This window comes from Perca fluviatilis, chromosome 9 (assembly GCF_010015445.1).
Source record: "Perca fluviatilis chromosome 9, GENO_Pfluv_1.0, whole genome shotgun sequence".
Lineage (NCBI taxonomy): Eukaryota > Metazoa > Chordata > Actinopteri > Perciformes > Percidae > Perca > Perca fluviatilis.
The window spans coordinates 7,129,699-7,273,877 of NC_053120.1; the positions used below are offsets into that span (position 1 = coordinate 7,129,699).

General features: G+C 41.4%; 4 protein-coding genes across 4 annotated transcripts in view; 1 reads left to right on the top strand and 3 right to left on the bottom strand.

Annotated features, from left to right (window-relative positions):
• Positions 1-1,649: 1,649 nt before the first annotated feature.
• igfbp1a (insulin-like growth factor binding protein 1a) lies at positions 1,650-4,778 on the bottom strand. The gene is given in 5 exon segments (XM_039811277.1): positions 1,650-2,778; positions 2,780-2,887; positions 3,367-3,495; positions 3,861-4,030; positions 4,207-4,778. Coding segments are annotated over 5 exon segments (807 nt in total). The 5' UTR covers positions 4,589-4,778; the 3' UTR covers positions 1,650-2,760.
• Positions 4,779-24,293: 19,515 nt separating this feature from the next.
• On the bottom strand, positions 24,294-78,668 carry LOC120564877 (adenylate cyclase type 1-like). The gene is made up of 20 exons (XM_039810129.1): positions 78,054-78,668; positions 76,253-76,402; positions 69,985-70,103; positions 64,374-64,485; positions 59,372-59,499; positions 55,102-55,260; positions 53,591-53,732; positions 51,911-52,066; positions 50,069-50,266; positions 46,826-46,923; positions 46,570-46,654; positions 45,187-45,276; positions 40,507-40,766; positions 40,159-40,285; positions 37,256-37,372; positions 32,778-32,924; positions 32,193-32,291; positions 31,471-31,585; positions 28,776-28,900; positions 24,294-27,016 (listed from the first exon to the last, which is right to left on the bottom strand). Exons 1-20 carry the CDS (start codon positions 78,666-78,668, stop codon positions 26,687-26,689), a joined length of 3,372 nt encoding a protein of 1,123 aa, XP_039666063.1. The 3' UTR covers positions 24,294-26,686.
• A 24,733-nt stretch (positions 78,669-103,401) lies between these two features.
• Positions 103,402-113,003, bottom strand: LOC120565911 (NAD-dependent protein deacylase sirtuin-5, mitochondrial-like). The gene is made up of 9 exons (XM_039812030.1): positions 112,227-113,003; positions 111,448-111,560; positions 111,167-111,300; positions 110,103-110,325; positions 108,612-108,699; positions 107,250-107,303; positions 106,990-107,113; positions 105,906-106,021; positions 103,402-104,413 (listed from the first exon to the last, which is right to left on the bottom strand). Exons 2-9 carry the CDS (start codon positions 111,548-111,550, stop codon positions 104,341-104,343), a joined length of 915 nt encoding a protein of 304 aa, XP_039667964.1. The 5' UTR covers positions 111,551-111,560; positions 112,227-113,003; the 3' UTR covers positions 103,402-104,340.
• A 20,845-nt stretch (positions 113,004-133,848) lies between these two features.
• Positions 133,849-144,179, top strand: part of LOC120565613 (phosphatase and actin regulator 1-like) — a 22,213-nt gene continuing 11,882 nt past the window's right edge. Inside the window, exons 1-3 of the mRNA XM_039811515.1 lie at positions 133,849-133,864; positions 134,119-134,475; positions 143,542-143,706. Coding sequence (XP_039667449.1) covers position 133,864; positions 134,119-134,475; positions 143,542-143,706 — 523 coding nt within the window. The 5' untranslated portion in view covers positions 133,849-133,863. The remainder of the gene's footprint in view (positions 133,865-134,118; positions 134,476-143,541; positions 143,707-144,179) is intronic.

Below are 144,179 nucleotides of genomic sequence, written 5' to 3' on the forward strand. Positions count from 1 at the left end.
GCATTCACACAAGTGGTAGGGGGTCTGAGGGAGGAGGCAGGGTCCTCCCCGAGGAGCTTCCTGCCCGATGCTCTCCCCACATCCTGTGTAAAGACTTGAAAAGTGGAGAGAGTGCCGACAAAGAATGCTTGCCCGGTAGCTTGGTAGCATGAAATCGGCTGTACACTTCCTTTAATAGAGAGCAGCAACTTAGAACCAACCTGTTGGTGCTAAATCCCATCTATTCAAAGACTTGATGTACGGGGGAGGAACATACATAAAAATATGTTTAAGCTATTCTCTCCCTAATATTTGTAAGTGTGTCTTTTTTATATATATTATTATTATTATTATTATTATTATTATTATTTCCTGGCCAGCTATGTGTCTGACTAGACATCATGTACAGTACTTAAAAATAAAAATTATTTATCTAAGAAAGAATTATAAGCTGATCCAAACTAGGTTTTCTTATGAACAATTCAATGACTCACCGATTGCACAGCAAAGTCTATTTGATTCAGTGTATTTTGGGGAATATAATCACTAATGAATGTTTTTACTTTTTAATGAACCTTTTGCTTCTGTTCATCAGCAGGGTCATTTGTAAGCTCAGTGCCCAGCAGGCGACTTTCAGCCTCGGGGAAAATCTGTTGTCAGTCAGGCACTCAGGTCTCTGGTCAACTTAGTTCACTGCTTCTTAAGGCCATTGAACCTCTCACCTCTCAGTAAGTCACTTCTCTCCATGCACACCCAGCCATCCCGCCTCAGTCAGTTAGTGCAGAGCCAGGCTCACACTTCTGTAATGTCACTTTTTATTTGATTTTGTATCATTTATTTTTTTCCCTGCTGGTCACGTTAAGAATATTCTCTGTTCACGGGTAAATGTATTTTGTTTTTCATTTCAAGTTTATCCTTTTAAAGAGTTTTTTTTTTTTTTTGGATTCAAGCTTTTTTGGATTCAAGCTTTTCATGATACTAAAGTAGAAATCACACAGCTATTGTTTTCTCTGAGAAAGGAATTGATTCAAAATATAATTTGTATTTAATGTCTTTTTTAAATAAAAAGTGAACACATTTTAAGGCGCTGTCTGTGATGTTTGTTTTTGTCTCGTCCCTGACTTTTTTTTTTTTTCATATCACTGGGAAGGAACAGCGTTGTCATCAGCAGCTAATAAGCCGATTATTTACTGCAGGCTTCGTTTCTGCAGGCAATCAGGACACACATTTTGCTCGTGTTGAAGTCCTTGAATGCAATCAGGCTCCCCTCAGTCTTGGAATGTGTCAATAAGGATAAAGCAAAGGTTCAATTTGTAAAGAATAAAAATAAATCTGGTGGTGCCAGGCAGGCTGGCAGCGGGCACGAGAGGCTGAAGCAAATTCCTGTGCCCGACCAAGGCAAACAGAGAGCGGGTCAAAAGGCAGAGTGGCGCTGCATGTCCCCGCGAACTGCCTAAAGTTAGAAAAGGACCTCCACTTTAGATCACAGTGATAACACTGCACACACACACACACACACACGCACCGAATATAGAAAATGTGTTGCAGGAATGCATCTACACAGACTTTCATACTCATGTCCTGATACGGTTCTTATGTTTTGCCATCTATGGATGTTTGTGCACAAAGTAAACCTGCCTGAGGTGAAAGAGAGGCCAGGAGCACATAGCTGAGGTTAATGTTTTTATTAAATATATCACCTTTTATTCTTTTTACATTACATCTCAATTACAAAAGTGTACACACACACGTGTGAACAGTTAGTCACTTTGGAATAGACTCACATCAACAATAATTCTCTCTCCATCAGCAGCATGTATAGCTAGAGCAGAGGCGTCACACGTTCACTGTGGGACTCGCTCTTTGTGGTCATGTCTTCTTGGTAAGAGAACAGCGACATGTAAAGTAAAATAGCAAGTCGTTTTTTGTTTTTTTTGACGACAGATACAGCAACATAACTGACAGCAGACACATAAATATTGGAGGTAGGTAAATGTAGAAAATACCCGTCTGAGAGGCGGTGCATGGAGGCGCCGCCTGTCATGCTAACTGCAACCCCATGGAACCATGGGAAATGTTTTCTGAGTACTGTTTAAAGATTCCCGACTGAGAGTTTTGCATTCGCTGACAAAAGGTGATCACGTGTCACATCAGGAAAAATAAAAATAAAAAGAGACAACAACAAAAAGACATAACAATGGCAACAATGTGAAAATGAATCATAAAAACAACATTTAGAAAATACTTATAAATGACATTTGGTCACTCAGTGCTTTTGTTCTTGCTTGGTTTGTCACAAACCAAACGTCCAGACAACTCCTTTAAGGGTAGAGCGAGCTCAACTCAGCAGTGGAGTTACTCAGGGCCAAGATACATATATACACTTTATACACCCATAAAAATAATAATATAATAATAACAATAAGGCAAAACATTATATAAATACTCATAAAATAATTACAAATAACAAATAAAATCAAATAATGTTGAAATAAATAAGGCTGAAGAGTAAATGCATCAATATTAAAATCTTCTTTTTCAGAAAAACAAAAATAGAATTTTTTTCTCTTTGGGACGGGTGTTTGAAGAGGAGGGAGGGAGGGGTTCAGAGTGGCCTGGACCCAAAGCCCAGCAATGATAGTGTACCTGAATTAAACACCACCATGGACATGATCAATAAATAAACATTTATCCCAAAAGGAAAAAATCAGTGGCTTGCTTGCTTCTTCTTCTTCTTCTTCTTCTTCTTCTTCTTCTTCTTCTTCTTCTGTGAGATCTGCATCAGTGGTTGATCTCTTTAAGGGCACTCTGCTCCTGCAGGCAGGTCGGTCCAACCTAACATCTGCTTGCCGTTCCAGGAGTTCACACACCAGCATCGGCCCCTCTGTCCGTCCAACGAGGATTCACACTGCAAGTGACACAAACAGAAAGTCCTTTTATTTGAACTGCTTCCATTGTCATTCCATATGTCATACACATACACACACACACACACACTCACACGCACACACACACTCACACACACACACACACACACACGGTCAAGCAGCACTAAAACAAAACACACTCTGGAGGTGAAAATCCCCGTACCTACACACAACACACACACACACACACACACACACACACACATGTACGCGGTCAAGCAGCACTTAAACAAAACACACTCTGGAGGTGAAAATCCCTGCCTGTAACACACACACACACACACACACACACACACACACACACACACACTCGTTTTAAAGCTGTGGTTGACATAATCTTGGTTTAAGAACACTCACACACACACACACACACACACACAAATTGGTGAGATTATTTCAAGCTGAGTGGAGTTATGAATCCAACACACACTCAGGAGCACATTTAGCCGGAGACACCAACCTGTTTGGGTTTGTAAAGCCCGTGCTTGTCACAGTTGGGGAGGTAGAATCTGGTTAATTTGTCTCCTAATTTCTGCTGGGATTTGGCAATCTTTTCCAAGGCTCTCTGCAGCTCAACGTGACAGGGCCCCTGGTAGAGAGGAAACAGGTGAGAGGAGGGTTAACTGTGCTCTGTACCTGCACGGTGCCAACACACAGAAATAACAAGGAGCACCGCTTTATTCTCAGCAAACACGTGGGCTGACAGCAATATTAAACTTGTAATAACAAGCATCCCCAGTCTCTTTTTTTTTTTTTTTTTTTTTTTTTTTTTTTTTTTTTTTTTTTTTTTTTTTTTTTTTTTTTTTTCTCTATCATCTCCCTTCAAACAGCACACGAGCTCCCCCTTGTGGTGCACGAGTCCTCTTCCCCTAAACCTCCTCCCAAAAACTTTTAGTAACATATTACACACAGAGGATTTCGCACAACGATGCCGGGGCAGCGTTTGGGTCTCACCTGTTCGACCATTTTCTTGCGGTTGGCGAGGAGTTTGGCTTTCATGCTCTCCTGAGCGTCGGCAGCAGCCCTCGGGTCGTAGGGTTTACTGTGGCCGGGGAGGTAGTGGCTGGAGCCGGGGTCCGGGACGATGGCTGCGTTCTCCATCTCAGCCTCTGGTTCTCCCTGATCTGGAGAAGGAAATTGAATGAATGTGAATCGGGACTGACTGAATGTAACCGTAATTAGACCAGCCAAGTTTTTTTGGGGGGGTGGGGGGGGGGGGGTTGTAGCCTAAAAAGGAGGATTTTGCTGGATTTGCTGAACACCGATGTAGCCTGTAAATGTGGAGGATATATAGGCCTACCTTGTGTCTGGGGCTCGGGGGTCGGCTCGGGCTCCGTGCTCTCCGTGCACACGGCTTGCCCCCGGGTGAGGGAGTGCAGCGGCCGGGGGTCGCCAGGTCTCGGGGTGCACCTAAGTCCGGAGCCGCACGGCGCCGTGTAGATCCCGCACAGCTCCTCAGCCTTCAGCGCGCAGGCGAGGCAACATCCACAGCCGGGTTCCCGCAGCACCTCGGTGCATCCGGGGGCCACCTCTGGACACTGGCTCAGCTTCTCCGGAGAACACGGGGCGCATCGGATCGGCTCTGGCCCCACCACCGGGGACCCCAGCGTCCCTGTGGCCAGCACGGAGCAGACCGCTGCCACCACGACGTGCTTCAAATGTAATCCACCCATGGACAACATAGTGAGCTGGATACTAAATATAGCCTAGAATATAAAATGTAGAGCAAGGTAGAGAGCTTATCAAAGGTAGAAACCGGATTCCCGCGGTTCCCTGCTCAGTTGTGACTTGCGTTTGATTTTGGGAAAATGTCTAACTGTGCGTTGCGCGCAGCCGTATTTATAGCCGGGTCCTCTGTGAGTGTTTGACGCATCGGCGTTATGAATGATTTCTGAAAAGAAGGTGTGATGATACGGTGGGCTCTGATTGGCCCGCATATGTCCGGCCAGGCAGCTCATTTGAATACAACATTCACGTCAATATTGCTTTTGGAACAGGCAATGTTTGCACGTATCGCCGACGAGTGACGACACCAGTGTTTGATGTTGCGATCAAGGACGCCCCCCCCCCTCCTTTTCTCACTCGGGTGCTACACTAAAACCACTTTGCCCCACACTGCCAGCGTACAGTAACAACACAGCCAGAGTGTTTATTTTTATGTGTCTTCACACAGCTGATTTAATCCATTTCAGATGGACAGTCCCTTGTTTTCTGCGCGGACACAAACGAGCTCCTCTCTACCAGAACAACGTTGCCTATTCATCACTCTTTCTCCATTAATTGTCCTACCCGAACTTCTTACACAACTTTTGGGAAAAACTAACTTAATGAGCGCAAATTACGCACGCCCACGCTGCGCGCACAGAGCGAACCAGCGGCTCTAATTGGGCATGAGAACTCATCCGTGCATTTCAGAGGGATAATAAAACCAACTTTGTTTATTTTTAGAAATAGATGCGCAAATGACGGTCACCATTTACGCCAGTGAGTCAAGCGCTCTGGGCTCTGTGGTATGCGATCCCTCTGGGTCCCTCGCGCGCGCACTGAGCCCGGCTTTGGGCTCAGAACAGGAGATGTCCCGTTGCAAATAGTTTTCTGGGATAACAGCAGTTGCTTTGAATGGGGGCTGCGCTGACATGGCCACAGACACGTCCCCGCCTGCCTCGCCACTCTCCGGGGACTTTTTGATGATCCCACGCTGAACGACGTGAACGTTGTCACGGCTTGGCATTTGGCGTCCTGTCCCTGCTAACCCTCGGACGGGCATGTGATAATGTTCCCTTCATTTGCACACACACACACTCACACACATACACACACACACACACACACACACACACACAACGACTCAAAACAGACAGAAAACTCTCATATCAGTGCAAACTCCCGCTTTGAATTTCTCATTTTCATCCCCCACAACGTATCTATTGTTACGACCTCGAGGTTTTTTTTCTGATGCAATGCTGCACTGTGTGATCGGCTACCATGCAACTGCTTCATAGTATTGCGTCATCTGTCAGTCACTCTCACGTGAAGCCCAGATTTGTATTAAGCCCCGGGCTAAATAAAGCTTATAGTGTAATCTGATGTGGCGTGAGAGCGATTTCTAGACCCAGTGCCCCGCATACCGACATCTTCATCTGTGCGTGAAGGTGTATTCAGTCCAATTACACACCAACAGGGAAGCCTGTGCAAGTTACTAACCGTGCTGGAAAGTAATGAAGTGCATTTACTCTACTGTGTTTAAGTAGGCCTACGGTTAAAGTGACTATGTGTAACTTTGAAATGTTTCTGAAACATGATCATAAATTACCTGTAACAGCAAACGAGACTAGTGAAAAGAACGCGATTTGTATATACTTTTTGCCTCTGCCCTGTCCGATTTTTCCGGTGAGCGAAATTACGAATCCTACTATGGCCACGCCAAGACCCGCCCTTCAATAGCAGCTCGATTGGTTGGGGTTAGGCATTTCACCTCGAGTGGTTAAGGTTAGGATAGCCGATTGGTCAGGGGATAGGACCTGTACAAATCAGGTTACTGTTGCCTTGCGTAAGCATGTACGCCTGGCCAATAGTAGTGATTGAAGGGCGGGTTTTGTCGTGGCCATAATAGGATTCGTAAATTCGCTTCCCAGGTAGACTGCGCCACAGTAACACATTCTGATCCGGAAATCCCCGGAAAAGCCTGTGTTATTGTATCCAGCCAGGTAAAAGCTAGCAGGAGAATTCTTTTTATGGGCATAATTGTATTTAATGTTGTTTGAGAAGTTATCTGCTGTAGTTATGGCTGATACTGGGGGCAGGCAGAAAAGAAGGACATTAAACGAAGAACAACTAAAAGCTAAAAGGGAAAGTGAAAGACGACGGGCGAAATCAGAGCCCCTCTCAGTCGGGCTTTCAACAGATGGAGACAGTTACGGAATTGTAAATGATTCAAAAAGGCCCCCGAATTGACCCTCGGATATGTAGTATGTCTATTTCATTCATAGCATAACTTTAGATTGCGGGATGTGGTTGTACGTCATTTTGCCTGAAGAAGACCCAGTAGGCGCAGAATTAAAGCCACTAGAGCCAGTCCCACAATGAGCTTTCCTTAGGATGTACCATTTCTGTGTCTGAAGCTATTGAGGAGGAGAGTGGGAGTGGCAAGGTGGAGGGTGGAGGTGTGGCCTTGACCAACTGCCACTTTTCTCGTTTGAAAGCCATGATGTCTCTTTCTCATGGGCCAAATTCTCTGGGCGGGCAAAGCAGAGAAAGGGGAGGTAACCTTGCTTGTTATGACCTCATAAGGAGAAGATTCCAAAACGGCTCATCTGAGCTTTCATTTTCTCAAAGGCAGAGCAGGATACTCAGGGCTCGGTTTACACCTATCACCATTTCTAGCCACTTGGGGACCATAGGCAGGCTGGGGGAACGCATATTTATGTTAAAAAACCTCATAAAGTTAAATGTTCATGCCATGGGACCTTTAAGTCATTCTGCATAATGAGTACATTCAGCTGGTGGGACAACGGAAGTTGGTAAAGAGTTCATCAGTCTAGTAGAGTTTAGGAGGTCAAAGAAAACTAAAGGAGATCTCCATTAAAGTAAACAGGGATTTTTCACAGCAGACAGTTTGACATTTATTAGTGGAAAAAGCACAGGTGCAATCATTAACATTAATCACGGCTGCAGTGGGCTCACTGCCTCACCGGGACAATAGACCACGTCTTGTAATGAATTACACCTGTGGATTTCCTGCTCTGAACCCCGGCTAATGGACGTCACCTGTCACCTCACGGTTAGTGTGCGAGAGTGGCACTTCGTGACATTTTGTGAACAGTATTTTGGGGCTGTATGTTTAACCCTTGTGTTGTCTGCGGCTCAAATTTGACCCGTTTTCTAAATTTCTATATCAGAAATATGGGTTTCTTTTTAACTACCTAATTTTGTGTACCCAAAAATAACGCGGATGATTCCATACAACGTGCTTCACAAGTGCAACCAAAGATCCGATCTCTGCTTTAATTGAATTTTGGGTGTTTTATTCAATTTTTTTGCATTTAGAAAAAAAAAAATTTAAATGTTTCGAAACAGTATCCCGACGTTGACCCTTCTGTGATTATCCTTCACTTAATATTAGTCTAAATAATTCATAATTTCTGCTTTTTTATTTCAAGAATTAGGTATAATATCCTATAAATGAGGTTTATTGACCATAAATTCCCAAAATAAGTTTAAAATGTTAGAAAGTGTTAAATGTAAAAACAAAAAAGCGACAAAAACATTGAAAAAAAACACCAAAAGTGTCAAAAAAAAAAGAGACAAAAACGTAAGAAAAAGTGTTGATTTTCAGTGTTTACCCGGGAGGACGAGAGGACGATGCATGGTCGAATGGAAAACAACACAAGCGTGAAAATGTTTATTGTTTGCATCCTGTTACCAGTACTGTTGGAAGTACAAATCAACGTATTTGGAAGTCGCCAATATGCCACCATTAGATAAGATAAGAAAAAAGGACACAGAGTGCTGGTGAGTAACATGTGTTTGTGCAAAAATAAGAACATATATCTTGTAGCCGACTCCTTCCAAGTTTTGTTTAAGTTTTGCTTGTGTTCCTTCCCCCCCCCCTGAGAAAAGTGTACGGTGCATACATTGCTTAAAAGGGTCCTTAAACCCTCATGAACACATCAAAGGGCAGACATCAGAACTGAGCTAGTATCTGCCATGACAAAGGCCTGAGATACAGCCCACAGAAAACCAAAGATGGCACATCACAATCAGAACCAGAATAAGAAAAAGTTTTTATTGCCACAATAAGTTACACTTATGTGGAATTTGCCTTGCTGAAAGTCACATACATTAACAAACAAACATATTAAACATGAATATGAAATAAATACAGAAAAACAAATATGGGGGCAGTGGTGACCTAAAGGTTAGAGAAGCGAGCTTGGGAGGTCAACGGTTCAATCCCCAGACCGACAGGATTAAAATCTGGGTGGGGAAAGTGAAAGAGCAGCGCTTGTCCCTCCCTCATTATCATCACTGAGGTGCCCTTGAGCAAGGCCCTTAACCCCCAACCGCTTCAGTGGAGCTGGTCAGTGGCCAGCAGATCAGACTGTGGTTGTACTGGGCAGCTTCCAGGTATGAATGTGGAACTGTGTGAATGTGACAGGTCGTCATTGCAAATGAGAAGTTGTTCTCAATCGACTTACCTGGATACATAAAGGTAAAAAAAAAATATATATATATATATATATATATACATACATATATATATATATGGGTTGAGAGCAAAATTAGCAAAGAATATACAGTATAGTAAAGTCCGGTATGAAGGTTAGTGGATGGAGGGAGGGGGGGGTTAAGAGTCAGTGTCAGTTGGGGTCTGGGGCCTTGTTGGTGAGGCTTACTTGAAGGGAAAAAACTGTTTTTGTGGCTATTTTAATATTTACGTTTAAGCACAAGTATAGACCAGTGGCACACATCATGTATATCCTGAACTAGTTCTTTTATATGCATAGACAAAACAGCTATCAGGCCCCAGATAACCAGTTCCCAGTCTGGGTTCGGGGGGGCAGGCACTGTTCACCACATTTAAGAGTAAACTTAAAACTCTCCTCCTTAGGGAGTGAGGAGTTGCAGCGTCCGCCTAGCCCGGCCCACCTGCTTCTCGTCATAGTAGTCAGATTCATCTACCATATCATCAATAATATATGCTATAGTCCTAGACTGCCGGGGGACTTCCTTTGACACACTGAGCTCCTCTCCTTTCTCTCTTTCCATCTGTGTGCATCCATGTCCCAGAAATGCTTGTTACTAGCTTAACTCTGGGGAGCTTATTCCCCGGAGTCCTTATGTTTTTGTTTTTTTTCGCCCAGCATGTTTCCTTGAATTAGGGTGGCACCAAAATCATGGTTGCAGCTGTCGCAGGGGTGCTGATGCACGCCCTGCTATGCCCTGTTACACCCTGCTACGTCCTGCTATGCTCTGCTGTGCCCTGCTACGCCCTGTAACGCCTTGCAGCGCCCTGCTATGTCATGAACTACTACAACTACTATTTCTAGTCACTGTTCCATTATCTTTATTGTGACTATTATTGCCACTATTCATCACACCCCCAACCAGCACCGTCAGACACCGCCTATAAGGGAGTTTTTCCTCACCACTAAATGCTTGCTCTTGGGGGATTTACTAGAATTGTTGGGCCCTTGTATGTTACAGAGTGTGGTCTAGATCTACTCTATCTGTAAAGTGTCTTGAGATAACTCTTGTTATGATTTGATACTATAAATAAAAATTGAATTGAATTAATAAAAATGCCCATAACACTTATCGAGACTCAGTGGATCATGCATGACAACATGACTGATCTGTCTCTTAAAAAAGAGGAACACATCAAAACAACTAGGTCTTTTATTTTTTCGGAATCGGACACTGCAGGAGTCAGGAGTGTGAGAAAAGGACCTCGGTGGGTTATGCATATTTCTGTCTCTCTCCTCACCCCCACACCTCTTCACCCCCACCCCCCCAGCAGAGGAACAAACAAACGGGGGCTTTTAAAAGGAAAAAGAAAGCAAAATCAAACAGTGTGGCCTTATCATTGTGTCTGTTTGTGTGTCGAGCTGAGTGCGAAGGGATGTTTCAAGTCCTGTTGCAGGAAGAACTGACTTCCAAACATTCATCAGTGATGTGAAAATGTGTGTGTGCGCGTGTGTATGTGTGTGTGTGTGTGTGTGTGTGTCTGTCTGTTGCTGGTGTGTGTAAAGAGTAAAGCAGCTGGAAGTGCTGTGGCATGCGGAGCATCCTGAGTGACAGGTTGTCACGGCAACACAACAAGACCGTGCCCTGACACGAAAACCATCAAAGGTTGTGTTTTTCAGCGAGTAAATGATAAACCGGTCGCCCGCCTGTCCTCTCCTTCTTCTTCTATTAGCTTTGTGATTCATGCTGATAGTGTGCGACCTCTTCGGAGGACGGCAATACTCCACTTTATGTTCATAACCCGAGACATTTACAGCCAGCGTGTGTGTGTGTGTGTGTGTGTGTGTGTGTGTGTGTGTGTGTGTGTGTGTGTGTGTGTGTTTACCATCTGCTGGACTCTCCGATACGATCAGACACGCCCGGCTCAAGAGTGCCAACGTAAACACTCACACACTTGGAGATAAGCGAGCAGAAATGGGCCTTTGTAGCGTTTACAGCTGTGCTGCAGCGTAACAAGCATCTATCAGCAGCCTGAGTCCGCCCCTGCTGCTGTTGTTGCTGTTTAGGGGAGTTTGGGTCAGTGACGCAGCCGACCTGGACACTCTGCGGGGGAAAAACGTACGAGAAACGTTGTTCGCACTTCTTACCCAATGACCCATGTGTGTCATAACATCCCTTACTGTAAACCCTTTTGGATTGGAGCGTGGGAGGCAAAACACAACCCCCATTGCTTAAGAGTGTGTTTGCATGTATATAGCCTAACGTGCATGTTTGTATATCTCTGTTTGGATCCGAGTTTAAGCGAGGGCGTTTTGATGTGCGAGTGACGCCAAACACGAGGTGAACTTTCAGCTCAACACCAAACATGTGTTACGTCTGCAGCACGTACCTGAGAACAAACCTCTGGTCTCCTGGATCATTGGTTCCCAAACTCGGGGGTCAAGACCCCTGCGAGGTCAATCTGATGGGTCGTCAAGTGATTAACCCTTGCGTTGTCTTCCCATCGACCATTTTGACAAAATTGAAAGTGAACTTTTTTGGCGCTTTTTCCGACATTTTTGGCGTTTTTTTAAAAATGCTTTTGGCACATTTTATTTTTTTCATGGTCAATAAACATAAAATTTAAATGACATTACACCTAATTTTTGACTTTGAAAAAAAGCAGAAACTATGAATTATTTTGCCTAATAGTTTAGATCAGAGGATTTTAAGTGAATCACAGACAGGTTTGGTCAGGATACTGTTTTAAAACCATTTAAATTTTTTTTCAAATGCTATTAAAATTGAATAAAGCAACCAAAATTCAATGGAAGTAATCATGAATTCTACCTGCGAAGAATGTTGTATGGGTTCCACACAACATACATGCATGCATCCAAGTTATTTTGGGCCAATTTGATTGTAAGAAACCCATATTTCTGATATAAAAAACTTTGAAAACGGGTCAAACTTGACCCGAGGTCAACAGGAGGGTTACCAAGATAGGAAAGAGGAGAAAAATACATTTCTGCCACCCCAAAAGTATGATCAGCTATGTGGTTACGTGGGTTGTGTTCGCTCGGATGAGTTTGAGTTCGTTCAAACTTTTTGACAAAGTGACACCTGTAGTCTTTGAGTTTGACTTAAGTAATAATTCACTTGCTACCGACTCTGTGGCAACGTCCAATCAAAAGCAACAACAATGTCAACAGGAAATCAACGTAGCATCATGAGTTGTAACATAACTGCTAAAATGATCACTTTTAAAACAGTACCATAAACTATATTATACTTAACTGTTTTAGGGGTTACAAGGCCAAAGTCTGAGGACCCAACCCTGTCTCCTAAAAAATGACTTACCGATTGAGGAAAATGTGATTTCCAGCGTTCGGCACACCTTGTGTAAGAGAGGCTCTTTTTATTTATTTAATTTTTTTTAAAGATTGTTTTTTGGGCATTTTAGACCTTTTATTTATATATGACAGCTGAAGACATGAAAGGGGAGAGAGAGGGGGAATGACATGCAGCAAAGGGCCGCAGGGCCGTGAAATGATCACGAACTGTTAACACCGCATTACGTGGTGGCGGCACGGAATGTGTGAAAATTACGTGTGGCCACCACGGAAAACACGGAAAACAATGGCAATGTAAAGTCAATGAGAAGATGAAGTAGCATTAAGAGTGACTACGGTAGCGGGTAGCATGAGGTTGTGTAGGGAGGCTGGTCGGGGTGGTGGATGGGTCAAACAACACAGGACTTTCACCCAGGAGACCGGGGATCGTGTCCCGCGTGTCACGTTTCCTGAACCCAGCCGTTGCTTTCTTTTTTTAACTCAACTCAACCGTCCCGTTCTTCTTTTACTAAACCCTAACCGTCCCGTTTTCTTTTCCTAAACCCAACCGTCCGGTTGTTGTCTCACGTGTCATGGAAACGTAAGCCCACCCACGACCTTTTCCTTAAAGGACAATTCCGGCGCAAAATGAATCTAGGGTTTAATAACAGATTTGTACCCACTCGTGTATGTACGTTCTCTGGGACAAGTTTTCATGCTAATCAAATGTGTTTGTAGCTTGAAAGAAACTATTCCCCCATATGACCAGAGCAGCAACGATGACATAGAAGCAAATGCCATGTTATACACGACAAGGCGGAGCAGGGGAGGAGGTGGGTAGCAAAAAGCGAGCAGCAAGCATTTGGAGCAAACTAAAGCAGCAGTAGGAACAAGCTAAAGTAGCAGCGTTTAGGAGCAGCTAAGGCAGCAAGCAGAAGGAGCAAACTGAATCAGCTTAAGTAGCGCGCCCTGTTTGGTGTAGCCATTTAGCAGAGAGGGGAGTGACCAGCTGATGCACTAATGCAGATCAGCTGCTGCAGCTCAGCTGATGCAGATCAGCTGATGAGACCGTGTTGTTGACTAATTGCGGTTAGCTAACTAAAGTCAAAAGCAATTTGCTCAATATATCTGAAATAATCGCACTAATGTAAAACATAACTTGTCTAGTGTAGCTACTTACTCAGTGGATAACTGTCCCATCTGGTCCCTCCGGTCTGGGTCGCTGTCTCCAATTTATTTTCGGGACATGGAAAAAAGTTTCCAGTACAGCCCTGTTTATCAGAAAGGGGAAATCTTCAGACTGTACAAAACACAGCGTCTCTTGGGTGTCGCGACGCAGCAGGTCACACTCCGTGCAACACAGACACCAGTTTCCTGAAGTGTTGTGGCATTGACTACTGGTAGCTCTCTCTCTCTCGTAGCCCTTTCACAGATTTTAAGTTAAGTGTTCATTTCACCGAATTCTGTGAGATCAGGTTGAAACCTCTATATATGGGTGCCTGCTCTACCAGGTGAGCTACCTAGGTTTAATGCTGGGAATTAAAACAAAACTACTTTATTAGGTTTAGAAAAAGATGATAGTACATTTGTCACGTACATAATTTTACATATGTGACGTAAGTATGTTATGCAAACGAGTTAAGGTTGACTTTCGCGTTTCACACAGGACACGGACAGCGGCCTCCTGGGTAAGAGTCCTGTGTTCACCCCGACTTCCTCCGTGCGTGGACTTGCTCTACTACCATCAGAAACATATTTGTGATACGTCAATGACAAGTTATGATCAAACTATCAGGGAATACAAAATACCTTTCCCTCGAAACACAATTGAGAATGCAGTTTAGTTGTATGGGAACGTAATTTATATCAGACAGGGCTGGAGCAGCTGTGTTCTGGATCATCCAACACCAGCAGCAGGTTCAGACGTACAGACTATTTGCTCCACTTTTACAGCGTGAAGCACAGTTAAGGGTAAAAACACATGATTCATCCCGAAAGGAATTTAGATTTGAACGAATCCATGTGCAGGGACTAAGCGCTCAAATGTTCTGTCACAACAGTTTCTTCAAAAGTAAGAAACAAAACATTTCCTAGAGGTCTTCAAGAAAAGCCAAAAACACAAACTTCTCTTTTCTGATTAGTCGATTAAAAACATCCTCCCACAAGATTGTTTCTCATCAAGGATTTCCCCATTTCAAGAGTGTTATTCTCCGTCTTGTACGTTGTGTTTTCCCTGCAAGCACATCAGCACATATAAACACAGGGTCAATGAACTCCAGGTTGTGTAAGAACAGCAGTGACCCTTACTAACCTACTGCTACAGCTCCTGCATGTTTGGTCTCTTTTTAAAACGTCCACGCAGATGGAATGTGACATGCTGAGAGAAAACACCTACAAACATGTGGAAAATGTCATAATAACCTCTGAAAAAGAGGCTTGCGGTGACCTGAGGTAAACTGCTAAACCCTGTGAAAAACAGATCGGTAGAACAATATATTGACCTACATCTGTAACAGACACGGGAAGTCCCATCTCTAAAATTACATAATAATAATTCATATTTTTCCTCTTAGCCCTGCTGTCAGCTCGCCACACGGAGAGTTTGGGGTTTATTTTATCTTTTTTAAAGATAATTTTTGGGGCATTTTAGGCCTTTATTTGACAAGGACAGCTGAAGACATGAAAGGGGAGAGAGAGAGGGGGAACGACACGCAGCAAAGGGCCGCAGGTCGGAGTCAAACCACGGCCTTCTGTGTCGAGGAGTAAACCTCTATACATGGGCTGCTCTACCAACTGAGCTATCGGCCGATACACTGGGGGGGGAATGGAATTTTTGGTACTCAACGTATTGAAAAATGACACGCCATTTAATTTTGACAAAATGTAAATGCTCTGAGGAGCACAATCACAATTATTATTATTCCCCTTCTTCGCTCTCAGATGCACTTCGTAAACTGCACCATGCCTTTTATATTTTGCAGTCTCAGCTCACTGGGGTCAAACTGATGTCATTTTCCAATACAAGGAGGAAGACTGGATATTCTTATTACAAAAATAATGTAAAACTTGTGTTTTTGCTTAAAGCAAAGCAAAGTGAAGCTGAATTTAGTTATTATGCATCTCACCTGTGGCACAAACTCTCTGAATACCTGAGATCAACTCAAACTGCTCATTTAAGTCAGGGCCGAAGCATTATTGTTTACTGCAGCTTTCTCATAAATGCGATGCATCCTTATTCATTCTTAACTATTCATTCTTGTCCTTAAAGGTACTCTTAATTTTTTAACTATTCTTTCTCTCGTAATTGCCTTGTGTCTCTTGAATGCACTTTTATTGTTGGTGGTGCACAATCTGTTTCTATGCCTCAGTAAAGCACTTTGACTTGCCTTATATATAAATTGTGCTATACAAATAAACTTGCCTTGCCTTAAAGCAACATTGTATATGTAAGAATTGGTATTTTTGCGATTTGGCGTCATTACAGTTTTTGAGCGCAATTTACTTTGTTATGATTAAAAACTAGCAAGTGCAACAACACAAGACATAGCTATAGGCAGCTAATAGCAAGAAGGCCAGCTCGGCAGCCTTTTATTTCACGGAGCTCTCGCCAACGACTACAAGCCAGTCGGAGATTTAATTTTGTCCAGCGGCCTCTTGCTCAGTAACTCTCTCCTTTTCTTCTCTTAGCCTCCTCCATCAACGTCCTATTCACGCTCTTCACCTCTGTCATTATGTCAACCCCACCCACTTCGGGCCTGACAACCTCCTCCTCCCAGCTGTCCAAAGCTCCTGTAAGTGAACTTGGTCTTTTTCAGGCAATCAATCAGATTGCTGTCCAAGTAAATACAACTGAGAAAATCTAAGTTGCAAGAACTTTCCAATTAGTCACACGCAGTACATTTTACAAACTTGTTAAGTTGTTTTAACCCTTGGTAGTCTATACTGAGTCAGGAGTATATCTCAAGTAAATGATCAAGTAATCTTTACTGTTTTTTGGTAGTAACTTCAACTCAAGTGTACAGTTAGTGTACATAAACATTTGTTATTACAACATACAATAACTATTCCACTTTGCTTAGTCAAATAAGTACCTTTACTTAGTTATTTCAAGACAATCAGTTTGCATGCTTTTTTTTAAGGTTTAAAAAACTAACTAGCCGCTACAGTTAGGGTTAGTGTTACTTTAGCACTATGTAAAGCTTTATTGATGCTGTCTTGGCCGAGGTCTTGATTGCAGATGAGATTTGACATAAAAATCAAATATTTAGGAAAGCATCAGATGTCTCAAATTTTAGCACATAAGACAAGAAACATAAGTCTTTTTGTGATTTTGTATGAACAGACTGAACTATGAAACAGACTTTTTTTTTTTACCTTTATAGTGCGAGAAATGTTTGTCTTCTGTCCTATCCGACCAATTGGAACCTGTCAGTGCCTCCAAATGTTAAAATTAGGTTTAGAAAAAGATGATAGTACATTTGTCACGTATGTCATTTTACATAGGTGACGTAAGTACGTTATGCAAACGAGTCAAGGTTGACTTTCACGTTTCACACAGAACACGGACAGCGGCCTCCTGGGTAAGAGTCCTGTGTTCACAACGACTTCCTCCGTACGTGGACTTGTTCTACTACCATCAGAAACATATTTGTGATACGTCAATGACAAGTTATAATCAAACTATCAGGGAATACAAAATAGTTTTCCCTCGAAACACAATTGAGAAGGCAGTTTAGTTGTATGGGAACAGTTAAGGGTTAAAGCACATGATTCCCCCCGAAAGGATTTTAGATTTGAACGAATCCATATGCAAGGACTAAGCGCTCAGATGCTTTCAGTGTAGTCCTACAGAACTGAGAATGTTCTTCTTAGAAATTTGAACAGAGTGAAACAGTTGACAGTGACTGAACTATAGAACAGACTTTCTTTTTTTTACCTTTATGGTGCCTCCAAACATTCATCTGAAGCTCATTAAGTGCTTGTTATGATCTGTGAAAATAAAGTACTCTTCAGTAAATGCTCCTCTATATTATTCTTGGAACTATAATTCCATGCTGCACAATTATGTGCCTCTCTTGGGGACAATGAAGTTGAAAGTGAAGTGTGGCCAAAGAAAGTCAATCCAGTCAACATTACAAAGAGTGTAACTCTTCCTCACTCTATATAAACTTTTAGTCTAATTTTTCCTGCAGAGAGTTCTGTGATGTGGATGTTCTGGACAGACTGTTCTGTTCTAAATGAGGAAATGATCTTCAGACACATATTTGATGGAAGTAAGGGGAGGAGGAGGGAGAGTAAAGTAACAGTGAGTTTGGATGGAAAACTCAATTTTCCTGCATGGGGACATAATAATGGCAAATCCTACCAGCACAGCTCCTCTGACCCATTCATGAGATTGTTTCCAGTTAACTTTGCCAAGTGCAATCCTCTGGCTTGGACTTCCTCCTACTTCTCATTAGAGCCACGAGAGAGGGAAGCACTGCAGCTAAACACGCACGCACGCACGCACGCACACACACACACACACACACACACACACACACACACACACACACACACGCACACACACTCCGAGGAGGAAACTAAACACAATAGATGCTGGCGCATGGGAGACTGGATTTCCTGGGTTTCCCACACACAAGTGTACAATCACAAGCTTGCAAACATATACACTCATTCGAAAAAAAACACAGAAACAAACACACACAAACACACATGGTGAACCATCATGCAACATGCCAAGATGCTGCAGGCTTACGTAAAAACCCGTTTTCCCCATTCACCATATCAAAGCAGTGTGACTGTCCTGAGACTCCTCCGCCATGAATGACCCTGGCTCTGTTTCAGTGTTTTTCTCCCAGGCCTCAATCTGTGATCTGTGTTGCCTGTTTAATAAGACATGGATTATCCGATTAAGGAAATCTTGTGAGAAGGAGAGGAGAAGAAAAAAAACAACTTTGCTGGGGATTAGCGTCACTGTGCCCACTCACATCACATTCCTGGCGGCTGATTCTCCGTCCCTGAGAGAGGACACTGGGTAACCAGACCACACCACTGACGTGTCCTGGGACCAGAGACGACAGTGGTTCACTGACCTCCCATCTGCACCAAAACATCAGCTTTAAATATTCCTGTCATTGCTTTACATGATGTGTTTTAATGTAAATTAGATCCGAAAACGTTACACATTGTGGGCCGGGTTGTGTCGAACCAATCATTGTTTTCCCTTCCTTTCGAGTCCAGAAACCTGTCCTTTTAGAAGCTTTTACTCAGTATCAAACCTTATGATGCCAACCGTGGTGCCTCTAACCATGTTTCCATCCACACGTTTTTATGCAAATTAAGTGATATCGAACGAAAAATGCCTTATGGAAGCAGTCAAATTTGATTGAATTTCATGACTATCATCACAAAGTTTGTACGTTCGATCTCATCGGATTTTCATTTAATCTGTTAACATCTTAAGGGATAAATGCTGATGGAAACATTATTTGCCGAATAAATAATGAATTGCGATCACTGTTTTGGTCATTTTATGAAATGAAGAAGTTTTGGGTCAATTCCGCTTTCTTTGCAGAAATATAATGGCTTGTGTGTGTAAAGCGTCCTTGGTTTCATGAAATGCACTATATTAATCTAAGTTATTACTACGTTGGTTGCTACAACAATCTCTTAATGCTTTGGCTCGTGACACAGTGACAGTGCTACCTGTTTTAGCTCACGATACATCCAAAGTAGGGTAAGTTACCGTATGCAACACTTGAAATGCAACGATGCATCTATAACGTACTCTCTTATTGTAAATGAATGACTATCTGTCAGAGCAAAACATTCATCGCGACGATACGACCTCCCCGTAACGTTAACTCCTAGACCTTTATGACAGCGAGTGTGGTAAAAACACTACTGCTTTTGTCCAAAGGTGTCGCTGAAATCATCACAAACTCAAAGTTACATATAAGCAGCATCTCATGCCCCCTATTTGACAGCTCCTTGACTCCTTGGTCCTCGGCTGAACCGGAAGTTGTTCTGTCCCTCCTCGGTGAAGGCCGTCTCAAAGCTCTTATTTCTGCCCCGAGGGCCGAGGAGCGGGCATCGAGGAGAGATCGTCGAGGAGCTATAGGCGAGGATACACGAGAGCAGCCTTCCCTGAAGCCGTGCAGCTAAAGGAGTTGCTAACTCCGCCGAAACAGTTGACGAATTCATGTGGCGCTTCAGCCTCCTCTAAAACACATTTGCTCGATGCCTCTCTCCTCCCATGATCCCACGAGGAAGGGAGGCAGGTGGAGGACTCAAGGAGGCAATTTAGGGCTATGGGACGTACCCATAGCCACTTTAACACGTTTACTTGCTAACAGTCTTCTTCTCCACTGCCTTTGTTGGTGCATTGCTGCGTTTACTGCCACCAACTGTGAATCAGCAGAATACCATAAAACCAATGGCAAGATGTGAATTGTGCATATGTTTTCCCGTGCGTGTGACCAACACTTTTAATACTATTGGGCCCAACTCGTAAAAAAAAGCAAATGCATACATGTAACACCGCTTGTAGTCAAGAACTCCACAGGGTACTTTTAAAATTCAATTTTGAATGAAGATTTTAGCATTTTCCTTATAGGTGTGTGGCTGAGCATGATTTCTCTGAAGCTGATTCTGTCGGGTCTCGCGGCTCTGATGATCCCGTTGTGTACAAAAAAGTAGGTCTGCCCCTGACCTGAGATAACTCTGTTCTGTCTGACCACCCCGCCTCTCTTCTGATCTGACTGCACAAAAAACACTAACCTGTCAGCTACCACATGTGGATGTTCCATGTTCCGTACTTTGCATGTTTTTAATCCCTCATGTCTCTCTGTCTTTACATCAACCTGCTCATTACACAGACACGCTTTACACCAGCAGTCAGTCAGCCATAGGAGGGGCCCTATATCATAAGATATCACAGACGGACAGGCTGTACCACAGTCCACATTCCCCCAAAGAACACAGAAAAAGCTTGACCCTGGAACCTGTACCTGAACCTGAAAGCTTGACCCTGGAACCTGAACCTGGAAGCTTGACCCTGGAACCTGTACCTGAACCTGAACCTGAACCTGGAAGCTTGACTGGAACCTGTACCTGTACCTGAACTTGAACCTGAAAGCTTGACCCTGGAACCTGTATCTGAACCTGGATGCTTGACCCTGGAACCTGTACCTGAACCTGAAAGCTTGACCATGGAACCTGTACCTGAACCTAAACCTGAACCTGAAAGCTTGACCCTGGAACCTGAACCTGGAAGCTTGACCCTGGAACCTGAACCTGCCTGTCTGTAAGCTTCCACGTGATTGTGTTTACTCAGGTGTAATACAAGCAGTTGAAGCTCTCCTTATGAGTGACGGAGGTCCACAATACATAATGTCAATCTCAGAGAGCCCCTGGGTGTCGGCCTGTGTTGTATTCATGCAGGTGTGCATTCTTTCTGTGGGTGTGATTTCAAACAAACCCTGTTTTTCTAAGCTCGTCTTTCGTAGATACCCCTCTTTTGACGGCCTCCAAAGGGCAGGGTTTAAATCACCACAAATGGAACCTGGAGGGTGTGTGTGTGTGTGTGTGTGTGTGTGTGTGTGTGTGTGTGTGTGTGTGTGTGTGTGTGTAGGTGTGTGTGTACGTGTGTGTGAGTAGCTCCTGAGACAACAAGTCTGTTTTTCCCGTTGCTCCTGTCAAAGGTAAACATTCCAGTCTTGGGACGTTCAATGCCAAGCGCTGTTTGATCTCCATCATGTGACATCTGAAAGAGATGGAGCAGCAGCCAAACAAGGGCTTTGTGGTTTTCCTGTCGGGGTCTCAGGGCTCTGATGATCCCGTTGTGTACATGTGTTTTCCGAAAAAAGTAGGTCTGCCCCTGACCTGAGATAACTCTGTTCTGTCTGACCACCCCGCCTCTCTTCTGATCTGACTGCACAAAAAACACTAACCTGTCAGCTACCACATGTGGATGTTCCATGTTCCGTACTTTGCATGTTTTTAATCCCTCATGTCTCTCTGTCTTTACATCACCCTGCTCATTACACAGACATGCTGTGCTTTACACGCTTTACACCAACAGTCAGTCAGCCATATGAGGGGCCCAATATCATAAGATATCACAGACGGACAGGCTGTACCACAGTCCACATTCCTTCAAAGAACACAGAGTACATCCTCATCATCCAATCGCAGTTCAACTGAGGACAGACTGAATTAAACTCCCCGCAGACTTTGCAACCACTTAATCCATTCATTTATTTTAATTTGTTCGTTCTGTTTGTGTTTGCCTCATGTGAAGCGCCCTTGAGTCCCTTAGCAAGGCGTTCGAAAAATCAGAGCTATTATTATTTTCACTATTATTATTAATAAACACACTGTATGTATCAGGAAACTTTTAATTTAACTTTTAATGACAGTCTATAATTTTTAGCAGATAAATTAGCAGTGTTGGACCAGGTATTTTGATTCTTTACTTAATGAAAGTAGCAGTAACACAATGAAAAAAACGCTCCTTTTAAAGTCCTCCATTCAATGTTTTTTACTTATAGTAAAAGTGGATAAGTGTTAACAGCAATATACACTCCACTATTACATAGAAGTAAAAGTATGCAGCCCAGCCCCCTACAGAGCACAGTGGTGGAAAGTAAAATCAAGTAGCGAGTACTAAATATTACACTTTTAACTCAACTACATTAATCTGACATTAATTCTCTGATTAAGATTTTATGTCAAAAATGAATGATATAACAATTAAACTGCTCAATCATACCATAATGCTATACACATTATTGTATTGGTGATAATTTAATAAGCACTTTTCTGCTACATTACAAGTGCTTTTACTTTGAAGTTGTATTTTGCTGGTAATACTTCCATACCTTTACTAAAGTCTTTGGCCGACTTTAACTTTTATTGCTACTTTTACTCAAGTAATCGAAATATTCGCACCAAAATGTAAATAAGTGCAACTGTCAAATACATGTAGTGGAGTAAAATGTACACTATTCCCCATCCTTAAAAGAATTGGAGTATTTAAGTGGAATACAAGAACCACTTCCTCTGGCTGTAAACTTTTGTTTTCATGATGAGAATGGGGATGTTGAGTTATGCATTAAAGCACTTCCAGTTCAGTGAGAGTGAGAAAAAACAAACATTTGGACATCCTGTAGGGACATGCTGTAGGTTATCGGCTGCACATGTGTACACATCATTTGAATTACTGACAGAATGGACTAAATAAAACCCTTCAACCTCAGCAGGTTGCTCATTACAAGCTCTGCACGCTGTGCAGCCAAACTTTCTTCAAATCAACAGAACTTTATTCTATATTTTAGCGAAGATTGCAAATACATCAGACAGAATTTTGGAAAAAATGTGTTTAAAATGATGCAGAAAGTCTTTCCCTTTAATGGAATGATACAGCCATGAAGACACACCTGATATTACCCTCAAATGGAATGTCAGGTCTCTCAAAACGCTTAACACAAGGCAACCGCAGGCAACAGAGCTTGTTTTCCTTTATACCAGAAAAGCTTGATTTGTATTAATCTGTAAATTATATGGTTAAAACGATACAGACTAGCCCTTTAATCATCTAACGACTGCTAGAAGAATTAAACATATTCTTTAGTTAAGTAAAAAAAAATAATACCACAATGTTAAAACACTCATTTACAAGTGGAATTATTAGCAATATGTGCTTGAAAATTCATACCCAAGATGCAGCATAAGGCAGAAAGTAAGTACAGTAATTTAATTTAATTCAAGTTCTATACTTAGGGGAAATTTTAAGTGCATTTACTTTACTTACGCATTTCAATTGAATGCATCCGTATACTTCTACTTCAGAAGTGTAAGGTACATTATACTTTCTACTGTACATTTACCTGAGAGCTATAGTTACTAGTTATTTACTTAAGTAAATGTACTCGTGATGCAGACTAGCTCTTTACAGAGTGCAATGGAACAAAGTTATTCAAGTACTGTACTTAATGAATGAAATCTTTATTTCGAACAATTAAAAGAAAAAATATATATAAAATGTATGAGCGAATAACAAAAAAAGCCCTATAGGCTCAGCAGGTCCTACCCCCAGTCCTTACCACAACTAAATCACAGTCAAACAAGATAAATCAAAAAGACCATTTTAAATAATGCAAAAATACTACTCCAATTTATGTCCTACTTTATCTAGCTATTAAGATAAGGAAGAACAAGTTTAGGTAATAAAATAAGATAAGGTACTACAAGTGTAAGGTACTTTACTTAATTATATCCATTTTATATTTTACACTTCAACTGCACTACATTTTTGAGTGACATATTGCAGGTTTTTTGCTGTTTGATTTTACTAAATAAATGTATGATGAGCTGTTAACAAACTTTATGAGAACACGGATACCAAAAATGGAACATTCCAAACACTCATGGTGTTGGTTTTCTGCACATATGGTAGATAATCTGCTCTCTACACATACACAATCTCTGCAGTGTGAATGTTTTTCTGGTAGTGGACGTGTTCATAACATCAGCGTGAGGCTCCTTCTGAACAACAGTTTTTTTTGTCTGCAAATAAGCTAAACTAAACTAAAGTAGGCAAAGCAACTCTATTCATATAGCTTAGTTCAGCAACAAGGTAATCCAAAGTGCTTTACATAAAACATAAAAGAGCAGTTAAAAACAATTAAAAACATATCAACTCTCTCAGAGAAAACAACACGCTGACATTGACCCCAATGTTGCTCCAAACTTCTTACATCAGCTACTCTGTTTTTCTACTGTTACGTAACCTTATAACTGAGCTCAATGGCCTCTCAATATGCACTGTGTGTGTGTGTGTGTGTGTGTGTGTGTGTGTGTGTTGGTAAAAATAAGCACAGGAAGATCACTTTTAACTCCAGGAGACATGTCCCCGCTGGCTTTATTTTTTATAATCATAATACGTCCAATATCATCGCAGTGCAAACACTTAGTATAAAATATCGTCTTTAACAAAATTTACATTCACATAAAACATCTCGATAAATACATCTTCAACAAAAGAACTTGACAAATATCGGTTCATTCATAATATATCTCTGAAAAAGACTCTGCAATGTACAATAATAGCAAGTAATACCTACATATAACAATTGAAACCCGTATCATACAGTATGAAAATATCCAATTTACAGGAAAAAAATATTGTAAATAACTTCTTTTCCATCAATTTCAAACAACTGGTTAAAGCAAGTGTATAAAAATCCTCATTTTTAATCTCTTAGAAACTCAAATTAAGCATTCAAGCTACTATATAGACTGTATGTATATATTTTAAATATGATGACAAGAAGTACAACATCATCATTTCAGTCAGTTTATCGTGTCCAAATAAATCTTTTCAAAAAAAAATCAACACTTGCCATCATTTCATCATTGAGTTACAAAACTGTTAAAGAACAGTAAAAATACAGGCATTCAACAAAAAGGGAAAATCCACAATAACCGTAGCCACGCATTCAGTTGTGCTACAGCTCAACACCAACAAGTTTGATATGTTTATGAAAATAGGTTGGCACATTTGAAAACCAGCTACCTGTTGACTACAGCAGGAGCGGGGAGGAGGTGAAACCCCCGTCCTGATGTCAAACTGTCCTAAAAAAAGAAGGTTTGCACACCAAGCTCATGAAGAAGACACGGGTCAAAAAAAGCACCTTACATTCAAGAGGACCGCTACCTTTAGCGCATGCATGAGGACTACATTTAAACAGAGTCACTGTGTGTCCGCTGCTCGGCCTGTATGAATGTTTCATCAAAGCATGCATGTAAGAGCCACAGGCTTGCAGGCAGTGCATGCTAGAACAGATTAGAGGAGAGTTAATGGCTGTGGTAAGCCCTACTGTGAGTAGCATGCTATACCATAAAATAAATCATCTGGATTTGTGTGAGGAAGCCAGACACAGAGGTTTGGGTGTCTCCTCATAAACAGCAGTTTTCTTCGCTCGACCAAAGCAGATTTTGAGTTCATGAAAATAGTAGAACGGAATATTGAAACAATAGAAAATATTTTCTTAATAAACAAGCACGCAGAGAAAAAAAAACAGTTTCTTTTTTCAAATAGAAATCCACGAGGAAGGAATCACACTCGCACAATACAGAAAATAAGTTTTTCTAAGTCATGCGTCAACTCCACAGAGATACAGACTGGTGTGGCTAGCTATGCACATTCTATTGGCTACATACAATATCAGGTCAAAAATAGGATCCAGCTGGCTACAGCATGCAAGGGGCTGAGATAGGAGACAAACCGCTTTATTGCTACACTTTGACGAGGAAGAATCTGGAAGTCAAGCATCACAGGGAAACAGACAGCACACATGACCGAAATGCAGCAGTGGCATCATGCACTCAAAGACACTGAGCGGCTCAGGGTAACAAGAGTTTACCTCATGTGCCGCTGGAGCGTTAAAGTGAAGGGGCATAAATGTCCAGGAGATGATTTGAAGGCAATGCCCTGTCATATTTTGGCAAGTTTATACTACCATTTACAATTATACATTTGGCTTCATCCACTTTAAAAACATATACCTCTTGGACAACTGCAATTCATTAATTCATCTGAAGTGGTGTCCAATAAATCAATAAAGGATCTAAAAGGCAAAAAAATAAAAAATGGCAAGGAACTCATTGTGAGGGGTGTTCGCTAAGGCAAAAGCACTGATTTGGCTTCATACTGAGAGAAAAGGGTCAGCTAAAAGTTGTTAAAGGAAATTCCACATGTGGTTGTTGTTGCGACAGAGGCTTTCGTGCTACACTATCAATTGTGCAATTGTTTGTTATTTCGATGCTGATTTAGGTTGTTGCAGTTGTGGAGACAGTAGTGGGTGTCGACTCTGAAATCGCGAAGACACCCTTAACCTTCGATTGGTTACTGAGCAACGTGGCTGAAAGAATCCTGCGTCTTGTTCGTGGCACCCCAACCGGTGTGAAACAACAAACAGGCCTCGAGTGTGGAGGGAGAGTCCGACCGAGGTCGCCTAAACGCAGTCCAGGCCCCGAGTCTAGGCCCCGAGTCTAGGCCCCGAGTCCAGGCCTCCCATTGGACGATTAGCGCCTCAGCTGCCTCCCACAGCCAGTAGAAGAAGAGTGGAGGTCGGCTCTTTTTCCCCGCTTTGAAAAAACTCTCTCTGCTACCGCTATCTTGTTGCCATCCGTGCTATCCCCCCCACACACACCCCCCCCACCCCTCCTCCACTCTCACTTTCTTGTTAACCACGATCACAATGAAGAAAGTATCCGTCACACCGTTGCCGTGGGGACAGAGGGCAGGTACCTGGTGGCGCTGGAGGAGGTGGTTGGTTTGGCCGTGCTCGGGCTCGGGGTCCTGGCCGTAGCGTAGGTGGTCACGGAGGGGGCGGGGCTCAGCCTGGTGCAAACGCTGCCCTGGGTGAACGCGCTGAACCGCCGCTCGCCGTTGCCAGGCTGCTGCTGGATATGAGGTGGTCTGCTGCCGTGCCTGCGCCCTTCCAGGAAGTATGTGAGCATCTGACCTTTGCCCTTCACGCTGACCTGGCCCCGGCACACAAAGTTGTAGTGGTCTGTGAGGAGACGGTGAACCTCCTCTGTCACCTGGAGAGGAAACACAGGAGGAGGAGGTTTCTCATGATGTCAGCTCTTCATACTAAGGGACAGTTGAGCAAAAAAAGCTCTCCAATACGCTGCATTGCTTTCACTTAAAACAATGTACGGAAGGAATTAGTCTGGATCGACGAAAAGTACATTTCCAGGATAAATCCTGACATGTCCGCTCTCTGTGTCTTGCTGTTCTCAAAATCCCTTCGCTACAGGATACAATAAAAAACTTCCAGCCAGCAAGCTACACGCTAAAAATGGCAAGTTTTGAAAAAAGATGTATGCAGGCCTGCTTGGTTCTTTAGATGTATGATTGCAAAGATTTACAAAGAATATGTTTACAGCATTTACTATCTACTTTGTAACTGCGATGTTTCGGGACAGATTTGTGGGATTGCTGTGGACAAAGTACACACGGCGATACACTGGTAAGAGCAAGTTACGTTTAAAGGTCCCATGGCATGAAAATTTCACTTTATGAGGTTTTTTAACATTAATAAGCGTTCCCCCAGCCTGCCAATGGTCCCCCAGTGGCTAGAAATGGTGATAGGTGTAAACCGAGCCCTGGGTATCCTGCTCTGCCTTTGAGAAAATGAAAGCTCAGATGGGCCAATCAGGAATCTTCTCCTTATGAGGTCATAAGGAGGAAGGTTACCTCCCCTTTCTCTGCTTTGCCCGCCCAGAGAATTTGGCCCGCCCATGAGAGAGAGAGACATCATGGCTTTCAAACGAGCAAAGTGGCAGTTGGTCAAGGTCACACCCCCATACCTTCCCCCCCCCCCCCCTCTCTCCTCCTCAATAGCTACAGACACAGAAATGGCACATACTAAGGAAAGGTCATTGTGGGACTGGCTCTAGTGGCTGTAATTCTGCACCAAGGCTGAATTTCGGGAAAGAGACTTCAGATACAGTATTAGGGGACCACTAAGGTCTATATAAAAGAGACTTCAGATACAGTATTAGGGGACCACTAAGGTCTATATAAAAGAGACTTCAGATACAGTATTAGGGGACCACTAAGGTCTATATAAAAGAGACTTCAGATACAGTATTAGGGGACCACTAAGGCCTATATAAAACAGACTTCAGATACAGTATTAGGGGACCACTAAGGCCTATATAAAACAGACTTCAGATACAGTATTAGGGGACCACTAAGGTCTATATAAAGCATCCAAAGAGCACCATGTCATGGGACCTTTAACCATGTATCCAGCTAATTTAAATAGCGACCATTACTGTACTGTGTGAACAGTTAACTTCATTTAATACTGTATGTGGCGTTTTCTTTAGCGGGGTGCAAATGTTCCACCAACATAGGTTCCTTCCCCAGACAGCCACAAGACGATTGTGATTGGTTTAAAGAAATGCAAACCACCTGGAGCGTTTTTTTCTCCTATCCCAGAATGTTATGTGTGGTGTTAGCCAGACCTATCTTTACAGAACTGTGGAGATGGGTCTGGCAATGGGAGACTAGGTTTTGGATCTCTGTGCAGGCACAGTGGTAGTACCAAACTAACTTAACAAGACTTCAGAAAGCTACACACAACTACTGTGCCCAGACGCTCTTTGCCAAGAAATACTTCTTCAAGTAAACTAAGCTAAAACTAAACTGACGTCTCTCTAAAGCCACAAATTGTTGGCATGGTTTTTCTGTTTGAATGTTTTTTTATGCTGTCCTTTTGACCAGGTCTCTCTTGAAACAATCTCTATGAGACTTTCACCTAGGGAAATAAAGAAGACTGAAGTACTGTACCTGGATCTTTCCTTGTACCCCGGTGCTGTCCATCCTGCTGGCTACGTTCACTGTGTTTCCCCAGATGTCATACTGAGGTCTTCTGGCTCCAATCACTCCTGCCACCACTGGTCCCACATTGATACCTGGACACATGAACACAACGAATGGGCTGAAACACACACCCAACAACATTCAGGTCTCAAGTTTTAAAACAATGAAAGTGCTCTCACTCAGATCACATTCAACTAATATCCTTTTCATCTGATTTTCAATAATATTTCAAAGAATAATAATCATTGTTTTAGGTTATTTTGTCATTAAAACAGAACATATTGAGCCATGTGTTTTGTTTGGTGTTCCTTTTAAAGGTCCAGTGTGTAATGTGTTTAGTTGTTCATTATCAAAATCTGTGTTGCCCGTTCATAAACTTGTCCTTTTACATGAATATTTACCTCCACCATCAATTCCAAGTATTCCTATCGGCTTGAAATTTTACATTTGCATTCGCATGAACTGGGGTAGACGCTACATATTCATGCGCCATCTTGAAATACGTTAGCCGGTAAGGGAAATACAGGACATACTGCTCAGCCTTTCGCGTTTTCGCTGTCACATGATAAACTCACAGGTGCTGCTAATGCTGCTAATGGGTATCTTGGCTTTTTGAAGCGTGAAGGCTACCGTAGCTGTAATATGTACTTTGAACTGCGTGGCGCGAGAGAATTGATTGCGATATATGATCTCAACGCTAGATGGGAGAAATTCCTACACATTGGACCTTTAAATCCTTGCATGAGGAGTTTAGCAAATGCAGTTTCCCTTCCTCGATTTGATGCCAAGTAACACCAGGGACAGAATCACCGATACAGATACTCTTTAAAAGCTGCTACTGTTCATGAGGGGATAGCTATGTTTCATGATCTATAAGGTATAAATTATATATTGTATATTGTACGAGTAATTAGGCGAGTGCATCATTGATAAGCTCCTTCTAATTGCCTTTTCATTAATATCAAGTGATTTGCTAAACATTTGGCATTTATCTTTCTCTGTTTATTACTAAATCACATGCATGTTAAAACAAAGGACCATTTTAAGGATTTTTTTTAAATGATAAATTACAAACATTGTGTAAAATCTCTGACAAAGTGATTGCTGCACAACCCGAAAAGGATCCAGTGTTAAGACTGATTCTTTTTTCTTTTTGGTATCGATCCTGTGAATGCTAGTGTAAATACTCTTAAAACACTGTTACTCTGAACTTAACTTTCAAGTGCGTTATTAGCCAAAAGAATTGGGTGAAGATGACCTAATATGGTTCTATTTTTAGATTTGAAGATCATATAAGCACTCTTTTTAACATTAAGGGATCATTTATTGGATTTGAGCCATGTCTCCATCTCATCTAGAACATTGTTCATACAAGATATCAACCTATGTGCATCTTTATCTGTAAGAAAAATATTGGTATTGTCAGCATAAAAAAAAGGAGATTGCTTCTTTTGATATCAAATGCAAATCATTGATGTAGATACGAAAATAAAACCTAGTGTGGAACCTGGTGGAAAACCAGAGTGTATGTGACTATATGATGAAATAGATGCATTCCGAATGACATATTGTTTACTGTTAAACAAGTAGCTTTTAAACCAATTGAGTTCAGTACCAACTGGTAAACCGACTGATAAATAAAACAACGTTACTAATTACACCACTGTGACGACATGTCTCTCTGCAAATCAGTGGCATTGATTGCTCCTCCGCTCTCTTCGCTGGTTACCAATTACTGCCCGCATCCGCTTCAAGACACTTGAAGACAGTACTTGCATAGAGGGCCACGAACGGATCAGCCCCAGCATACATCCAGGACATGGTCAAACCATATACCCCAACCCGCCCACTCCGCTCTGCATCAGCCAACCTGCTTGCTGCCCCCTCACAGCGAGGGACAACTAATCACTCAACGAAATCCCGACTGTTTGCTGTCCTGGCTACTAAATGGTGGAATGAGCTAAAGTCTAAAAACACATCTCTTCCGACTACACCTCGGATAAACATAAAATATATATACACATTTCTTGACGCTGCACTTTCATATGGCTCTTTGTAGTTTTGCTTATTTAAAGCTAATATACTTGCACTTACTACTTGTTGTCTGGAGTTTACACCTTCAGGGTTGAAAGCACTTAATTGGAAGTCGCTTTGGATAAAAGCATCAGCTAAATGACATGTAATGTAATGTAATGTAATGTAATGCTTCATCTTTAAAGCCACAGTTCAGCAGGTTTTATAGGCCAAACTTTGTTTTTCTGCACTTTCTGGAAAGCCAGCATTACGCAAATTCCTAAAAGTTGCATTTGTGTAAAAGGGGGTTCAGCCAAGCACACAAAACACATGCAGTTTTGACACATGCAGCCCCACAGTCTGCAGACAGGATGGCACTGTGTACACCAGGCTACACTGGGATTAAACAAGGGCTCCTGTTGCAGGCTCTCCACAGGATACCCAACACAATGGAACCCAGAACTTCAGGTCTCGCTGTGACTAGCTTCCTGGAGTCAACGCTCTTTCTGTGATGCATTTCCTTCCAAACTTACCGGCACTGAGCAGCGGTGGTGTCCAGTGCAATGGGTCAGAAGAAGCTCCAACGCCAATGTTTATATTGACCAGTGCGTGTTTGTGTGTGCATGCATGTGTGTGTCTTTTCACTCACCTACTCTCAGGACAAAGTCATTGTAAGACTGGTAGTTGATGGCATCCAGGACGTCAAACATATCAATGGCAAAATCTGACACTGTGCATAAATGTGAGGTGGTGGACTTCTTCACCTGTGAATCAGAGAAACACACAAATGTCAGCAGGCCCAAACGGAATCTGCAGTTTTTTTTTTTTTTTTTTTTTTTTAACAGTTAACTGAGTTTAATTCTTTTTCTTTTCAAATCTGCGGAAAATTCTGGCCCTGAATATAAGAAAAACGCACATTTATGCACAAACAAGCACGCTTACGTCCAAGTTAGAAATTGATATTACCCTCCAGTTCTGTTTCCCCTATGTAATTATATACATTATTATCTGGGAGCGCCACAAAAGCACACACCAGGGTTTTCCCCAAAGTCAAACCACCTTTGTGACTGACTGTAAAGTTTGAGTAAAGTTTTGCAGAAGTTGCAGAAAGAGCCCTTTTGTTTGTCAGCTTTGCATAATTTACAGAAACTTTATGAATGCAGTATATGCTGACACCACAGAGGCCGGTAATCCCTCACAGAGGATTTGTGGAGTGAAAAGTGACAAATATCAACACGCAGAAAATAGCTACCTGCAAATACTAGGCCTCTCAAAACTGCCGTGTGCATTCATCAACGGTTTCGACGCGTGCTAATACCTTCCAAACACAAAACTTCATACGGGATCTAAATGTAGCTTCTGTATGTGTACCTTGGAGGCAGTTGTAGGAACCAGTCCTACTGCAGCCATGTACGTACTGCCAATAGTCTTGATTTTCTCAATATCCCTGTAGCACTCTTTGTCCATAAGCTGGAAGGGGGAAAAAAAGAGGAAAAAAACAGGATGAAAGCGTTACTACTATTGCAAATTTAAAATCAGTTCATACAGTATATATTATTGGTTCATATATATTATAGCTTGTGATGGCAAGCAAATCCAAATGCAAATTAAAATGGACTATTTTAGCGTGTTTGAGTAAATGAAAGCTTCATGTTGTTGATTATAGATTCAAGCAGGCCAAAAGTCATCTGTAAGTCATTCCTTATTCTGAAAACTTTCCCAACCGCAACCATTGCTTATTATATTGCATCAATAAACACAGTATTTTTTAAACCCTCAGTCATGGCCACAATGTCATCTTTTTTAAATGAGATTATGGAGGTCATGTTGCCCCAGATTCTCCAAAGGCAGAGCAGGCAGACATGAAAACTGCAGGGGGAATGTATATATATATATATAAATATATATATATATATATAAAAACTGCAGATTTACGATGCAACAAAATTGACTCACCTCATCAAAGTCGGCGATGATCTCATTGAGCAGCCTGAGACACTCGACGCCCATGTTGTTCCCGTCCAACTCAATGTAAAAGTCGTTGAAGTTGGCGATGGAGGCGAACAACACTCCGACCTGAGCGTAGGACTGGTAGTACAGGTCCTGGGGAGAGAAAGTGAAGACAAAACTGGCATGACCTATAGCTGTGGGAAAGATAAATCACAAGGCATTAAAGGGTCGGTTTTAGTTTTGGTCTTATTTGCTCAACATCCGAGATATCCGCCTTCGCCCCAGTAAAACGGAGATGAAGTGTCCCTGTTAATCCACAGACCGCACTGTGAACAGTTTTCATTTGAACGACTTTCCTCTCTGAGGAAATAGTGCCTTTTAAAAACTAAAAACAGTGTGTTCTGTGGATTATCCAGACTAACGGGATGTCATTTTTCAAGTCAATTCTATTCACTTTCGTTGTATCGGGGGGGTTGGGGCACTACAGTGGATCAGTGGTTAGCACTGTCGCCTCACAGCAAGACGGTTCCGGGTTTGAATCTGCTTCTCCTTTCTGTTTGGAGTTTGCATGTTCTCCCTGTGTTAGCGTGGGTTTTCTCCTGGTTCTCCATTTCTTCTGTACTTGTGAATGATTGTCTGTCTCTATGTCAGCCCTGTGAAAGTCTGGGGACGTGTCCAGGGTGTACCCCGCCTCTCGCCCCATGTCAGCTGGGGACCAATTAATAATGTTATGTATTTTCCATTAGTCTTGTTGAAGCTATTTGCAAAATGATACTTGTGTCCAAAAAAAAGTCTGTATTATTTAGCCATATATTGTACACCAAAGTTCCAAAAAAAAAATTCTTCTTCCTTGCACACTTACAGTGTCTGCTCCCTGTGGATTTACATGTATTTTTGATACACAAATAGATTTCCCATGGGATGTACAATAGTTAAATAATGTTATAGAAACATAAAGGCCAGCTGCATTGCAGCTTATGGTTCAGATTCAAGAATCAGGAGAGTCATGAAGTCTTTGATAGCAACACTGCAAGTGTATTACCAATCAGGTTCTAAGTGATAAGAAATATAAAATAAGCAAGATAACTTTTTTGGGTTGTAATTTCTGTACTGACTAAGGTCACTGCACACATCTTAGGAACATATTTATACTGTATATATATATATATATATATATATATATATATATAAAGTGTATAAAGGGCAAACAAATCCAGTATGATTGCATGTGGCCACTGTAGAAAAAAAAACATTTTTTCAAGCATAATGTTGGAGCAGATAAACTTTTGAATTCCTGGCAGCAGAGTCCCACTGTGCTGTGTTATGAATACAGTGTATGGGTGAACTTTAGCCCAGAGGAAAGAGAGGACGCCGTTCTATACACTGTAGCTGCGAGGGGTCACCGATGTGCCGGAAACATACTTCCTGACTTCCTGCCCCCAGTGTTTACTAGTCTCGGCCTACTGTAGCTCTGCAGAAGCATTGTCAGTTGTGAGAAGAAAACAAAAACCTCTGGATGATGTCACTGTGATGTCATCAGGATTATTTCATTTCGGGATTATAGACTTTAACAGAAGTTACAAACTGGGGGTATGGAGTTCGTAAGAAATGGGACATTAACCAGGCAGAAAAAGGTGTAATGCAAAGAAACTGTCCAGGTGCATTATTGCAAATGGAGGTTCCTACATTTTTGGAGCTTGACCCATATCAGGGACTGGATTTTAACCACTCTTCTTTGGATCACCTCCAACTCCCAAAACATTATTAAAGTGCAATATGAAATCGCTTGTTTAAGTCTGTTCTTTAAGTCTGTAAGTAATCATTTCTCATGTCAGTCAAAGACCCCCTTGTGGTCAATGTGTTTGTAGTCCTTGGGCTCATTATGCTACAATTTAGCTCTGATTTGTTTTATTTTTCTAATAGGCTAAATTCTGGCTTGCAACATCAAAGCTGTGTCCTAATTGTAGTTGTCTTCTTTAACACAAAACAGGCACTGAATACTTTGTACTATACAAAGTATTACAATTACACAATCACCAGGCAAATGCATGTAACCCTTTATGATAATATTTCCTGCTTCTGTATCTATTTTGCAAAGCTAAAATGCTGATTTTAGAATATATACAATACATACAATAATATGGGAGGGGGAGGAGTTTGCAACATTGTTTTGCTTATGTGCTGTTTAATGGAAGGATTTGTAAATAAAAGCTATTATTTCAGTTTTTAACATTAGAATGTTCCACTTTGTTAATTTGAAAATGTTTTGAAAAAACAGGAATTACAGCACAAATGTTACTAGTTATGAGCCATCGGATCCATACATAATGTTTCCATCCATGCATATTCATACTCATAACTTTTAAAGTTGGATACTAACATCACACCTACAAAAATGTCCAAGTATGCAGCCTAGACAATATGGACGCAGTGTTAGTGTTTACAAAGCTTGTCCTCTTTCGGGGCTACAAATTTCCTGAAAGGATGTATGTATTCATCACTTCCTGAGAAAGGGAGGAGGGGGCCAAGGAAGGAACAGAGATCAGTGGAGGGGATGTTCATCAATCAGTGGATACAGACACATAGGGCTGTCAGCTCACACTTCCACTTTAACACCACAACATATGGTCAGGTCAAGCAGTGCCATTGTCCTAACCAGCTGGGATATATTTCCAACATTAAGACCCAAACACTTGCAGGGCATATTGGACATTTCTTTGCAATATACGTCCAAACATGAAGCCTGCAACCTGCTCCAGTTTTAACCAGCAAACTATCCACGTATAATTCTCCTGCATTACCTAAATAAAGAACTGAATACCAGCTTGCAGTGTTTTCACTCGGTTTGTGGAAGACTTGGGTGCACTTATTCGGCGGTGGAGTTTAAGGGTCCTCCCTCAAGAAAATATCACTTTTTTTTTTAATAAAAGAAAATGCAATTTCACATCAATTTGGACCATTATTATAACCATATCACCGTCTAAAACGGTGGAATACTGTAGCTGGAGCAGATAATAAAACACTCAAAAAGCTTTAAGACAAAACTTGCTAAAGAAGTCCACTGGGGACCAACCACAACCATTAGATGTGAGAAAAGTATTTTGGTTACATTTTTTTGGCTTAGGTGGTGCCCAAAACGGCTGAGCTTGTAATGGTGTTCATATAATTGTAAGATTAGATTTGACACTAGCCAAAAAGCATTCATTTGGTGATTTATGGGTCCAAAGACACCCTGAGCTAACAGCTAAATTTGGTTGAAAAGTGACAAATGTTTAAACGTCTAGGCCTCTAGTTTCACTGCGGAGTGATCTGGCAGTATTTAACTGGATTAAAGACCAGCAGCAATGTGCGCAAAGCCAGCGGTAATGAGACTGAAAAGAGGTGTGACTAATTCAAAATAATCAGCTGCATGGGTTGTCCCTGTAACAGCCAGCTCAGCTACTGATATTATGCAATTTTCATTTGCAGAACTTTATCACCCCAGAGATCCAGACAAACTATATCTTTAGCTCCAGGTTGTTGAAAGAAATGTGAGGAGAGAACACTCGCTCCATCTCATTTCACAAAATCCAGTTCTGTGTGCATTAAAAAAAAAAAAAAAAAAATCAAAATGAGAAGTTTGTTTTTGATAATGCTTAATGTATTTCATGAAGGCAGTAGGACGTGTATGATTTTATTCAGCAGGACTGTAGGAAACTTTACCGCAAGCAGCAGCAAGTCCTGAAAAAGCCTGGGGCACTGGCTCACTAACTACTGTATCATCATCCCTGTATAATATTCATATAGTATCTTCATAGACACAGAGAACATATCTAGTAGGGATTAGTACTTAACAGTGAGTTTAGCATACTTGGATTCTAGTAGGTAATCAGATAATATTGCTAATTACATGTTACATGTATATTTCTCTGTCATCAGTATTTAATGTTTGAATGTGTCCACATTTATATTTTTTCTTAACAGTATGTATGTATGTATTATTATTATTATTATTATTATTCTCTTCTATCACGCAGTCTCAGGATCTATACCAGGATCTCCCAATGGGTCATAATTTAAGGGGTCATGAGATGAGTAGTTTCAAAGATGTAATTAAAAAGAATTTCTATTTTCAGACTTGTCCCCAGACTTTACCTCTCCAGGCTTGTAAAAGTCTTTCAAGTGAACCAATCTGAGAAAGGAAAATCACTCTTTGATCGACCTGCTCACAACTCAGACATATTGTCACACAACCTGTGACAAACATGTGCTTTTATTGACGGGGGACAAGCCAAAATAAGGTTGGGAGTCATAGATTTTGACGTCTAAAGAACATTCCCTTTTCAACCAAACTCAAGTCAAGTTTAAACCCAGATGTCTCAGTGTCTCCAACCAGCCCCTCCCGGGTGTATCAGGAAACACTGGGAAGTCTTTGCTGGTTTCAGAGGCCTTAACTCTCTGGTGATCCATGTTGGGCGAGCCTGGACATGTCTGCAGATGCTCACCATGTTCCTGGGGTTTGACATGAGGAAGTGCTGAGCCACATGAGCCGGCAGCAGGTTAAACAGGATCCTCTTGTTGTCCAGCTTCACCTTCTCCATGTCACATCTGTCCTCCTCCGCCTGGCGCCATCAGCAATTCACACAACACACAAGTGGAGAAGGAGAGGTGAGTCCTTACAGAGTCATAGGGATGTAGAGCCAAAGTGAAACGGATGCTCTATTGTCTAAAAATACAATGACGCTTCATTGCAGCTCAAAGCTCAGAGGTAGATGTAATTGCTTATCCTTATCACTAGAGGGAGATAATGACAAACAAGACAAACGTTCCCTGTCATTCTTAAAATAGAAACATGGATGCAAACACACAAACATACAATTAAAATGCACACTGTATGCATTTAGGCGTATATTAAGCCATTGCTGCCTAAAACTAAATCCTAAAGTTCTTGTAATAAAAATCTGTCATGTGAGAATATTTCAACCTGTTTCCATCAGATATCAACTTGTTTCAAGAAATGAGTGTCTGTATCTTCTTTCTTTTTTTTCTTTTGTGAATTATATTGGCGTAGGCTATACTTTTTTATTTTAACAATTAGCTTACTATAGAGCTGGGGGAATATACAAATCATAAAACAAAATAAACAAATAAACAAAAATGGATCGAGAAACAAACAAAAATGGCACAATTTCACATTGTCTTAAAGATTTAACATTCTGACCGAGTGAGAAGCATCTGTGAGTAGAGGTGGGAGGTAGTAGACCCGAACCCTAGAACCCGAGACCCATCCTGGGACCCGTATTGTTTCGGTTCCACGGTTTAAATGGGTCCGGGTTGGGTCCCGTTCTATTGCTGCGGGTCCTAAGGTCTGTTGAACTGTATACTGTATAATCCCTGTGTGTGTGTGTGTGTGTGTGTGCGCGAGTAAGTGTGCATGTGCGTGCTCGGGAAGCTAGGGGTCAGAGAGCAGTAGACCGAGCCGAGGTCAGGCCACAAGCGATGCTCGCAGCCGTAGCAAACGAGCAACCGTTACTTTAGGGCGGCTACACACTGCCTGCGTGGCGTAAGCATGGCGTTTGTGTTGCGTGTCGGCTGCATGGATTTTTCAATGTCTTTACACACCAGAAACGTGTCTGACGCTGCGCTGCTGCTAGCCATGTATGTTTCCCATTAATAAAATGAAATACCATGTTAAACATAAATATATACTGATTTGATTAGACAATGTCGGCAGTATTGACGGCAAAATAGGCTACAGAATATTTCGTTGTGTATTGACAGGTGCAACATTAGAATCGATTTATTTACTGCATTTATATTAAAACCTAGAGACTTTCAAACATCAACATGTCATTTATTAATATGTATTTGTGTCTAAATGACATATAAACATATTTTCCTATTCTATTTTGCCTGGAAAAGCTTCCAACACAGTGGATTAGCTAACCACGCTGTTTCAAGCAGCAAAAACTTTTTTTTGCCATTTTGCCATCTTTCCTGGCAAGGAGGAGGCTACTATCATTACAAAGTTTTGTTTAGCCAACTTGTAAAGTTTACTTGTTAACTCGTCCGGTTGGTTCGAGTCCAACATTTCTCGGTTCTGCACGGGTCCGCGTCCCAGCTTTCAAATTTTTGGACCTCTATCTGTGAGCTGGGCTACATGTTATAGTACACTTAGCCTATTAGACTGATAATCTGCAGACCAACTTTACACTCTCCTACACAAGGTCCAAATAAATGCTGATATAACACTACAAGGTTTCAACTGTCTATAACATTGATTGATTCATTGAAAGTGCTTACTTTGAATATGTACAGATCACAAATTGGTCTATATGCAAACATTTAGCCGAATAATAATAATTATAATTTATAATGGAGCTCAACCGATAATGATTTAAAGACTGATAGGCCTACCAATATTGATGTTTGAGAAAAATTTAAAAAAATGTATATTGACTGACAAAACAATAAAGCCGTTTGCCGTTTGTTTTAGAAAATAGTTGAAACCAGTTCAGTGTCTTGCTCAAGGACACTTTGTGCTGTAATCAGGACTCAGGAGGAGCTGAGGATCAAACCAACAACCCTACAATTACCAGCCATCCATAAATATTACTTTACTGCAATACGCAGATTTTTTTTTGCGGTGCACAAGAGCACTGACTGTGTGTATGAGCAGTAACAGGTGTGCTACAAGTAGGGTTCGGCATCGTTTTGATTTTAACAATTCTTTTTTTTTTTTTAAACATGTATTTATTGAGTGATTTGACAAACAAAAACAGTACAACAAGGCACGTAACATAAAACAGAAAGGAGCCCAAGGATCAAATGTAGTAGCTGTAGTACCCACAGTCATGAATCTGTACATCCATAGGTGTACGCTTACACGAAGTACATACAGCAGTTGTTTATCTCAACACTGTATAGTACAGATGGCACACTACAGGCATTAGGAGTATGTTATCTTATTTAGACAAAAAACTAAAAGACAGCTCAGTCCAGCCAGTTATCACTCCAACCATCCACAGATTTTAACAATTATGATTCCAATTCTTCCTTTCGATTCCGGTACTTATAGATTTTCAAATTTTTTTGAGGGCTGGAGTTGAAACGGGTCGCATGCTTATTTCACAGATAAGAGGAACATTTTATTTTGATACAATGGTGGTATACAGTTTTACCGTTCTTTTTCAGAGTGCCGCTTATTGTGTTCCATGGCTGCAACACAACAAGCGCCTGGAAGTACAGTGGCCGTTATGGAAACTAAAACTTAAATTTGGAGCTGATGATCGGATTCTAAGCCAAAAACAAAAAAAAAGATTCCATTGGAATCGCAATTTTTGAAACAATTCCAAGTTGGAACTGGTTATCGATGCCCAATCCTAGCTACAAGCACAAACAGACGTACCTGAGTAGCCCAGAGATAGTCGAGCCGCATCTTCAGGTCCAGCTGTCTTGAATGCAAAGCCAGAGCTCCAGAAAACAGCAAGGCAGCCAACACAGGATCATACCCCCCTGTGTGGAGAAACCCTCCTCTGAAAGACAAACACACACACACACACACACACACACACACACACACACACACACACACACACACACACACAGAAACCACACTGGTTGTTTGCTTCTTTAATAGGCAAATAAAAAAAAACAGAAAAGAAATATAAATTCAAAATGCATACACATTAAAAAAATTGGAGCCCAAACACACGTTGTTTCCATATCCAACACATCACATGCAGCTCAGGCTTACCCCACAGCTTGGCGATAGCCGCTGGTCTCCATGACGACAGTGTAGGTGACAGAGAGGAGGAGGAGCAGGAGGATCTTGGGGAGCGAGGAGACTCGGAGGTAGGGGACAAGAGTGAGGGTGCCGGCCACGCAGGACAGCAAAGCGTACGCCATGTTGGAACAAGCTCTGTCCGCCGCGGTGATGTTGTACGCGTCTGCAGGGCCGTCGTCCGCTGAGAGACTGGAGTTTGTCCCAACTTTCGCCCAAGGAACACATCCCACCTGGAGCAAGGGACGAAAAGGACAGAGGTTACATAAGGAAACAAATATTTCTTTGAGTTTTTGAAGTAGTTTCTGTCACAAAACAAGCTGTTTTAAGACGTCTTCTGTCAGGCTGTGCTGCATGTGGTTCATCTGTACATTTTGTAGACTTTGTTTCATTAAAACAATCATACACAGTAACACACAGTGATTTATTAATTAGATTAACCTGAAAATTATCAAAGGCCGTAGAGCTGTCCTCGACCAAAGAAATCTTTAGTCGACTAACACTTTTATGATTTTGTCGAATCCATTAGTTGCTTTAATTGAAGGTTTTGTGCGCTTTAGAGCTACAAAGATTAACCAATTAATAGATAAATTGTCAACTATTAAATTGATCGCCAACTATTTTGATAATCGATTAATCGGTTTGAGTCATTTTATGGAAAAAAGTAAATAAAAAATTTGATTCCAGCTTCTTAAAGGTCCCATGACGTGGTGCTCTTTGGATGCTTTTATATAGCCCTTAGTGGTCCCCTAATACTGTATCTGAAGTCTCTTTTATATAGACCTTAGTGGTCCCCTAATACTGTATCTGAAGTCTCTTTTATATAGACCTTAGTGGTCCCCTAATACTGTATCTGAAGTCTCTTTTATATAGAACTTAGTGGTCCCCTAATACTGTATCTGAAGTCTCTTTTATATAGAACTTAGTGGTCCCCTAATACTGTATCTGAAGTCTCTTTTATATAGGCCTTAGTGGTCCCCTAATACTGTATCTGAAGTCTCTTTTATATAGGCCTTAGCGGTCCCCTAATACTGTATCTGAAGTCTCTTTTATATAGACCTTAGCGGTCCCCTAATACTGTATCTGAAGTCTCTTTTATATAGACCTTAGCGGTCCCCTAATACTGTATCTGAAGTCTCTTTTATATAGGCCTTAGTGGTCCCCTAATACTGTATCTGAAGTCTCTTTTATATACCCTTAGCGGTCCCCTAATACTGTATCTGAAGTCTCTTTTATATAGGCCTTAGTGGTCCCCTAATACTGTATCTGAAGTCTCTTTTATATAGACCTTAGCGGTCCCCTAATACTGTATCTGAAGTCTCTTTTATATAGGCCTTAGCGGTCCCCTAATACTGTATCTGAAGTCTCTTTTATATAGACCTTAGCGGTCCCCTAATACTGTATCTGAAGTCTCTTTTATATAGAACTTAGTGGTCCCCTAATACTGTATCTGAAGTCTCTTTTATATAGACCTTAGCGGTCCCCTAATACTGTATCTGAAGTCTCTTTTATATAGACCTTAGCGGTCCCCTAATACTGTATCTGAAGTCTCTTTTATATAGACCTTAGTGGTCCCCTAATACTGTATCTGAAGTCTCTTTTATATAGACCTTAGTGGTCCCCTAATACTGTATCTGAAGTCTCTTTTATATAGACCTTAGTGGTCCCCTAATACTGTATCTGAAGTCTCTTTTATATAGAACTTAGTGGTCCCCTAATACTGTATCTGAAGTCTCTTTTATATAGAACTTAGTGGTCCCCTAATACTGTATCTGAAGTCTCTTTTATATAGGCCTTAGTGGTCCCCTAATACTGTATCTGAAGTCTCTTTTATATAGGCCTTAGCGGTCCCCTAATACTGTATCTGAAGTCTCTTTTATATAGACCTTAGCGGTCCCCTAATACTGTATCTGAAGTCTCTTTTATATAGACCTTAGCGGTCCCCTAATACTGTATCTGAAGTCTCTTTTATATAGGCCTTAGTGGTCCCCTAATACTGTATCTGAAGTCTCTTTTATATAGGCCTTAGCGGTCCCCTAATACTGTATCTGAAGTCTCTTTTATATAGGCCTTAGCGGTCCCCTAATACTGTATCTGAAGTCTCTTTTATATAGACCTTAGCGGTCCCCTAATACTGTATCTGAAGTCTCTTTTATATAGAACTTAGTGGTCCCCTAATACTGTATCTGAAGTCTCTTTTATATAGACCTTAGCGGTCCCCTAATACTGTATCTGAAGTCTCTTTTATATAGACCTTAGCGGTCCCCTAATACTGTATCTGAAGTCTCTTTTATATAGACCTTAGCGGTCCCCTAATACTGTATCTGAAGTCTCTTTTATATAGACCTTAGTGGTCCCCTAATACTGTATCTGAAGTCTCTTTTATATAGACCTTAGTGGTCCCCTAATACTGTATCTGAAGTCTCTTTCCCGATATTCAGCCTTGGTGCAGAATTACAGCCACTAGAGCCAGTCCTACAATGAGCTTTCCTTAGGATGTGCCATTTCTGTGTCTGTAGCTATTGAGGAGGAGAGGGGGGCAAGGTGGAGGGTGGGGGTGTGGCCTTGACCAACTGCCACTTTGCTCGTTTGAAAGCCATGATGTCTCGCTCTCTCATGGGTGGGCCAAATTCTCTGGGCGGGCAAAGCAGGGGAGGTAACCTTGCTCCTTATGACATCATAGGGAGAAGATTCCTGATTGGCCCATCTGAGCTTTCATTTTCTCAAAGGCAGAGCAGGATACCCAGGGCTCGGTTTACACCTATTACCATTTCTAGCCACTAGGGGACCATAGGCAGGCTGGGGGAACACATATTAATGTTAAAAAACCTCATTAAGTGAAATTTTCATGCCAGGGGACCTTTAAATGTGAATATTTTGTAGTTTCTGCGCTCCTCTGTGACTGTACTGTAAACTGAATATCTTTTGAGTTGTGGACAAAACAAGACTTTATGAAACACTGGCCGACATTTCTCACCATTTTCTGACATTTTATAGACCAACAGCTAATCGTTTTAATCAAAAAAATAATCAACGGATTAATCGACAATAAAAATAAAAGTTATCCTAGTGGGCTTTGAGTGGTGGTTAAGACTAGAAAAGTGAAGCAATATAAATGCAAACCATTGAGCATCTGTAAAACTTGAGTTTCTCCTCAAAGAATCATGGAGAGCAGCATTTTAACTTGTATGTTTACAAGACATAGCTCATAAGTTTCTTGGAAATAAATCATTCGGCATTAAAAAAGCATAAAAAAGCATAAAAAATGACTAATTGACTAAAGAAATCTAACCACTAAAGGTTGATCTATAGTAGTACATAGGCTCTACCAGAGCCTACTTAAGTAGCCTAGTAAGTGGCCTACATTGAGAAGAGAGAGAAGGCTGCACCTGTGCTTCATTGTATTTTTACACTACATATTTCAGTAGTCACACACTCGCACGCGCGCACACACACACACACACACACACACACACACACACACACACACACACACAAACATCAGAGCCTGACCGAGTTCTGGGGCCCATGCTGACACCAACCAATTTGCGTTTTAAAATATTTTAATGGGTGTTTTACACTTGAACAATAAATGTCCCATTCTTCTGAGACTCCGCGGTGCACCATCTGCTCAGCTGTGACTCAGCCAACCCGTGTACTGCAGAGACTTGAAATGACGATGAAATGATGACACTGTTTCTAACTCATATGCTTTGTTCTCCATTGTTTTATTATTACTATTTTCATACATACAAATTCTTTGTAAGATGTTTACATGCACTCTGATATCCCGACTTTAGTGTTATTCTGGTTTGGCTCATATTGAGGATATAATGTTTACATGAAACATAGAGAAACCTGGTTATTCATACATGATTCTAATAGATTTCTGATCCAAAATCTAAAATGGCGCCAACATGTCTTTGATTGAGATATAGTTAGTTAGTTAGTTAGTTAGTTATGTTCTATTTCTGTGTCATGCCAAACACTTTGGCCCATACCACATGGGATTACAAGACACCACATATCGATGTATCCAACAAACATCTTCCAGTCGCATATACAAATCATTCGGAGAAATACATGAATACAAACATACACATATACAGACACATATACACATGTATATACACGTACACACATACCACACACAAACAACAAATTCTCACCTACAATTCATCTCGATAAAGAGCTTTTTTCCTCTTCTCCCAAGCTTTATCTAGATAATTGGCTAATTTATATAAATGCTTTATAATACACTATAAATAGTCAACACATTCTCACTCCCAACTTGTCAAATATGGCAGCTAGGTCAGGACGTGTAGGGCAGGATTACGTTTAGGCAACAACATGAATTTGTAACGTATGCGGTCCGTTAGCGGAGCGTATGTGCCGTGGACTGTATGTTGTAACTAGCTACACCAGCTGCCCACACACGGCGTAGGATTGTGTGAGTCACAGGCGAGACGGAGAGCTTTTGCTTTGGGATTGTTGTTGTTTCTTCAGTTTTTTTGGAACTATATTGTTTATTAGTTTCAACCTTTTTAATTATTTTTTTTCATTGAAAAGGATTTTGTATTGATTTTGTTTCATATTGGGCTCAACAAATAATCTTAAACTTGAACTCATTATATGACAAAACTACACACTTACCACACAGGCCTGAGTAACAGAGTAGGTGAGCAGAACGAGGAAGACACACAGCACGGTTCGGATCTGGATGGAGAGGCAGCCTGGTTGACACTAAAACCAAAGAAGAAGAAAAGGGGAGGTTGGAAAATAGAACGAGTGAGCAAATGAAGCACCTGTTTATCTACTTCAATAGCGTTTTGGACACATCATTAGCCCGGAGTGGAGATGAAATGAGTGCATTTTGTGGTGTGGCTCATTATGTGCAGGCCTATTAGAGGAGACGCTTAAAGGATATGATGACAGCTCAATGTAGCATGATACCACAGTGTCATATAGAGGGTAGCGCGGCCACTCCAATCTGACTGGCAATTATCAAGTGTCAAGTCAAGTGGGTTTTATTGTCATTTCAACCATATACACTGTATATAGTGAAACAAAACAACGTTTCACCATGGATCAGTGGTGGAAAAAGTATGCAGGCCTTTTACTTAAGTAAAAGTAGCAACACACAGTGTGGAAGTACTTGTGAATGTCCAACATTCAAAATGTTACTTATATATAATTTAAGAACCCTATCTTGCAATTTTGAGTTTAAATTAAGAAAGTGTTTAGCTTCACTGAACTTAAAAAAGTTCAGTACAGATAAAGTGAACAATTTCTTACAGAGAATGTGATTTTTTTTATGTTAAATGTAATACAAATATTTAAGGTGTATTTGTACGATGAAAACAAAGTGCCTAGTAAAATGTACTTGATCAGGAAAGTTTGTTTTACTTACAAACTTAAGTTAGCGTCACATAAATCAACCTAGTAAGAGCTACTTAATTTAGAAAGTTTGTTTAACTTACAAATTTGTAAAAGCAAAACTTAAAAATGTAAAATATGATGTAATATATTTATATTAACTTATCAGGTTGTATAGTGTGTACTTATTAACGTATAAAAAGTAAAAGTACTCATTGTGCACAACTTATATTATACAACCCAGATTATAATTATTGATGCATGTACAGCACTTAATGTTGCAGCTGGTAAAGGTGGAACTGATATTATTTTATTGCTACTTTACAGACTGCTGGGTAGGTTATCTATAATAACAGTCATCACTGATGAATCGATAATGAAAATCAATGTTAGTTCCAGCCCTAGTGTTGGAGCAACAATATTAATTTATGTGTGAGAAAACTAAATTTTTGGCAACAATTCAACATCCATTGCTGATGGCATCTTTGTTTGTTTTCTTTCCAGTATCACAGCTCTAACATTCAGAGCCCTTAATGCTCTGTTTTGACACTCAGCTGTGTCAAAGAGGATGGTATCATGTGAAAAAAGTGGCATCCTTGCAAACCAGGAGTCAGGTTTCGGACCAGCATCCAGGAGGAGGATGAGGTCTTGGAGTCTTACCTGAACGCTGGTGAGATGCAGGTACATGACACAGGCGGCGTGGAAACACACACACAGCACCAGCAGCAACAGCACCAGCATCCCCCTGAGAGAGGAGAGGAGAGACCAGAGTGAGAATGGGCTGTCCTACTTTTCCACTGACTGCAGTGAAAACACCTTCCTTTTTTAATTGTCTCACTTCACTCGAGCAAGATCGATCCAATTACGCTACACGAATGGATAAATGTGTGTGTGTGTGTGCGCGTGTTGTACGTACTGTGGGATCATTAGCAAATAGATAAGGCCAAACAGAGCGGCGAGGATCAGAGAGAGAACCACCGCGCTGATGAAATGGTCGTCAGACACCTGGTGGTACTGAAAAAAGGACAAAACAGACAGAAAATGTCAACGTAAGAAGCATTCATCCATCCATCCTTTCAGATGTTTATACTGTATGTGTCAAGGTAGGAGCAGGTCAAATGTCCTTTTCCATGGGGAATCCTTACCCCGCTTTGACACCAATTGCACAAGTGTGAAATTATGTATTTTATGTATATTATTTTCTATGTAGAATGTGGTGTTGTGAGATCATCCCTATGTTTTCAGGGTCCTCTGTTCCCACGGCATGTGTGTTTCTTGACATAAACAAACATTGTATGTGATCTTTGCTGTTCAAATTGCATGGTAGAAATCCATTTAGCCTCTGTGGAGATATCAATGCCAAAAGTCAACAAAACTGTCTTGCCAGCACGTTGAGGGCATATTAAGGAGTCTAACATCAGTAGGCTATAAGCTGTGGGTGATTTCAACATATTGACCCAGGGAAACATACAGGGAACATTTGACGTAGGGAAAAACATTGCTGAGAACATAAGACGGTTTGAAAGGTGTCCTTAATGTGTCATATTAAGAGGATATTGAGCTGGGAAACATGCAGAAGGACCCCTGGAACACAGATACGTGCCTCTTAATTTTGTGCAACTTTGATTTTGCAAAAACAAAACCTAACTCCACTCTTGGAGGGCCTGGTAAAAAGTCTCAAGCATGGCTGGATGTGGATACCATTCATATTGTTGAATGTACGTCCTTTTGTCGTCCGTTACATCCGTATTGCATCACTAAAAACGTAATGTAACTCAACTCATTTTATGTTCAACCAAGCACAAACTATGCAAGCTTGTTTGGTCTGAAAGAAAGATTAGGTGTTTCCAGGCTTGTTGGGAAACAGAATCGCTCCAGACTGTTCTGGCTTTGGGTGTCCTTACAGTTTGACATGCCCAGAACACCTCCAACAATTGACCTGACACGGCACCATACCCTGTAGAGGCTCACTCTTCCATATCTGGGCCACCTTACCCCTCAGGGTGAGCTTACCATGAATGAAGTTAATTTCACCTGCTTGCATCCATGATCTTATACTTCTGGTTGGTACCCAAAGCTTCTGAAATACAGGTGATAGCTGGAGTGTAGATGAAGCTTCACCTTTAGACTCAGCCTCAAGTATGACCCACCTGGGAGAGCTAATTCCAGCTGCTGTTCTCACGCTCCATCTTACCCTTGTGAACAAGACTTGGAGAAACTTAACTTCACTTGGGGCAGCAACTCACCGATGGGAAGCAGCTAACCAAAAAGACAGAAGGATGTGAACTCTCAGACTGTCATCGTCCCAGATTAAAGCTGTAGTGCTTAGTTTCTGCCAGACCCCATGAGGAATTCTAAGTAATGACAACAACATGGTCGGCGCATCCACGAGACGCAAGCCGTCGTTGATCGCGCACTACCCCCACCCCTCTTCCACGCAGTTGCTAGTAGCGTTTATCCCTCAAATCAAGGAGGACACAGAAGATTTAAAAAAAACACAATCAAGTCTTCAGAAGAGGTAATTCTCTTGTAGAATATACATCCTCTTTGTCTCCAAAGCTGAACGCTGCTGTTATCCATTCTCAGCGGTGACGCAAAATGCATCAGGCGTGCGAATGTCACCGGATTACACCGTTTTGTAAACGTAGCCATACTGAGAAATACAGAGGAAGTTTTCTCGAGCTGATAAGCTTAACTAGTTGTGCACTATAGCTTTAAGGTCACAAACTTAGGAACTCAAGCATCTGTAAAGTAGATAAAACTGAAGATCAAAAGTGTTTTTATATTATCAGCCATTAACGTCTTTGTTAAAGATAATTTTTTGGGAGCTTTTTTCCCTTTATTCGATAGTGACAGTGGATGGACAGGAAAGGGGGGGGAGAGAAAGAGAGAGGGGATGAAACGCAGCAAAGGGCCGCAGGTAGGATTCAACCCTTGGCCGCTGTAAAAGACTCAGCCTACATGGGATGCACACTCTACTGGGTGAGCTAGAGGTCGCCCACATGAATGGCTGTGTTAAATATCATGGCATCATCTATCATTGGTTGTCAAGATTTTTACAGCCAGTCGTGGCAAAGGATCAACTAGCCGATTTAACGACTGACCTTCTGGGAACCTGCAGAGAAAATGGAAAATTATACAGTCAGCAGGACCAAGCATGTGCTGTACTGGAGCCTACATGACACTAGGTTGATTGTTTTTATGCTGTATAAGTTCAGATCTCACCACATGGCAGAGAAGTTATTCTTTATTTCTGCATGAGATAAAAGCTTTTTTTTGGCGAATGACATGGAATTAATCTAGATTATTCAAATGGATTATGAAACAATCACCTGATGTTTGGTCAACATAAAGAGAGCTCTAGAGATCTGATGTGTGGTAAGATCTATACTTCTGGGACCACGATGTGACGTGTCCTGACCCCTACCAGCATCCTTTGAAAGAAATCTTCCTACTGTAGTTGCGTGGGAGTAAATAAACACTCATTTGAGTCTCAATTTGTTTCTGCTGTTCCTAAAGGATGAGACATCTAAAATCTGTTAAAATTTATTAAGTTTATTTTTTATTATGATTCTTCTGCTACCAGTTTGAATGTTTAAATTACACACACACACACACACACACACACACACACACACACACACACACACACACACACACACACATCCCTGTTCTGTGTCTCCTTTATGTCTCTACCCACGCACACACAGGAGAAAGATATCACGTGTGCCACTCAGACTTTCCCAAATCATTATCTGCACCCCCTCCTGAGAGGGTGGGTGGATTCCACACACACACACACACACACACACACACACACACACACACACACACACACACACACACACACAAACACACAAACACACACACACACACACACACACACACACACACACACACACACACACACACACACACACACACATCATAGACAACAGGCGTGGGAGAGAGGGAGAAACGGGGAGAAAGATTTAGAGACTGTGTAGGGTATGTATGTGAGAGAAGGGGGAGGGGGGCTGCAGTCACGAAGCATGTTACCTTATGTGTGGTGAGGAAAGAATATATTTGTTACATTTTGTAAATATAAATCCAAGTTGCTGGCTTCTCTGCAGATGTTCAGTGTGTGTGTGTGTGTGTGTGTGTGTGTGTGTGTCCTCACCCGGCGCTCCCTGTCTCTGCTCGTGTAGAACAGGGTGACGTAGTTGAGGTCTGTTGTGTCGGACTCGGTCTGCCGTGCTTCGATGAGCCGCCCGATGTAGCGGTTGACTCGCGTTCCTGGCGAGTGCTGCACGGTGGTGGTGGTGGAAAAGGACGTTCGACTCCTCAGCTTCTCCGACGCAGTCCGCAGGGCTCTCCGCTGTCAGACACCGAGAAGACAACACAATCAGTCTCTGCAGAGGCCTGTTTCATGTGTTAAAGTTGACTGGTGTGGAGGGGCATACTGCACTTAGTGATTTTATCATAACTTTACAAACATCAAGATGGGACCAAGATGAAAAGTCTGCACCCATGCTTGCCTGGCCCTGTGAGGATGCAGTGCTCATTATACACACACACAAAAATAGTTTGATGAAATGCAGACAGAAAACGTTGCACCTCATTACCACTAGTTGGGTAGGAAACACGCTGTTACATATAAATTCACTGAGAAAAGCAATAGTATGCTTTTTATTTACTCATGTTGGCACAAGGTGGCGATTACTGTATGCATTTAATCTGAGCTCATTTCACATCATCCCCACACACACACACACACACACACAACTGGTTGAGGCAGAAGGCCGCTCACCAAGAGCCAGGTTCTGTCCGAGGTTTCTGTCTATTAAAAGGACGTTTTTTTCCTCGCCACTGTCACACGAAATGCTTGTTCTAGGGGTGAATTGTTGGGTCTCTGTAAATTATAGAGTGTGGTCTAGTTTGGTCTATCTGTAAAGTGTCCTGAGATAACGGCCTATGATTCGACACAATAAATACAATTGAATTGACAAATTACTACTTTTTAAAAGTGCCCGCAAAAGTTTCTACATGCCCCAATTTTTTTGACAGTGTGGACAAAAGTTAACCCCCAAAATATTTTTCCCATTTCCTACGCTGCACAGCTGCAGTTTTGCCTCGTATAGAAACAGGTTTATTTTGGCCGCCACTTTCAACAGCCACACCATGATGAGTAGCCACATTCACTAGGAAGTGGCAGTACTGAATGCTAATAAATCAGTACTGATAATAATAACTTATCATCCATCACATGATTAAATATTCTTTTGCCCAGATACTTTGAAGTGTCATAAATCCATTATTAAGTTTCGCTGTGACACAAAGCTAGGATTTTGGCTACTTGAATAATCATGTAACAATGTGGCTAATGCTATTAGTGGAGATGATACCAGGCTGTGGGTGATTACCAGCTGTCATAATGCATAATGACCGGGCAGATTACGGCTAGCAGGCTATTTCTGACAGGCAGACCCTGGTTTGCCACGACACCAGTCGTCAAGCACCAACCGGCCACTGTCACTGAATCAATGCTGCTTTAAAGCAAATATACTCACAAAGCTAAAGAGAAATGCGCGATCATGCTCAAATTAATGCTCATATTCACATGCAAATATTATGTACACAAAAATTCAGCAAGCGTACGAGCAGTGAGTTTTCATCAAAAGTTGCTCATTATATCTTTTCCACTGGTTTACTTTTCAACACGTAGTTGGAATGCAGGCATACTGTAGGACTTACAGTATGATGCTGCAAAATCCCAAAAATCCAGCTGCGTGTGTGTGTGTGTGTGTGTGTGTGTGTGTGTGTGTGTGTGTGAGGCAGATTAGGAATCCATTTTATCACAAATGGACGTACAAACGCATTAAAAGGATTTCTCTCGCTATGTAACCCAGACATATATATATATATATATATACATATTCTATACAGTAGTGGTACACACATGCATGCAACTATGAACAAAGTAATGATGTTCTGTGAGATACAGAGTCTGCCTGTTGAATACCTTGTCGTCATCATCGCAGCTCATGACGTTGGAGAAGGGGATCTCGGCCTTGAACATCTTCCTACAGTGCATCAGCTGCACCAGCAGGTAGCACACCGTCTTGAACTTCATCCTCTTGGCTGGTTTGATGTCTGACAGAATAAGACCGGGAAAGATCTGGAAAAGAGGACGAAGATGATGAGATGAACAGGCAAGAAAGAAAGATCTTGAGGCTACTGAGATGTACAGAACACCCTAAGGTTTGATTTTGATAACATAATATATTACCTCCTTACATACTTACAAACCGTTTTCTTTTAAAGATGATTTTTTTTGGGTTATTTTATTGTACAATGACAGTGGATAGACAGGAAAGGGGGAGAGAGATGGGGGATGACACGCAGCAAAGGGCAGCAGGTGGGGCGAACGCTCTTACTGGGTGAGCTACAGCTAGCCGCCCCACAAACTGTTGTTTTTCAGGAAATTAAAAAGGCTATTTAATTCAATTTGAAAACATTTTATTGAGCAATTTACCTTAGACGAAGTCAGACGAAATTGCCTCGTCCTTGTTTAAATACTTGTTAAAGAGGTAAAGGGTGGCATTGATTTATGTAACATAAATTAAGCTGACGAAATATTGAGATAAGAGGTATCTGCCCGACAGCGACGATACACAACATCAGTGCATGTGTCTGATTTTGATTATTGATTTTGAAAAAGGCCTGAGGGCCGAAACGTCATCTAATGAAAGAGAGAAATGCATATTGAGCCAGAGTGTGCAACACTTTTCTTACTTTCAAGAATGTTGTTTGGCATCATGTATTGTTAGGCATTGTAAGCATATGCAGGCCTATATTTAACATGGTAACATGCTAGGTTAGCATTAACTTGAAACTACAGCTGAAGCTGATTCAGTAATGCATTGAGTAATTAGTTTTAGAGGTGCTTTAAAAACTAAGGAGTTTAACAAGTGTTGACATCTTGCTACTTTTATGGTGCTAAATGATGAATAAAACAGGGAAAGTTAGTTTCAAATGTCATGTCACCACACTGTATTGATTTTCACCAAATTCAACTTTAAAAGTCATCATTTCCAACCATTTTTACCTGCAATCTTCCAGTTTGTTATTCTGGAAACCAAAATGCAGTTTCCTTCATAATAAACCTGAGAAAAAAAAAATTACATTACATCCAGTCAAGGATGGGAGGGAAAGGATGAAGAGAGCTACATTTTTTATGTGTTTTTGGAGAATTGTCATTCATGTAAATAAAATAGGCTTGAGTTGGATTTTTCCAGTGTGAAAGTGCAACGTTAGAAAACCTGGATGTGTGTGTGTGTGTGTGTGTGTGTGTGTGTGTGTGTGTGTGTGTGTGTGTGTGTGTGTGTGTGTGTGTGTGTGTGTGTGTGTGCGTGTGTGTGTGTGTGTGTGTTTTTTTTCTTTGTGTGTTGTGTGTGTGCTCTTACAAATACTGTAGCTGCGGATTTAAAATGCTAGTAGTAGACAGACACACAAACTCTCACTCGGCTCTGGTGCACATCTACAGTAAGTGAGATAGTGATACTAGCCATGTGTACGCCAGCACGGCCTGCCTCCCTCTCTGCATCAGAGAATTAACCATCACGACATTGATAGATGTGTCACCTCTGGAGTAAGAGAAAGGAAATGCAAAAAAAGAAAGAAAGAAATGACTGTGGCATACTTTGCGTCTGTGTGATGGCACGATGAAAAATGTCTCTATGTGATGTTTCTGAAGGAAGGCGTGTCTCTCGTGGCCGAAGCCCGGCTCCACCTCGTAGTCTCCATTCAAACACTCCAGGGTGGTCCTGGTGATGTGCACCTTGCTGAGAGCACAAACAGAGCCGAGGGCGCAAGGCAGTTAGTGATAAAAAAAAAAAAGTCTGACATGAAGGTCTCAAATCATTATCCCCTCGTTATTTTCATCGGGCCTAATAGCCTCTCGGCTTGCTCAAAATTCTTCACAGCAAAGAAATTTTCATCCTAACGACTCATTTAATCTGGTAACGAGTCCTAAAATCGTATTACTTGAAACAAGCCCAAACTGAGCCAATGAGGTGACCTCATTCCACAGCTTTATAAATGCAAATCAGCTTGTTACTGTACATGAGTTTTCCCTGAATGAAGTATTAATTTAATACGAGTGGTCTGCCTTGTATTTTTAGCTGCTGTCCTTTTAAAAAAAAAAATCATGAAACTGCATCAAAGACAAATAATTAAATCCCAATAACTTCTTAAGACCGACTATGAGATAAGAAAGGGATTTTATCCTTTGACTATTATTAACAAACTGCATTAAAAGACCAAAAGCAGCAATTAATTAATCCTACTAACAAGTACTGCCTGTGTAGGCAAAGCCTCATCTAGCGTACTAAAGGGATAGTTCGGAGCTTTTATAAGTGGTGTTGTATGAGGTCCTAATCCATGGTCAGAGTGTTACCTACAGTTACACCTTCCTACACCGAATACCGTCAGTCGGCACTCTGCTTGGAGAAGCAGGAAGGAGTACTGACACGGAAGGCGGCAGCTAAAAGCATTTTAAACACCTAAAAATAGGACCGTCTTAAAAAAATAAATAGCAGTTTAAGTGTACGCTATATTTAGAATATTTTCACCGCTTTCTGACAGGGAACTGAAGCCGTTCTAATCATCTCTGCTCTCTTCAAAGCCACCAGACTCCTTTGATAAAACCAGTAAATTGACCTCGCAGAACACGGGAGTTGCTTCCCTACCGCTGCCTCGATTGGTTAGTTTATGTTGTTGTGTGACTTTGGTGAATCCCAAATCACACAATAACACAAATTCAGTTTTGATTGAGGCAGCTTTTGTGCTTTTGTAGTTTTTGAAAAACATTTCAGGCTGAAGCTAAACAGACGATACCTCTCAGGTGGCTAAATTCATTTTTGGCATTTGTCTTTTCCGGGGTTTTTTTGTTATATACTGTATGCCTTTTTGTTTGTTTTTATGAGTATATAATAACGTGATAAAATTATGTCAGGCTGATCCTTTATGGGGGACATTTGACATGTCTGAAAAAAACATTGTGTTCCTGTCATACACGAAAGAACACATTTCCCCATTTGTTAGTACTGTGACTGGATGCACACATCATAGGGCTGTATATTATTGTTTGTGTGTGTGTGTGTGTGTGTGTGTGTGTGTGTGTGTCCACTTCCAGTGAGTGTCAGCACTGACCCAGGCAGCCCTCCGGCCTCCATCATGTTTGCCAGTGTGACATCGTTTGACCAGACATCATACTGCCACTTCCTAAGGCCCAGCACGCCACACAGCACCCGTCCTGTGTGCAGACCAACACGCATGTTCAAATCCACTTCTGTCGCCTCCACCACCGACCTGCAGGGGGTTGAGGGGGGGTAGAAGATTAATCTCTAAAACTGTTGAAACAAAACCAAGAAAATGTAACCTCCACCGAGGAGGTTTAGATTCCTTCTTGTATCCTTCTAGTTTTCAGGATCTCAAAAAAACTGTTTTGGATGGACATTTAGGAAATGGATCAAGCAGTATTCGTTTGAAGACCTCATATTATGCTCCATTTCAGGTTGTTTTTAGAGGTTGTACCAGAATAGGTTTACATGGTTTAATTAAAAAAACAAAAACATATTTTTGCTGCAGCTCCTCTTTTCACTCTGTATGTTGAGCGCTGCGTTTTAGCTACTGAGTGAGGCATCACACTTCTGTTCCATCTTTGTTGGGAGTCGCACAAATGCGCAGTACCTAGGTAAGGACTACTAACCAGTCAGAAGCAGAGTAGAGTGGGCCCTGACAAGCAAGCTAGTGTGATCCAAAACAAACCCGGTCCAGCCGGTAACCATGGCTACAGCTCAGCCGTACATGTCTGATCCTGAAACACAGGCAGAACAACCTGACAAGTTTCGCAACCTAGACCGGAGCAAGACGTTTCAGAGTGGTAAGTTATTTAAATGTTAACAAATTAGTTTTTCATACGTAACGTTTTAATTTTGCACTGTCTCCTGGACATGGCGATACAACTATCTGAACTCTTCAGGCCTCCGCTCTAACTAGGTTGGTTTGAGCGCGTGCCACACTGGCAGCTAGACGAGCATTATAACCTGTGTTACAAAGGCTACGTTCACACCGCAAGTCTTAATGCCTAATTCAGATTTTTTTGCTCAGATCCGATTTTTTATTTTGCTGTTCACATTACCTTTTAAAATGTGACCTATATCAGATTCCAGTGTGAACTGTTTGCGGTTTCGAAACTGACCCGCATGCGCAAAAGAACAATAACAATGACATCAGACGCAGCACGCTGTTGCACTAAAGTTAGGGAGGTTATGGAGGAAGTAAGCATTTTCGCTTTTATTTCAAAATGTTTGTGTAATGGCAGCCGTAACATTAATGAGCAGGTGCTGAGGAGGAGAAGAATGAAGAGAAAGAGAGACAAATTGGCTATTTTGGCCTTTTGTGGGGTTATTGTTGCAAATTCACTACAGAGGTCTGTGTGACCGGACGACCGATTTGTACGTCAGACCACTACGGGCCTCCACCAGAGTTTCCTCTGGCTTCGCCCTCACACGCTCCACCTCCCCGACGGTGTGGGCGAGACGGGCCGGTGGTGTGCCTGACCCTGAGTGACTGGGATCCCACCTCAGCCGGCGCGCACCAGCCCTCACATTCATTGCGCCACGGGGCAACCCTCTGACTCGCGCACAAGTTAAACTCCTTGGTCCGTGTTTCAAGACGGGTCAGGCGGGTTGCCGCCATCGCCTTTTTACGTGAGCCGATCCCCGCCCTGGCGACGCGGTTGGGGCACACTGAGGACAGCCCGCCCCGGTTGACAGCCGTACCGGGAGCAGGGAGCCCCGCCCCTCCCCGCGGGGGTTATTGAGGTAAAAGTCGCATCAAATCCACCTTGGTTCACACTGCGGCCGCATTGAAAAAAATCGGATCTGGGTCTGATTCAGGACCACATATGGAAGTGGCCTGAATCTGATTTGAAAAAATCTGATCTGGGCTAGATTTGGGCCACTTTTGCCTGCAGTCTGTACGTAGCCAAAGTGATGCAAAGTGATGCAAAATGACGCGAGTTTGTCACGGAAATAAAGGCTGGACTACAATAGAGCTGTTTGGAGCAGTTTGTGAACAGTGTTTTCTGTTGGAGATGGTAACTCCCTTTGGGGGGGACTTTAAGCTTTTTCACTTTGTAAACCTATTATAGCACAAAAAAAAAGATATTTAACACAATAAATGAAAGAGAAAAAGCCAAAAAGCATAATATGAGCACGTTTAGGGTGCTGATGTGTGCATCCAAAAATGTGAGGCTCCAGGTATGGCAACGTCGGCCTCTTGGTTGACTGGTCCACCACTTTGGTCCAGACTGAAATATCTCAAGAACTATTAGATGGATTTCCATGAGCGTTTGTACAGACATTCATGGTTCAGAGTCCCCCAGAGAGATGAATCTGTCTGACATTCGTGATCCCTTGACTTTTCATTTCACAACATTGTCAGATTAAAATGTCAATTTATCCAATATTTTATTTTGTTTTTACAGCGTCAACTGTACGTGTGCTTATTAGCAAATTGTTAGCATGCTAAAACACTAAACTAAGGGCTCCTGCACATTGCCTGCGTGGCGTGAGCGTGGCGTGAGCGTGGCGTGAGCGTGGCGTGAGCGTGGCGTTTCTGTTGCGTTTCAGTTGCATGGCGGCTGCGTAGCGCTTTCTATGTCTTTGCACACCAGAAATATGTATGACGTTTCCCATTGATAAAATGAAATGATAGCGTGTTCTTCAACTTTATTTTGTCAATATGTTTGTGACATGTTTATTTCTTGTATATTTGTTTGCACATATTTCGATATATATATTTTTATATTTCAATTCCCTTTCCTTTCCATTTATATCTGCATTTATGTCAAAACCTAGAGACTTTTAAACATCAAAAGGGCATTTATTAAATGTATTTGTATCAAAATGACATATAAACATCTTTTCGTATTCTACTTTGCCTGGAGACGCTTCCAACACGCTTGCGAGCCGCGCCTGAGACGTGCGTCGTGAACTTTAGTCTTCATTTAACATTAACATCTTTTCCATAAGTCTATGAACATAGCCGTCGAACATTTTTCATTCAATTATATGATTTTTATAATTTTTTTTAATAACAATAGTAACAACAATAATAGGCCTAATAACAACAACAATAATAGGCCTAATAACAACAACAATAATAATCATCATAACAATAATAGGGCCTTACTATTAATATTCAGGTCAATTAGCCTAAATCTTATTTGATGGGGGGCGGTAAGGGGCCTGGATAATGAACCACTGCGGTAGACTCTTATTATTGTTGCTTTTTTCTTAGAAACTACCTAACTTACTTGAGTTTAGAAATGCTGATATTGTTCCAATCCAATAACTTGTCTATCAGTACGCTAAAACGTTGTTTTAATGCTTAGCTGGAGATATGCACTCACTAAGTAGTTTCTGGTTTTCTTTTCTTCCTCTCTGAACTATGTGGGAGAAAAGCTCTCCTTTATAATCAAAACAAAAATAATTTTAGTCCAGGTTGCAGATCTTTTGGCCTGCTGACTTTTATTAGGAAGAAACATTGCAACTTTGTTCAGATCCAATGTAAAGAACTCTATAATGCACCCTCGAAGTTATAACCACACTTTGAGTGTGTGTACGTTGCGTTCCTGTGCGTTCATGTGCAGGTACGTGTGCAGACCGCCTTCACTTCCATGTAGCAGGACTTTTCCTCTCTCCAGTAAATCACTACACAAAGCTCCTCGTCACCAGTGAAAGGTCAGCCACTTCAGACGATGTTTGTGTGTATGTTTACACGGTGGCGGAAAAGAAAAAAACGGTCTGCCCATCAGGCTGAAGGAGGGATGTCTCACACACACACACACACACACACACACACACACACACACACACACACACACACACACACACACACACACACACACACACACACACACACACACACACACACACACACAGAGGGATGAGTGTGTATGGCTGCACCTGTCTTCTGAGATAAAGAACTCCTGCAGCAGCATCCATCCACTCAGACAGAGCAGAACATGACAGGCGAAAAGTGTGTGTGTGTGTGTATGTGTGTGTGTGTGAGTATGTGTGTGTGTGTGTGTGTGTGTGTGTGTGTGTGTGCGTGCGTGCGTGCATATATGCTGGTCTGGGTTATGTATGTGTCTTTGTGATTGCAAAATTGCCGCAAATTGAATTTGTCTCAGTTTGCATAATCTATCTGTTGTCAATACTAAGACTTCCATGGGTGTTTCCAACATTGCTTTGTTGTGTCCAAACATAACAGTGCCTCTTGCTGCAGAATGCCTCCTATGCTCACTTCAGGTTAATTTATATTAAACAAAATTTATAATAATTATTCATTTTAAATTCATTTTAAATTTGATTTTATGCTGTATGTGTGTGTGTGTGTGTGTGTCACTTACGCGATCGTGTCAATCATGTCCAGTCCCATCTCAACACAGCAGTGGGCGTGGTCTGCCTTGGGTTGGGTCAGTCCTGACACACAGTAGTAACAGTCCCCCAGGATCTTGATCCGCCTGCAGTGATTCTCCTACAGATGGACACAAAGAGACAGATAATCTGAAACGACCTTCTGTAGTCCACGGTGTTAGTAATACCAGATAAGTGAAAAAGAGTGGCAGCCGCTAGCGGCGTGGCTCTCGGGATGCAAATGTCAGTCTGTCAGACCACTTTTTGGTCGTGATTGAAATATCTCAAAAACTAATGGATGGATTGCCCTGAAATGGTAAAACATTATACCTGCTTGACATAAGCATGTTAGCATTATGACATTTGCATTTAGCTGAAAGCATCGCTGTGCCTGAGCACAGCCTCAAAAAGAGCCACTAGCGTGTAGACTTGAAGTCTTGTTTTCAACAGTGCGACATAATAGTCCATCATAGATAGTAGGATCCAATTCTCTGGATCTGGATCACAGATTTCACAGGCTTCTAATGCTTCACCACACATGACTAATAATGAGAGGACCATTGCTATTTTTAAACCTATTCTTCTGCCGATGAAAAGCTAAACTTGATGACTCCAAATACTGAAGTCATGATGTAGACCATTTATACATCTAAGACACTTAAAATCAAGAAAGACTGTACTTTTACTCCTGGTAAATGAGTGTTACACGAGATCTGACTGTACAGAAACTGCATGGATGCTTCAGCTGCATCTCTGTTCAGATGTATGTGCTTGTGCAACCATGTGTGTGTTTGCAGTTGAGGCAAACTCTAATTGCTCCGACATGCTCTTGAAGTAGAATCCCGCCCACACATTCCCAGACAGATCAACTATTTGTCACAGTGCACATTGTGCCCAAACTCCGCAACGATGACACAAAAACGATGACGCCAAGACCAAAACACACCTTTACAAAACGTGAACACGCGCACACAAACACACCTGCAGAAAGGCACAAACAGCAGGTTACTTGCAGACCTACTGTACAGGTACTTTGGTTTAGTTGCACACACACGGTTTGCGTTTGGCGCTATATCACTCAGTCATCAGGAAATTGTAATGTTAGACCCTACAAAGCTAAGCCTGCAGGCAGCCTCTGAGTGACAAACAGACACACACACACAGACACACACACACATGTGCGCACACATAAATACTGAGGATTCATGACAACTGCAGGGAGAGAAGGCGGAGATGAGAAGACAGGAGACGGGGTGCTCACGGGAGCAGAAAGATTCTGGCGTGGGAGGATATGAGAATTCAGAACGTGGATGATTATCCCGGCGCTAGGAAGAGAAATAGCGCGTGTGTATGTGTGTGAGAGAGAGAAATTATCAGCTGACCGCAAGCCATGTCTCAGGAGAAAGATATCTGTGTGCTTTTTGCAGACAAATTTGGGATTTGGAAACCAACTGATTGGGGATGGGCAAAATCAATGTCTCCCAGTTTGCCTTGATGAATGTAATCACGGTTAGGTGAAGGTTAGGGTTAAGTGTGCGTCTGTTCTGGTTACGTTTAGGTCGAGCCTCCGAGGAATAAATGTGTTGTGTAGCATACAGCAGTCAGGCAGGCTCAGTAGTTGTGACAGAGCCGGTTTGAAAGTCAATTGCTCCCTCTCTAACACGACAGGCTATAAATCTCAATTAGGATGCAGCTGACACACACACACACACACACACACACACACACACACACACACACAATATATCCTCATCCCAAGATTTACATATAATGGCTTTCTGAGTGCTGATAGCAAGCCACATATCACCTTGTATCTTCGTCTTTCTCCCCCCCTTCTGTCTCTCTCACCCCGCGTAGAGGCGTGACTGATTGCTGAGATGCGGAATGAACTCAAGAGGGATAATCCTGCTGATCATGTGACTTGTGTGCATGTGTGTGTGTGTGTGTGTGTGTGTGTGTAAGAGAGAGAGAGAGAGAGAGAGAGAGTAAACTGTCTGAAGAGATGTCTTGGCCTGGTAGAAGAAGAGATCAGGCGAGTGGCATGCTGAGTGTTAATGTGGTGTAATCGACATCATGGGCAAGATGGACTTCATCTATTTGATGATCACAACAGAACAAAATAACTCAAATAATTATAGAATATAGATATTAATTAAAAGGGGTCTCTGTCTGTCCTACTACTGTAGCAAATTCAAACATGCCAAGCATCAGCGATGTCGGAATGAACGCTTTTTCCTTGGAAATAGCCTGGTCCCAAAGAATGAGCTGTTAGCATACTCTAGCATTGCTCGGGGACCCAACTATGTCACGGCAGGTGTATTGCTGTGGACCTTGAGTTATGAAGATGTTGTCTACTAGCTACTATATTTTGCAGCTGCACCATGTCAGTTATTCACTGTGTGTGTGTGTGTGTGTTCTCTTATGCAGTATTGAAATGATAGTGGTCTTGCGGCAGATAACCTATAACTCACCTTATCTTTCCCGGAGAACAATGCTACACAGGTGTACTGACATACAGTGTGTAGGGTGTGTGTGCTACCATGCACACACTCTCTTTCTTTTACTTTATCAAGTGCAGTAGTCCTAATAGACACACACACGCACACAGAAACACTCCACATTCTCAGCCTTTATCTCCCCTGTGTCTAAAAATCGGTTCCTCTCTTCCAGTTCCCTTTCCTTCTTGACCTTTGTCTCTTCCTCCTCCTCCTCCTCCTCCTCCTCCTCCTCCTTATTGTCAGTCAGCCTCTCCAGCTTAACGTTCACTATTGGATCAATATATGGTTTGGCATAATAAATAATACATTTCATTTTCTTGGAGTCTTTTTGTGTTGCAGAGAAACAACGGGCTGACCAACTGTTTAGAGTCACTTGCAGCCAGCTTGCCTCCTTTAATGTGATGGCTCAGTGGCATGATTTCAGAACAGTATTTATTAGTTGAATTCGCCTACTCTTCTTTGTAAGTTGCACCGTCTTGTGCACTAAACTCATTCGAGATTCGACCGATCATATACATCGTAAATCTCAGTATCAGCTGATACGTTTCAAGGTATTTATCGTCACAACAATTACAGAGAAGCGATTGTTGGCAATGACAATCTTAGATCTCAGGCTCCCTCCAACAGTGCTTATTAAATGTGTATAAAAAGAAAACATGGAATTAAAAACGACAAATGAGAAAACAGACAAAGTAAGAAACTAACAACAAATTGTCATAATCCCATAGACATGTTTAGGTCATATAGAAACATTGGATCACATTGTCCACCAAAGAACACTGAGAACTTTTGTTTTATTACATATCCTGGTCATAATTCTTTAATACCCAAATTTAAAGCTGCTATAATCAATATTTTACGGTATGCAACTTTACCGTTTTGGTTTAGTCTTAGCATTGTCAACATCCTTGTTTCTAGCAGCGTAATTAGCTTCCTGCCTGGCACTATCTGGTGAACATAGAAGAGCATGTACAGCTAAAGAGCCAAATATTTCCCTCAGGAGTTGGTAGAGACAGAGCTAAAAGGAGAATAAATATTGGACTTACATTCATCAGGTGGACCCAAACGTTACTCTTAATAAATCTTAATGTCACTGCGTCTGCTGAAAGCGTAAATAGGCAATTTCATCATATAAACTTGATACCGTGGTAATATGTCAATGTTACGTGTGTTTACAGCTTGTTTTGCTGCACACGAGTGTCCAAAAAGTTCAATTAATGTCTTAAGGTTGCTTTCACACCTGGGTTGTTTGGTCCGTTTTAACCGAACCGTGGAGCATTTCATCGGATAGTCCGGTTGTTTGGGGTGGTGGGAAAGCTCATTCGAACTCTGGTCCGCTTAAACATCTGTTCGCTTCCACTGCATTTACTAGCCTGCAATTTCAACTTTGCACACAATTTACAGATTTATATAAGGGGATGATAACCTTCAAATCCCAAACCTAATTTGACAACACATCATCCTATTTCTCTCATCAGGGCCGCCCTCTCCTTCGCTCGCTGTCTGTCAGCTGCTCACATTGTTCGCCTTCTTCTGAAATATCAGAAACACCAAAGCAAAACCAGAAAAACCCAAGACGTTATACATTTTAGTGTTGCTCCATTATTTCTGAGACCACAATTGTCGGCGACTTTCACTCGGATATTCTGTCCAAGAGAATTTGGCCCGCCCATGAGAAAGAGAGTGACTGTCACTGCCCAATGTGAGTCGAGTGCAGATGTGAGTCGCAACGTGTCATACCCGATGTTAGCCGAGTCAGACCGGCTCTGGTCGAGTGCAGATGTGAGTTGCGCATGCTCAGATTTAAATGGTTTACTGCATAACGTGTCTTACTGAAATTTGTGAAATCCATAAAATAATAAACGTTCCTCTTTACATACAATAACAGAAGATGGTAATCATTTCAAAAAAGTTTCAGCTATCTATGCTTGTTTGATTGCTAACGTTAGCTCAAAATGCCATTCAAGTGACAGCCTTTGTTGTGTTGATTGCTAACTTGTAGCCAGCAGCAGCAGTCATTTCAAAAGCGTTTTAGCTATGATTGTTTGATTGCTAACTTTAGCTCATAGACTGTGCGTTAGCTCAAAAAGCTGTTAGCATCTTGGAAGCTACTTGTTGCAAAGTGACGCATGCGCAACTCACATCTGCGCTCGACTCACATCGGGCAGTGACAGAGACATCATGGCTTTCAAACGAGCAAAGTGGCAGTTGGTCAAGGCCACACCCCCACCCTCCACCTTGTCCCCCCTCTCTCCTCCTCAATAGCTACAGACACAGAAATGGCACATCCTAAGGAAAGCTCATTGTGGGACTGGCTCTAGTGGCTTTAATTCTGCACCAAGGCTAAATTTCGGGAAACAGACTTCAGATACAGTATTAGGGGACCACTAAGGCCTATATAAAAGCATCCAAAAAGCAGCATATCATAGGACCTTCATGAATATTGCATTAGACTTTCATAAGATGACCAGCTGTATATGGTTAAAAAATAACTTACTGTAGCCAGCTCATCAAACTTCCCAAAGAGTTCATTGAGCAGTTTGACCAGTTCCTGAGCAGTACACTGAGAAGCCAAGCTGGTGAAACCCACAATGTCTGCAAACAGGATGCTGTCAGAGAGAGAGAGAGAGAGAGAGAGAGAGAGAGAGAGATGAATTATAATCTGATGTGAAGAGCTCAGCATGTCCCGACAGCTGATTTCCTCATGTTCTCCAGGAAGGAAACACTCAGCAGTTCCCAGTACACCATTATTTTTTTTTTTCTACAGAAACAGACAGGGAATGTTGACACTAAATACCCACAGATCACACTGCAGCAGAGAAATTGGCTAATGGCAATCAAAGGTTGACCATAATCCAATCCCTGATAAGTGACAGCATCTTTTAGGTCACTAAATCGATAATGGAGCTAAAGTGCCTACTGCAGTGGGGATGAAGGAGGTGTTGAAAGCTACTTAGCCCTTTGCTCAGAGGCCAGATGGCAACAAAATGAAGCGTAATGGATCTTATTGACTCACAAAAAAAGGCATCAGAGTTAGAGCTGTGTGTACTGTATAGAGCTGGATATTATTTATTTTGGTACTGATACCAAAATGATCTGATGATACTGATACCTCAATCCGAGGGGCGGGATAAACGGTTGTCTTTCAAATTCCCTCTGCACGCAATAGGATAGCGCTACAACCAACCAGAGCAACGCTAGCTGATAGATTAAACGTATCTGGATGGCAAAACTCCGAACACATCTTTCTTTTTTAAGAATGTTCTTTGTTCTTTTCTCAAAGAAAAGCTTAACTCCAAGTCTTCCAGAGTCGCGGCCAAAGCCAATTCCAAAGACCGCTGTTCGCCAGCAGCGGCAGCCATCGTCTTTGTTTTCAAGTAGCAGGGAATTCATGCGTAACCGTCGCAACTCTGCTGTCATTATGTTAAGCCCGCACACCAACTCTATACACGATGTGACTGGCCTGACTAGAGTTTGGTTTTTCCAGCTCGCAAGCCAACGGAGAGTTGCTAGACCCCCTGGCTGCAAATTACATTTGCCGCCGATAGGCTGCGTCTAGATTTCTAGGCTAGCAGCCGAGTGCATGCGTTGCTGATTTTAGGTATTCGAACAAACAGCCAATCCTCTTGTTCACTCTCGTTAAACAGATTTGTTCAATCTTGTCCGAACTAGAGATGTTCCGTTACCGATACCAGTATCGGAAAAGCCTCTGACACTGCTTAAAATGCTGGTATCGGCATCGCAAAGTACTGGAGTTTATGAACCGATCCGACACCACGTAATTTACCCCTTTAAAGTAGTTTAGTAGTTCTTTTTCCTTTGTGACTGACTGGATAAAACTGGATAATAAAAAAAAAAAAAAATTGTTAGTGTTTCACATAGAGTTTAGACAGACAGGCTATACAATAATGATAGCAATCATAATATAAAGCTATATATATACAGTATATATATAAGTATTTCTATCACACTGGTATCCAATCGGTACTCTGTATTATACGATATGCAAGTTCATGTATTGGTATCGGCAAGCAAAAAATGGTATCGGACCATCTCTAATCTGAAAACCAGCATGTTTGCCTCAATAAAAATGTTGCTTTTAATCGGGAAATCTGATTAGAGAAAAAGTAAACGAGATATATCTGACCAATACATTTAATGCCAGCCTTCAGTACGTCACAGTTTTTGATACTCTGTGTTCGGGAAACATTTTGGTTGCTAAGTTCTGAGGTTGGATACCCAGCTCTAGCGTGAAGAGGGCCCTTCCTCTGCATCGTGACTGAGTTTCCCTATAGTTGCTCCGGAGCCTGATGTATGCAAAGCTGGGATCACGACTGCTGCTCGACAGAAGAGCTCTACTGTGTGATTTGTCTTTGAATGGCTCTGTTCTGCCGGTCGTGCTGGTGTGGTGGGGAGGGCGAGGAGGAGAAGGCGAGAGGAGTGAAGAGGGGGGGAGAAAGAAAGGAGGCGTGGGAGAGGGCGAGCAGAGCTGAATAGGTGTGTGATCAAACGTTCTCAGGGCCACATCAAAGTGGGGGCCAGATCAGGGAAATGTCACGCCCCTGCTCGGGAAAATGGAGCTGAGGTGGTTTTATTTAGTTTTTTTTTACCGTCATGTGTTTGCGGGTGCATGTGTGTGTTTGTAGCTCCCAGCCAACTCCAGGGAGCTGCTACAAATACACACACGCACCCGTAAAACCCATGGGTGCAGCAGCGTGATGGCGATGTTCCCGAGCTGTGTGGGAGTTGGGGGGTGAATAGTTATGGCCCTATCATGCCTAGGGGCGGAGGACACTGACATTTAAATTAACCTGGGGCTAAACCAAGGGAAAGGCGAAAACAGCTCAAGATGAATTAAACAAAAAGTTAACCCTCCTGACAAATTTGACCCATTTTCAAAAAGTTTCTATATCAAAATTTGAGTTTCTTTCAACCAGATTTTCAAAAAAAATAAAGTGGATGGTTCCATACAATGCTATTCACAAGTAAAATAAATCATATAATAGATCAGTCCACTACTTTCATAAAATATGGGTGTTTTCTAGCATTTGGGGCAATTTTTTTTTTAAAAAGCTTCTAAAACACCGGCAAAAGTAACAAAAACGTTGAAAAAAGGGACAAAAACATCAGCGTCCACACTGGACACACTGGTTTGGTTCTCTCTGGCTCCACTCTGACAGACAGACAGACAGACAGACGAAGAGTGGAGAGGATTGTCTCTTGACAGGAGTGCTGTTGACTACCTAGCCCTCCACTCCCACACTCAGCAGCACTGATACAGCTCTCCGTTTCTCTTCAGTGCCTCGCTGCAACTAAATCGTATGGTGGCCGACAGGGGCAAACGCACTGCGACTTAACGAAACACACGCAAATAGACAAAACACAAGCAACTTAAGAAAACATCTTCATTAATTTGACAACACATGCACAGCATTTAGCAAACACGCTGCAAATACACACAACCAAATACACATACGCGCTGCAAATACAGAAACAATGCAAAAAGAAAAGCACACAATCCCCGAAAACAAATGCAACAACAAAAAAACGCTGCATCCAGATTACGCAACGCAAGTTCTCCAGGCCTCTAGGGGGAGCGCTATGTGGAACAGCTTGATTTTCGACCCCACTGAGAGAGAGAGAGAGAGAAAGAGAGAGAAAGAGAGAGAGAGAGAGACGGGGCTCGTTCAATCTCCGAACGGTGTGCACCGTTGTGAAACGGTGTGCAACTGCTTTGAGATCATAGACTGTAAATATTAAGTCTGTGTTTGAGATATGTTTTCTCTCGTTTGGCGGGTGTGTCTCTAGTTTATTGGCTCAGGTCCCAGGTGATACCCAATCAGCAGAGACGTGTCTGTAAACTCGTGGCAATAAAAAGGCAGAGCGCTCTCTCCCCGTGGGGTCGAAAATCAAGCTGTTCCACTTAGCGCTCCCCCAAGAGGCCTGGAGAACTAACCATTGTGTAATCTGGATGCAGCTGGGTTTTTTTTGTTGTTGCATTTGTTTTAGGGGATTGTGTGCTTTTCTTTTTGCAACGTTTCTGTATTTGCAGTGCGTATTTGGTTGTGTTGTGTGTATTTGCGTGTTTCATTAAGTTGCTGTGTGTTTGCACCTGTCGGCCACCGTAAAATCGACTCAAAGTCAGGCCAGGTTCTCAAGCTCTGTAATGTTTTCTTCATTACAGGCGCAATAGAGGTGGCTGCTGAAAAGGCCGATCGAATGAACAGGAATAGGGCTGCAGAAAACGATTGTTTTCAGTATTGATTCATCTATAATTAAGTTTTTTCAAGAAATCAAGTGACAATTATAGTTGTTTATTCTATAGAATATAAAAACGATTACAAGTTCTTAGAACCAAAGTGAATGTCTTCAAATTGCTTTTTTTGTATTAATAATAATAACTCATTACATTTATATAGCGCTTTATCATAGACACTCAAAGTGCTTGAGTGCACACCCCCCAAGAAAAAACCCCCCGGGGGGGCACCAAAAAAAAAAAAAAAAAACAAAAAATAATATTAAAATGTTATAAATTTTATTTAACATGAAAAGACTACAACCTGTGAATGTGTTTTGCTGTTTTATTTTTTTAAATAAATGACTTCATAAATTTGCAAAACATGTTGAGTAATAGTTGATTTCTATCAATCTAACTATCCCTTTAGTTCTGTTAAATCAAAAAGCTGCTTCTACTCGTTATTTCCTAAAACTTTGGACGTGATGTCACTTTTTGAACTCTTATTTGATGTCTAAATACTACAAAGTTTCATCAGAGCATTCTGGTGAAAATGGAAACATTTCACCAGTCTGCTTCATAGTCACAGACGTCGCACCAATTTCTCGGTGAGCGTTAAAGTTCATTCTTAACCATGAAAATATAGCCAGCATCTCACAGATAATTCCACTGACAGAAAGCACTGGGGAAAAAAAGCTAGTAAGTGGACCTTAAGTTAAGAAAATACCTCTGTTTGGCTGCTACAGAGCCTCTAATAAAACAAAAGTTAAATAATATTCCAGCCACTGATTTATATGTTCTCATCGGATTCAAAAGTCTCTAACAACACCACCACACATGGCAGAGGAGATTTCCTACGTACTTTGATTGCATCTGCGTCAACGTTTTTTTAACTTTAAAGTGATGGTTTAAAGTTTTTTTCACCTCGGTCGAACATTGGGAGAGTTAGCGTAGAGTAGCGTTATCAGCTGAATAGCTTAGCCCAGGGGCTAACGGACCCAGGTTTGTATCTCGTAAATGACCCCACTAATAATGCCCGAAATGATACCAAATGTCTACACTAGTACAAATAGGTTATGTACTCATAAAACGATGGATTGGAAAGTTTGTAAGTACACCAGAAGTTTATGTAAATAACACTTGCCTGTTGGCTTCTGTCTCTGCTGCTGCTGCTGCTACTGAGTGCTTAGGGCCGTCTACAAATTACAACACCGAAAAGAGATACAACAAAAATATTTATTAATGATTAAATAAGGTAATGTCTCCAAACTTACCTCAATTATAACTTGTCTCCTGCTAGTTATACTACAGCACTTACTTAAAAAAAAAAAAAAGTTAAATTAATAAATATTTTTGTTTCACCTAAAAGTATCTCTTTTCGGTGTTGTAATTTGTAGATGTCCCTAAGCACTCGTCTTACAGCAGCAACAACAACAGCAGAGAGCAGAAGCCAGCAGGCAAGTGTTATTTACATAAACTTCTGGTGTACTTACAAACTTTCCAATCCATCGTTTTATGAGAGCATAACCTATTTGTACTAGTGTAGACGTTTGGTATCATTTTGGGCATTATTAGTGGGGTCATTTACGAGATACAAACGTGGGTCCATTAGCCCCTGCGCTACGCTATTCAGCTGATAACGCTACTCTACGCTAACTCTCCCAATGTTCGACCCAGCTGAAAAAAGCTTCTGGGGGGTGTTTGGCTCGAGGTCATGGTGCAAAGGACCCTAGGGTGAAATTACTCTGAACCATCACTTTAACTGCTCTCCATTTTTGACCTTTGACCCTGACGTCGAGCAGTTGATCAAAACGCGCCCACCCCCTCCGCACACCTCTGCGCTCCGCGGTTTCCATGACACCCCCCTCTGTACCTGACATTGTCGTGACGTTGGATGTAGATCTTGTGAAAGATCCGCTCAGGCGGCTTCAAAAAGTCCTCCTTCATCTCCATGGCAACATTCCTGGGCAGTAGGCTCATTAGCAGACGCTCCTGAGGAGGGAGGGGTTAAAGCAGAGGGAGAGGAGGCAGCATGAGAACTTCAAACTGGGAGCACTGGAATGTGTTTGTATCCATGCAGGTGTAGGCAGACAAATATAAACTTATTGGTTCTTTGCTCTGGTGTAAACATCCAGAATATGATTGACACACAAGAAATAAAAAAAATACCCCTTTGAGTACGGTAGTGAAATAATTACCCGGTCAACGAGTACAGTAGTCGAATAAATCAACAATGTCCGGAATCAATTAATTGCTGAGGCCGTTTTTTTTTTTTCAGATTATTTTGTGGGCATTTTACGCCTTTGTTTGACAGGACAGCAGAAGACACGAAAGGGGGAATGACATGCAGCAAAGGGCCGCAGGTCAGAGCCGAACCCGTGCCCGCTGCATCCCGGGCACCCTGTTAAGCAACATTTCTAAACATTCACTGGTTCCAGCATCTCAAATGTGAGGATTTGCTGCTTTTACAACACTGTAAACTAAATTAAAGCTAAAACAATTAGTCTAGTTTATTTGATTTATTTTTATTTTTTGTCGTGTGTGTGTGTGTGTGTGTGTGTGTGTGTGTGTGTGTGTGTGTATGTGTATGTGTATGTGTATGTGGGACCTGTCTTGTATGAGGACCAGCAAAGGTGGGCGGGTAAATGAGGGCGGGGATGGGAGAGTTGGGCAAATGGTAGGGTGGGTTGGGGGAAGGGAGGTGGGTTGGTAGGGGTGGGTCGATATAATCAATTATAAGTACTGAGGGAAGCATAGTATGTAAAAAGTAAAATTCTGATGAAACTCAGATTTTGATGAAATTCTGAAATTGTTTTTTTTCCCAAAAAATTTATTTCAAACTATTTAGGCAACCAGTTAATCGTGTCGTGTAATTTTTCAAGCTCAAATGCAAAGGATTACCAGCTGTTCAATTATGAAGATTTGCTGTTTTTTCTTCGATCATAAACTGAATATCTTTGGTTTATACATTGTTGGCCGGTCGTTTCGGAAATCGTGATGGGAATATTTTTTTACATTTTCTGACATTTCATAGACCAAAGAATTTATCAAGAAATAATGAGCACATTGGAAACGGGAATTGTCACACTGGGGGATCTATATTTCGGTGGCATATTAAAATCTTTTCAGGATGTGGAACAGCAATTTGGATCCCTAGGTCTACATTTTTTAGATATTTGCAACTTGGCCATCTGTTAGTGGGGATTTTTAGATCCAGTTCTTCAGCTCCAAAGGCACCAGAATGTTTAGATAAGTTGTTGAAATATGGAAAAGGTTGTGAGGCATCTGGGTATTATTCTATGCTTATGCAGAACCTGGAGGATGGAGCCTGGACAGCCCTCAAAAAGACATGCGAAAGGGATCTGAGTATTACACTGGATGATGAGGAGTGGGGCAGAATCTGTAGGAATATTAAAACTACGTAACGCGATGTAAGGGTGCACCTGATTCAGTTTAAGATGATGCATCGCTTCTATTGGACTCCCTCCAGATTGTTTAGACTTTCGGTTTGAAAGACACACCAAATTGTTGGAAATGTAAGACAGAAGACGGCCAATTACTTCATGTCTTATGGTCCTCTGATAAGGTTCAGGAATTTTGGACCGCGATACATGTGGGATTGCAGGGACCCAAGGTCCATTCATGTTGCAAGTTGTATGTTTTGTATGTTAAAAAAATTGTTAATCACAAAAAGCATTAATGAGCAGATTTATCTTTAGTTGCAGCCCTTAACTGGATATCTGTAGGTGTCAGACTGTTGACAATGAAGACATTTAACTCTCAGAACGACGTTGATGTGATAAGCAATTGCACTATTATCGGACATTTTATAGACTAAACAGTTAATTGGTTGATTAATTAAATCATTAATCTTTAGTTTGTGCCCCACTTTGGGTGACAAAAACGTAAATTAGATTTAAGGGGGTTGTTTTTGGATTGATTATTTGATGTCAATAATGTTAATGCCCATCACAATTTACCAGATCCTAACGTGATGTCTTCAGATTTCTCGTTGTGTGGAACCTACAGTCTAACACCCAAAGATATTCAATTTACAGTAATATAAAACAGAGAATAGAAGCACATCCTCTGACAACAACATCGAACTAAGAAACAAACCTTACGATGGTACTGGGGCACAGCCCCAATTTTTTTTTTAAATCCTGGAAACTATAGTGTAGTTAAAATGAGGGGGAAATCGTGGTTTTGGCAATTATAACATTTGGTTAATAGAAAGTAAATGTTACTCGCAGGCCTGTGACAGCATGCAAACCCCGGCCTTCTGCATTAAAATCAGACGTTCCTCCACTTACACAACTTAATTAAAGATACACTACCTCATGGACTTCATTCTTGGGGATATGGATGTATTTTAGTTTGAAGAATAACTTAAAGGGTAAGAACATCATCGCCTGAGTAGCTCACCTGGTAGAGCAGGTGCCCATATATAGAGGTTTACTCCTCAACGCAGCGGCCGCAGGTTCGTACTCCGACCTGCGGCCCTTTGCAGCATATCGTTCCCCCCTCTCTCTTCCCCCTTCATGTCTTCAGCTGTGCTATACAAATAAAGGCCTAAAATGCCCAAAAAATAATAAATAAATAAACTGTTGTCAAGCAGCTAATTCTTTCAGCATCAGCCTGTGTGTGTGTGTGTGTTTTAGTAAGCTCTAAACAACCTCACCCATTGTAATTGCCATCGTTAATGTAATATGTGCAGATATGTGAAGAGCTGCTGCATGCCACTGGTCCATGAGTTTGCATATGTATTGTACTGCATCTGTAATATTTGTGTCCCTGTACCATTTTTCTTCATGTGGACATAAATGGTTAAAATGTGTGTGTGTGTGTGTGTGTGTGTGTGCATACGTGCGTGTGTGCGTGTGTGTGTGTATCACAGTATAAAGTACTCTTGAAACTCTCACAGGATGTCAAATGGTTGTGAATGCACAATGAATCATCAGGCGGCTCTGCTGAATAGCTGTCGAGAGGCAGGTTATAAAATCAGCCGGGGCTCTCCCGTGTCTCCCTCCGACACCGTTTCACATTATACATCCATTCACACAACTGCTCCTCACCTGTGAATTAAAAGCTTCACTGGAGAGCAGCCTTGAGAAAGAGCCGTCACACATACTTGACACACTTACTGTGAGTGAAAGTGTGTTTGTCCATAGGTGCTTGTGTTTCACTTACACACACGTGTGTGTCCGGTGTACAAAATCGCGATAAGCGCAGTGTGAAGGTGTTGTCGTTGTAATGATTTAATTTATGATTTAATAATTAATTTACCTGCTTTATTAATCTCTTCCATTCAAGCTCCCTGAACGTCTTATTATTCCCATTTCTCTGATTTGTCCCAGGCTTAATTCACTCTGTGCTCTGTTTGACTATGGCTCTCCCCGTAGTGGTTTATTAATGAACCACTGGCTCACTTTCTCTCGCATTAAAAATTAACATTCCTGCAGTTTATCAAGAAAGGGGAAATCCTACCAAAAACTTTGCATCAGAAATCCAGCTTGTTTGCACAAAAAGGTAGAATAGATATCCATTTAAAAGGAACAAAGAAAAGATTCTTGCTCTTGGGGGGAATTGTTGGGTCTCTGCGTATTATAGTGTGCATAGAGTGGTCTAGACCTACTCTCTCTGTAAAGTGTCCTGAGATAACTTCTGTCATGATTTGATACTATGAATAAGAATTTGAAGAGACAAACAGGGAGGTGAAAAGTGAAGAATGTGTGCAATATTCTTAAAGGATATCCTGTGGCATGATGACTTACTATGTGATGGACTGGTGACGAAATGTTACTAGTTATAGAGTAGATACATGGATTTATATTGATAAACTGTATATTGTCAAAGTCAGTTTTGGGGAAATTCAGTTGAAACGGCAGTGGCTGTTAGTTCAAACTCTTAAAATGTTCATTTTAACGTGTTCTATGTTTAAATCATAGAAGTTCATTCTTTAGAGAGTAACAGCAGTTTGACAAAAATATCTTAATTCGAGGTTCACTTGCTCGGTGTTACTGAGGCTTTCCGCCGTATTTTACGGTCTTCAGCAGCAGATGGAGTTTGCTCAGTTGTCGTGGAAATGTCTTCTTCTTCTTGAAATCGTGTGATAACCGTATGTAACTATAAAACACTGATAGAAATCACTGAAGTTTCAAACCGAAGACTGTGAGAGGTGGTTAAAGCTCTGGAAAAAGCCAGTAAGTGCACCTTGAGTTAAGATTTTTCTTTCGTGCCTGATTTCGGAAAGAATTGTCGACTCGTCCGTTTCCATCTTCAGTCTATAATGTTTCCTCCACTCTAACCGATTTCCGTGGGGGAGGGGGGATTAGATTTTTCAATCACTAGAAAACAACGTACAGTAGGCGCCTGAATCTTAACGTCATTTTAAATTGGCACCGATGTGTTGCCATACCAACATACTGGTTTTGCCATTGGTTTTAAAGGTGCAGTAGGTAAGACTTATAAAACTAACTTTCTGTCATATTTGCTGAAACTGACCCTATGTTCCAGTAGAACTACATGAAGCAGGTCATTAAAAAAGCTACAGCCTGTAGTGTGATTTGCAAAAATCCACCACTCCCTGTTCAGATGCACCAATCAGGGCCAGGGGGAGGTGTCTAACTGCGTGTCAATCACTGCTCATCCACACGCATTCATTCTCCCTTGTGGGGGGAGGGGCTTAGGAGACCATTTTGGGCTTTAGCGGAAAGGGGGGAGGGACTGAGAAGTTGTCGAATTTTTGGGCTAAGTCCTGGATCTTCCCAATCCTACCTAGAGCACCTTTAAGAGTCGAGTAAAGCAAAGTATAAAACAAACTACTATGTCAGGCGATATTGAGAAGACATGTCGTCTAGCTTGACAACGGTGACAACGCTCACTGGAACAATCGTTTTTCAACCGAGAAACCGTTGCTTTACGTCATGATGTGTTGAGATGACGTGTTGAGATGTCAGCATCACTTTTTGAGTAATGTCACATTTGGAAACAGGGGTTGTTTTTGACCCTGACGGCAAGTCCAGAGGAACCTACGCCTCTTTCCTCTGCACTCTGAGATTACTATTGAACTGAGAAGTCAATTTACCACTCAGGCGTATACGGCACATAGCCGACACATGAATCAATACGACCTATGGATCCGGCGCAAAGCACAAACCCGCGCAAACACCTGAGTGATAACCAGAGACCTGTTTGACGGCTGAAATTCAAATCGGAGACATTTGTTTCGTGGGCACATAAGCAGCTACTGCCTGAATGTTGATAGATCCCAATCAAGGGTCTATGTGTGTTTCACCCACCCAGATAAACTGTGACCTTTACTGGAGGAGGGAGGCCATGAAAGCAATCTGCTTGTGTAATTACCTGTCAGAAGGTAGCATGTTACTGCTGGGGAAAACACTGCATATAATCATGTAATCTATAAAGCACAGGTGCTAAGTATGTGTGTGTATGTGTGTGCTCACAAATGTTGTGTATAACGAGGGTGAGACGTGTATGGAGGCATGTTACATGCATGGGATAATTAATTCTCTATGTAACAACTGGTGCAGGTGGGTTTTGTGCGCATGGCCGGTGCGGAGGGTGCGGTGCATAACAAAGTGTTTGTGTGTGTTAAAGTTGCCTGATTGTTTCTTTGTTAAGTCGCTCCATGTAGGTGTGTGCAGAGGGGGTGGAACGTGTGGCGCTGGTGCATGTGCCACAGTAATTGTTCTTTCCTTAAATAGCTGCTGTCATAGTTACTGCATGCCTGTGGGCAGGTTGCTAGAATACATTGGCACCTGAAACCTCTTTATAAAAAAAAAACTTCTCAAGAGACCGTAGTAAGATTTCATCAGAAAAACGCGTGCCCAAGGCGAGGTGAAATATGGGGATGGATCGTCGTCTTCCCTACTGCTCTCTGTTTTCCCAATCTATCTGTGCATTTTTAGATTTTTTGGGGCATTTTCGGCATTTATTTTGACAGCTGAAGACATGAAAGGGGAGAGAGAAGGGGAATGACATGCAGCTAAGGGCCGCAGGTTGGAGTCGCACCTGGGGCCCCCTGCGTCGAGGAGTAAAGCTCTATATATATGGGCGCCCGCTCTACCAACTGAGCTATCCGGGCGCCCGTATCTGTGCATTTTTGTGTGCAAATTCACCTGCTTCTCATTCTCGTCCTCCAGTTTCAGCCTCTCCTCGATGCAGTCGCGGGCTTGCAGGAAGACTTTCCTCTGGGTGCGCTCGGTGAGAATCCTCACAAACACCCCCGACAAGTTGACGCTGGTGAACAGCACCGCGTTGGCCACCAGCTGCACACAAACAAGAACAGACATGCCAAACAAAGCCAGCCGCGTCTCCATACTGTATGTGCATGTGAGCCTGAGGGAACACACATGTCCATAAGTGCATTTCTGTGTGCAATCCTATATCCTGGCTGCATTAGGCTTCACAATCCTTGATTAATCCATAGGATGGATTAGATGTCAGACATCCATGTCAGCACATTGGTTACAGCACGAATCATACTGTAGGTGTGACTTCAAGAAAAAAAGCCATAGCGCAATGGCTGGCAGATAAAGTGCATTATTAATTAGTGATCAGAGACTATCGATTGGGCCGAACACTTTCATTTGGAGGATGAACTCTTTAGCCACTCTGCGTCGTTGATCCCTAAAAGGTTGGAGGTGAAAGGTCAGAGAAACACTCTAATCCAGCACAGCAAGATGGAGAAAACACTTCCAGCTATAGTGCGACGGTTCCCAACCTAAGGGTCTAGATCCACAAATTAAACCCAAGGGGTCATGACATAATTGGTCTACACAAAGTTAGGTTTATTTTTTTCAGATTTTTCTATAACTACTTTGCGATTTTACTTGTAAATTTCCGTGTCCTTTTATCTCCTCAGGCATCCAAAGATAAATTCTTGAAAACGATTACCCTTTGGTTGAACTGGTCGCATCTACTGATGAGAGGTTAGAAGTAGACACTGCTTAATTTTAAGGAGTCACAAGCTAAAAAGGCTAGGAACCCCTGATTTAATGCACTGCTACAAAATAAGTAAGTTTGTCAAACTCATATGAACACAGTGTCCTTTGGCGGTGGTTCCCAACTTGGGGATCAAAATAAATCTGAGGGGTGACATGTAAACAGCAAAGAAAAAAACAGTCAAGAATCAGCACTTGTGATTGCGGCTCTGCAGGATCCTGTTTCAGCACCGGCAGCTGGACAGCTCCTCGTCTGCTTCATTACTGAGGTGGGCTACAGTGAAACTTTCTGCTCTCTTCCAAATTTTCCACCCACTGTATCCTGGAGCTAAAATCGATCACTAAGAGTGTTTTGAACCTTTTCTTCTCCAGGGAAAGCTGCATGAGTAAGAATGCTGTTTTCTCGGCAACACTTTACATTCACACGGTTACTTCATAGCCCGACTGGGAGCCTGTACAACTACAATCTTCTAAAGACCTGTATTTTCTTCACTTGCTTTTAGCTTAGTCTGAGGCTCCTTGGCTTCTGTCAAGTCACCTCTTGACCTGTCTTTTATTTTTCCTATACTGCTTTTTAATCTATTGTTGATTTAATTCCTTCTCTTTTTTTACTTGACATTGGTTGTATCATGTCAGTTGTTTTGTATTACATTTTGTATTGTTGTGTTTGTTATGTATTTTTTATTTATGTAGCCTAATGTTGTCCATCTGTGTAAATCACTTTGGGTCAACTTATGATGTTTTAAATGTGCTTTATAAATAAAGATGACTTGACTTACACTGGAGCAGTTGCTCAAGGGTACTTGGACTGTGTTTTTTTTTTTAAGTGAAAGTGTGACTCGACCCCACTACCTGTTTGATGTGACGATGGCTCAAGTGAAAAGACCAGTTACAGTAGCTAAGCACAAGGCAGTAGTGTCGGTGTTTGAGTGGCTGACTGGATTAACCAGTATGCAGGTGCAGGTGCAACACGTACCGGTCTCCACAGCTTCTGCTTCCTTCCCGTGAACGACGTCGCGATGACAATGAAGTGAGACGTAGCCAGCATGACCCCGAACAGCACAGCCAGCAGCGTCCGCACCGGCAGCAGCACGTAAGCCACGAGGGTGACCAGCATGAGCTGCCACACGCCTTGCTCCGGGGCCGCGGCGCTCAGCAGCTCCGCGGTGCCGAGCGCCAGCGGGAACGGGCAGCAGAGCAGCGCGAAGGTGAAGCTGAACAGCAGGGCCAGCTTCGCGATCTGCTGCAGCTGCGTCACCTGCAGGTACTTGACGTTGGTGACGATGAAGAGCGACAGGAAGACCACGCAGTGCACCGGGTACGAGCCCTTGGACAGGGTGAGCCGCGGGCTGGACAGCAGCTCCACCAGGGACAGCGACGACGCGGCCACGATGAGCACCGCGAGCGCCTTGAGCGTGGCGGTCTGCTCCAGCTTCAGGTTGTAGTTCTGGAAGAGAGCCTCCAGCTCCGGGCTGTTGAACTCGTCCTCACAGGCGATGGCGCCCAGGGGCGAGCCGGCCGGGCAGTGACCCTTCCTCCGCCGGGTCTTGACTCTTTCGAATGGCACCTCCTCCATGTTCCGGCCATTCATGAAGCGGGGGGGTGGGTGGGTGGGTGGGGGTGTTGGGGGGGGACGGCGCGCGAGCCCTCAACTTTTCGGTTCGTCTCCTTTCGTTCGGAAATCGAACCGGCACCCTCTCCCAGAGTTCATGCGTCCTGGATGTCCGAGGGTCGGGCTCGGTGTCAAGAGAGGGAGAGGGTGGCAGTGGAGACAACAGAGCACCGCGCGCGCGCGCGCCCTATCCACAGGTTGACGATTGTTGGTGTGTCGTCAGAAAAGTAGCCCGACCAATGTGCAGAACGCCCCTGCCTCCCTCTCTCTCTCTCTCTCTCTCTCTCTGTCTCTCTCTCTCTCTCTCTCTCTCTCGGACCCCCTGCGGTGCCTCTCGCGGGGTTACCGGTGATCCTGCGCTCCAACCGGACTCATCGGAAGGTTTATGCTTGTGTGTGATGATCAGCAAAACAGCTCACCACGAGGTTCGGCGAACAGTCTCAAAAAAAAAAAATATTTGACTATATTTTCCCTGGTTTACTTTCTCTCTTCCTCTCGCCTCTGAGACGCACACAATCTCTCTCTCTCTCTCTCACACACACACACACACACACACACACACACACACACACACACACACACACACACACACACACACACACACACACACACACACACACACACAGTACGCTAAATGTTATGATCTACTGTGTCCTCCTGCTTTAATTTACTCCAGTGAAATGCCAGTGTTTGGGTGAAGACAGCAGCAAAACAGCGCTGGTGATTTCCCTTCACAGTGTCTGCAGTCAAAGCTGATGTAGTTCCCAGCCAGCTAAAAATAGCCCAGCTGCACCGGTGGATGGTCCAATATAGCAACAATTTGGTCTTTCCCGCATCTCTTCCCCCTCATGTATTTTTATTGCAAAGTCAAGTGCTCATTTCACGCAGAGAATTAACATGCACACAAAAAAACGCCATAGAGGGAAGGTAATGCACATGCAGGGGGGCTAGAAATAGCAATCTCTCTTAACGAATTAACCGTGAAAATGTAAGAATGATGACGTGCATCTTGAAATGGGATGCACTATTGTTATGGTTGAGGGCATTTGCATATTTTGTGCATTTCTTTGTGTTGTGATGCAGGTTTTTACTACAAGTTGAAACTTAAACACCCACGAGGATAAATCATTGCAGAACAAATAGCGATAGAAGAAAGGCACATCCTTGAAAATTTAACGAAAAAGGACACGTGGATATGCAAATGAGAATTTCAACAAAGATCATTCAGAAGAACCATGGATTACAATATGGGAAATCAAGAAAATTATAAATGGTCTGCAAAGTAGCAGCAGCTGCAGTTACAAAATGTAGTAATTGGCATGAAGAAAAGTAAAAAAAAAAAAAAAAAAAGATGTTATATAAGAATATAATTGAACAGAGATATTCAGGATATTCAAAAATGTGCTTTTATCGAAATTGAGATGACTCCTACCAAATGGGTTTGTGCATATTAATGTCTATAGCCTATATGTTATTATATTGATGACGTGATTTTAATGTGAGCTTTCACCTCAAGTTAAAGTTGCAGAACAAATAGTAACAGGACAAAGGCCATCGTCAGTGAAAATATAACTAATATTATCCTAAAAGCACATACATAAACATGAAATTTGGAAAGATAAATGTCAGCAACATAGCATAAAAGGAGTAGAAATACAACATGGAGAAAAGATCTTGCAATGTGTCGTTGAAAAATATGAGATTAAAATGTGAAATGTGGATAACAATTACATTTTAGGAGTGAGAAAAATGAGATTGTAGTGTAAAATACTGTATGTAGCAATAGTTTACAGCAGATGTCTTCACATTAAGAGCTCACCTGAGTATCAGTCATATATAACGGGAAGTATTTACATGCATGTGCGTTAAGGGTGTGCAAAAAAAATCAATTCACATTCATATCGCGATTCAAACTCTACCAAAATCGATTCATGGAATTCCAAAAATCAATTCATATTTTTTAATAAAAAACAAACAAAAACAAATTATTATTATTATTATTTTTTAAATTGTATGTCTACTGCAAATACATGGGAAAAGTAACTACATTTACATGTGTGAATCGTTTTTTTGACCGAGAATCGTTTTTGAATCAAAAATCGATTTTGAATCGAATCTTGAGCCTAAAAATCGATATTGAATCGAATCGGGACATTTTCTGAATCGTGCACCCCTAATGTGCGTGATGTTTTGATTGTTTTATCATCCACGTAAAGGTTTAATGTACATGCAGAATGTCATCATCACAGTTCATATATTAAGCCTGTAGATTAAGGAAGAGTGTAATAATAGTTTATTGAATACAAACAGCACAGGAATATGCCCATAGTGATTTATACTGTATGCATAGCCGGAATAAACTCTTTGTGGGGCCCGGGGCATTGCTGGACCCCTATTAAACCCTCGTTCCTCCCCATCGCTGCGGACTGTGTACAGTATTGCTATGCTGGAATACCACTTGGCCCCAGACTTGCTGTGTGTTAATCTAATTTAATACAGTTTGAGAACATGTATTGGTATCAACAAGTCCTCCAAACCAGCCGACCATATAGGTTGTTCATTCCTACCCACAGGAGCGCACGACCCACGGGAGCATTTTCTGTCCTCATGTCTGAACCAGAAAATGTAACTGTCGCGGTTTTAAACATGTTAACGTTGTGAAATGGTCACAGTTTGGTTAGGTTTTTCTCACCAAAACTACTTTGTGAAGTTTAGAAAAAGATTGTGGTTTGGGTTAAAATCAGACATTACTTTATTTCCAGTTACGCTCCGTTTGTTCTGTTTGCTCCTTAGAGTAAAAAAAAACAAAAAAACCCTCACTGTTTATTTTTAATTTTGAAACACCCAAAGCTACTTATCGTCGCTGTCGGGTGAAAAACTTGTATGTCCTAAATCAATGTTTTTCGGGAAATGAAAAAAAGGCTAATTTGAAAAATTGTATTGAGCTATTTACCTCGGGCGAAGTCAGACAAAATTGTCTCATCGTTTAAATATTTGTAAAACTCACAGACAGACATAAAGGGTGACCAATAACATTGATTTATTAAAACAAATTAAAATGACGTAAACATGGAGATACGAGGTTTCTACCAGACGGCGATGTTATGCAGAATTTGACATTCTTATACTTTATTACCTCACTCTTTGCTTTGCTCCCGTCATAACTACTAACTACAGCCACTAGAGGGCACAGCCATTATAAACATAAATATGAGTCGTAATTGCTTCCAAACAGGAAGCAACAAATGACTAGATTCTGTGTGGTTTATAGTTGCTATGGCGCCGCTAAGCGCTAAAGAGGGAGAGGTGCCAATTTTCATCCCTTTTGAAGAGTGTCATCCAACGGGAGTTTGGGAGCCGCCATTCATCCGCATGTACGGCAGAACAGAAAATCTGCAAACTTTCCCTTAAGTTACCAGCTAATGCTAGCCTTAGCTAGCTAGCTAGGTTACATTTTTTTCAGAACAAATCTAGTTGTAGTCTTGCAATGTGTTTAAAGTTAAATGTTATAGATGGTTGTCTTTAGATGTGAGATGGTGTCAGATTATTTAGATTTAATCTTTTCAAAGTCTGTTTAAGGTCTTTTAGTGTGTGGTGGGCATTAGGTGTTTGTGCTCTCATGCCACAGAGAGATGCTGCTAGTCAGAACCAAGGGGGTAAGCCTCGCGTCAGAGCTCGAACCTCCTATGGCGCCATTTTGATTCTACAAAACGATCACCTCCCGTTAGCATCCCATTGACTGCCGTTCATTTTGACGTCACTTTGACAGCGAATAACTTTACATCTGAAGCGTTTAAAGACTCTATTTGTCCGTTGTTTATTTCTAAAAAAATACGACAATGTATAAAAGGCTCCATTACCTTGTACCTCACGTTATGGCTCCGTAGCAAACGTTTTTATAAAAATAGGCTAACGATTGGGTCATAACCACGAGACTTACTGTCACACAGTAGAGGAATTACCGTATAGTACAGGAGAAACTCGCAGGCAGTTACGACTTACGTTAGCTGTTTAGGTTTAATTACTAATGTTAACTAGCATTTTAGTTAGCAATAATTAGCCTGTGCCTATGTTATCTCCTTACATATACCTACACTCTCCGTCTCTGCAAGATTGGGAATGATTGAGAGTTCTCTTGGCACAGCTACTAGAAGACTTACAACTTTCAGACAGGTTGCTCACGTCACATTTACGTCATCTCTCTCAGTTGGAGGCTGCGCAGTAACGCTCAGCGATCACCGGAAAAGTGCTTCTAATATCCTTCACTGGTCTCCGTCCAGAGCAACGGGATCTGTTGGTCCAGTTTATATACTGTCTACGGTCAGAACACTCTCTATGGAGCTCAATGGGACAGAGTCGTCTCTCTGGACTTGCCATGCTGTCAATTGAGAATGCCCGTGTGCTCCATCTAGATCTTAAGGATTTAATCGACAACTTTGATTTTTCGACAGTGTTTTTTTTTTAGTTGTGGTGCGCGTAGGCTACTCCTGATTTTGTCAGTCATCTCATCTCTTATATGCTGTGTCTCTATGATCCTATCCTGTCCTATTCATGGTAGCCTACTCGTGGACATTGGGTCAACACGTGCTGTAGTAGGGAGGGCCCGCCTTGATAATCCTGCACAAGGGCCCGGTGTTGGCTCGTCACGCCACTGTTGTCACGTGTTATCTCAAGGTCTCTGAGGAGGTCAAAGGGCTGGCTCATTGATGAAGAAGATGAACCGAAAATCTTTACATGCTCACAGTCAATTACCATCTGGTCAATATCCAATATCGGCCGTCGTGTTTTAAAACGATAGGCTGCAGAGACGAGATCACAACAGTACACAACTTCAACACACAGAAGAAAGACCCTCATCTGAGGAGAGACTGACATGATTTTGTCTAGTGGTGAAAAAAGCTCTCATGTCCCTGTCCCAGTCTTACAGAATCATCAAATGAGGCTTTTAAAAACACATGAATCTTGTCTGTCTTTTACCTACCTCATCACTTTTGAAAAGTTTGATTTTAACTCTCTAATTTTCCTCTTTTTATGTATAGGTCTACAAACATTGTAAATGCCATTTAAGCCGACTTCTCTCGCTCTATCATTATTTTCTCCTAATGAAAAACATTGCATATTTGTTGCTGTATAAATAAACCTTAAACAAGTTGTTTTGGAACGTTGACTGCAGCTACAGTATATTTTCCATCTCATACCCCCGCTGGCTTAATTCAAAGTGTCTCATCTTTCCTGTTTAGCATCTAACCCGCGAAGTGAAGCGAAGTGATACAGCAGCCAGGCAGCGCAAACACAAACACACTGGCTCCACTTCCCCCCTCTCCTGAAGTAAGTGACCTCCCTCCAGCATGCCTTGACAGTCCCCCGTTGCCATGGCAACAGAGGCAATAAGGCTAGCAGTTGTGACTGATATGCTGCTGAGGTGTTTCCCAATCTGACACCCTGGCTCCTTCTCTCTCCATCTTGTGTGTGTTTTTTTGTGTGTGTGTGTCTCTCTCTCTTCTGTCTTCTCTCTCTTTGACTTTCGTTCAGGCGGTTTGAGATGATCAGTGCAGCTGATGTGTTTGTATCTAGTCTGCGCCGCGGTGACACAGCGCCCTGCCCTGCCGGCTCATCGTGCTCACTGACATTTCCCCAAATTGAAGCTTTGACATCAACGATGGGATGGTGCAGACGAACGCTTCGGAGGTGGACCGAACCACACAAAAACCTTCCCACCAACCATGCAAAAACACAAAAGGTGGGTGAGATGAGGAGGGTGAAGACATGTAGTGGTAGCCGTGTGTGGTACAAGGGTGTGTGTGTATGTGTGTGTGTGTGTGTGTGTGTGTGTGTGTGTGTGTGTGTGTGTGTGTGTGTGTGTGTGTGTGTGTGTGTGTGTGTGTGTGTGTGTGTGCGTGCGTGCGTGTGTGTGTGTGTGCATATGTGTAGAGGGAGTAAATTCATAATAAACTTTGAAAATGTCAGACCAAGTCTAGCACCGCCTCAAAACAGGCGACCCTGAGATTGCAGCTTTGAGTTCCCCACTCCCATCATCACAGCCAGGTGATTTCCTGTTCACAGACCCTGTGTGTGTGTGTGTGTGTGTTGGCAGCCAGTTGGCAGGGAGACACAGAGACAGGATAAATGGGACCTTAGCAGACGGGGATCTTTAGCACATTCATCAATAGGAGCCCTCCACCGGGGCTGAGGAAGCTGCTGCTGCAGTGTTGTTTGCATTCATGAATAAACCTGCTTGCTGCCATTCATACAAACACAATTAGCTCCATGCTTCTCCTGTGGTAGACAGGAACAGATGAACACAGAAACAAGCTCTCATGCATGAACACTGATATTTATACAGCCGCTGAAAGACCTTGTGAACCGCATTGTCTGCATAATCGCTGTGCAAAGTGAAATGCATTCATCCTTACATTCTTACATGATGTTAGCATGTATGAAAATGCTAAAACGGGAGGTCAACAGGTAAACTGATTTTTTTTTTTGTTAAAACAACCCGTCTTTGGCACCTCTACACTGTTGCTTTAATGTATTTTTAAAGCGCACACCAGCCAGCAGATTGTACGTATGCATCCATATGCACAAGAGGAGAAATGAAAAAGATGAGAGAGACACACAAAAAAAAGTCTACAGCAGTAGACTGTGTTAAAGTGTGTGTGTGTGTGTGTGTGTGTGTGTGTGTGTGTGTGTGTGTGTGTGTGTGTGTGTGTGTGTGTGTGTGTGTGTGTGTGTGTGTGTGTGTGTGTGTGTGTGGCCTCCTGGGTTGTGTGTGGGAGTGCTATTGAGAGATATTTTTAATTCTGTGTGTCAGCTCCTTTTCATCTCCCTCAGCAAGAGATGTCGGAGGGAAGCTGAAAAACATTTCCAATGCAACTATCATTTAAACACACACACTCACAAACACACGCAGGCACACACAAACACAGATACACACACCCGTGCAAAAAAAAAAAAAAACACATGCAGTTTCATAAGTCTTTCATGTGGCACCAGTTGCGTCTTTGAAAGTTAAAATAAGCCTGCCAGATTGTTGGCGTATTTTATGAAATTTCCCTGGGAGTGCTTGTGAGGGAATTTTACATGAACACGATTAAAATATGAATGCGATCCTGAATGGATACAATCCCAGATGACTGATAAAATCTTCCTGTCAAGCCACCAAAAAAAAAAAACTGAAGGTGATGAAAGATTTAAAAAAGACCAGTTCCTCGCCGTTTATGAGAAGAAATAAACAACTTCTGGTGTTTAGTTTGAAAGAAAAAGAAGGCTTTTAATTCTCCCAAAGCCTCCGAGCCACAGTGACTGAATAATACTTCACCATACGGTAGATAATGACAATAATAATTCCCTGTGGAGCAGCAGTCGTCGACCTAATGACTTTCTTCCATGCCACTGCTTTTAGAGTGTGAAAAAGTCACTGTGGACTGCAAAGTAGGATTAACATCATCCTGGTGGAATACAGAGCAGGAATTCTCTCAAGTAAAAAGGTAAATGGATTTTGCTCACACTCTCTTATTCTCCGTGAAGCTTGTGAGCGAACACAATTGTCTCAATCACACGTCACACAGCAGGTTGTATACTGGTTTTATGTGGCCACGAGGCAAGGCATGTGGCATACAAGATTTCTATTTGACTATCCAGACGTGACACATCTACAGACATCTGAACTCCACATGTACATGTAGATAGATAAACATGATGTTTTCATTATTAGCGTCACGGCTGTTAAATGTTTGGGATAGATCCCAAACGTGAGTCACAGGAAAATCAAAATAGTTTCTCAAATGATTGGGTAAGAAATGCAGTGTCTGAATGTATCTGAAAAAAAGGCATATATGTACTTCATGCTGCCGGGTTGCAGATTACACCCTAAGTATTAAATAAAGTATGAACTGTGAGCTTGTGGTTAAACCGCTGGCTGTCAGCTTTATTAAGGGTGCTTAAAGGTTCACATTCATGTGAAGTGTCTAGTGCCACAAAAACTCTTAAAAGCAATACATCCCCCCCCCCCCAAAATGATCATGTGTATATCAATGACTCACCCCGTTTTACTGTGAATTCTGGAAGAAAACTTTGTTTTTCTCTCATGGCTCCGCAGTGAACGAAGAATCCAAAAACGGAGAACATTCCTGATGCTTGAAGTAATGGGGGTCCATGTGTAACCACAGCAAAACTATATCAGACCATCGTCTAACAAACTCACACACGACTCAAGCAGTATCATCCAATGTAATTTCCCATCATAAAGTATGTCTTCTTCTTCTTCTTCTTCTTCTTCTTCTTCTTCTTCTTCTTCTTCTTCTTCTTCTTCTTATCTCTTTTTTCCAGTCATATACTCAGTACTTCCCAAACAGCTGAAAGACAGCACTTTAAACGACAATTCCAGTTTATTACAATTTATTTATTTCTGTAGTTTGGGCTAGTATTCCTATTGGTTATAATATCATTGTATACTCACCGCAGTATTGACATTTGGGAATGTGGCTACATCGCTACAAGTTGATTGTTGAAACGATCAAGCAGGTTGAGTTCTGTGCATAACCCCAGAAGAAAACACAAATTGTAGTTTTTAAGCCTCGGTTTCTGTACATATTTAAACAGATTAGGTATAATAAGGTCATTAGTGAGCTTTGGAGTTGCTGGAAGGTGGATTTCTTTTTACCTTTTACATTGCCAGACTAGCTGTTTCCCCCTGCTTCCAGTCTTTATGCTAAGCTAAGCTAACACGCAGCTAGTTGTAGCTACGTATTGACCTTGCAGACATGAGAGTGGTATCAAACTTCTCGTCTTGCTTCTCTACACTCTCAGCAACAAAAAAAATAATATATTTCTCAAAAATATTATACTATTCCTATAGTTTGCTTATATATTGCCAGACCTTCCTCCACAGCGCTGCAGAGGAGGGTCTGGCTAGTCCACACAGTATTCTGGGATGGGACAAAAACATGCTTTGGTTTATTGGCATTTCTTTAAACCACTCACAATCGTCACGGGCGGGCACTAAGCGCCGGACGGAGCAAAGGTGCCTCTGCAAAATAGCCTCGGGGAGGAACTCGTTTTGGTGGAACGTGTACGTTCAAAAGTTGTTTTAGTCGTGCAACAGAAAACTCCGATTGGACAGATAGTCTAGCTAGCTGTCTGGATTTACCCTGCAGAGATCTGAGGAGCAGTTAACCATAGTAGTACCATAGTAGAATTTCCAGCGCCACCTGAACAATCCCGGAAGTGAAATGTCGTGGATATAGACTACTCCTTTATTAATTTAGTTCATATTGTGCAAATTAATTGTTTGTCCTTAAATAAATGTGTGAGCGGTCAAAAGGGGCCTCAGGGGCCTCTAACAGTCTTTGCCAGATTGTCTTAATGGTCTTAATGGTCTTAATTGGTCTTAATGTTGAGAGAACCTGGTGAATAAAGTTGCCTTTATCTGACAACTTTAAGATAACCTCTAACCTGGATGACTTCATGTTGACAGAATAAATCTTCAGTTTGGGTTTAACTTTAAAATCATCCTGACAATGTTTCTCTAAAAGGAGGCTCAGAAGAATGACTAAAACAGAAAAGACTGTAATGAAGGTTGCCCGATGTTAACACGCGTTAAAAACATTTCGGTTACACTTTACTTGAAGCTATCTACATAAGAGTGACATGACACTGTCATGAACGTGTCATAAACATTATAAACAAGTCATAAACCTTTATGACATAACGCTTCTTTTAGTAAGTGTCATTTGGTTTTTGTCGTGACAGGTTAGGGTTAGAGTTAGGGTTAGGGTTCATGTGTTCATGACAGTGTCATGTGTTCATGACACTGTCATGTCACTCTTATGTAGATACCTTCAAGTGTTACCAACATTTCTATTGTTCTACCTGTTCTGCGAGTGCAGTTCAACAGTTTCATTATTTTCAGATGAGTAGCAGGTGGTCTGGGGTCGACTTCCCAGTCAACATGACAAACCTAAAAGCCAGGCACACTTTAAAGCCAGGGACATAATCACCATGAGCTGTGTGTGTGTGTGTGTGTGTTTCACACCGGCACGTATTTCCCCTGACAGATTATGGCTCCACACATCAAATATTAAAGTGGCAGTGTGAATTATTGATCCCAATCAATGTTTGCAGATCAGAGCTCTCAGCTTGGCAGAGGAGGAGCTAATGAGTGGGGGCTAAATGGATAGATGAACAGCACTGCCTTGCCCCAGATACACTCCTGCTGTACACAGGGGCTGATGATTAACTCGATCATAATCAACACAACACCTTTGTTGCAAGCCGACTGGCATCAGATTTACTTTATATATGTGTATTTTATAAGAATAAATCCATATAATCCCACTCTGTGAAAGCTTGCAATTGTTTTTCAAATCCTCAAAGCTTTTGATGAATGAAATAACCCAATTGAGAACCATTTTTACAGAAATCAACTCAAGCCTCAATCTCAACTAACAAGTAACTACGCTACAGAGGCATTTTTTTCCTCGGAACTTGTGTGTTCATGGGATGGTTATGTCAGGGAAAAGATTGTGGTTATGGAGAATAAACTAGTTCAGGTTAGGCAACTAAAACACTTTGTTAAAGTTAGAGAAAGATCCCTACAAAAGAACATTCTTTGCGGGTCTGTAACGCCATGCAAACTGTTTTTTTGGATGCATAAATATGACGATGAACCACGTCCAACGTAGTCTATATCTACGACGTTCCACTTCCGGGATTGCTCCGAAGCCGACGGTAATTCCTCCGGGTTTCACTCATGCCTTGGGCTTCCTTTATGTTGGTGTTTTAAACTCCGGTGGATTTCTGAGGACTATGGTTAACTGCTCCTCAGATCTCTGCAGGGTAAATCCAGACAGCTAGCTAGACTATCTGTCCAAAGTTTTCTGTTGCACGACTAAAAGAACCTTTGAACGTACACATGTTCCACCAAAACAAGTTCCTTCCCGAGGCTATTTTGCAGAGGCACCGTGGCTCCATACGGCACTTAGCACCGCCCATGACGATTGTGATTGGTTTAAAGAAATGCCAATAAACCAGAGCATGTTTTTCTCCCATCCCGGAATGCTGTGTGGACTCGCCAGACCCTCCTCTGCAGCGCTGTGGAGGAAGGTCTGGCAAAGCGAGACTACATGCAGTATAGAAACACGATACCAATCTGGGCTGGGCAAAACATCTGTGTGATGTCTCAGGGTGTGTACCTTCATATTGGAAGAGCAGCAGTTCCCCAAATGTTTCTGACAATACAACAAGACGAAGTCAGGTCTGCTGTGCCTACACTGTTTACCCAATCTGAGCAAAACACCCTCACCAAAGAAGAAGAAGCTTCACCTCTTATTCACTTTTCAGTTTCATTTCAAATCTAATGTGCTGGACGGAGTCAACACAATGGAAAATGTGTGACTCTCCAAATGCTGCACTGTATTCCTCGGTCTGTTTTTTCAGAACACACACACACACACACACACACACACACTCCCAGGCAAAGCAGCTGTGAGCCCCACTGCTGATTATGTTATTGACACTGGGCAGGAAACACAAGTGGAAGCATGCCTCATCTGAGTGTCAAATACACAGAGGATGAGGCTGCTCCATCACATTAAATGACATAACTAGTTTACATCAGCGCTGCTTTACTGCGTTCAGGGAACAAAACTGATGGATTTATACAGCGGAGCCTCCAAGGTTATAATCGTAAACGAACGAAATAACGAAAACTAGGAGGGAAAAAAACATTCTCGTTAACTGAAATAAAAACTAAAAACGAGGCATTACAAAAAAACGATAACTAAACTAAAACTGCAATGTCTGTTTGCAAAACCAACTAAAATAAAATAAAATTATCGAGTAAATGTCCTTAGTTTTTGTCTTTGTCGATGTCTTTCATAGAGCAAATAACGTTATATCTTTCCAATCATGACATTTCCCCGTAGACATGTATAGTTTCCGACTGGGAACCCAGAAATGTCAAATTGAACACAACGCGTCCGTGCCCCTCGCCTGGCATCATGGCGGTACCGAAAGTCGGAAGAAAGCGCCAGAGTCCTATTTGATTATGACTGTGTGTCAGATAAAAGCAAGTGCTTTGCAGTGGAAGGTGGTAAAATATGTGCACAATTTATTACAGGGACAAATCCCACAAATTTGAAAGTACATTTGAGAAGCGCACACAAGGAGGCTAACCTAGCTTACCTTAAAGGTCCCATGGCATGAAAATTTCACTTTATGAGGTTTTTTAACATTAATATGCATTCCCCACACCTGCCTATGGTCCCCCAGTGGCTAGAAATGGTGATAGGTGTAAACCGAGCCCTGGGTATCCTGCTCTGCCTTTGAGAAAATGAAAGCTCAGATGGGCCAATCAGGAATCTTCTCCTTATGAGGTCAAAAGGAGCAAGGTTACCTCCTCTTTCTCTGCTTTGCCCACCCAGAGAATTTGGCCCACCCATGAGAGAGAGACATCATGGCTTTCAAACTAGCAAAGTGGCAGTTGGTCAAGGCCACACCCACCTTGCCCCCCCCCCTCAATAGCTACAGACACAGAAATGGCACATCCTAAGGAAAGCTCATTGTGGGACTGGCTCTAGTGGCTGTAATTCTGCACCAAGGCTGAATTTCGGGAAAGAGACTTCAGATACAGTATTAGGGGACCACTAAGGCCTATATAAAAGAGACTTCAGATACAGTATTAGGGGACCACTAAGGTCTATATAAAGAGACTTCAGATACAGTATTAGGGGACCACTAAGGTCTATATAAAAGAGACTTCAGATACAGTATTAGGGGACCACTAAGGCCTATATAAAGAGACTTCAGATACAGTATTAGGGGACCACTAAGGTCTATATAAAAGAGACTTCAGATACAATATTAGGGGACCACTAAGGCCTATATAAAAGAGACTTCAGATACAGTATTAGGGGATCACTAAGGTCTATAAAAGCATCCAAAGAGCACCATGTCATGGGACCTTTAACAAGGTAAAGGAGAACGCAAAGCCCCCTTCCCCGAAACAGAAGCTAACCTCGGTACAGGGCTTGGATGTATGGGGCCAGGGCCAGGCAGCATGACGGAGACAACCGTAGGACAGAGAACACTACAGGCATGCTTTCACCGGCGACCTGATAGCTGCTGGTTAGTAAATACGCAGGAACACCAAAAGTGGGAGGAAGCGTGGGTTAATATGTGGATTGATACTGGGATGTCTACACAATTGCATGAGTCGATTGACTTCAACAAGTTCGCCACTTTACTCGAAAAAAAATTCTAAACACCTGTTCATGTCTGTCTTCTTTAGTCTGTTGGCTATTTAGGTTTTTCCCTGGTACACATCACTTACACATTTTCCACTTACTGCGGAGTCTTGCGTAGACTGTTTACATATTATGACCATATGTAGGCTACATTTTATGTACTGGTGTTATTGTTGAATACATTGTGAATATATATTTCTAAAATTGTATTATGTTTTTGTCGAGTTATTATTACACAATACTTTTTCTGACCTTTTTGAATCCCCCGACAAATAACCCATATTACAAAAAAAGACTAAAACTAATACAAACTAAACTAAAACTAAGCATTTTCAAAAAATAACACCTAAACTAAACTAGCAAACCCGCGTTAAAAACTAATTAAAACTAAACTGAATTTGAAAACAAAAAGTCAAAACAAAATAAAAATAAAAACTAATGAAAAATGCAAAACTATAATAACCTTGGGAGCCTCGCAATCTATAAATCGTTTTTTTGTATGTGCTAGAATTGCTAATGCAGCGTGCTGGTTTTCTTTGTTGTGTCTGAGTGTCTCCAAACCCCCGGGGTCCGTGCTACAACTGATGATTAGCATTTACATAATGAGCTAAATGTTAGCTGCTGCCCTAAACTGTTAATTCTCAGCTGTAGGGGGCAAGCTGACCTACACAGAACCAAACAGGAGGGCTTGGGGAAAGGGCAATGTTGAAGTTCAAAATGGCTGAAATCTCAAGAAGCTGGAAGTCTCTTTAAAGTAGAGGTCTAGTTATATTCTTTACTGTTTTATTGTCAACGCAAAACATGAATAGACCCCAAAACAACAATGAATTGATCCTACCAACAAGTCGTGTGTGTATTAAAGCCTGATATGTCTTCTACCTCTGTGCCATAGAGCTATATTGTCAGTAAAACAAAGTGAAATTACTTTCACAGTAAATGAATAAATGCTCACTGTACTTCATTTTGACTCAGTCCCATACACACCTAACCTGACTCTGCCAGATGGATTGCTTCGCATTTGCTCGGCATATCCATCTGGGAACTTTCCATTGGAGAACTTTTGGGAAGGGGCAAAAATCCTGGTTAGCTGATTGGATAAACCATCTGTCTATCATCACCTATGTTGGTGATAAACGGGCCAAATCAACCAATCAGATCAAACTCTTGCTGAAACCAGTCGGGAGAAGAGCAAAAACATCTTTTCCTCCGAGAAAATCCTCCAGTGCCGTTTTTTGCTCTTCTTCCAATGAAGGAATACTTTCTAATTCGGATAAAACTTGCGCGATAGCTACGCTCATCTCATCCGTGGAAGCCGCCACGTTGTTTAGACTGAACTTGTTTAGTCGCTTCTCGTTGCGTCACACCTAAACCTCAAAACCAACGCTGATTGGTCGGTCGTTTGGCAAACAGCTCCAAATTTTCTCTATCTCAAGATGCCAGACTGATCTGCGAGTGGAAAACTGGAGCTCGCCAGATCAGGACGGTCTCAAGAGATTAATACACACCGTCCTGCTGCAACAAATACTCACTAAAGCAACAAATATGGATTAATCCGTCACTGAAAATAGTCCCCAACAAATGCACTATTGTCGGCTTTTTTAAGAAATTATTATTATTATTATTATTTTTTTAGAAAGTGAAACTATATACATATATACCCGGTTTTAAAGATGTACATCTTCATTAGGAACCAATGGGCTTGGGCTGAGAGCCACGGTGAGGAAGTCAGAGAGTTCTGAGAGATGGACCAACACGTAAAATATCACCAACCTGTAACACCTGACGAGGGAGAGCCTCCTCGGCTAACTCTGGCTCATTTGCATTTTTCCTTTTTTTTTCTGTTGATCATCAAACACTGTCCCTAACCAATAAAGAAACAATAATCAATGAGTGGGTGATGTCTCTCGCAGGCCGATAGAAATCAGTCCAAGTTCCCCAAGCCTCCTCAGAAAACATTTGGCAACGGCCACAAAAAGTCTTTTTTTCACATTTATTAAATCATTTAACTTATCAGTGTTCTGTGAATTGTGTCTTTATGTGGTTTAGATGCTGCTTCAGACATGATTCTGGTGGAGAAATGCTAAATCAAGTGTGTTTTATGCTTGTATACATTTTTTTTTCTTCTTTTATCTGTGGAGCACTTATAGTGCTATATTAGTTTTGCTTCAACAATCAAAGTCACAGAAATTTGAACTAAAAGATATCATAACAAGACTTCCAACCCCAATTTTCAAACTGTAATTTGTGCAATTTTTTTTGTATTTGTAAAGTGCCACCTCCTCCCCAGGAATACAGTGCTGTGTGTTTGAAAGCTCTACAAAAGCTAGTAAGTGGACCTTGAGTTGACTTTTTTTTTGTTGACATTTTGGGAAATACACTAATTTGCTCGGTTGTTGAAAGTTAGATGTGAAGATTGATAGCACTGTACGCTAAATATGAAGCTACAGACAGCCACTTGTTAGCTTAGCTTAGCAAAAAGAATAGAAACGGGGAAACAACTAGCCTGGTTCTGTTCAGATGTATTAAAATATGCCTCTAAAGCTCACTAATTAAATCATCATATATGCTGTTTGTTTAATCTGTACAAAAACCAAAATGAACAATTTGCAGGGGGGGGGGGGTCTATTTCTGGACTATTTCTTGGATGGGACCTTTTAAATAAATTCCCAGAAAGAAAAAGCACCAGAGCATCATCTGTTTCTCCATTTCTTTGCTCCTCTAAACAAAACCCAAACGCTCTGCCTCTTCCTTGTCTTCCTCCTCTCTATCACAATCTGGCTTCTTAAAACACAGACAGCTTGCCCGACCGCCTGGACTAGACATTCGGCTCTGCTTGTCACTTCACATCTCCCTCGTCTTTGTCTTCCCTCCTCTCCTCGCCACCTCTATCTGTCTCGCTCCCTTCCTCATATTCTCTCTATCTGTCCATCTCGGCCCTCCTGGATGTGTTCGTGCTGGCCAGTAGAGATGTCCTGCTTTTAATTCTTCAGCTGGGGAACCAGGGGAGCAACACGAGAAGGGGGGGGGGCGCTAAGTTTAAAGAGTGGGGGCTCTGAATGTAAACACTGGCACGCACAGCAGCTTAGGAGAACTATTAATAGAGCGATCGAGCAAGCAAGAGAGAGATAGACCGAGAAAGCTTTGCTTACGGAATAAAAATTGCTCCCGATAGTCAGGGATTAGTGCTTCCCTGGAGGATTTTCACTCCAAAACCCAATCTGGGGCGATTAGGAAGAGCACCAGCCTCAGTCATCTTAATTTATTTAAACCCTGCCCAACAGAGAGAGACAACATAGATGCATGTTCACACTCAATAATGCAGAAATATACATTTATACACACGTATGTAGCTGGCCGAAGCAGAAGATGAAGCAGGATGAGGGTGTTGTCAGTTTGAAGAAAAACGGAAAGTAGCCTATAGAAATAGAAATTTGGTACACACTGAGTGAGCTAGTGCAGTTGTAGAACTGTGTGTTTTGGTTGGGCATAATTGGAAGACACACACACACACACGCACACACACACACACACACACACACACACACACACACACACACACACACCATTGTGAGCCAGCAGATTACTCAACACCTGATCCTGCTAAGCTTGTTAAACAACACTGTTCTGCAGCAAACACACACATACACACACACACACACACACACACACACACACACACACATGGAGTGAGGTGCTAAGAATAACTCGTACAAAACAAAACAGTGGAAACATCCTTACCAGTAAAAATGGCTCACATTCACATATCACTATCAAATGAAAAAATGAAATAGAAATTGCTAAATTTGGTCATCTTGGGGACAGAAAAACATCAAAACAAGCTGACATATACAAACTGCCATGTCTTCGGCTTATGAAGTTAAGGCTAATGCCAGGTTTAGACCGCACAATGTCAGCCCAATAATGGGCCGACCGAAGCTTATTTACACTCTACTACACCCCCATGTGGTGTGTCGCAGTGTAAGAAAACCGATGTTGTTGTCGGTCCTGTCAGGTGGAACAGTAAAGTCGGTCTGGTGATACCAAACACATCTTGCAGAGACAAAGCAACTTCTAGCTGAATTAAAAGACAACCCGCCCTGACAAAATATCACCTCATTAAGTTGTTTTGGCAGACAGTTGCCTATTTACATTTCCAGCAGACCCAGAGCAACATTATCATCCCATTGGAGTCGTGTCTGTGTCCCCCTGATGGATCTAAGTCCAATATTCACTCTATTGTAAGCTCTGGTTTGGTCTCCACCAACTCCTGAGAAAAATATCTGTCTCTTTAGCTGCGACATGCTCCACAGCGGCTTTATCAGAGCTTGTAAGTTTATTGTAAGCTTGTAAAAAAGTAGGGACATTTTTGATTATGAGCATATGTTTGGACTTTATTAACATTTAAAAAAAATGGTGATTTTGTAAAGTGTCTGCACTTTTCTTTTTGAACATTAGGGCATTTTTAGAAAGTTCCAACCTTTTGCAAATTAAGAATATATTTCAAAATTGTGATCAAAGTGAGGACCTTTTTTGAGAGTGAAGAGAAAGTGTCTCCACTTTCTTTTTTTTTTCTTTCTTTCTTTTTTGGAACATTAGGGCATTTTTAGAAAGTGAAAACATTTCGCAAATTAATATTTTTCAAAGAGAAGAGATTTTTGGAAGGCAAAAACATGTTTGGATAGTGAGGAAATTGAGGTGGAAAGAGAGAAATATTTTGCAAATTAAGGATCTTTAAATAGTAAGGGCATTTTGGAAAGTGAAGATATTTTGTCCACTCCTCTTTAAAGAACCGTTTGGGGTTAAAAATGGTTCAGGTTAGGGTTAGTGCGAGGGAGTGCATTTAGTCAATGAAGGTTCTCTTGCAAATACAAACGTGCGCATAGAAATATCAGCATGCACACAAACATGAAGACGTGCACTGATCACTTTCCTTCAGGCTAATTCTTACATTAACTGTAACTCTAAAGTTTCTAATGTGATGAATAATGATTAACACTGAAGACTTCCTCCAACTTTCTATCCGTGCGGACACACAAGGTCCTCACAAGAAGAGAAATCTAAGAAAGTACAGTGTGACACACACACACACACACACACTGTACATCCTTCACAGTCATACTGCAGATCCTCTGGCTAAAGGTTTTTTTTTTCCCTCTCCAGAATTAATTTAGTATAAGTTTTCCTGAGTGTGAATTAAAAATCGACAGCGCTGAGAGTTGCAGGTATGTTGGTGGATGGAAGAGGAACCAAAGTTAATTCACTTTCACACGTTTGCCAAACGAATGAATAAAATATGATGTTCCAGTATGAGGAGAAGGGAGGAAAGATTCTGTAATTGGAATTTCTGTAGACTGAACGAAAAGTTGTGTGGAGACAAATTATTCACACGCACACACACACACACACACACACACACACACACACACACACACACACACACCACTGTGAGCCTCATTACCAGCAGATTACTGATTACTTACACCTGATCCTGCTAAGCTTGTTTTACAAAACTGTTCTGCAGCACACATGCGCACACACACACACAAAACCAACACACACACGCACACGCACACACACACACACACACACACACACACACACACACACACACACACACACACACGTACATATTGAACATTTAATCAAGTTATTCCATTAGGTAACCCAAGGTCTTGGCATACACTCCATCCTTGGCATTGTGGGAATATGAACATCTAAATTAATTAAAATAGGACAAAAATGCTCTGTGCAGTCATTTGCTTTTTAAATATGACTCTATATATACTGATTTCCACAACTTTATTCATGATCCACTGTTACTTTGCATTTCATTTATTTCTATTTTAACGAGCCTAACTGCTGCAGAAATACAGAAAGTCAAACATGCGGCCGAGGTGATAATTCTGAACAAATACTAATAAAATATTTTCAAATGTTTGCACAAAATAAAGCTGACAAACTTCTGGGAAATCGGCTACACTGCCTCCACCCTCCAAGTCACACCACCACTCGCAGACACACGGATAAACACCAGCCCCTGTCCATTAGAGGTCACATTTGGGCGCACAGCTCATAAAGCTGGTGGCAGGGGGGGGGGGGTAACCATAGTAACGTGGTTGCTGGTGACAGAGTGACATTGACGGACATGTTTACCGTAACCTCGCATTGGCCTTGGCTGAAGAGGAATGGACGCTGTAATTCTTCTCTTCATTGTAACACTTGTTCTAGCCCGCCACCATGGTTTACATCTGTGACTGAGTGACAGAGAGAGGGGGAAGAAGTATTCAGATCCTTCACTTAAAGCCCCTATGTGCAGTGGTGCTTCTAGACCATTTCAAATGGAGGGGCCAGATGGGACCACATGCAATTTTAGGGGTAAGATTAACCATACATATAACAATAAAAAACAAATACTCGTTATTCACATGAATAATATTCCCTCTTTGGGGATAAAGGTGGGGTTAAAATGGGCCAGAGTTAGCGGGGCCAGAGGGGGGTCGAGGCTTAATATTACGGGGGTACTGGCTACCCTTGCCCCCCCCCCCAAAAAAAAAACCTGCCCTTGCCTATGTGACACATTTTATCTGTTTATAGAGTCTTTCAAATTATTCTGGTGGCATTGATCTCTTGTTTGTTATGTTAAAGTAGTGTATGATATCTTACAAAAAGTTGTGCGCAATTCTTTGTGCCGTTATCCTACCAATGTCACCAAAGCACCATGAGCGATCAGTGCACCTGCACTAGCCCCTGCAGTGCAGAACCTGTTTAGGCAACAAACTACTTGGTAAGGTTTAGGAAAAGATCGTGGTTTGGGTTCCAATAAGTAGTCCTACGTTTGTTACGTAACTTACATATGTGGCGTTAGTTAACTATGTAAGTTACGTAACAAAAGTAAGTTAAACGTTGACTTTTGCTTTCACACGGGACACGAACAGTGGTATTGTGAAAGTCCTGTGTTTGTTGACCCATCCATCCACCCGGATATCCTCCCTACATGGACGTTTTCGCTCGTTATACTAGGTCACTGGACTTCCTCCTTAGAGCCAGCCATGCACGTCCTGGCTCAAGATGACATGGGTTATCTACAAATTAAATAGTGTCATGTGTTCATGTCACTCTTATGTAGATACCTTCAAGTAAAGTGTTACCGATGCTTCTAAATCCTACAGATAAAGGCCTCAGGATAATGTAGAAATACCAAATAAATATTCCATTACCTGTAAAAGTCCTACATTTAAAAGTGAATCTTTATGCTACACCGGTAGGTGTGACTATGGGGACTTTTACACCTGCCTCATTTAGTCTGGTTGAATCTCACTAGAGTTCGTTTCCCCCCTTGGGCAGGTGTGGATGCAGAAATCGCTCTTGGATGCGCACCAAAAGCGGACCAAACGATCATACCAATATTTACTTTCTGGCTCCCGCCCGAGACACATCTGACCAATAAGCAGAGGGATCGTTCTTGCGTGGTTTGTAATGACGCATTTTGGTACTCCTGGATTTTCTTTTTTATGTGTGAAAGGGGAAATCACTCCAAGTTTACAAACTCATCCACTGATTCGGGCCAGAGCACACAAACTATAGGTGTGAAAACACCAAGGTCCAACTAATCAGGGCTGTGGTTGGATAGTGTGACTCCTTACCTCATATTTCTAAAAGTCTGGCCGCTGACCGTTGACCATGACACATTTTGTGATCCCTCTCACTGCCTCTCTCCATTTCTAATCTTCCACTGGTTTAAACTTACACCTCAGTGTATACCTCACCCTATTTCCCTGTTTTAACCTCAAATACTTCGTAAGTGATGGCAATTCATGTGACCTTTAAGTTTAATGGAGTATAATCAGAGTTATGAGCTAAATTCACATAAAGAGGGTTTAATGTAGAACAAGTATTGTCTCATCTCGTGGGGTTTTTGTAGTTAGAGATGTTATGATGTTATGTTATGAGTGGGGTTGAAGCATAAAGCTGGAAAATGGTTCTCCTCACTGCTTTGACAGCTTTTTGATGGGATGAAATTATATTTGGTAATTTGAACTAACCATTGTAAACAGGCCCACGGTGCAATGTCACAATTGGAAACAATGATAATTCAGTATGTTAAATGGCTCCTACTGTTCTTCAGGAATAGCTATAGATAGATATGAATGTGTATATCACAGATGCATTAACTTTAGGTAATGTTTAATTAACACCTTATGTCGATATGTACCTTGTTGTTTAAATTCAGACAAAAGCCAGAGTGTAAAAACCCCAATTTGTGTTTATTCGGGGGGTTATGCATTGAATAATTCTATTAAAATGCAAACAGTCGTCTAGAATAGCTAAAATTGTACGTGAACAGAGACTGATCAGGGCGGTGTGTTTATAGGATAAACTCGTATTTTGAGACTCATTACACTCTGACCTACATTTTTCCTTTCCTTGCGTTGTTTTTCTTTTCCACCTTATTTCCCTCTCTCATATAGCCTCTCTCTGTCTCTCTCTCTGACAGGCCTAGCTGGCAGTACAACTCAGATTGGTGTGAAATCGCCGCCTAACAGGCGGGAAATTGGCTCTGTTATTTTTGGAGCAGAGTCATAGGGGACCGTCGGACCATCATCCTCTCTCTAATGAGCAGGTGATGGAGGCGTAGCTGGGGAGGGAGGGAAGGAGGGAGGGACGGACGGAGGGATGCACGGCGTCTCAAACAGCACACACATGGCAGATGTACAGAGAGGGAAAACACCTCTGCAAAAAGGTAACTGAGAGAAAGAGGAGAAGGAAGAAAAGAAGGAATGAGATGGTGTGATGAGATTTCTTGTGGCTAATTTGACTGTCCCCATCAGATTAGGGGGGTTGGTTTTGTCTAGAGCAGTGGTTCCCGAGCTTTTTTTTGCCTGATGTAACAGCCGTCATGTATCCAGTAGCCCTTCATCAACACCTCCTATCATGCTCCAAATGGATCCTACACATTAAAAAGGGATGTTTTTAAATGTTTGTTTCAATCTCACATGCCGACATTTCTTGATGTGACACCCGTATCGGCAGGCTGGCTTCTGTAACAAAACAACGATGAAAAATAAATCTGTTTTATGATATGACAACGCTCCGGTTTGTTTAGGTTCAGGGAAAGATCACAGTTTGGGTTCAGATTACTACTAATAGTCTGGATCAACGGAAGTACATTTCCAGGATTAAAACCTGACATCCTGCGCGTGAGCCACACACTCTCTGTGTAAAAATCCCTTTGCTACAGGAAACAACAAATGTCGAGCTAGCAAGCTACACGCTAAAAATGGCAAGTTTTTAAGAAAATTTGAATCATGCAAATAGGCAGGCCTGCTTGGTTCTTTCGAGTAATGTCTGTAAAGATTTACAAAGAATATGTTTACAGCATTTACTCTTTAACTGGAACGTTTTGTGGACCGATTGGTGGGATTGCTGTGATTTAACCATGTATCCAGCTAATTTAAATAGCTCATGTTACTGTGTTGTTTGAACAGTTAACTTCAGCCAGAGATGGTTTAGAACCAGTATATAACGGACCAACAGATCCCGTTGCTCTGGACGGAGACCAGTGAAGGATATTAGAAGCACTTTTCCGGTGAGCGCTGAGCGTTACTGCGCAGCCTCCAACTGAGAGAGACGACGTAGATGTGACGTGAGCAACCTGTCTGAAAGTTGTAAGTCTTCTGGTAGCTGTGCCAAGAGAACTCTCAATCATTCCCAATCTACGGAGAGCGTAGGTATATTTAAGGAGATAACATGGACACAGGCTAATTATTGCTAACTAAAATGCTAGTTAACGTTAGTAATTAAACTTAAACAGCTAATGTAAGTCGAAACTGCCTGCGAGCTTCTCCTGTACTATACGGTAATTCCTCTACTGTGCGACAGTAAGTCGCGTGGTTATGACACAATCGTTAGCCTATTTTTACAAAAACGTCTGCTACGGAGCCATAACGTGAGGTACAAGGTAATGGAGCCTTTTATACATTGTCGTGTTTCTTTAGAACTAAACAATGGACAAAAAAAGTCTTTAAACGCTTCAGATGTAAAGTTATTCGCTGTCAAAGTGACATCAAAATGAATGGCAGTCAATGGGATGCTAACGTCGGGTGATCGTTTGGTAGCATCAAAATGGCGTCATAGGAGGTTCGAGTTCTGAAGCGAAGCTTACCCCCTTGTTTAGAACCGAGACCGAGACGCCTCAGAGTAGCTTCCTGTATCTGTGTCACGTGGGCTCTGCCACGGCCACGCCTCTTTAGGAGACTAGCGGCAGGTCCTGTGTGTATTGATACCAATGGGGGAAGTGAACGTGAACACAGATTATGAGCGATTCTTTCGCCCCATAGTCACCAAAGAATATATTGGATATACATTTTTCACAAGCCACATATCTCCAGAACATTCTGACACTAAAATGGCGAGATCTGGCAACACAGCTAAGCTAGCGTCAACTAACGTCGTGAACGCCCTAACAAAACTAATCTCCGTGATGCTAAATATGTCTTTTATGTGTGTTAATATCTAATGTTAGCAAAAGAACCTATTAATAAATTATTTAAATATAACTTTTCATCCATCCACACGACGTTCACTACACGCTAAAACGAGGCCACGCCCGTTAAGAAGACAGGAAGTGTGTACCATTTCATACCATTGGAGCTTTAGTATAAAGGATCTTTGCTTCAGCTAATATTCTATGTGGCGTTTTCTTTTGCAGGGTACAAATGTTCCACTAAAACAAGTTCCTTCCCAAGACTGTTTTGCTGAGCCACCTTCGCCGTGTCCGGAGCTCAGTGCCGATTGTGATTGGTTTAAAGAAATGCAAACAACTTGGTGCGTTTTTTCCCCCCACCTTCTATCCAGGAATGTACGTATGTTGTAGCCAGACCTTACTCCACAGCGCTGTGGAGATAGGTCCGGCAATGCAAGACTACGGTTACAACAATAAACAGATGGTTAAGGTTAGGGAACGATCGTGGTCATGCTTTTCAAAAACCTGTCAACTGTCAGCAGTAAACTGGAAATTAACAGCAGTCTCCTGTGTTTAAGTCTTATGATTTGTTAACCCATCCATTCACAACACAAATTTGTGCATGTTTGGTATTATTACCAAAGATTATTTTTCAAATTAGGTGATCTACTCCACACTCATTCCTCATGCCTCTGGTAACTGCAGGGGTGGCATTCACTGTTATAAAGAACAGTCCCAGTCCCATAATGCACAAACACACAGCGCTGGCCTGTGCAGCGTGTGTTTATGTTGAGACAATGGAAGAAGTCAATCTAATCTTTAGCCAAAGCAGAACAACGCCTACAACAGAGAACATATAGTACTGTACAGTTAATACACACTCCTACACTACTTCCATCACCACACACTGCAGATCATTTCTGATTCACACTGTTGCATCATTAACAACTCATGCGGTTTTAGATACATGGATGCACAGATTCTAAAGGAAGCTCTGCAGAGACACTTCAGTTTATAAGAGTATACATTTATTCATTTCAAATGAACATACTGTTTCAATTATGTCCAAACGTTAACATACATCTCTTCATGACTGGCTCAGGGAACGCACAGTCACTGGTTTCCCTGGTTTAACTGGAGCTTACTCACCACTGGAAGGCATCATGCACATATTCATCACGGTCCATACATTCAACACCACATATCCCAGGCAGAGCCCACAGATCCTTTGGAAGGGGGCGTTTTTTTCTCCTGGAGGTGTAGTCGCTGATGCAGCTGTAGCTTAACACTGCCCCCTACTGTCTGACATTCAGTATCCATTCAACGCAAAAGGAGTGATAAAGTTGCCCTACTTGTGATCATATTTAATCCATACTCAATGCTATTTATTTGTGTCACTGCCTTTTTCAACATTGCCTTTCATAAACAGCATGTTACAACCCCCTCAATAATCAAAACTGGCCAGTGCAACCACCCTAAAAACCTATTATAATTTCCTTTACATAAATATAGACATTTGAAACAAAACTTGATGCAGAAAAGGCACAAATTGTTGCAGAATAATTCACCAGAATGCAGGAAATTAAGTGTCTGATATGCTCAAAATTTGAATTTCCTTAGCAGAAAATAAATCAGTTCAATCAATCAATTTCACCTAAGGAAGAAAAGAAACTATTTAAGATAGAAGCCACAAAGACAAAATGCATTCACTTGAAATTAAATGTTTACAATTAAAATAAATAAATAAAATATGGTCAACTTCCTTATCATTGTATATTTTATCTGTGTGAAATCTTGAACAGACAGTTTCCCCTTTCGTCTTTGAATTTGTTGGCCTTATTTTTCATGAACACAGTCTCCACACTTTTTTTATTTTTGGTATTTGTACCAATAAAGATCTCCAGTGTTGGACAGTCATGGTCTGTGTGCAGCTGACGTCCAGGACTCATTCCGGTTCGGTCTCGTGGCGTCCCAGCGCGGGGGGTAACGTGGTCCCACAGGGGCCGTGGAAGTGGAACCTGAAACACAAATATTATAAGAAATGTTGTCTATGCTGTAGGGATGCACTGAATCCAGATTTTTGGGGTTTGGCCGAATACCGAATCCTACTCCCATCCTCAGTCCATTAACACAGTAAACACCTTAATGATTAAACAACGTCCAGTGATTTTTACTTTATTTTAACTGTAAAAAAACTAAAATATAATTTCCCCAATTGCTGCATGAATGGCTTTGGCTCGTGGGTGATCTGAGGCCCACTGTTTGTTCGGTGTAGGGCTAGCAAAGCTGGTAATGGTCGTCTGGTTAAGTTTTTAGCTGTGACTGTCCTTGCTTTGCCGTACCTGAAGTTGCTGCATTTTGGCTGCGAGTTGTGCATGAAGGAATCTACAGACAGTAGATTCCTTCATGTATTCTTTCGGATGTTGCATACGCAAATGTTTTAACGACGGCGATGTTGTGTATTGTTTAGGGTCCTTGCCACCAGCAGACATTGCAAATTGAACATGTAGCTGGACTTGAATGGCCTTCTTCTGACTGAAAGTACTGCCAAACAACAATTTTTCTGCTCCCGAGTTCCATTTTCACTTTCTCCTACTGCATTTAACGGTCCACCTGCGTAAACACCTTCCCGTAATCAACGGTGGCGTCATTACATCGACCAGCATAGCGTGCGTAGTGCAAGCGTAGGGTTCGGTGGAAAACCAGGCAGAAACCGAACCCCGTCAAAAAGCCCAATATTCAGCCGAATCCGAATCCTGGATTCGGTGCATCCCTGCTATTAATGATAGACCGATTTTATCGGTCACAGCCGATACGCGGCTGCTGCGTTCGCCAATAGTTTTTTCCCGGCATTATTTACAGACAGGCGTCCACAGGCAGCTCTGTGTTGCTGGAGACGCTGCAGTTCACGTGCAGACCATGCACTGCCCCTCCCCCACTAGCACTATGGCAGTCTTAAATTACAAATCAAGCACTTTATTTCAATGGCTACTTTTCAGGTTTATTGTTTTGTTAAATTATTTAAATGTGTTGACAAAGGACATTTTGTGATGACCTGACTATATCTGTCTTATAATATGTCAGCATCATCAAGGCTGTGTTGTAGATGTTTATGAAAGCCTTTTACCCTTGCACAGTTACCCATATGCAGTGCACCCATCCATATGATGCACATTGCACACATCATTTGGGTGATATGAATGTAAGATGATTGCAGAAGTGACACTGATCTGTGTTTTTGCTTATTATTTTTAAAGAAATAGCAGAGCAGATTATGAAAACAAATCCAGTGTGGCAGGGTTTACATTTTTATGATGTAAATTGAGGGAGCAAAAGCAGTATCGGCTCCAAATATCGGCTCAAGAAAATCGGCATCCCGTATCGGTCATCGGCTAAGGCACTAAAAAATCCATATCGGTCGATCCCTACCTGCCACGCTGTAAACGTGGTATTAGTTAGGGATGATTAATGATGCGAGTGTATGACTGTGTGACATTGGTTGACACATACTTGAAGCGCATGGTGGCCGGTGTGTCCTCCATGTTGAATTCGGCCACAGGGACACCTCTGGCTGCCACCTGAGGAGCAAACATGGCCGCTGGATACACAATGGACGAAGTGCCAACCTGCAGAGTGAGATTTTATTGAAGATTTGAAGTAATAAAGTAAACGCCTTACATTAATGCAAATCCTATTGAACATGTTCTAATATTCTATTTTATATTATGTGAACATTTGCACACTCCTTAGTCAATAGTTTGCCCATTCCAACATCTTTGTTTATAACACCGTCCAGCTCTTTTCATTTTTTAAACGGATATAGTTTACATATTTTTTGTTTAACTTGCAGTAATAGCTTTTTCTTTTCTCTTAATATATGCATTGGACCGTTATGCATCAAAATACCGAGGCAAATTCCTTGTATGTGAAAACCTACTTGATTCTGATTCTGAACAGTGAGTGAAGGTAAAAGTTCAGGTGATAATTTCAAAGTTCCTTTATTTTCAGAAAGCGTTAATAGAAAATGTCTACATTAATGACAATATATTAGTTTAGTATGCCAGTCTTGCTGTCAATGCAACATGTTTTACCTTTATACAGTACTAAATTTAACATCCAAAACGTTGAAATTCCTCCAAAAACCATGGGGAAAAAAAAGATATCTTCAGCAGTGTTGTACACTTATTGAGTATGTAAATAAAAGCGGTGAGTACATTAGTGAATTTGGCGGTAGTACTGATGCACTTTATAATTTTAGGTCACTTTTGGGTATATCACATTGACTTTATATTAATTTCCTGGAGACTTACCCTAACCACTGACCCAAAAATCCGCCTTCTCCCACACAGCTTTTGTCCCCAATTGGACAAGCCATCCCCAATTAACTGGCCTTTAGTCTGAAATGGGTCCCCGAAATTTGGCTAAGTCAGGAACACACACACACACACACACACACACACACACACACACACACACACACACACACACACACACACACACACACACACACACACACACACACACACACACACACACACACACACACACACACACACACACACACACACACACACACACACACACACACACATACCACGAGGCAGAGGTCACAGCTGTCCAACACGTTCTCTGCCTGGGTGAGGATGTCTGAGTCCAGACTCTCTCCAAACCAAACCACAGCTGGTCTCAGGAGACCGTGACAGCTTTTCTGCTCACACCTGAAAAAAAGACAGACAGACAGACAGACAGACACACACAGACACACAGAGACACACACACACACACTTTGTCAAAATAAATAACCTCATTTGAAAAGAGCAGAGCACTAAAAGAGAACATGAGCGTGTGACTTACCTGGGCAGCTGCAGAACAGGGATCTGGGCGTCATTTGTGTCTGGGTCTGGAGCTCTGGGGAGGCAGTTTGATATATTCATGTCATGTAATACTCAGGGCCCTTTCTTGCACCCGGCACAAAGCCAGACGCAAGTGTCTTTGCTAGTTTAAGATCGACGCAGTTGTCAATTTCCCGTCTCGTCGTTTAAATAGAAAATGCACCTGCGCCCATCTTTGCACCCATGGGTGTGCTGGTCTTACAGGGAGGTGTGTTCAGGTGCTCAGGTGTTCAGGCAGCGGGAAGTGATTGCGCCGTTGAACAAAAACCTGGTCAAAAGTCAATAGCGCAGCATTTAATTCTTATTTTTACTGCAAATTAGTAAAATGTGCCTAGGCTTATGAACAGCACGCGCACACTATGCTTGTTATACACACACACACACACACACAGGGAAGTGCAGCAGCACACAAACATGCAAAAGATTACAAATAAAAATATTACGGTGCAAATCCGCCTGGCTTTTAAAGGGAATGGGAGATGACACTGATTGGTTTACTGCATGTTACGCCCAAAACACACCTATGATTAATGAAGACTCTAAGACTAACCCTTTTGAACCATGCGCCCGGCGCACGGACCCTTTTTTCCACCATCAAACTAGCACAAGTGGATTTGGACACGCCGTACGCTTAGATCGTTAAAATAGGGCCCTTAAACTGAGTCCCTAGCTGATATTTATATTTTCCTTTATATAACAGCTGCACAGTGCACACTTCAAATACATAAAAATTAGTAAATCCAAACCATTTTAGGGAAGATATGGTTGACAATTTAATAGGTTTACATTATGTAATATGTAAGTAATTAAATAAACTTTAAAAAATATCATGAAAAAACACTACAAACATAGAAGTCCTGACCACAAAGATAGATTAGCCCGAAAACAAACATCCAAAGTGATACTTTCAATTACTAATTTATTTAATTGTATGCAACTGTATCTTATTTATTCATCTTTTTTTCTATTCCTTTAAAACCCTTTAATTTACCTTTAACACGGTGAGACGTTTACATCATCTTTATGACTGGAGGTTTAATCAGAATCACTGTTAACAGTCCGACTGATTAGTGGAACATTTCAGCTATTAAAAAACGTCAATTTTAAATGTCAAAGTGACATTTCATTTCGGTCACAGATTTTCCTTTTCACCACGTCGTCAGCTGTTATTTAGCTGCCGACATCTGACAGACTGAAACAGGCTTTTTTTGTTCCCTGGCATTTTGTTGTCAAATGAATACGATCAATATCTCTGCTAACACATTTTCACGTTGTTGAGGAAAACAGTCCAATCCAACCGAACAACACCTAATGAAGCTCTTACCCTTTGCCCTCCAGAGCGTCACAGATGGGGCTCTTGTAATTGGCTGCTTCATGACCACAGCTCATACAGCGGGTTTTAAACAGACTTCCTGGATTAACAATACAAGAGACAACATTTTAGTGTTGAAACAACTCAATTAGTCGGAAGACAGAAAACTATTTCAACAATCAATTGTTTTGTGTAATATATCAACAAGAATGCCAAATATTTGTAAGCCCCAGCTTCTCCAGTTTGAAAAGGTCTATTAATCTTTAAAAACTTAATTTATAAAAGTAAATGGGTAACACTTTACTTGAAGGTATCTACATAAGAGTGACATGACACTGTCATGACACATGAACCCTAACCATAACAATAACCATAACTTGTCACAACAAAAACCGAATGACACTTACTAAAAGAAGCGCTATGTCATAAACGTTTGACTTGTTTATAATGTTTATGACACGGTCATGACAGTGTCATGTCACTCTTATGTAGATACCTTCAAGTAAAGTGTAACCAAACAATTTTCATACTTTTATGACATTTTATGGACTAAACAATTAATCAACTATTGAAAATGATCAGTGGATCAATCAGAAATGAAAGTCGTTAAAAATAATTATTCTCTTAATTAATTATTAGTGCCTATAAAATGTCAGAATATGGTGATAAGTGCTCATCCCGAGTGATGCTATCCATGTTCCTGTTGTGTCTGAGCAACAAGGAAAAGCAGCAAATCCTCAAAATCTGGAAGATGGAACCAGAGAATGTTTGGCATTTTTACTTGAAACATTACTTTTTAAAAAGGTCCCATGGCATGAAAAAAAAAAAAAATAAAATTTTTATATTTTAAAAAAAAAAAAAAAAACACCCCGCCGGCCTGGGGTCCCCGGTGGCTAGAAATGGTGATAGGTGTAAACCGAGCCCTGGGTATCCTGCTCTGCCTTTGAGAAAATGAAAGCTCAGATGGGCCGATCTAATGAGGTCATAAGGAGCAAGGTTACCTCCCCTTTCTCTGCTTTGCCCGCCCAGAGAATTTGGCCCACCCATGAGAGAGAGACATCATGGCTTTCAAACGAGCAAAGTGGCAGTTGGTCAAGGCCACACCCCCACCTCCACCTTGCCCCCCCTCTCTCCTCCTCAATAGCATTTAAAGCTACAGACACAGAAATGTCACATCCTAAAGAAAGCTCATCGTGGGACTGGCTCTAGTGGCTGTAATTCTGCACCAAAGCTGAATTTCGGGAAAGACACTTCAGATACAGTATTAGGGGACCACTAAGGCCTATATAAAAGAGACTTCAGATACAGTATTAGGGGACCACTAAGGTCTATATAAAAGAGACTTCAGATACAGTATTAGGGGACCACTAAGGTCTATATAAAAGCATCCAAAGAGCACCATGTCATGGGACCTTTAATACTTAGCAGAGTATTATATATATATATATATATATTTAAAAATAGATTACTAGATATTGAGTATCTTCAGCGGTTTCTACTTGCCGTGAATTTCCAGCATGTTTTTGGATCCGGGGCGGTGGAGCTCGTCGATATTTTGAGTGATGACTGTAACCTGACGCCCCTGTTTGCTCAGTCGCTCCTCACACTCTGCGATGGCCAGGTGGGCGGGGTTGGGATTTTTTGTGAGCATGACCTCGCGGCGGTAATGGTAAAACTCCCAAACACGGGAGGGATTCCTGGAGAAGGCCTCTGGGGTGGCAAGTTGCTTAAAGATGAAAAATCATGAGAGGGTTGTTGGAAATGTAGGCAAAATAATGGAAGACAGAAGAAACAGCAACAGAGACAACTGAGCACAGAGCCGTCTGCACAGCACTGTTTCAGCTTCAGAAATGCAAAGAAGTTCCCAAAGAAGTAGGTATGTGGGTATCAGACTATTTTTAGTCGCAGTTTTGTTTGATGCAGTTGGAGAAAATGTTTTCGTATCCTTAGGTGGGCTGTCAGCTGCTATATAAACAGACAAATTAAAATTGAAATCCCCCAGGAGGAGCTGGAAACTGTTGGAGAAGGCCATCTGGACTAATTTCCTTAGCCTGTTGCCACTGCAACCTGGCCCCAGATAAGCAGCAGAAAAGTATGGAAAGTAAAATTTGCATTGTAGAATACACTCAGTTGCCAGTTTATTAGGACCATCGAGCTAAAACTAATGCAATCTACTACAACAGTCCTGCAATAAATCATCCCCTTACAAAGATTACACTGTTCGGTTTTTGTTGAAAAAGTTTTAGAGAGTTCTTTATTCAACTTTATGATAATTTCGGAGCCTGTAGTTTGTGCTGCTGTCATATTGAAATGCATTATACTTACAGGTGTATAAAATATCAAGTAAAATACGGTTCAATAATATAATATATTCCATCTTGTGAAGGGCTCATTGCATGGTTGAATATATAGTCCCACAAAAATAAATGTGAGTCGCCTTCAAAAAATATCCCAAGGCACACCAAATTAAAATGCCTTTATTTTACATGGCAATATGTATTTAAAATTACCAACGCTTTGCGACCGACATAGGTCTTGATTATCAATATGATAATATAGTTGCATACCTGTGCTTGCCATTGTCTCCAGTAGCCTCCTGCTCCTCTGAAGGTTGGGACTCCGCTCTCTGCACTCACCCCTGCTCCAGTGACGATGGCTATATTCTTCGCCTTGGAGAAAATCTCCCTGAATGCTGCCAGGTCTGAACATAAACACGCCCAGAAACACAAATAACATAACACACAAAATGACAATAATGAAAGCTAATGGATTTGTGGAAGACTAATATAATAATTGCTCGTCAGGATGAGCACGTAACAGAAGCAGAAACGGAAGGAAAAAGGAAAACCTGAACTGGGTCTCGCCATGTTTTGGCTGCCCCGCTGCCGTTTCAGGTGGACATACAGGTGAGAGTGTATTAAGCCTCTACAGGACCGCTGGAGCACAATCATCGGGTTTTGGCTAGTAGGGAAGAAAAATATGACACGTTTCACAATGGAAACAATTGCCTCCGTTGTAATCACAGATTTTACAATTGAGACTTTTCCACACTAAGCTATTTAAGCAAGCAAGTAGATCAGAAATGTCACTTCCGGCTGCCATCTTTGTTTGGATTAGCAAAAGAACTTGGGAAACGCGATAAAGGTTTGTTGTGCGGTTGTTGTTCCAGCCTAATAGTCTTCTTCAGTCGATCTGGAAATGCCTTTGAGCTAAACTGAGATAAACTAAACCACACCAATAAGGTACATTAAGGTGTTGTGTCAGTAAAATTGTGACGCTTTTGGGATAGCTAATGCATTAATGAATTTAACTGTAACATATTGCACGATACCATCGACATTTTTAATGCAGCACTTCTGATCAAAAGTATTACAGATTTCATAATAACACGCAGGCTTGTTGAACTTTTATTGCATATATGAGACTAAAACTATTTAAAGTTTCACTTTATGAGGTTTTTTAACATTAATATGTGTTCCCCCAGCCTGCCTATGGTCCCCCAGTGGCTAGAAATGGTGATAGGTGTAAACCGAGCCCTGGGTATCCTGCTCTGCCTTTGAGAAAATGAAAGCTCAGATGGGCCGATCTGGAATCTTCTCCTTATGAGGTCATAAGGAGCAAGGTTACCTCCCCTTTCTCTGCTTTGCATCACAGAGGTGTTGCGCTTCGGCGGTTCGGCCCGTCTTGAAGGGCTGCTGTACGTTTTGCAAACCACCAGATGTCACTGTGTTTCTGTGGATTAAAGCCCCAAAACGTCACATCTTTTTCGGTACAAATAGAAAGAAAGCCCCAAAAACTTCAAAGCTTCATTCACTTATCACTCTAGTTTTCCTACACAATAATAACAAGCATGGAACTTACTTCCTAAATAGCAGTTACCGGAGCCTGTCGTTAGCTGGCTTTAACATATGCTAGCTAGCTAAGCTAAGCTAACAGCCGGGGTCAGCAGGTTAAATGGACGTTAGCTAGCAGGCTAACAAGCTAGTGCTGGTATCCAAGGAAACGGCAACGGCTTCACCAGCATGCCATTACGCTGTGAAGTGGCGTGCCCATGGTAATGAGTTGTGGATGTTGTTACAGCTGTGTTTTGCTAACGTTAACTAGCTACTTACCTTGCAGGGCAGCTGGATTGTCGCGATATCTACGAGATCACACGATAATTGCTGTAACTTTAATCCAAACCAACTGGCTCGTCAGGTTCAGCCCACGGGTGCATTAAGAGAGCTTCAGCCAGGACTATCAGATGAAGTAGCTAAGCAGGAACTCAGTCGGGTGTTCTCTCCTCCGTGGATGTGTAATACGAAGGTTTTCTCTCATTCACCAGCCCAGCAGCAGTAGGAAGTGGATTGGTGTGTGACGAAATGAGCCTATGAAGAGGGTCAGCGAGGTAGTTAGATAACAACCCCAACAAAAACTAGACATGACCAGCAGAGGGAGCATTTGTACTACAGTCTTCTTTTTTTTGCTGCATGTGTGAATTTCTCTTTTTGGATCTGTAGTAGAAAATTCTTCTTGTACCTTTTGAATTATTTTTCATTTGATTTTGATTATTTTACTTTTATTCCAGATTGTAAAACTCTATTACATAGTAAAAGTCCTGCATTCAATGGATGGAACTTTTATACTTTTACTTGGTAACATTTGGAATGCAGGACTTTTACTACGTAACATAGTTTTACAATCTGGAATAAAAGTAAAATAATCAAAATCAAATGAAAATGTTGGTTATGTAGCTAGTTGTTATGAACAAACAAAAAATAGTTCAAAAGTACAAGAAGTTGTCTTTTCTACCTACAATGATGTCTCGGGGCTCCGTACGTTAGGGGCCAGTGTTACTTAAAAAAAAAAATTATTCACATTCCAAATGTATTTAAAGTCCAAAAAGTATAAGCACTGGCCTATTTCAGAATGTATCATATTATTGATTATAATTATTCATGCATTAATACGTAGGCTACATTGCTTCAGTGTTGCAGCTGGTAAAGGTGGGGCTAATTACTTATACTGCCAGGGAGCTTGTGAATTTCACCAAGGGATCAATAAAGTCATATCTTAACCTAAAATAATACAGTACATCATAATGTGTTTGATTATATTTTGTAATATAAATCTGAATCTGCAAATAATGTAGTGGAGTAAAAAGTATAATATTTCCCTCTGAAATGGAGAAGAAGTTTAAAGTTGCAGAACAATGGAAATACTCTAGTGAAGTAAGTAGGCCTACCCCAAAATTGTAGTAAAACTACAGTACTTGAGTAAATGTAGGTACATTCCACCACTGTCCATATACTGTAGCTGCCGAAAACAAAATAGTCCAAATTTACTTGTACTGTCCCTCTCTTGTGCTTTCTTACTGAAATAATTATGAACCCATTTGCAATCATTTTTATTCTCCCTTCTCCACTAGAGGCAGCATTGGATTAATAAAGTATAAAGCACAAGATTGATTGATTGATTGATTGATTGATTGATTGATTGATTACTATAGTCACAATGGGAAATTGCAGTGTTGCAGCAGCCAGATGAGGCAGGTAAGAATAAGTTGACATGAGACTTTCCTAACATTACAATTTGATTGTTGTAATACTGAACTCAAGTGGTATTTCAGTTGATTAAGGCGGTGCCTAAACCAAAAGCTTGTCCTTTTCTACAGTTTATGTCCCTGCAGTCCTTCTTCTGCTCCATACAGTGACTATTTAATAACACTGTACAAGAGTTGGCTTTGTAAAAGATAAAGCAGCTACAGTGTTTTAGTTGATTTTGACTGTAACCTTTTACTTGTTTCAAATATTTTTATTATGAAGCTTAATTTCAAAAAGCAAGTAAACAAAATTGTTATTACAGTGCTTCTTTTTTTACAGAATATAAACAAAAATAAGGAATGGAAATAAGGATAAATAAATAAATAAAAAAAACAAAAAAAAAAAAAACTAACAAATGAGAGGCCCTAATCCCTACCCGCAATAACCCACCCCGGACTGCGATCAGGATACTGCTTGTCCTGTAAGATAATATTCCAAAGGTTGCCAAATGTTCTCAGATGAACCGGATCCTCTCAAGGTGGAGTGTGAGCCATATCTTCAGTGTTGGTCCCTCTTTCTTTTTCCAGAATAAGAGGATACACTTCTTTGCAGTGAGAATTCCATATGCCAAGAAGCGCTGTTGCGCCAGTGTCAGTCTCTCACCAGTCTCTTTGCTTTATTGGATATCCCTAAGATTACTAAAACTGGATCTAGGACAATTTGAATATTTAACACCTTAGACATGAAAATGACTGTAACCTTTTACTCATAGGCAGTACTCACAGTGCTATTGTCAGAATACTGTGGCCGGTTTCATGGAATACATTTGTTTTATATCATGTTTGCCATTATGAATTCCACACCCTGTAATTAGAACAGGGGCCTCTTGTGGTTGAGCCTGAGTCAATCCTGTCACTTTCTTTGTCCCGACCAGAATGCGTTTCTATTGGCCAGTCTTGCAGGTGTTGTCAATCTAAAAGAAAACCTATTTTAGCTTGTGGTGTCAGAAATAAGTAAGATTTGCTATATTTACAATCAGCATGAAACTCAAATGTTTGACAAAATGTGACTAAAAAGGTCCAAACTGTGTACAAGCATGTTTTGATTCTGCATATTGACTTTAATGGGTGTTTTATCTCACCAATGACATTTCAATATCAAGTGTGAACTTTATATTTCTTGTTATCTTCTTTGAGTTTCCTATTTTATTACTAAAAGTGATTCATCAACCTTTTTTTGTGATGTATCCAGACCTGTCCTTGTAGTTCCTGTGAAACTAAAGATGGTGCAAGAAATATTTGATTTCATTATCAACTTATACGTACATTATTTTTTTATGAATCAGTTATTCATTATTCTGTTGATTTAAGTGTCAAATAATAAAAATGCTATCACAAGTTCCCAGATGCCAAGGTGACATCTTCAAATTTTGCTAAATGAACACAAATACAAATACATGTCTGAAACACAAATACATTAGACTACATTTTCAATGATATAAAACAGAGAAAAGAAACTAATTCTAACTTTTGAGAAGCTGGAACCGGAGATTGTTTTTGCTTGACGATAAAATGACATTTTAATCAATTACCAACATTGTTGTTGATTATTAAAGGAATTCATTGATTGTATATATGAGCCACACAGGATAGTTTAAATAGTGTAATTGATGTGAATATGGTCATTCTTTTCATTGGACAATGTGTTCTTAACGTGGAGTTGGAACTGCAGGTGGAGCTGGCTTACAGTAAAAGAAAGGAACAAGAAGCTCATCAATCCTACCATCTCTCTCTCTCTCTCTCTCTCTCTCTCTCTCTGTCCTCCCCTCCAACCCTCCATCACAATAGCCCGCCCCCCTCCTACCACGTCTTCCCGGGCGGGTGCACGAGTGGCTGCTGCGACGCAGAGTCTCTCGCAGTCCCGCCGGTCGCCAGTGGACGCTGCCCGGCTGGCCGAACATGGCGGCGGCCCCGGAGGAGGAGGTAGACCGCAGACCGATCCGGAGGGTCCGGTCCAAGAGTGACACGCCTTACATCAACGAGGCGAGGATCTCTTTGCACCTGGAGACAGGTAGGCAGCCAGCCAGTGACACGGATGCTCCCCACATCCTGTCTGGGTGTGTTAGTAACCTCCGCGGGGGGGGGCGGATATCGTAGGGAATCGGTGCTCGCTGTGAGAAATCGCTCCATCGTTTTAGTGACAGTTCCCATGCATTAGCATGACTTTGGGCTTTCATTGTGCAGCTCTGACGGTATCCCATGGTGCTCAGCTGCACCTGGGTAGGCTATTTGGTAACCACACAGTGACTCACGCTCTGGGAAGAATTTCCCACGTATAGGCTGTTTTTTATTCCAGCTATGCATGTGTGATATGCGGTCTGCAAGGCACGGCTAGATATGGGAAACCTAATTATCCCTTTAGGACGATTGATTTGTATCGCTCCAACCAGACTCCGCCTTGATTGTCGGCTGCAGCGAAATGCTGTGCAAACTTGGCCGCCTCTGCCTACTCATTTCAAATGCAGTTGTTGTTATTATTGCATTTTGGAGAAGGGTGAGGAAGGGGCCTGCCCGGGCAGGGGAGATCCTCGTATGCAAGCATGTGGGATGGCTTTAATCTTGTGCCATTTTTTTTTTTGTGGGAAAGAGGGTTTTTTTTTTTTGTTGTTGGTACGTTACGCTGTCACGAAGCCTGGGTGGTCGGCATCATGGTATGGATTTACAGCCTAGATCTACGTTCAGTTTGTTGTCTTTTATTATTATTTTGAAATAAGCTCTTTCTCCTATGAAAATCCATCCTCATTCCTGATGGAAGCTGCTTTAATATCACATCAGCGCGGAGCTGTCCACTGCCCCTCGGTGCTGAAAATGCCACCGAGCAGAATAGGCGAACAGAGCCGGAGGATTTGCACGGAATCGGCATTCCTCTATTGGCGATCATCCACATTAGCCTACATATATGAGAGGGCTTCTTTTTTTTCTTTTTTTTTTTAAAGACCTACTGCATCTGAATTGTGTTCGACCCTCCCCCAGAATTGGCCAATGTGACAAACCCTAGTCACACATAGCCTGGCACTCTAGGCTAGACTCAAGCCTATATTTTCCAGATGCCAAATGTAGAAAATTCCTCTGTCTGGCTATTGTTCTGCTTTGTCTTAATGTCCTCTTTTTCCACAACTGTTCTGCTAAGCATGCCTGCTAGTCAGTAATTAAAAGGCTCTACACTGTTTTGTTTTTTTTTATATGCGAAGGTATAACGTGTAGATTTGTTTTAATTTTAAAGCTTCTCTTATTTTTCTGCCTAATGCAAAGGTGAGAAATGTATGTGGAAAAGCCAGCCTTATGTAAATCTTAATGAGATCAGTGATTACTCACATGCTTCCTCTTTATTTAGCCCGCTTAGACCTTTATGGTGCTCTGACCCACCTACTTATAATCTCTCTCAGCTGCCCTCTCTCTGGCCCTCAACAATCTTCCTCTCCATTTTGTTTCCTGTTTGAACGCAGCACCTCCTTTTAGCGAGATTAGCCGAGCCTCCCTGATATGAGTAACACTATTCTTTCTTGGAGCTTTGTGTCAGGCTTTCCATCAGGCATGGCTTGAATCTGAAGGAGTGTGTGTGTGTGTGTGTGTGTGTGTGTGTGGGGTGGGGGTAGGGTTCTTACTGACAGTGCTAAAAACAAAGCAGGCTGACTGCAGTTGCATGGGGCTGGTGTGGCATCATGAAGAATCCAGTGGGCACTGCCAGCTTTACGTAAGGAGGGGGATATTTGTCTTCACAACTTTTTCAATGTTTTCTGTCTCTCTTCCCCCCTCCCATTTTGCTTTATTCTAATCTCATATTTCTCTCAGCCCTCTGCATACCCACTCCCCTGATTCCCATTTGCTTCATGTTTGTGTGTTTAGCTGCTGTTGTTTAGCATAAATCCAGCCCACTCTTTTCTTTGATGTGTGTCACCATTCATATGTGACAAATATCCATGCGTGCGTGTGTAAATATGCGTGCTTGCCTGGTGGACGTGTGTGTGTGTGTGTGTGGGTGTGTGGTGTGTGTGGGTGTGTGTGTGGGTTGCTGCATATGAGGTGGATATAGTAAACAAAAGTTTATCACCGAGACTTTTGCCAGATGGCTTGTTGTTCTCTTAATCTCAACCTTCTCCAGCCACGTTCAGTGCTGACCCAGGATGAGATGATTTCACTACAGGTCGTTTCTTTGCTATCAGAGCAGAATCATAGCTGCTAGTTGCTTTTGTTTTACTCTAGGCCTTCATCAACCTGATTTATTCGTATTAGAAACAATTGGGAGAATTAACGGCAATTTTAAAACATAAAACATGAATGTACTCACAGATCTTGAAGTCTCCTAAATCTAATATGTAGGGAAACAGCGTTTTTATATGCGTAACCTTTTGAACCCCAATTTAGTCTTCAAATTTCCCCTTGAGTGGCTTTGTACAGTAGTTAGACACAGTTTTCAACATTCCACATATCTTCCTTATCTGCTTGTTCCATCACTTAATTTAATATATTTTGACTATTTAACAGTAAAATATTTGCTATTAGCGCTAAAAATAACATCAGAGGGTGGAGGTCTGGGCTAAAAAATGGATCGACAAAGAATGTAGCATAGACATGTCAGATTGCTTTTCATTTCCTGTTTCCTACTGACAGTCTGACAGTTTATTTTTATTTTAACCCTGACGACGATTGTTCCCCAGCCTTAACCAAGTAGTTTTGTGCCAAACCCAAAACCTTACCCACATAGGTTTTGTACCTAAGCCTAACCAATCTCAAACACTCACAACATGGTCATATGAATCATTTTTGTAAGGATTTTAGATGGTGCTGGCGAGCAATGTAATCTTGCAGATGGGGTGACGGATCAGAAAACACTTTCTAATTTTGGAAGGCAATGACAAATTGTTTAATTTCATATTTTTGGGGGGGAGGGGGGGGGCTTTTTTTTTTTTTGTTTTTTTTTTGTTTTGTGTGTGGGGGTTTTTTTTTTTTTTTTTTTTAGAGGGGAAAGGGGGGTTTTTTTTTTTTGGTTTTTTTTGGGGTTTTGAACAACTGATGAATTGAATGAAATGTTCACTTTCCTTCTGGCTCTGGTTTCTCTCCCGAGAAATATATCTGGCTCTTTAGCTGCTACATGTTCCACGTCCTTCACCAGCTAGTCTCTGGCTGTGTCTCATTCCGCATGCTTCCGTCAGTACACTGCTAATGTCCACTGACCACATCCTGCCGTAGTGCCCACTTTAGATGGTTAGTATTGTCCCAAAGGAACACTTATGCATTTACCGCAAATGACGAGCGGGATGAGCGTGACGAACATGACGAACGCAACACGTGTGAACGCGATTTTCCAGCCCGCCAAAAATACAGGCTTTCCTCTATGCAAATGAGTAGCGGTCGTTCGGCTCGCCGCCTCTCAAAATCAGATTTGAGACACAGCCTCTAACTTTGTCTTTCCACTGTTTGGTGCTGGCCACGTAGAGGACAGCGTGCTTTTCAGAGGTTGTTTGCTGAAAAACAGCTACTAAATACAAGGCTGATGAGAGTTTTGGACTGCGGTAAAACCAAAACAATAAGCTGAAAGAGGCTGAAAAGCTCTGTAGAGCTCAGAGTGTGAAATTATGCTGTGGGTTTCACACTATGCAGTTCTATGATTGAGTCTTAATACAACAAATATTGATTAATGCAGTATTAAAGTGGAGTTCTGTGGGTTTGAGCAATGATTTTCAAGTACAACACGCATTTGTAATAATGGACCTACTGGTCAATCATGGTTGAGGAAGCTAATAAGAATAACCTTAAATTACAGGGGGGAGGGGTTTATGCCACTTAATGAGACCAGATCCATTTCAAAGCCTTTCTTTTGGCATTCCTGCTGCGCTCCACCATTTCGAGCCAGTCCAGATCCCAGGCAGCACCGCTCTGCTCCAGCAACATAAATCCAGGTCAGCTCAGTTAAGAGCTTAGCGCTTCTCACAAAGACCAAGACGCAGGCATTACCACGCTCTCATTCAAACACAGAGAGCTCTAATAAAGACCTGAATGAAAGACTGAGACAGAGAGGTCTTAAATGAGAGGAGGTGGAGGAGCAGGAAGAGTCTGAGGAGGAGGACAGGGTGGCAGGCTGTTTGAATTGTTGCAACATAAAGACTGGCACAGTGAAAAAGAAACCGAGTTGGCTGTCGTCCATAGAATATGGTGGGAACGGTGCACACACACACACACACACACACCACCACCTCCCACTATCTGAGTTATACTCTTTTCTCTCTTTCTCATGCACAGATAGCAGGGCTGCATGATATGTGGAAAATATTTAATTGTGATTATTTTGACTGATATTGCGATATGATTCACGGTATTGGAGGGAATGATCAATTTTGTGTCATTGTTCTCATTTTTATTGAAAAATATTAAACTTAAAATATTTATAATGTGATTTTTGCAAGGATTTAGTCCGTAGGATACGATTTGTAGGCTGGGTTGTCTCTGCACTACCACAATACTTTATTCAAAATGGTTTGACAAATATTTTGCCTTTAACAAATATTGTACAATTTGAATATTGCACTAGTCCTAGCGATTTCGATAAAATTGCTATTAATTGTGCAGCCCTAACAGACATCCACACTGCTATCTGCATGGTAGAACTACCTGGGCAGAATACAAAAGGGACACAGGGAGGAAGCGGGAGAGCTTTAAATGCAAAGGAGTACTTCCTGCCGTGCTGCTTCCCACCAAACATACAAAACCCCTCACTCTTCCTCCGCTGGCACGCAGGTTCGTCTGTTCAGCTCAGACAAGCTGACCATTGAGCAGAGAGAGAAAAACCTAAAACCAGATCTAAGTTGACAATCAAGATGGTGGGGAAAGTAGGGCTGCAACTTACGATTATTTTCATTGTCGATTCATCTGTCACTTAGCTGTTTGGTCTATAAAATGTCGATCGGTGTTTCCCAAAGCCCAAGATGACGTCCTCAAATGTCTCGTTTTGTCCACAACTCAAATAGGATTCAGTTTACTGTCACAGAGGAGTGAAGAAACTAGAAGATTTTCACATTTAGGAAGCTGGAATCAGAGAATTTGTACTTTTCTTTCATAAGAAATTACTTTAAATCGATTATCAAAATAGGTGGCGATTAATTTAATTTGATCTATTTAAATAAGCAAATAGTACAGGAGCACAGGAGCACATAGAAGTGTGGCTTTAAAGGAAAACACGCTTTGAGACCTGCGCACTGTTGTGTCTGTGAAGTGTTTTGTAGCATCAGTGCATGACATTTCCTCTCGCATGCTTATCATGCTCTAGTTCTTTTTATTGTGACCACATAGAGATTCCGGACATTGATTGGACATTGGATAGCTTTTTTGATGTCATGTGTTGTTGTAGATATAGGGTTAGTTTAATTATATTGGAAATAAAGATTGCAATTAGAGTACATTTTAGGTCATGACAAGATTCACAGTGTCTGTAACTACATTTGGCTTATCCCAGGAAGTGTTATGTCTTATTTATCATTTGGTTGTACCCACTCTCCCTCTCCTTCTACTTCTCTCAAGTTGTTTGCCAAAAACCTCACAATACATACTAGTAACTTAGTATTCAGGTCTAATTCAGGTCAGGCTCTATTTCTTGTGCATGGTGCATTCTGTAATTTCAGGCTTCAGTCTTAATCCCTTATTGGGTGCCTACTGTGTTGTACTCTATGTTTTGTAGCCGGTCTGTGAGCCTCTCTTTGATATGTGTGTCCCCCCCTGTGGTTGTTTTAAGTGTGCCCCCTTGTGGTTCAACCCTGCTGCACTTCAGCTGTGGGGGGTAGCTGCAGGAGCTGTCTTCGGGCAGAGAAAAAAAAATACACAACCAACCGGTATTCTGTGTGTCAGTGCTTTGGGTTTGTTTTTGTTTTTTTCCTCAAGTATGCTGTCTGTAGTGATGAAGGCCACCATCAAAACAGATGAGCCGCATACAGGAGACAGATAGAGAAGAGAGGGTGACTCATTACCCGGTGATATGCCAAGTCTCACACACACACACACACACACACACACACACACACACACACACACACACACACACACACACACACACACACACACACACACACAACCCCCACACACACACACACACACACACACACAGAAGCTCCTATAGCTCTGCTGTTCTGTCACTTTGTATTAATTCAGCACATAGCGGGTCCAGTCACAGAGAGGATGGAGGGAGGGAGGGAGGGAGGGAGGGAGGGGGGGAGGGGGAGTGTTGAGGCGTTTGAACAATGAATGGCAGCGAGAGAGATGGAGATCAATAAACTTTATGAAGGAGAGAAAACGTTGAACTGGGTGTCGCCTTTGAAGTCGCAGACTTCCTTTGTCTTTCCTTATCGCATCACACCTTATTTCCCGTCCCCGTGTGTTTGCTGCTGTGGTGCTGCTAAAAAGTCTCTAGACAAAACCCTGTAAAACCAGATTTGGTGATTTTCACATTTAACTTAAGCTCCTTTCTAATATGAACTTGAGTTTCCCTTTAAAGTGCTCATATTATACTTTTTGGCTTTTTCCCTTTACTTTATTGTGTTATATATCTTTTTTGTGCACGTTATAGGTTTACAAAGTGAAAAAGCCCAAAGTCCCCCCCAAAGGGACTTAGCATCTCCAACAGAAAACACTGTTCACCTACTGCTCCAAACAGCTCTATTGTAGTCCAGCCTTTACTTCAGAGACAAACGTGGTCACTTTGTATCACACGTTATAATGCTCACCTAGCTGCTAGCGTGGCATGCCCTCATACTCTGCTTCTGACTGGCTAGTAGTCCTTACCTAGGTACTGCACATGTGCAACTCCCAACAAAGATGCAACAGAAGTGTGATGCCTCACTCTGTAGCTAAAACAGAGAGCTCAACACACAGGGTGAAAAGAGGAGCTGTAGCAATGTGCTCGATGGTGTTTTAATCCCCCAATGTCTCCTTCCAGGCAGCGCTGCGACCGTTCACTTCAAGGCACCTAACCCTAACCCTAACCATTGCCTATTGCACATTGACTTTAACACATGTACCACACAACAGGAGATTGTCAGACGTGTTCTCACTTACTGGAAATACTCCATTTGGTTTGGGTAAGGGTTGGTGCTGGGTAGAGCATGCAGGAGGCCGGACATTACACCGCATCACGGAGCCGCTGCGTAATTTGGTCATAAACAACGGCGTCTCTTGCCAGTCCCTGAATTTGGCTGATGATTTCAGCGTTGGCCCTTTCGGACAAAAGTTCTCGAATCTTGTTGTCTCTCCAGTTAGACATTTGCTTTGCCATCTTCATGTAAATCACCCTTCTTCTATTTTACCCTCTGATGTTTGTTTTCTTCCAGTTTCATGCATGATAGAAACATCATCAACACGCCCACTCTCTCACTGTGAATTCTCTGCACAATGAGCGGCTCTATTAGGCTCAATCAGACATTACAAAGACTTTGTATTAAGGAGCTGGCAGGGTAAAGTCTGTTTAATGTCCGGTTCAACTGATTGGGACATTTGCGTTCTCACGTACAGCTCCGCCGGGTAATGTCTACATGAGTTCAGGGTTGCAGTGCATGTGTGAAAGGAGCTTTAGAGGGATCAGTTTTATTTAATATTGCCTAAATTTGCCTCACAAATCACCAGTTTGCTTCAAAGGGCTTCACAATCTACAGTACAACATATGACATCCTCTGTCATTAGAGTTAATTTGGATAAGGAAGAACTACATAAGTATGGATCTCTCTTTCCGTGGCTCTCTTGCCTCTGGATATGACGTTTCCAGTTTCTTCTAGTTCAACTACTGCAACTGACAAGTTTCAGTGAACACCATCAGACCTGTAGCAAGCCCTGTTGCTACTGCTAGCCTCAGTACCTTGGAAGCTCACTGACTCATAATGAGCAAGTGTCAATTACAGCAACAACTTCAATTAACTAAACTTAATTAATTATTTGTGAATTGGTTAATCCATCGATTAATTTCCTGCCACTTATCTGTGGCCCAGGTCACGCTAATTGATTACTGTAATTATATTACTATGAACTCATGTCGTATGCAACTACTGACAATAAATCTCAATAAATGAATGTACTTAATAAAATGCTGTAGGTCTCACGGTCCCTACTGGTTTTTCTGCCATTCTTTGACCGATATGACAGTGAAAAGGGTATTAAATTGCATTTGCATTCTGTGAGGTATTCAGAAGGTCTTAAAAAGCCTTGAATTTAATTCAGTGAACGCTGCAGAAACCTGAATAATAATGAACATATCACCCAGACGATATTAAAGTGTTTGGATGTCTCCCTAATTTGCTCTCCCGGAGTGATGACTGACAACAATTCTGTCGACTTTTAGATGTAGTTTATCAACTGGAAGCCGAGAGGAAGAAACCTCTCTTTGCCCCATCACACTTGTTTGTCTCCTGAAGAGCGATGCTGTGAAGTCTGCTAGAGTTAGGAACTGGGCAGTGTGCCCCTGCCGTACAGATAATCATCTACAAAACACCACCTCCCCGCCTTTAGCCTCTTCCATCCATTCAAATCCAAACAATTAACTTCTGTCACCCAGGAACACCCAGAACCTCAGATTTTTGACAAGGCAATTAATCTGCGCCGCTTAAACCAGCCAGCATCTTAATCGGAGTGGGTGGACAGGTGAACTGGTGGGGGGAAATGGTGGGTGGTCTGTTTTAGGGCTCCACCTGCTCTCCACCTCTCCTGTCTCGGCGACAGAGCAGCACATTAACTTTGCATACTAAATCTCTGTCAGGACCGTGGCCTCAGTGCGGGGCCTAAATTAGCAGCAGCAGCATCATCAAAGGCCAGAGGATGATTAATATTTGCTGCCTGATGGAGATAGAACCCAGATGGGATGAGGAGGTGATACTGCATGTAGGGGTAATGGATGGTCATCAGAAATAGAGAAGAGGGAAGGTCATGTGCTCGTCCAGCATGACAATTAATCAGAAAGACGGCAATGATCATTTATTTCTTTATTTAGGATCCCCATTAGCTGTTACCGTAGTAACAACTATTCTTCCTGGGGTCCACGCAAAAGATCAACCAAAACAAGGCAATCGACGTTACATTAATACTTCCATATTATCAATACAATACATAAATACTGTATAAGGAATAATTCCACATTATCAATAAACTATAGTTCTACTGATACCTTCACATACTTGCGTACAAACGTTTGACACAAGTAACCAATGGACACGTTGTGCCAATGTACACTGGTGTCCGTACTTAGGTAAACATCAGAACATTAATCTACTTTCACGTTCCCACTATCATATGTAGTTTAAGATGATTTCTTTTTGACTAATTGCTCATTTTTCTCACTTTTTAAAACTGATCTCACTTCACCATGAATGTAACGTCTTCACACAAGAAGATGATAGTTAGGGTTTTATTTGCCTGAGACTTCCGTCACTAGATTAGATTAGATTGAATTCCTGAATTGGGAAATTTCAGTGCTACAGCAGCAAAATATAAGACACACAGCACACATACAGAATATACAAGAAATAATAAATAGGATAGAATACACGAACAACTATTCAAAAATAAAGATTAAAAAATACAAAGGAAAGAATGTACAAACGTAATCCAAGTGGCGAATAAAAATGTACAAAAAAATGTACAGCTAGCCTAAAACAGTGGAGGTGAATGGATTTTGGTATTCAAAGCATCGACAAATGACTTAGTTTCTGCAAAGATTCCCTGCTGTTGAGTTTTTCCACTGTCCTGGTCTTTCAGGATACTGACAAATGACTTTCTGTACTACCTCTGCAAAGGCTCACTGCTGTTTAGTTCTGTTTTCTAAAGTTCTTTGGTAGAAAGTAATTCCAATGAAAACTGTCCACAGTGAAGTCTTTGGAGTAACTGGGAATTTGTTTCTGGAAAACACGTTTGTCTCAAAGGGTTTTACAATTTGCACTGCCCCTCTCTTTACGTTGTTCAAATTCTGTTGATTCTTTTAAAAAGCAGCTAAAGACTTTGTTATTCAAACAGGTTTTTAGTTAGACAAAGGCTGTCTGGATTTATGTACCTGTTTTCCTCTGTATTCCTATGTCTTTTATGTATTATATTTCACTTAATTGCGAAGCACTGTGATTTTTATCTATGAAAAGTGCTATAAAAAATATGACCACCCTGAGCCACAATCAGATATACAGTACTTTACAAAAATTCAACTCAGAGTTATTTTTTACATTCTTCCAGTACTAGAGGAGTTTGTTACCGAGCTTCAGAGTGGTTGTGGATGCTTGTTAGCGTTGTCAGGCTGACTCGGCAACGTGAAGATGTGACTCACAGCTCAGGCAGGTCAAGGTTGAGATGATTCTCCATCACAGTACAAAGAGACCGAGAGAGAAGTCTTACTGTGTACTGATGTGGTGACACCGCTGAGCCGAGGCGTGGACGGTTCATGAGAAGTACGTGCTCAGACTGCTGGAACCAGAAGATAGATGCTGTTGGACAGAAGGGTTTATGGTGAGACAGATGTAAAGAGCACAGTGTCTCACAGATAGAAAAGGATCTGACAGCTGTACACACCACAGGCTGTCAGCCATCTCTGATGTGACAAGCACACCTGTGGTCTTGTGTGTGTGTGTGTGTGTGTGTGTGTGTGTGTGTGTGTGTGTGTGTGTGTGTGTGTGTGTGTGTGTGTGTGTGTGTGTGCATTCAGATGTGTATTTCTGACTGTACTTGTGTGTAAGTATGAGGTGGTATACTTCTTTTTTCGGACTTGTCACATTGAGGCATGAAGTCCATTACTGTCAACAGCACATTGAGCTGTAATCTGCCAACCCTTTGTGCCCCCACTGAGCCACTCATGTGTGCAGGGAACAGGAACTAAAAGACACCTCGTCCCCACTGCACTTCTATTTCTTGTGTCTCTTTTTAATGCTGTTTTCAGGATTAAAGGTGCTGTAGGTAGGATTGGGAAGATCCAGGATTTAGCCAAACATTTTTAACAGCGACAACTTCTCAGTCCCTCCCCCCTTTCTGCTAAAGCCCAAAATGGTCTCCTAAGCCACTCCCCCCACAAGGGAGAATTAATGTGTGTGCATGAACAGTGATTGACATGCAGTTAGACACCGCCCCTGGCCCTGATTGGTGCATCTGAACAGGGAGCTGTGGATTTTTGCAAATCCCCCTACAGGCTGTAGGTGGTGCCAGAGGCGCCGGATTATTTTTTTAATTTACCTGCTTCATGTAGTTCTACTGGAACATTGGGTCAGTTTCAGCAAATATGACAGAAAGTTAGTTTTATAAGTCTTACCTACTGCACCTTTTTAAAATTCAGGTTAACAAGGCATAGTGGAATGAAATTTCTAAGAGTATGAAGAGGTAAAAATATGAAAAAGTAAAATAAAAATAGCTTCATCTAATTAGACTGCATTGTGAGAGTTTTTTTTATTTCAAATAAGGTTGTGTTTCGAAATAGTGGTGTATTGATTTTCTCAGGATACAAGTTTGACATTACCTCAATGAAGACTGCACTGAGTGCAGCTCCAGCATTCAAATGAATCATATTGTGTGCTACTTATAAACCAACTCTGGGCCAATATTAATTTGAAGACATACATGGGCGGCTGTGGCTAAGTGGTAGAGAGGTTGCCTGCCAATTGGAAGGTTGGTGGTTCGATCCTTGGCCCTGCAGTTCCATGCGCCATCGGAGTGTAAATGTGTTTGAGTGTTTATCTGATGAGCAGGTGGCACCTTGTATGGCAGCCTCGGCCACAGTGTATGAATGTGTGTGAATGGTGAATGGTGAATGGTTCCTGTACTATATTAAAGCGCTCTCAGTAGTCGTTAAGACTAGAAAAGAGCTATAAAAAACAGTCCATTTACATGTACAGAACATGTCATGAGGTGTGGCACATATGGAATTACCCGACTACAGCATGCTGTACCATACTGTGAACTTAAATAGTAGCAAATTGAGTTGCAATAGGGCGTTGGTGTTCAATAGGGCGACTGTTTACATGTACAGAACATGTACATGTACAGACATTTACATGTACAGAACATGTCACCTGATTGCATCATGAGGTGTGGCACATATGGAATTACCCGACTACAGCATGCTGTACCATACTGTGAACTTAAAAAGTAGTAAATAGTAGCAAATTGAGTTGCAATAGGGCGTTGGCGTTCAATAGGGCGACTGTGGCTCAGGAGGTAGAGCAGCCCCATCTCCTCCTGTCCACGTCTTAGAGTGACACTAAAGACACTGAACTCCAATTCCTAGTTTTGCATTGCCAAACCTATCTCCACAGCACTGTGGAGTAAGGTCTGGCTGCACCACACATACATTCTGGTTTAGGAGAAAAAAACGCTCAGCGTTGTTTGCATTTCTTTAAACCAATCACAGTCGTCTTGTGCGGCGCTAAGCTCGGGATCCGCAGTGACGGTGGCTCTGCTAAATACAGTAGTCTCGGGGAAGTGTGTTGGTGGAACATTTGCACCCCGGGAAACGCCACAAACAATGTTAAATGAAGTTAACTGTTCACACAATACTGTAACATGAGCTATTTAAATGAGCTGGATACATGGTTAGACCTCATTTACTCCTACCAGTGTATCACCGTGTGTACTTCTGTCCACAGAAATCCCACCAATCGGTCCCAAAACGTCCTAGTTAGAGAGGAAATGCCGTAAACATATTCTTTGGAAATCTTTACAATGATTTCCCCAAAGAACCAAGCAGGTCTGCCTTGTTGCACGATCAAAATTTTCTTCAAAACCTGCCATTTTTGGGGGGTAGCTTGCTAGCTCGAAATTTGTTGTTGTTTCCCGAAACGAAGGTATTTTGAGAACGACGACACACAGAGCGGAAGGTGAGGGACAAAGCCTGATACACTGGATGTCAGGCTTTATCCTGGAACTGTACTTCAGTTGATCCAGACTACCCAATTCCTGATCGTTGTTAAACTGCCATCTGTGTGTGAAGCGGTGAGTGAGAAGCAAAGCTCTGAAGCTCTTTGGATGAAGGTGCTTCTCTTCAGTAACTAAGGACTGCACTTAAAGGTGCACTTTGAGTTCCTGCATGGTCACTTCTGTGGACGTTCCAAGTAAATTTCAAACAAAACAGAGCAAGCTCGCCCCTCCCCCAATGTTTCTGTAACTGTCATGACTAACTGAGGGCGCTGACACACTAATGTCTTCTGTGGCTCTGGAGGAACTTTGTCTATAATCTATATAACAGATAGTCAATGTTACAAATTAGGGGTGTGGCATTTAAGGGCGCTGACACACCAAGCCGATAATCGGCCGTTGGACAGTCTGGCGAGGTCAGTGACTCGAATCTGTTCGGTGTGTCCCGTGCCGTCGTCTGTCTGAGGGGCTGTCGGCATCATTTTGGCCGACCTGACATGTTCAGTCGGAGACAGGGCAGTCGGGACTCACCCGGAAACGGGGAGTGGAATGAGCGTGACTAGAGTCTCTCAAAATCTGACGAAAATCTTTTAAACTGACCTTTGTTGAGCTGAAATGAAGACAGATTCAGCAACTGCATGGCCTATTTCTCGCTTAAAATATTTTCAGAAACATGTTTCAGTGAACTATTTTGGTACAATATGAAATCGTTTTCTGAACAAGCCGCCATGACAGTCTGGCTTTGAATTTCCTGAGAAAACAAACCCATGTGACGCGTTCGTCCAATCAGCTGCTGGTTTTCATTTTTTGGGCAACAATACAGATTAGCGCCGCCTGCCGTCTCTTTGATGTGTTCTGAGGCACTTTTTGGACAAACTCCGGGAGACTGATCAGTCCGACTGGCTTTTTTGCCGATGGTTGGCCGTCTGCTTGGTGTGTAACTGCTTTAACTGTCACTAACCCCCACCCCCTCCCCCAACCATCTTGTCGGTAATTGGCTGGATTGGTTTGTTGTATTTTGGTGCACAGCCTGTGCACCTAGTGTTTGTTTGACTGTGTACGACCCCTGTGTTGTCTCCCGAGACCGGGCTTTTTCACAGTGTATTCAGGGGGCAGGCAGCTAGCAGATCAAGGAGAGATGCCTACGATTTGAGACAAAAATGAAATAGTGCACCTTTAAGTACAAGGTACTATTTTGACAGTTATAGTCAATAGTTACTTTGCTGATTAAAGGAGAAGTCTATTTTAAACATAATGGTCAGTTTACTGGACTGTTGCATAATGTCTTCTGTGGCTCTGGAGGAGCTTTGTCAAGTCTCTAATCTTTATAACAGATAGCCAATGTTACAAATTAGGGGTGTGGCATTTAAAAGGTGGCGACATTTACCAGACTATAGTTTCTAAACAGAAAAGACGCACAAAGATGCAGCACTATTTAAAATTTCTGATTCCAGTCATTTGAATCTCGACTGCATAAGAATCTTGGTCTCTGCTGCTATTCTTTTTTCATGTGTCCTGTGGCTTACCCGACTTTATTGAGGTGCAACATTTGATCACTGGAGGAGCCCTTTACATACAATCAGTTTAGGATTCTTCGGCCACTCTAGCAGTTCTGCGAGGCTGTAATCGGGCATGCAGTCATGCTTTGAGCTAAATTCTTACGTCAGCATGCTAACATGCTCCCAATTACAATGTTAACATGTTGATGTTTAGCAGGTAAAATGTTTTCTGCGTTCACCGTCTTCATTTACATTTGCTAAATAGCACTAAACACAAAGTACAGCTGAGAATGATGGGAAAGAGTGTAGATTGGTCAAAGGTTTGGACACAGTCAAGTGTTGACCTGCTGGTGGCGCTAGATAAAAAGTCAGAGGATCACCAAAGTCTTTAGGAATCATCGAATATAACACTCTGAGATGGGCCAACCTGCATAACGAATGTTTACAGATGCTTAGGTAGAAATGTCATCAGCAAAATGTGCTTACTTTAAATATCTGAACACTTCCTGTAAGTTAAGAGTAGACCAATCAATGCTCTCCTGTGTCACTTCTGTATGTGAATCATACCTGCAGTCCTGCCACCTTGGCTCCCAGGCACATGAGACCTAAAGGTCTCAGCCTGTGTGTAAGAGAGTGAGACTATGGATTTATTGATCAGCCCTACACAACCAGTGCTCTAGTCTCACATCTCCTCCTCATTAGAGCAAGCAACAACAGTGAAAGGGGTGGTATGATTCACGCCAGTCATCAGAATGAGACCGACAGAGTAGAGAATGAAACCTGTGTGATACTTGAGATAAGGAGCAAAGATTGTCTTTCTAACTTGGTCCTTGTTTCTACTTCAGTCAAGAACTGTTGTGGGTTTAACCGTCTTCTTCATAAAGCAGTTGTGGGTCTATGTGAGGCTAGTCTATATCCACGACCACGACGATCCACTTTCGGGATTGCTACGGTGCCGCCAGAAATCCTGCCGGATGTCCCTCTTTTCGGCCGGATGTCCGTTACCTTCCGCTTTCTGTTTTGTAATTTTAAACTCCGGTGGATTTATGGGGACTATGGTTAACTGTCCAATCTGAGTTTTCGTTGCACGACTAAAACAACCTTTGAACGTACACATTTTCCACCAAAACAAGTTCCTTCCAGAGACTATTTTGCAGGGGCACCATGGCTCCGTCCGGCGCTTAGCGCCGCCCAAGACGATTGTGATTGGTTTAGAGAAGAAATGCCAATAAACCAGAGCACGTTTTTCTCCCATCCCGGAAGGCTGTGTGGACTCGCCAGACCCTCCTCCGCTGCGCTGTGGAGGAAGGTCTGGCAAAACAAAGCATTGTGTGAAGGTGTCACTTTGGGCTCTGGGTAATTGTCATGTCATTTTTCACTATTTTCAGAACATTTACAAATCAATTGATTAATGGAGAAAATAATCAGCAGATTAATCCATAATGAAAATAATAATTATTGCCGTTTTATACAAGATCGTTAAAAAAAATGAGTGCCACTTCCAACCATCTACAACAGTGACATCCTGCTTTTACATTAAAACATGAGTAATAGTAATCTAATGCTATCATATATAATAGTATAACAATCACCGGGGAAATGTTTCTGCATTATTGGCTACTTTACCTTTAATACTTTAAGCGCATTTTGATGATTATACTTACATAGGCTGCTTTCACTTATGTAACCTTTTCAATGCAGCCCTTGTACGGTGTGATAATAGTAGGTTACTTTTACTATAGTAAAGGATCTGAACTACTTCCTCCACCACTGCTTGTAAGTGAGAGGAAGACTGGAGGTTTGTTACTTTATTGAAAGAGAGGGGCTCACTAGACTGGAGGCTTGTTCACTAAACCTCTCACCTTTCCTCTTGTGATACACAACCTTGTACTTTGAATTGTAAAGCCTTCGTGACTCATCGTCTGCAGCGAGGAAAATGCAGCGTATGCTTTTGATCTGAGCGTTATGTAAAATACATGATCAACACACACACGCATTGTACATGAGTAAAATGATAAATAACATCTAATTTATAGCCTCAACACACACACACACACACACACACGTCCAAGGCTTTGTATGCTTTGTGTACCCCAACTCAATGTTGTAACATGGAGGAGATAACGGAGTTCGCTTCTGATTAGACACCGACTCCTCCTCACCAGTCTGCACCATGTGGCTCAGTCTGTCACTGCTTTGAGACAGAGACAAAATCATTTCTTCCATATTACCTGTGAGTGAGCTCCACCTGCTGGCAGAGATCTGTAACTACAGCCTGTGACCCTTTGTTGGCCTCCACAGAACACAACCAACAAGCAACTTTTATGTTTTTATAGCTTTTCAAATTTAGCACAGAACATGAGATGCAGTACGATGCAAAACTTATATTTCTGTCCCTTTAGTATGGATAGCAAAATGAAGAAATCAAGAAAAATGATGATTAAAAAAATGCACAAATTAGTGTCTATTTAGAGAAACAAACCAATTTCATCCAGTATTTTTCACCCTTTTATTTCTGTAGTCGAAGAGTGTGAATCATAATTTTCATGGAGCAAATGTTAGTGAGTAGGCTACAAAACACAGACAGCTTTGAAGTGGGAACATATTGCTGCAGTCTTAGCTTTTCTCCATAGGATTCTTTCTAATGAAGTTCAGGATTGATTGTAGGATCCTATTGATTAGGCTACTTTTAGTACTCGCTGTGGGCTTATAACCTCATGTGAGTCTGAGTGCAAATGAATTCAAATAATATAGTCAATCCCTTTTTAAAATCTTATTTGTGTCATAGTTTTAATAATTTAATTGTTTGTTGAAGAGTTCCAAGAGTCTAGCTGATTTATAAAATTAAAATGGTGGTAATTTAAAATAACCAGAATTCAGAATTCAATGTCCATGTAGTACATTTGAAAAAAGAGGAGTAATAAAAAGTTCAAAGAAATAATTTATGCATTATATGTATACGTTTATATGTATTATTTCTATGTACTTTTTATTACAGATTTGTTTGTCTTATTTATGTATATACGCATAAAATACAATGCTAATCTAAAAAAGGACAAGAGGTTTAAAGGACAGTTGAGGATTAAAATAAAAGATTATTGGAAACCTGTGAGGGTTTTATTGCTGTATGTAAACATTTATTTTTTCAGCTTTTGAGTCACTTATGGACATGGTACAAAGACTCATGTAATTTGTGGTTTTTAACCTGAGGTGTATAAATCATATGATGCTCTCAACAGCGAGCTGTGATTGGCTAAATCTGGAGGGTAAAGTGCGTCAAAGTACAGCCGACGACACGGGCTAAAATCGGAAGTGAAGTTAGCCTTCAAAACAAAGTAAAGAAGACGAAGAAATGTATCGATTTATACGATTTAAATACGCATGACTTAACGAAGAAAGATCCAGAGTAGATTGTGGACTTTGTCAAAATAATATTATTCACGTATGGTAATGTATATTTTCTTGTTAAGAATATGGAGTGCCACATCTTTTAATCATTTAAGTTTATAGTTTGTATTATTTTTTATTTTGTACGGTTTGGGCGGAAGTAGTAGTAGTAGTTTCAAAAATGGGTGACTTGTTTTTTAAGTGGACAGAGCTCCAAACCAGTTAAAATCCCCCTCCTCCGGAGCGGAGCGCAGCAGAGGGCGAGAGGGTCCAGCGCCGCTGTCCGGCTCAAACATGGCGGGCCGTGGAGGCGACGTGATGTGTTCGTGGTCCGGGTTCGGCTCTGCCACCGACCTCCCATCTGTAGCCGTGTCCGAGGAGCAGAAACCGAGGAAGAGAAGGAGAGCTTTCTGCCTGAGCAGGATGAAGTCCCGCGGCAAACAGCAACAGCCCCAGCCCGCCGCAAACAACAACAACATGCCGTTCATGATGCACTGCCAGCTGGGAAAAGAGATCAAACACATCTGCCGCAACTGCCGGGGAGTGGAGCCGCTGGACGGTGAGAGAACCATAGACTTAATAATTTACATGGAGAAAACACGGTTCAGTTTACTACCACATAGACAGACAGGGAGGAAATGGACGTGTTTTTACTCTTCTGTTTTTAAATAATAATAATTATAATATGCCGGTGGCAGCTCTGCCTGCCGGGGGAAATCTGCTCTAGCCTACAGCACCGGGAGCACCACTCACATCAGCCCTAAAGGGTTAACCGTCCTTCAATTAACTCTATATAACTACGTGGTATTTTAAAAGCCCGTTGAATCCGTTATGTATAGCCTGTTTATGATTTAACTTAAGAATACAGTTACTGTGGATTTCAGAATTCTACATTTGGTTATTCATTTGAATAATTAATTTCGGTCATTTGGTCCACTTGCGTTATACCATCAACTCCACAGCATGTAGGCCTGAAATGATCAGTCAGTCATAGAACGTCTAATTAATGGACTTGTTGATTTAATTGAAAAATATGGCCCCACTCCCCAGTCATATTTGTCCACAGATGGATGCTGTCCCACAGAAGATCATTTAACTGTAATGTTTAGTAAATACTAATATTATTATTTGTTTTGGTAATAAGTTACAGCTAACCCCCTCACCCCCTCCCCCTAAAAAAAAAAGGACCAGTAAAACAGCCAGTCAATTTAAATGACTTAATCTTTACTTGCTCTAATTACTTACTCAGGGCTGCTGCTAATAATAAGTTCCAATGTCCATTAATCACTCTCTTTAAAAAAATAAATAAAAAAATCTATCCATTGAAATTGCATTTTTATGATTTCACAAGACAAATAGATAAATAAATGTATTGATTGATTATTTGTTTAGTCTATAAAATGTCATAAAATTGCCTCGGTTACATCTTTAAATGTCTTGTCCGAACAACAGTCCAAAACCCAGTGATATTCAGTTTACAATGATATTTTAAAAAGCAAATCTTCACAATTGAGAGGCTGGAACAGAGGATGGATGGTTATTTTTGCTTGTATATGATACAACATGATACCAACATTGCGGTTAATGAGTTTTCTGTCAATCGACTGATCAATGTATGGACTCCTTGTCGCAGCAGTAGTGTCATCACGCTCACAGCATCTTCGGCTCCCCTGACCAGCTGGCCGTAAACCGTGTCCAATCAATCAACTAGTGTTACTAGAGTTAATTTGAAAATCTCTCTCTAGTATTATTGTCTGTCTGCAGATCAATACAGTCATGAAGAAGATTGCTAAACATGTTCTGTTGAGTCAAGACCCAGAGATGTGACTATATATAAACTTGTTTCCAACAAAAACAGTCGATTTTAATGTCTTATTCAATCAAGACCTTAATTGGCGCTGCAACTAATGGTTATTTGTATTGGGGATTATTTATTATTTAGTCCATAAAATGATTACGAAAAATTGCCTGTTCCCAGAGCCAAAAGTTACGTCTGCAAATTGCTGTCTAAATACAGTCTAAAACCCAAAGATTTTCAAATAACCGATTTATAAAAAAGAAAGATTTGAGAATCTTAAAGGTCCCATGACATGCTGCTTTTTGGATGCTTTTATATAGGCCTTAGTGGTCCCCTAATACTGTATCTGAAGTCTCTTTTATATAGACCTTAGTGGTCCCCTAATACTGTATCTGAAGTCTCTTTTATATAGACCTTAGTGGTCCCCTAATACTGTATCTGAAGTCTCTTTTATATAGAACTTAGTGGTCCCCTAATACTGTATCTGAAGTCTCTTTTATATAGACCTTAGTGGTCCCCTAATACTGTATCTGAAGTCTCTTTTATATAGACCTTAGTGGTCCCCTAATACTGTATCTGAAGTCTCTTTTATATAGACCTTAGTGGTCCCCTAATACTGTATCTGAAGTCTCTTTTATATAGACCTTAGTGGTCCCCTAATACTGTATCTAAAGTCTCTTTTATATAGGCCTTATTGGTCCCCTAATACTGTATCTGAAGTCTCTTTTATATAGACCTTAGTGGTCCCCTAATACTGTATCTGAAGTCTATTTTATATAGACCTTAGTGGTCCCCTAATACTGATTTTTATATATTTTTTTTTTTTTTTTATATAAAATTTTTATTATTTTATTAAATTTGTTTTTTTTTTAAATATATATATATTTTTATAATATAAATTTTGTTTTTTTTTTATTTTTTTTTTTATTTATTAATGTTGTTTTTTTATTTTTTTTTATATTATATAAAAATAAGTGTTTTATTTATTTATTTATTTATTTTTTTTTTTTATTTTTTATATTTTTAAAATTTTTTTTTTTTTTTTTATTTTTTTTTTATAGAAAGTGTTGGTGTTTATTTTTATGTGTTTTTTTTTTTTATATAGTTGGGGGTTCTAAATTTTTTTGAAGTTTTTTTCCTGAAATTCAGCCTTGGTGCAGAATTACAGCCACTAGAGCCAGTCCCATAATAAGCATTCCTTAGAACATGCCATTTCTGTGTCTGTAGCTTTATGCTATTATTAAGAGGAGAGGGGCAAAGTGGAGGTGTGGCCTTGACCAACTGCCACTTTGCTCGTTTGAAAGCCATGATGTCTCTCTCTCATGGGTGGGCCAAATTCTCTGGGCGGGCAAAGCAGAGAAAGGGGAGGTAACCTTGCTCCTTATGACCTCATAAGGAGAAGATTCCAGATCAGCCCATCTGAGCTTTCATTTTCTCAAAGGCAGAGCAGGATACCCAGGGCTCGGTTTACACCTATCACCATTTCTAGCCACTGGGGGACCATAGGCAGGCTGGGGGAACGCATATTAATGTTAAAAAAAACTCATGAAGTTACATTTTCATGCCATGGGACCTTTTTAAACTAGTACATTTCTGGCATTTTTGCTTAATAAATGAGCAGAATCTACTGTTAGAAAAATAATTCTTTCTTAAGCAATTTAATTAATTGACTAATTGCTTTGGTAAGGTCATACTCAAGACTAAAGATTTTCTTAGTCAACTGATGAGCTACTGTATAATCACTGAATTTATTTGATTGATTTACAAGTTGATTTCATTGGAAAATCTATCAAGCTACTTTCCCACCACAGATCAATACAGTCATGCAGAAGAGTGATGCTTAATATCTATGTGCCTACTCTCAACACAAAACCCAATCACGTATTGATTAATTACAGCTCATTTCCAACAATAAGACTACAACCCCCCCCCCTCCCAACTAATCCAAAAACATGAATGGACAGTGAACCGGGATTAGTCAGCTAATGCAGTGAGAGGTTTCAGGCCCGGCAGCGTCATCGCGTTTGGCTGCTCTGAGCTTGTTGTTGAGTGAGTCAAGAAAACAGACCCGGGGCCTGACTGAAAGAATGTCTCCCTGCAGCGTGAGTCCGAGCCCTCTGATTCACTCCGCTGCTCAGGGGGTCCGTCAACCTCGGCAGGGACAGGGCGCTTTGTTTACAGGGACAAAGATGAGTCAGGAGGCCTCAACGTGACCCCTCAAAACCACGATGTAATCACCTCAGAGATGAAAACACTGCATCTCTTCTAGGGCTGCACAACATATCGTTTCTTTATATCCACTGGCGCAATACACACATCGCAAAAGGTTGAGACCCAATCGCAAAAGACACTCAGAGATTTGTTTGTGTTAGTTGAAAGAAAACTACTTGTTATTCTTTTTTTAGTTATGCTTTTTAAATTCAATTAAATCTTTAATTTGTTCAATAAAAGAATGTCAGAAATGATTCCATTTCATTTGTTTTAATGCAGAACTGAGTACACATGAATATCGCGATATTCAATAACGTTATCTCATACACACTGGTCCACACTGGGCCACCAGTGGTGCACCTTCTCTAAGCAGGCATGCATTAAGACAACGTGGTGCCCCTGGGCACTATACCTCAAAACCCAACTACATACATGTAGGCATATGAGCAATGAGCACTATATTCAAATGTCTCAATTCAAAAAGCCAAAATCAATAGTATATACAGTATTGCAGCATTGTGGGTCGGTCAAATATGTATTTTTCCAACTTTATTTCATGGGCCCTGAAAGCAACTCTGATTGGTCAAAAACTTTCACAAGCATCATGGGGAAGCTAAAACTGCTTTATCATCACAGCTACTGACAAGAAAAGGACCGAAAATGAATAAGATACGGACAAAAGACTATCAATATTAGATCTAAAATATGGATTTATTGCACAAAGTCCTCTGAAAGAAGTACGAGTTCTAGGAAAAGAAGCGCAGACTGTGGACCGCTCTTTTACACTTCTCTGCTTACTGAAAAAAAAAAAATTCTTTGCTTGCCAATTACATTGAATCAAGAAAGCCAACCACTTATCATTTTTTATAACAGTTAATATTTTACATTACTCATTATGATAAGATTTTTAGGGGGGTTAAACTGGCCACTTTTGATTATTGTTAAACCCCCCCCCCCCATGATACATTTGCGCGTACTTGTGGACCAACTCATCTCTGACAGATTGGGGAGGGGGAGTGATAGTGGTCATGTAATATTGATTTATTTATTATTATTATTATTATTATTATTATTATTATTATTATTATTATTGTTGTGAAATTAGTGTTCATAAACGTAATGTATGGTCTTTCAACAATTTCAGGTAAATAATATAACAATTTACGAAAAATATTGTTAAAGCTTGTGTCATGTGGTGCCTCCCCCCCCCCCGACTGGTTGTGAATGGTTGGGGCCCCTGGGCACTGGCCCACTGGCCCTTATGCATAATCCGGACATGTCTCTTAAGAGGCTCCGACAGCTTCGGCGGCGTACAGAAACTTTTCCTGCCACAATCAATAAAACTGTACAACAATTCACAGCCGTGTGACAATATTGCACTATTATGCTACTTGCACACTGGCTACTCCACATTTAATATTCTACATTTTATATTTTAAAATCTACACTATGTATGTAGGTTGTAAATTGTAAACATGTACATTCTTTTCATCCCTCTAAGTATCTTTTTTTTTTCAGTAGGTGTTCTGGTATTTTGATCTTTTGTTATCTTATTTTATCAATTTTGTATCTTATCTATTATTTCTAGTGTATTTTCTGTATGTGAGTGAGTGTGTATGTCTTGTAACTTGCTGCTGTAAGAGTAATTTCCCAGTTTGGGATTAATAAAATATATCTATCTATCTGTCTACCTGTCTATCTATCCATCCACAAATCTTTCATCCATCCATCCATCCATCCACAAGTCTTTCTCATATCGTGCAGCCCTGTTCTCCTTCTGACGTGAAAACACTAACGTGGTCTTCATTACTTACCTTTCTTTTATTTGTCCAGGGAAAGTTTCCGTAAGCTCTCTGATATTCACACCAGGGTGCTACCCAGACCTGCCACAGGGACAGCTGTGGAGGGAACAGGGAGAGGGCTTGGGGTTGCGGGGTTAGGGGGGGGGGGTTAGATGTTGTTGTTCCTGTTGTTGAAGTCCCGCTCGATGGTGGCTGCTGAGCTGGGACCGATTGGAACTGACGTCCCTTTTTGTAACAAGGCCACCTGAAGGCTGACGTCTCCTCCTGTCTGCAGCAGCTTACTGCTTCACATTGATTTGTATTACTGTATACTGTTCAGCTTCTGTTTGTGGTCGTCCTTCCCTTGGCTCATTCTGCCTGGTAAGAACAATCTGAAATTGGCAAGGTTTTGATTTTAAGTGAGGAACTTTCTGATCAAAGAATGAAGCAAACAAGATCAGGAATCTGACCAAACACTCAATGGCAGCATTTAGCCAGGGTTGGGCATCGTCTGGATTTGAACAATTCTGATTCCAATTCCGATTCTTCCTTTCGATTCCGGTTCTTATCGATTCTTGATTCTGATTCTTTGAGGGGTGGAGTTGAAACGGGTCACATGCCTATTTTCACAAATAAACGTTTTATTTTGATTCAGTGGTGGTTTACAGGGCTTTTTCAATGTATTGTTGTAAATTATTGTAAGACCTGAAAGATTGTATGCTGTATTTGCATATCTATTTGTTTTGTAATAAAATGATATTGTGAAGTAGGGGCAGGACCAAATGCTTCCGCCTGCTCCTTCTCGAACTAATCCTTTTTTATTTTTTCTTGGTTTTTGGTAAATTCTGATTGTTTGTTTTATTTTGTGGTTTTAATTTAATTTAAAAAACATTTTGCAACACTGTTGATTGTTCGAGATAAATAATAAAATGAAGTGAAATGAAAATAAAGCCACACTAGAGCGCTGCTTACTGTGTAGCAAGGCTGCAACACAACAAGCGCCTGGCCGCTATGGAAACCACAACTTGCGCATGTTAAATTGGGAAGCGATGATCGGATTTGAAATCAAATCCTCTAAACAATTCCAATAAAGAAATTATTCCACTTGAATCGTAATTTTTTAACAGATAGGAATCTGTTCTCCATACCCAACCCTACATTTAGCACTTGACAGTTGTTGATGCTTCGAACACATTATGGTCTTTGCCAAAAAAGTATTGAGATTCAATACCCAGCAATACCACCATGGAAGTCATGTTTTAGCCCTACAGAGTGGGGAAGTGTGCAAATATTGTGTGTGTGTGTGTGTGTGTGTGTGTTTACATCCACTATACTGCCTGCTGAAATGCTGGCTCCCTGTTTTATTTTCTTCATCGCCTCTGGCTCCGGCCTCATGCCCTCGTTCCGTAGAGCCCGTGTCATAAAGCAGGATGTTGCGTGTAATGGGATAGGTGTAATTTCAAATGAAACTGGTGCACGCTGTATAGAAAACAGCCTCCAGCGTGATTACTTTTTAAACAACTAGTCGGGCAGAGAGAACAGCAGTTCAGAGTCAGTGAGTGGAAAAAGTGGAGGAGGGAATGGAATGAAGGTGATTTATTTTTTTTGTTTAAAAAAAAAAATAAAATACTTGAAGAAAGAGAAAATCCTGCACACTGCTCTTGCTTGTGTTGTTAGTTTTCTTTAATAAATGGTGATGCTGCAGCAAGAGCAGTGTGCAGGATTTTCTCTTTCTTCAAGTCCTTGTTTTGTCCCACGCACCTGCACAGAAGAATTGTTAGGATGTGCGACTGTTTTCTGTAAAAGTGTTTTAAGAAATATCTTGTGGATATTCACTAGGGGTGGGGGAAAAAATCGATACAGCATAGTATCGCGATATTTTTTGTGGCAATACTGTATCGATACACAGACGCCAAGTATCGATCTTTTATTAGATATGTGTTGGTCTGTTTGTCTGCTTGACAATCCCACTTTTGCAGCAATACAATTGAAGTGAGATGAACAAACAGATACATTTATCTTTTTAGATAAAACAGATGTTGACAAAATTTTCCTTTGGGGACATCATTTGAAACTGGGAAAAATTTGAAGTTGGAAAAAAGGTAATAAATTGCAATATATCGCAGAATATTGCAATATGTTTAAAATCGCAATAATATTGTATCGTGACATAAGTATCGTGATGATATCGTATCGTGAGCCCTCTGGTGATTCCCACCCCTAATATTCACTGCAACCCTTCTTGTTTACCGTCAGTCCATGTCCCACTTTCCTGTCCATGTTTAATTCCTCTCTGTCAGGCCTGTCCAGAGCCTTCTCTTCATTTGTGCCTCAATGAGGCTTTTCTGTGGGAGTTTTTTCCTCTTGTCTAACTGAGATGAAGAGAATAAGCTTTACTCGACTTGATTATGCACAGCCCCCCTGGGAGAATGTGTCCCACGATGTTTGAATCACAAACCAAGTGATCATCTGTTTTCCTCCTCTGTGGATTTAAGAAGCCCAGTATTACAGAAAATATGCGATATGATAACTGGATATTTACTTTCTACCTGAGTAAGAAAAGCAACGTAAAATAATGTGCTATCCAGTCCTATAAATCTTGAGCTTATCTCCCTTTTAAAAACTCATATTTTTAACATTGGTATAATTTTACCAATTATTTAGTAGGGCTGTGCTCGATTAAAGAAATTCTTAGTCGACTAACACTCATTCAATTGTATCGACTAATCGATTAGTTGATTTAATCGACAGATCTGTAAATCTGAGTTTCTCCGCAAAGAGTCATGCAAAAGCACCACTTTAATTCTTGTGTTTACCAGAGATGTGCTCGTACGTTTCTCGGAAATAAGTCATTCAGCATGAAAAAAGCATCAAACATGACTAATCGACTAAAGAAATCTAAGTTGACTAAGACCAAAACGACCAATTAGTCGACTAATCGACTAAGAGGGAGCAGCCCTACTATTTAGTGCCTGACTCTGACTGACTCTTTCTTATTTTTTATTTTTGGGCTAAAAATGAAGTTTGTTTTTAACAAATATTTATTGGCATTTAGTTTTTTCAGCACATCAAGACAATTACAGATGTACCTCCCCATCTTTTCTTCGGCGTTATTAAGCCTTGGAGTTTTAGGGAACAGGCCAAGAATACACATCATTGGAAATTCTGTTTGTTTGGCCTAAACTATGAAATGAAAAATGTGTCAGAACACATCTTCCCAAATGTCTTTGATCCTTGGGCAATCCCAGAAACAGTGTGCCCTTTTGTAGCATGGCATTTCACACATTGGTCTGGATTATTGGCACTAAAATATGTGTAATAGGGAGGGAGTTAACATAAGCACATACGATCCATTTGTACTGTGAAGTCAGAATGGATTTTTCTGAGTAGCCCTGACATTAAGTGGGTGTGACAATTTTATAGGTGTGCTTAGATTGATTCCATGTGACAAATGAGGAGTCATTACAGCAAAAAGGGCATCTAGGACTGTTGCCCTATAAGTTATTTAAGAATATCAAACCGAGAAAAGCGTCAAAGGTTAAGAAGCTTGCCATTTCGGCTTAAAAAATGACAATAAAATATTGATTATCAAAATTGTAGCTGATTAACTTTCGGTCGATCTCTTGAACAATTAATCAGCTAATCATTGTAGCTGTATATCCCCAATTTTTTTTTTTTTTTTTCTAATTAAAAGATAAATACCTAGTACTCATATATTTTCTTTCTGCTGTTATTGTGTCAAGGATAAAAGAAACTCTATATAAAGCAAGTCAAAAACATGTTTTGTAAGTGTTGTTTACCTGCTTTTTGATGGCCGTGTTGTTCTGTTATCCAGCTGAGGAAGTGGAGAGGTTGGCAGCGATGCGCTCTGATTCGCTGGTTCCGGGAACACACACGCCTCCCATTCGGCGGCGGAGCAAATTTGCCACCCTGGGACGTCTGTTCAAACCCTGGAAATGGAGGAAGAAGAAGAGTGAAACGTTCAAGCAGACCTCTGCGGGTGAGAACACTGCAAACACAACACTCCCGTCATCTCCCAGTTCCCCACCTCTCCCTCCCTGAAGTAAACCGCTTCACTCAGTCACAGCTAGGGCTGCTCGATCATGGGAAAAATAATAATCACAATTATTTTTGGTCAATTTTGAAATCACAATTATTTAAAAGGATTACTCATTTGGCATTTTTGTGCTTCTCCAGACTCGACAGATAATGAGCTGCACTATGAAGTGCGTCTTTAATAAAAGACTGCGTTGCAGGCGTTGTCGTTGGGCTTGTCTTCTCTTTCTGTTTCGTCGTCGTTATTAACATTAGTTGGTCATTGGTGACTCTGTGCCTATGTTTCAGGTGGTTAAACAGATCTGTGGTGCAGATGATGCATTTCTGTTCCACATCGGATTCCTCAAATTCAAACTTTTCCCATTTACATATATGCATACATACATTACATTACATTACATGAAACTGTATACAATT

What these genes read in the sequence shown, in the direction of transcription:
- LOC120564877 (XM_039810129.1), bottom strand. Translation starts at nt 78,668, where the DNA reads ATGAATGGCCGGAACATGGAGGAGGTGCCATTCGAAAGAGTCAAGACC. An exon ending in GCAGAGACAGGGAGCGCCGG is followed by an intron (nt 46,924 to 50,068) that starts GTGAGGACACAC and finishes TCCTTTTTTCAG; the next exon opens with TACCACCAGGTGTCTGACGA. An exon ending in TATTTGCTAATGATCCCACA is followed by an intron (nt 46,655 to 46,825) that starts GTACGTACAACA and finishes CTCCTCTCTCAG; the next exon opens with GGGGATGCTGGTGCTGTTGC.
- LOC120565911 (XM_039812030.1), bottom strand. Translation starts at nt 111,550, where the DNA reads ATGATTGTGCTCCAGCGGTCCTGTAGAGGCTTAATACACTCTCACCTG. An exon ending in GACGCTCTGGAGGGCAAAGG is followed by an intron (nt 107,304 to 108,611) that starts GTAAGAGCTTCA and finishes CTGCCTCCCCAG; the next exon opens with AGCTCCAGACCCAGACACAA. An exon ending in CCTGTTCTGCAGCTGCCCAG is followed by an intron (nt 107,114 to 107,249) that starts GTAAGTCACACG and finishes TCTTTTTTTCAG; the next exon opens with GTGTGAGCAGAAAAGCTGTC.